At 43.3% G+C, this 144,179-nt stretch overlaps 4 protein-coding genes across 5 annotated transcripts in view; 2 read left to right on the top strand and 2 right to left on the bottom strand.

Annotated features, from left to right (window-relative positions):
- Positions 1-2,366, bottom strand: part of LOC115782176 (olfactomedin-4-like) — a 4,304-nt gene extending 1,938 nt beyond the window's left edge. Inside the window, exons 1-4 of one of the 2 annotated variants that reach the window (XM_030732231.1) lie at positions 2,299-2,366; positions 2,053-2,175; positions 1,838-1,981; positions 338-398 (exon numbers count right to left, since the gene is read on the bottom strand). In XM_030732231.1, coding sequence (XP_030588091.1) covers positions 338-398; positions 1,838-1,981; positions 2,053-2,175; positions 2,299-2,352 — 382 coding nt within the window. In that variant the 5' untranslated portion in view covers positions 2,353-2,366. Of the gene's footprint in view, positions 1-337; positions 492-1,762; positions 1,982-2,052; positions 2,176-2,298 lie in introns of both variants that reach the window. The other variant, XM_030732230.1, reaches the window with a different exon arrangement.
- A 5,841-nt stretch (positions 2,367-8,207) lies between these two features.
- LOC115781992 (olfactomedin-4-like) lies at positions 8,208-12,175 on the bottom strand. Its single transcript, XM_030731958.1, has 7 exons — positions 12,122-12,175; positions 11,906-12,028; positions 11,624-11,842; positions 11,305-11,449; positions 10,546-10,773; positions 8,750-8,918; positions 8,208-8,643 (listed from the first exon to the last, which is right to left on the bottom strand). Exons 1-7 carry the CDS (start codon positions 12,173-12,175, stop codon positions 8,208-8,210), a joined length of 1,374 nt encoding a protein of 457 aa, XP_030587818.1.
- A 5,906-nt stretch (positions 12,176-18,081) lies between these two features.
- Positions 18,082-21,260, top strand: LOC115781991 (olfactomedin-like). The gene is made up of 5 exons (XM_030731957.1): positions 18,082-18,202; positions 18,307-18,465; positions 19,080-19,292; positions 19,500-19,632; positions 20,264-21,260. Exons 1-5 carry the CDS (start codon positions 18,164-18,166, stop codon positions 21,109-21,111), a joined length of 1,392 nt encoding a protein of 463 aa, XP_030587817.1. The 5' UTR covers positions 18,082-18,163; the 3' UTR covers positions 21,112-21,260.
- A 33,400-nt stretch (positions 21,261-54,660) lies between these two features.
- Positions 54,661-137,648, top strand: smpd3 (sphingomyelin phosphodiesterase 3). The gene is made up of 10 exons (XM_030731701.1): positions 54,661-54,826; positions 91,229-91,918; positions 96,848-97,090; positions 97,173-98,130; positions 113,721-113,796; positions 118,296-118,457; positions 120,676-120,765; positions 124,410-124,473; positions 125,059-125,227; positions 131,490-137,648. The coding sequence occupies exons 2-10, from the start codon at positions 91,617-91,619 to the stop codon at positions 131,589-131,591; spliced, it is 2,166 nt and encodes a 721-aa protein (XP_030587561.1). The 5' UTR covers positions 54,661-54,826; positions 91,229-91,616; the 3' UTR covers positions 131,592-137,648.
- Positions 137,649-144,179: the final 6,531 nt, after the last annotated feature.

The following is a 144,179-nucleotide window of genomic DNA, read 5'->3' as shown; positions in this document are numbered from 1 at the left end:
TTTTTGGCATCACTGTTTCTCGTCTGATCTCATCTTTGAAGCGACACTTTATGGTGTACACGGCCTCAGTGACCTCCAGCCTGGGTGTTTTCAGGTCTGCCCACATATGATTTTACTCCAGCAAAATATCAGTCACACTGATGCGAACACAAAGGATTTTATGTTAGTCAACAATACAAATAAAAAAAAATAAATAAATAAAAAAATAAATAAATAAATAAATAAATAAATAAAATAAAAAAAACAATACAAATTTACAAAATAAGTTCATTAACCCCTCCAGCCCCTCAGGACCAGCCCCCACCCGCCCACCCTGGAGTGTGGCTGTTAGACTCACCCTGTGGCGGCTCGGTGGGTGCGACTGTAGTGTTCAGGTCTTTGTTGCACTTGAGTAATTTCTCACTCAGGTCGATGTTGACTCGTCGTCCCTCGATCACGCGCATGGTGTCGAACTTCTGCAGCGCTAGCATCTCTGCTTTCTGGGCCTGCAGCTGAGGGACAGCAGAAGACTTGAATACATCACACTGATCAGATCTCATCAACAATAGTTAATAATTACTATAAGAAACTATAAGAATACATGTTATCATAAAATCAACAGACATGTTATGGTATGCATCTTTTTCAAAATCATTCAGTTTGTATAATTTAGAATAAGAACCTGTTCACAGTGTTACCATTTTATCAAGATGAAGATAAAGTTCAGATAAGCTCTGGATTTTCTTTACAGTTTAGCTCATTTTCTCCCTCAGCTGCTGCTCAGCTTCCTTTCCTGCCACTAGATGGAAGCAAAGTTCAACGTGCTCAATTATACACATGTATAATGTGTATACACACATTATACACACTGATGAAAAATATAACTGGTCACAAGAAGAAAACTCAAATCTTCACATTCAATTCTTGAACCAAATAATCATTCTTTTATCTGTTTATTTGCAGCAGCCTTGCTCTTGTGTGTGTATGTGTTATATTTACTGGTAATGATAATGAGCAGCAGTTCCTGAAACACTTCTCAGGATCTCAGGTTAGTGAGTTAAAAAAGCTGCTGCGAATTCGTTTTTCAGGTGCGATTATGTGACGTTCCAGGATATCAGATAATCAACTATTCAAAGCTGTGATTCCTGACAGAGAGGCAACATCAGTCAGGAGGGGAACCTCGATCTACTGAGAGAGCTGAGCTCCATCACAGCCATCGAGATGTTTCACTCAGAGGTCACAAATATATTTCTGATCAAGTCTGTGGAACTTTGTTTGTGTTAGTAAATAAAAACCAGAACAAAGAAACTGAGTTTTTATCTTCTAAAGTTTTGTTTCTAATACTGTTTTTAATCTTTAAATAAATTTGAGGTCTGCATCACATGAATGCAGCTCTCAAATTATTTACAACTTATGAGCTATAAATATTTATAACTTATAACTCTTGTGTCTGATAAAGGTGCCTAAATCAATTTACTATAATTAGTGCAAATATTTTGGATATTTAAAATGATTGAAACTATGACTAACTGTAAAATAAATAAAATAAAATTATGTGTGTTTAGCTCATCTCCCCCTCCCAGATGTAAAAATGTATCAGATATTGATTTGTGGGGACAAAGTTTCTTCTTCTGTCTTTGATACTGAAAATATTCCAGGAAACCCAGAAATACTAAAATCATACTCACAGGTTTTTACAGCTTTGTAAAATCTGGTTATTTTTTAGGAAAAAGAAAAACTAAATGTATCTTTATGGTTTTGCAGCACGTGGTCAGGAATCTACCTGCTGAGAGGCGTTAGCAGTGAGGAGCTGGTGTCCCTGAGTGGTGCTGTTGAGCTTGTCGATCAGCAGTTTGATCTCAGTCATTTCGTTCTCTATAACATACAGGCTGAGGACTCCGTACAGCTCCCCGTCATCCTCCTTCTCCAGGACCTGCACATCTTTGTGCAGCTGGGCAAGGCGGCGCTCCAGCCCCAGCAGCAGACTCTCCAGCTCCACCGTCTGCAGGCACAGCCGTGATTAAACGTGGATGGAGACGCTCAGTATGAGTTTGGAGCTCAAAGAGACTTTACCTTCTGTGGGGTGATGTTGCTGTTGCAGTCTGATGCGTTGGCTTTGACAATCCTGAGTTTTTCGTGAGGGAATAGCTTCTCTCTGCTGCTCAGCTCACACGCACACTTTTCTCGTCCAGGCGCCTGAAATTGACATTTATATGAAAGTGAACTAAACTGCGTATTACTCGTTTTATTATTGAATCTTATTATTTTCTCACTTTAATTTGGATTAAAAAGCATATCATTTACAGAAAAGTGTCTTACCTCCTGGGTGAGGGTGAGCAGAGCGCACAGCTGAACCATCACACACAGCTTCATGGTGGAGCAGAGCTGCAGCGAAGCGCCTCTGAACTCTTTGATTATAACACAGCAGCATCTGACTCACTGAACACTCCCACTAACCTCTGCGTGTCAGGAAGTGGGCGTGTTTGTGTGTTTCATGTATCGCCGTGTTCTCTGTTTTTTTTGTGTAAATGTTGAAACTGAAAAATGTTCATGATTTTATGAAAAACATGAAAAAATGAACTAAGAAAAAACTCTTATGCAGGACTTTTGTTAAACTACAAACTCACTTTTTAGTTTTTTGCAGTAATTTTTAAAGTGGAATATTTTGGGGTTTTTTTTAACTGTTCAGCAGTTAGGGTTCGGGGTATATAAATGTAATCATATATGAATTTAATCATTTAATTCATTTCAGTTTTATTGAAATGCTGAAACATGATCCTCCACTCAGTAAAAGAAGCTGTATGACTAAACACGCACGGCCTGTTGCCTCTGTGACATTAATTTAATTCAATTCAATTTTATTTATATAGCACCAAATCACAACAAACAGTCCCCTCAAGGTGCTTTGTATTATAGGTAAAGACCCTACAATAATACAGAGGAAACCCAACAGTCTAAACGACCCTCTATGAGCAGCACTTGAAGACAGTGGGAAGGAAAAACTCCCTTTAACAGGAAGAAACCTCCAGGAGAACCAAAAATAGACTGTATACAACATATTTTATGCTACACACAGTAAAGTTTATCCTGGGACATAACATAGTGTTGGTGTTTAGCACTGACTCAGAGGGATTCCCAATGAGGGGAACAGTGACTGACACATGGCTCTATTTTAATGTCTGCAGGAACAGAAAGTGATTATTCTGCACTGACTGCATAAAATAGCCACAGAATAAAACCACAACTGCACCACGCAAATTGGATTTTGAATTCTGCGCCTTGTTATTCAGGCAATGTTTCTGCCACTACTGCATTTTGGTGCACACTAAGCTCTTTCAACTCTATCACATGTACAGTCTGTGCTACAGTGGTGCAGACTTCATCCTTATTGCAGACAGACTGGATTCAGTAATGTGTATTTATTTCAGGGGGGGGGGGGGGGGGGGGGATCACTAGTTAAACGGTTTAGGCCTCACTATTCAAAAAAATTAAAGGAACTTTTTAAAATCAGAGTTCAGCATCAAGTCGTTAAACCTCTGTGATATTGATGTGGTCAGTAAGTATCAGAGGGGGGGTTCATCAGTTTCAGCTGCTTTGGTGTTCATGAAATTAACAACAGGTGCACTAGAGGGGCAACAATGAGACCCCCCCCCTCCCCCCAAACAGGAATGGTTTACAGGTGGAGGACACTCACATTTTTACCTCCTCATCTTTTCTGATTGTAGCATGAGGCCTTACCTGGACTCCTGAAAAACACCCCCACACTATAACCCCCCCTCCACCAAACTTTACACAATGCAGTCAGACAGGTACCGTTCCCCTGGCAACCAGCAAACCCAGACTCCTCCCTCAGATTGGCAGATGGAGCAGTGTGATTCATCCCTCCAGAGAACACGTCTCTGCTGCTCCAGAGTCCAGTGGCGGCGTGCTTTACACCACCTGGTGATGTAAGGCTTGGATGCAGCTGCCATAGAAACCCATCCATGAAGCTCTCACTGTTCCTGAGCTGATCTGAAGGCCACATGAAGGTTGGAGGTCTGTAGTGACTGACTCTGCAGAAAGTTGGTGACCTCTGTGCACTATGACCCTCAGCATCCTCTGACCCCACTCTGTGATTTTACGTGGCCTACCACTTCATGGCTGAGCTGCTGTCGTTCCCAATCACTTCCACTTTGTTATAATCCCACTAACAGCTGACTGTGGAATATTTAGCAGTGACTGGACTCTGTGCACAGGTATCATCCTATCACGGTACCACGCTGGGATTCCCTGAGCTCCTGAGAGCGACCCATTCTTTCACTGATGATAGTAGAAGCAGTCTGAATGCCTAGGTGCTGGTTTATACACCTGTGGAAGAGACTGGAACACCTGAACTCAGTGATCTGGATGGTGAGTGAAGACTTTTGGAAATATAATGTATGTATGATTTTTATCTGGGGCAAAAAAGCAGGAGCACATCACCCCAATCTTGGCTTCTCTTCACTGGCTTCCAGTTCGATTTTGAATCCAGTTTAAAATTCTTTTGTTTGTTTTTAAATCCTTAAAGGGTCATGCCCCTTTGTATTTGTCTGAACTGCTGCTCCCTTACGCTCCATCTCGTTCCCTTAGGTCAGCAGACCAGATGCTGCTGTGTGTTCCAAAGTCGCAACGCAAACTCAGAGGAGATCGAGCTTTTGCAGTTGCGGCTCCAAATTTATGGAACGAGTTGCCATTATATGTAAGAGAGGCTCAATCACTTAATGTTTTTAAATCTCGCTTAAAAGGACATTTTTACTTCCTGGCCTTGGACCCAGTGTGAGACTGTGACTGTGGTGTTAACTTAATTTTCTGTTTTGTAGTTCCTTGTTTTTAAAACTTTTTGATACTTTAAGTATTTAAATGTTTAATACTGTGTTTGTTATTGGTGTGTCTTTTATATTGTTCTGTCCTATGTCTGTGCTTGTTGCTGTGATTGATGTGTTGTACAGCACTTTGGCCAGCCTTGTTGCTGTTTTTAAGGTGCTTTATAAATAAATTGGTATGGTATGGTATGGTATGGTATGGTATGGTGTGGTGTGGTATGGTATGGTATGGTATGATATTGTATGATATATGACAAAGGGTTGCAGGAAAACATGGGTCCACTACTGTAATTACAGTAGTAAACCTTCCCAGTCTCCGTGTAAAATGTGTAAAATCCTTTTTTATACCTTCCTGTTAGTAAAGTTACTTCTAGCTGCCAATAAATTGCAGTAGAATTTACAGCAACCTGTTTACGTTGTAATATTAGAAAACAGATGTCAAGAACCAAGATTGTGTTTTACTGTCTGACAACAACATTATATTTGATAAAGACAGGCCTTAAACCTTTATTTAATGGGTCATAATCAGAGAAAATGCTGTCTCCAGGTAGCTAAACCTGTTGTAATAACATGTTATTACAGTGTTCTGGTCACTAAGCATTCATATTTCAGTGCTGTGGTTGCATGATGCAACAAAAACCCACATATGACTAATATGTGGCTTTTTGGGGGGGGTTGCAGAGACTTGCATGCAGAATCTTAGTTGTAGATCTTGTAACGGTAACATTTCAGGAACAGAAAGTGCTGTTCGTTGCAATAATAAATTTCATTTTTTATTCTGCAGTTTATAATGTCTGAGCAATAACCACATTTATTCTGTGTTCCCGTTTAATCACATTATATCCACCAAATCTCCAGTAAGATGTTTCGGGTTAGGGTTTGATTTTATTATTCTTCAAATGAAGTCTTAAACATGACTTTTGGCAGTTTTTCTATCACATGATTTTAATTTCAGTCTTTCCAAAAAAAAAAAAAAGCAATAATTCCAGATGAAGAGGTCGATATTAAGCTGACTCTGTACCACTAACTCTGACTGGCTCATTGATAGATTTAAGGGGCTAATAGTACTGAATAAAATGAAGGTGTTTAAATTTAATAATGCTTGGACTGAATAATCAATATGGTTTGTTCAAATTTTCAAGCTTTTATTGGAACCATGTTTAAATCTTGTCTCAATCTATTTGATTATTTGATGAATTTGCCTTCAGACTGTGCAGTTAGAAAATATTATTTCTGTTAGGAAAAAAAAGTTCATTCAGTCGTTCTGACGTCACAAACACGTTTTCCAAAAAGTGTTTTTTGCTTGACTCAGAAACAGGATCAGGGTTCGGTTTGGGGGTCATCAGCAGTGAAGGCTTCGACCTCAGAGGGGAAACAATTAACAGTATAATCGTCAGGCTGCGGCCCCACACAGTGACGCAAATCCCTCTCCTAATGAGGACATATAAGGGTTTAAGTTTGAACACAAAGCAGTAAAGTTTATCACAAATAATTATCAGTATCTGATGTGCCTCTTTTAGCTGTCTTGCTTCAGCAACAGGAAGCAAAACAGCGAATTGTGTGAATTTGTTGTTCCTGAGTTTATTAGTCAGTCCAGTTATTAGTCAATCCAGTCTTCATTTTTCCAGCTCTGAACGCGAGCTGCTACTTATACTGCTGCATTCATCCACAGCCGGTTACACTCCCGCTGATGCATCCATAAGAAAATATATGCATATACAGCAACATGTTAGCCACACTCAGTGTGTGTTGGCTCAGAAGAAGGTAACTCATACGTGTCCCAGATAACCTGCACCATGTGGCTGCTCCCTGCTCAGGTGTTTAACACCTTTTTGGAGAAAGTCTAGAGCTGTGAAGAATCCCTGAAAGAACTCGTGCAGCATCATTTTAGTGCAGGAACCGCTCAGATCTGCTGCTGAAGCAGGAAAATACGAATAACAGCACATGATGAAAACACAAGAAGTAAAAACGTAATCAAGAACAAGTCATTTTTAATCATGAATATTATGTACTGGTAGAATCAGCATTTAAAGATGAATGTGTTTCCAAAGTTACTTCACATCATTATAAAAATGATAAAGCTAGGCTTTGTCAGTCTTTGTTACTCTTACCTGGTGACCATGTGGGGTTAAAAGATCCAAATTTATTGTTGTATTAGTGAGCTGCAGCGCTGAGGTCAGCCATGTTCTCAGGAAATCTGTTTATCTAAAAGTACCTCATCCATATATTTATACTCTAAAACAGATAATAAATAAAAACCTGCACAAGCAAAATTATAATCTGATTGTTAAACATATCACTGAAATGATGTGAGAAAATATTTAAAGAACAAGATTATGTGTCATAATTTAGCAATCATGTGGGGTAACGCGTTTCTTTAAAGTTTGGCTGCTTAAAGTGTTTGGAGAGACTCGGGATATGTATCTGTCTGTATCTGAAGAACTGAGACATAATTTCAATCTGAACAATGTGACAAAAAAGAGAAGAAAAGTTTTCCAGTCATCAACAAGTGAGAACACATTTGGCATGAGGCTGTTTCCACCTCGCCCTCATTTTCTGTGGGTATTTTAAATTAATGTGTTTTAGTTGCTGACATTTATTTCCGACCATTCTTCTTATAGAATGCATAAAACCCCAGTTTCTATGACTCCAACTAATGAACATGTTCATTAAAACTGAATCTGAAGGTCTCACTGTTCCTTCCTCTTGTGTAAAGTCTCCTGTATTTAGCTCGTTCACGTGTCTGTTTTCCACGTGCGGTTATCTCACTTCCTGTTTTATTTAGAGTTGGTGTTTGTTGTGCTTTGCCTTTTAGTTTTGCTTCCTCGTGTTCAGCTGTGTGTCATTTACCAGCTGTCTCTGCTTTCCCTAATCGCCCTCTTTGTGTAAATTCACAGCTATCTTCCATAGAATAATAGCAGACCGCTATGGAGAAGCTAAAATGCTTTCATTTTATCCATGTAGTAGAACAAAATTGGTTTTCCTGTATTTAAGAGGAATTTCTGCCACACATTGAAGAGACGCAGATGACAATGATGACAGATTCTGTACAGCAGCTTCTGTGGGTCCCTTTATTCAGTTATTTGGATCATCGAATGGTCCCTGTGAATGCTACAGCATCTCAGCAGACAATACAGAAAACTCCTTGTCACGCAACACGAGAATAACGACTCATGAGAAAATAATATTTCTACTTTTACAGTTAAAGATGTGGCTAAAAAGGCTTTTCTCCTGGAAATTAGCAAAATATACTTTTATTTTCAATTGAAAATGAAGGTTTTTCAGAAAACTTTAGAACTTTTTCTGACTTTTCTGAATGTTGGTTTTACTGGAGCAGTTTTTTATAGAAATCAGTAAAATTTTATGTAAAAAAATCAGAATTTGAATTTACTTGAAGAACATCTTGTAGGAAACCATGATGGAGTCACAGTAGGCGTATAGCATCTGGTCCACAGGGCTGTAGTTCAGGGCTTGGATGTTGGGAGAAACCTTGTTGATGAAGATGCCCACGCTGAACCGCTCCTTCCCCGTCACGGTGTTGAACGAGTAAAAGATCTCCTCCACCTCTTCGCTGACGTAGCGTGTGGCGTAGAGGACGCCGCAGGCCATGAAGGTGTTGGTCACTGCCTGCTTGTAGAGTGACGTTTGCCAGGTTTTTCCAAGCACTGGTGGGTCACCCTCCTCCACATTAGACAGTATGATGTTGCCAAAGTCCAGGGCGGTGGTGAAGATCACCCAGACACCAGATTCATCAGTCGCCAGGTCCAGGTCGGTGTATGGGTAGCATTCATCAAGGTGGCAGAAGTTAGCCTTGGAGTTATACCTGGTTAACGGAAGTGAAATTTTTCCATCATAATCATGTTAAACAGAACTCTAATATTCTGCATTTTCATGCAGTAATGAGCTCAAGACAAAGCTGTGGAGAGAACCTGGTGTCTTTGTGTAGCTCTATGGTGGAGACACTTTTGGTGGTGAGGTTGAATCTACACACAGCATCTCTATCATAACAGTTGTAGTACAAAGCGCCTCCATACACAACGTTGTTTGGACCCTGGATGGTGTTGGTAGCTGGGTTTGAAGAGTGGATCTCAACATTACCTCGGAGACAAATAGAAGTTGAAGAAGAGGTGAGACGAGGAGGAGGAGACGTAAGTATGAAGGGTTGGTTTTGTTAAAGAAAGTAATAAAGTTTAGTGCTTTACAATACGCTGCATAAAATATGCACAGCTAGTGAAGAATAACTGCATAACATTGTTTATATTGTTGTTTTATTATTTGTCTCCATCAGACAGAAAGTCCTGTGAAAGGTCTTTCTGCATGAATCTAAATGAGTTTGAATCATCCCCTGTTCCGTTAACATGTGGAGTACCACAGGGTTCAATTTTGGGACCTCTGTTCTCAGAAAGCATAAAATTCCTTTCCAATGCTATGCTGATGATTCTCACATTTATATGCCTTTGAAACGCAAGGAATCCAACTCTATACAGACCCTGATTGAGTGTCTTGATGATATTAAAGCATGGATGGCTCTAAATTTCTTGAATTTTAATGAAAAAAAGACAGAGGTGATTGTCTTTGGCCCTAGCGTCCTGGGTGGATCTTCCCCCGTGGACGTGGGTTCATTATTGCAATATGTAAAGCCATCTGTCACAAATTTGGGTTTCATTATGGATGAGAGTTTTAAATTGGAGGATCGGATCAGTGCAGTGTTGAGATCTAGCTTCTTTCATTTGAGGCAGCTGGCGAAAATAAAAAATATACTATCAAAGAAGCATTTTGAAGTTGTGATCCATGCTTTTATTACCACTAGACTGGATTACTGCAATGCTTTATATGCTGGTGTTAGCCAGTCTGCTCTAGCCCGTCTGCAACTGGTTCAAAATGCTGCTATTGATGGGATCGCGAAAGAGAGAGCATATTACCCCTGTTCTATCCTCGCTGCACTGGCTGCCCGTGTATTTTAGAGTTCATTTTAAAATCCTTTTATTTGTTTTTAAGTCACTTCATGGCCTTGCCCCACCTTATCTTTCCCAGTTGCTGCACTTACATACTCCTTCCCGGTCACTCAGATCAGCTGATCGGCTGTACCTGGATGTGCCGAGGACACAGCAGGGGCTCAGAGGGGGCTCAGAGGGGGCTCAGAGGGGGCTCAGAGGGGGCATTTTCCATTAAACAGGCCTCTTCATTGGCCAAGGTTAAGTCTGCTCTTAAGACCCACTTATTTTGATTAATATGAGCGGCTTGTAATTTATTTATTTCTAGGATAAATTATGCTTTTATTATTGGTTTTGTTTGTGTGTATTATTTTATTGATTTATTGTTAGGATAAATTATGCATTTTATAGTTGTTTTATTTGTGTGTAACTTTTAAATCTTTTACCTTTGTAAGTTTTATTTTTCTCTTGTCCTGATGTGTTTTATGTGTTTTATGGTCAGTCAGTGGCTGCTGTTTTTAAAGTGCTTTATAAACAAACTTGGCTTGAAACTGATGTTTTGGTTCTTTCTCTTATTTATTGACAGAAACCATATATAGAATGTTGCCAATCTTTCAATAATTTCACTCACATAATTCAAGTTTCCAGTATTGTGAGGTATTGCAGTTATTGTCATTCTCATTTACATTCAGTAACGTGCACCAAAGCACCAAGGTCAAGGCATCAGTGTCAGATCTGTAAAGCTTTATTTGTAGGACTTGTAGCGTTGACCGTACACAGCAGTTCCTTACCTGGGACGCTCACTCCGATGATGAGAGTGCTCAGACTGGAGTAAAAACGAACATAGTTGGAGTATCTGTTGTTGGAAGTCATCATCACCACCCAATACCAGCTCTCTTTCCCTTTCTCTGGTTTGGGATCGCGGCCCCAGGCTCCATAAGGATACGAGCCGGGATACTCTCCGGCTGTGAAGAACACCGGCCCGGTGACGTTTAAGATCCGGCTGCGAGGACAGGTACCTGAAGGAAACATGCAACATGCAGATAAAACCAAACCAAATGCACATGAACTACTGGATATGAAGAGGTTAAAATGTTGTTTATTAATTTATTATATTCATTTTTATTTTAGGAGTGCCTGAGAGCAGGAAAAAAAAACACTTTATCTAAAAGGTGCTGATATTTATATGTGAACTAGAAGGTGAGACACTGAGAGACGTGTGTGTGTGTGTGTGTGTGTGTGTGTGTGTGTGTGTGTGTGTGTGTGTGTGTGTGTGTGTGTGTGTGTGTGTGTGTGTGTGTGTGTGTGTTGGGGGGCAGAGATTCGTTATATTGATACATGATGAGTTTGTTCTTGGACTCAGAGGGGCTGCCTGCCACTGTATGTATGTGGATTATTTGCACGCTGCAGCAATGTGAAGCATCACTTTATGGTGGAGACACTGCAGTGATCTCCATGACCACACCCACCACCACCCAGCCCATCCCACCATCACCCAGCCCTACTGCCCTAACAATTAAAACAGAAGTTATTGTGGTTATTAGACTCACCCTGGGGAAGCTGGGAAAGCACCCCGAGTTCCCTTTTGCAGCTGTCCAGGTCTGTGGTCAAACTCCTGATGGTTTGTTGTCCCTTTATCACCTGCATGCTGTCGAACTTCTCCAGCTCTTCCATCTCTGTTTTCATGTTCTCCAGCTGAGAACATGGAGCAGAACCAAGAACAATGATTTGTTATAGCAAAAAATAAACTGACAACAGTGAATATGCAGCATATGTTTAACATCACAGTACTGTAAACGGGCTATAATAGAGGACAGTGAAAAAGTAAATGTATCTTTATGGTTTTGCAGCACGTGGTCAGGAATCTACCTGCTGAGAGGTGTTAGCAGTGAGGAGCTGGTGTCCCAGAGTGGTGCTGTTGAGCTTGTCCATCAGCAGTTTGATCTCAGTCATTTCGTTCTCTATAACATACAGGCTGAGGACTCCGTACAGCTCCCCGTCATCCTCCTTCTCCAGGATCTGCACATCTTTGTGCAGCTCACCAAGACGTTGCTCCAGCCCCTGCAGCAGACTCTCCAGCTCCACCGTCTGCAGGCACAGCCGTGATTAAACAGTCACACAGTGTGAGGTTAGAATCACAGGGCAGGTTACCTTCTGTGGGGTGATGTTGCTGTTGCAGGCTGAGGCGCTGCTTTCAGCTCTCCTGAGTTTTTCATGAGGGAATGCCCTCTCTGAGTTACTCAGCTCACACGCACACTTTCCATGTTGATGTTCCTGAAGTGGAAGAGCTGTGCATTAGAAATTCTACCGCAGTTTTACACGGATTTATAGAAAAGGCATTTGAATGAAGCCTTCAGCATTTCTTACCTGCTCTGTGAGGGTGAGCAGAGCACACAGTGGAAGGATCACGTACAGTCTCATGGTTACAGTATTTATTTTGGAATTTTTTTTGTGTCTATATAAGTTCATAATCTAAATGTTACCTCCAGGCAGCAGTCAGAAGACGCAAACACTCCAAATGACTCATACATATTTATGTGCAGTTTCTCTCAATGGAACAACAGGTTTTGGGAACAGAAAGACAAAATTCTGCATCGAGTGCATAAAACACCCACAGGGGGAAAAAACACTGTCCAGCTGCACCATTTGAATTTGATTTATAATTCTGTGGTTTCCTAGTCATGCAATTTGTTAGCCATCACCACATTTTTATGCATGTTAAGCTTTTTCAGTTGTACAATATGTAAAGTTTGTCAAAATAGCTCCTGTCCCATATTGGGATCAGTCGCACACACACTCGGCCGTCCACGTGATGCAAAAGAAAACGCGATTCATCAGAGCAGAGCACCTTCTTCCATTGCTCTGTGGTCCAGAACATATCCTGGTCAAAAATGACTCCAAGATTTCTCACAGTGTTACTGGAGGCCAAAGTAATGCCATCCAGAGTAAGTATCTGGTTTGACATCATGTTTCTAAGATTTGTGGGGCCGAGATGTCTTTAAGACATTCCTGCAGTTTAACTAATTGATGTGTGTCATCTGGCTTCATGGATAGATAAAGCTGAGTATCATCTGCATAACAGTGAAAATTGATGCAGTGCTTTCTAATAATACTGCCTAAGGGAACTGTGTACTGTGATGAATTCTGAAACCTGACTGAAACTCTTCAAATAAACTGTTCCTCTGCAGATGATCAGTGAGCTGTTTTACAACTACTCTTTCAAGAGTCTTTGAGAGAAAAGGAAGGTTGGAGATTGGCCTATAATTAGCTAAGACAGCTGGGTCAGTGATGGCTTTTTAAGTAGAGGTTTAATTACAGCCACCTTGAAGGTCTGTGGTCACAATTCTGGTGATAAAGAGAAAACTGATGTTTTTTTCATTGTCATCCTTTTAGAATATTTGAAACTTAAACATATTCTTAAAAATCATTTCAGATGAATTATGTTGATTCCTCCGTGAATCGCCACCTTATCGTGGTGGAGGGGTTTGTGTGTCCCAGTGATCCCAGGAGCTATGTTGTCTGGGGGCTTGTCCCCCTGGCAGGGTCTCCCATGGCAAACTGGTCCTGGGTGAGGGTCCAGACAAAGAGCAGTTCAGAAGACCCTTATGAGTGAAAAAACAAGGGAACAGTTTACCCTGCCCGGGATAGGGTTACCGGGGCCCCACCCTGGAGCCAGGCCTGGGGAGGGAGCTCGAGGGAGAGCGTCTGGTGGCCAGGCATTAGCCCGTGGTGCTTGGCCGGGCGCAGCCCGAAGAGGTTACATGGGCCCGCCCTCCTGCAGGCCCACCACCCGCAGGAGGTGTCGTAGGGGTCGGGTGCAATGTGTGTCGGGCGGTGGCCGAGGGCGGAGGCCCTGGCGGACCGATCCCCGGCTATCGAAACTGGCTGTTGGGACATGGAATGTCACCTCTCTGGTGGGGAAGGAGCCTGAGCTAGTGCGTGAGGTTGAGAGATACCAGCTAGACATAGTTGGGCTCACCTCAACGCATGGCCTGGGCTCTGGAACCAGTCTCCTGGAGAAGGGCTGGACTCTGTTCCAGTCTGGAGTTGCCCTCGGTGAGAGGCGGCGAGCTGGGGTGGGTATTCTTGTATCCCCCCGGCTTGCTGCCTGTACGTCGGAGTTTTCACCGGTGGACGAGAGGGTAGTTTCCCTGCGCCTTCGGGCTGGGGAACGGGTCCTGACTGTTGTTTGCGCTTATGCGCCGAATGACAGTTCAGGGTACCCACCCTTTTTGGAGTTGCTGGGTGGGGTGCTGGAGAGTGCTCCATCTGGTGACTCCATAGTCTTGCTGGGAGACTTCAACGCTCACGTGGGCAATGACAGTGAGACCTGGAGGGGCGTGATTGGGAGGAACGGCCTGCCCGATCTGAACCCGAATGGTGTTTTGTTATTGGACTTCTGTGCAAACCACAGTTTGTCCATAACAAACACCGTGTTCGAACACAAGGATGTCCATAAGTGCACATGGCACCAGGACACCCTAGGTCGCAGGTCGATGATCGATTTTGTAATCGTATCATCAGATCTGCGGCCGTATGTTCTGGACACTCGGGTGAAGAGAGGAGCTGAGCTGTCAACTGATCACCACCTGGTGGTGAGTTGGATCAGGTGGCGGGGGAAGATGCTGGACAGACCTGGCACACCTAAACGTATTGTGAGGGTGCGCTGGGAACGCCTGGCAGAAGCCCCAGTCCGGGAGATCTTCAACTCCCACCTCCGGCAGAACTTCGACAGCATTCCGAGGGAGGCTGAGGACATTGAGTCTGAATGGACCATGTTCCGCACCTCCATTGTTGAGGCTGCTGCTCAGAGCTGTGGCTGCAAGGTGGTTGGTGCCTGTCGTGGTGGTAACCCCCGAACCAGATGGTGGTCACCGGAGGTGAAGGGAGCCATCAAGCTGAAGAAAGAGTCCTATCGGGCTTGGTTAGCCTGTGGGACTCCGGAGGCAGCTGACAGGTATCGACAGGCCAAGCGGAATGCAGCTCGGGTAGTGGCCAAAGCAAAAACTCGGGTGTGGGAGGAGTTTGGTGAGGCTATGGAAAAAGACTTTCGGACGGCATCGAAGCGATTCTGGCAAACCGTCAGGCGACTCAGGAGGGGAAAGCAGTGCTTCACTCACACTGTTTATAGTGCGGGGGGGGGTGCTGCTGACTTCAACTGAGGCTATAGTCGGACGGTGGAAGGAATACTTCGAGGACCTTCTGAATCCCACTGACACGCCTTCTGTAGTGGAAGCAGAGTCTGGGGATGAGGGGGATGACTTGACCATCACTGGGGGTGAGGTCACTGAGGTAGTTAAACAACTCCTTGGTGGCAGAGCCCCTGGGGTGGACGAGACTCGCCCTGAGTTCCTGAAGGCTCTGGATGTTGTAGGGCTGTCTTGGTTGACACGCCTCTGCAACATCGCGTGGAGATCTGGGGCAGTGCCATTGGATTGGCAGACCGGGGTGGTGGTCCCCATCTTTAAGAAGGGAGACCGGAGGGTGTGCTCCAACTTTCGGGGGATCACACTCCTCAGCCTCCCCGGTAAGGTCTATGCCAGGGTGCTGGAAAGGAGGGTGCGTCCGTTAGTCGAACCTCGGATTCAGGAGGAACAATGCGGTTTTCGTCCTGGTCGTGGAACGCTGGACCAGCTCTTTATCCTCTCAAGGATATTCGAGTGTGCGTGGGAGTTTGCCCAACCAGTCTACATGTGCTTTGTGGACTTGGAGAAGGCATTCGACCGTGTTCCTCGGGGTGTTCTTTGGGAGGTTCTGCGGGAGTATGGGGTGTCTGGCCCATTGTTGCGGGCCATTCAGTCCCTGTACAACCACAGTGAGAGCTTGGTCCGTATAGCCGGTAATAAGTCGGATTTGTTTCCTGTGGGTGTTGGACTCCATCAGGGCTGCCCTTTGTCACCAATTCTGTTCATAATTTTTATGGACAGAATTTCTAGGCGTAGCCAGGTGGCGGAAGGCTTCTTCCTTGGTGGCCTCAGAGTCTCATCTCTGCTTTTTGCAGATGATGCGGTTCTGTTGGCTTCATCAGGGGGGGGCCTCCAGCTCGCAGTGGAACGGTTCGCAGCCGAGTGTGAAGCGGCTGGCATGAGAATCAGCACCTCTAAGTCTGAGGCCATGGTCCTCAGCCGGAAAAGGGTGGAGTGCCATCTCCGGCTCAGGAACGAGTTCTTGCCTCAAGTGGAGGAGTTTAAGTATCTCGGGGTCTTGTTCACGAGTGATGGGCGAAGGGAACGGGAGATCGACAGGCGGATCGGGGCTGCTTCTGCAGTGATGCGGACGCTGCACCGGTCCGTCGTGGTGAAGAGGGAGCTTAGCGTAAAAGCGAAGCTCTCGATTTACCGGTCGATCTACGTTCCTACCCTCACCTATGGTCACGAGCTTTGGGTAGTGACCGAAAGAATAAGATCGCGAATACAAGCGGCAGAAATGAGTTTCCTTCGAAGGGTGGCTGGCCTCTCCCTTAGAGATAAGGTGAGGAGTGCGGCCATCCGGGAGGGACTCAGAGTAGAGCCGCTGCTCCTCCACATCGAAAGGAGCCAGTTGAGGTGGCTCGGGCATCTGATTAGGTTGCCTCCTGGCCGCCTCCTGGGTGAGGTGTTCCGGGCATGTCCCACCGGGAAGAGGCCCCGTGGTAGACCCAGGACACGCTGGAGAGATTATGTATCTCGGCTGGCCTGGGAACGCCTTGGGGTCCCTCCGGATGAGCTGGAGGAGGTGGCTGGGGAGAGGGAAGCTTGGGCTTCTCTGCTTAGGCTTCTGCCCCCGCGACCCGGCCCCGGATAAGCGGAAGAAAATGGATGGATGGATGGATATGTTGATACATGTCTTACACATTTATTTATTATATTTTGTCCACAAGTAGCAGTGTGAACCTGTAATAACATGTTATTACAGTGTGCTGGTCAATAAGCATCCATGTCTCAATGCTGTGGCTGGATGATGTAATAGAAACCCATGTAAATGCGGACAGTGACTAATATGTGCCTATTTTGAGGATTTACAGAGACGTATGTGCAGAGTCTTAATTGCTGATGCTGTAATGGGAATTTTTCAGGAACAGAAAGTCTCACTTTGAGTCAGACTGCAATAATATATGTAAATTTTTATTCTGTGGTTTGTGTTATGCACACAGTGTCTTAGCAACAAACCATTTATTTGCTATTCTGAGCTCTTAACTTCTTTACACGTGCAAAGCTCCAAAAATAAATTTAGGTTATATAGTTGTGTTTTACTGACTTACTTAACAAGCACATTTAGAACTTTTTATTTTCCAGATTAGATCTCATTCATGTACTTCCTCTGTTCATTCTGGGATCCCAAAGCAGCCAGAGAGGTGGATGTTAACCTAACACTACACCATGAGCGGGCCATGCAGTGGATGTTAACAGGTTTACTGTACTGCAAGAAAAGAAAGTGCTGAAAGTAAAACTAATGCTAAGACTTAAAAATTACTCATTTGCTCAAAAGTTCAAGTTGTCTTCGTTAGTTTAAGTTAGTTTAATTGGGCGTGTCCCGTGACTGCTACTGTCATTAGTATTCGCTTCAGTCAGTCTCAGAGAGTCTGACTCAGTGTGGGAGATTTTAGCCTTCGCTGCTCCAAGTTTTAGTTGCTAACTTCACTGATCTTCAGCCTGCTGTTGGCCTTTAATGCAATAGAATCAGCTGCTGGATTTCTGAACAAACTCGACAATCGTGTCACTTCAACTTTTAATAATAATCCAGATTTTAGCTCAGTAAGCTTCACTGTAAATACCTGCACTCCAGGTTATTGGAGGGAAATAAAAACAAAGTTTTAACCTGTGGTGGAACAACAGTTCAGATGAGATGATCCCACTTTAATTAAAACTGTAACTTCCAGCACCTGCTCGCCAGCAATCTGCTGCAAACTCAGTCATGTTTTTAACACACGACACATTTCAATACACAGTAACAACATGAAAATATCTGAACAGTTTAAACTGTTGATGCATTTATTCTGTAATGATTATGCAAATATGCAAATCTTAATTTGTTTCTTTGAGTGAATCACTTTCATCTGCAGGATTTATTTGTTACAATTTGCTGAAAAGGTCGTTTTACGCTTGTTTTTCACATGAATGCAGATTTAAAATAAGTTCATTCTACATATATCACAAAACACACAGTTGTATTACAAGATTTTGTTGATGAATTGTTTTAGTAAAAAAACATTAAAAATTAAATAAAACAAAATGGGAAATAATCATCTAGGAAACGATGAAAAGAGGAAACGAGAACTAATAAATGACTAATGCATAAAGAGGGAGGAGCTTCACTGAACTCCAGTTTGATATTTTTAGTCCCAAAGTGTCTTTAAGGCTGTTTGCTGTGAGCGACTCTACCAGAGGAAACAGAAGAGGACCGAGTGTGTCTGTTTCTCCAGCTCTAAACATGCTGCAGCTGCTTCTCTTCCTGCTGCTGTCCTCCACAGTGAGTCTCACTTCCAGTCCATCAATTAAAGAACGCAGGAAAACTGCTGTTTGTTCAGCCTGTGTGTGGTTCCTGAGGATTTAACCTGCTGTCTCCAAAATCAGGCCGACAGCCAGAGTCAGCGAGTGTCGGGCTACAAGAAGTCAAACGCGTGTGCGTGCGAGGTAAACTCCACCGCGTGGCTCTTCCCCGCTCAGCAGTTCTTGGGCGTGTTGGGGGAAGTCGCGACCTGCCAAAAATCTCTGAATGACCTGCAAGAAGAGGTAAGAACTCAGGAAGCATCGCCTCAGTGGAGGAACGCCTCAGGTCTGCTACTTCAAGTACTAACAGCATAGTATAAAAATACTACAATATAAGTAAAAATATCATCAGAAAACATCATTTATTAATTCATTATTATTATTATCATCAATACTGTGTATCTGTAGTTAATAAATTTAATTCCTCGTTGGCCTCCTACACATTTATTCTTGAAAAATCCAAAAAGCTTGTTGTGGAATTCCCACCGAAAACTAGAAAATAAACTTTATTGGTCTTTGTTACACTTACGCTCTAGATTAAAATGTTCAAACTGTTATATTATCAGGCTGCACCATTATGTTTATTATGAATGATATTTCTCATTGGCCACTTGGAAACCTTTGGTGTAAAAGTACCTCTTTCCATATAGTTTTCATTTTGGGGGCATTTTTATACAGTTCTTATAGAAAAAGGTGATCGAACAACCCCCCCAGCTTCAGGAGCTGGTAAGGCCCCCTCAGAAATCACTTCCTGTCTGTGTTTTGAATGTTAGATGTTAATCGCTGGCAAACAAAAAGATTTCAGCTTTAATCTGGAGTAACAAAGTCACAGGATTTTTTGTCTGCATTTCCTGCAGCTGATGTTCTCCAGCCAGCGCCTCCCTCTGATCCAGGATCAGGTCGCCAACTTTACAACCCGGCTGGAGCCTTACAACTACCTGCACTTCCGCGGCCTGTACACAGAACTGCATCTGCGTCAGCTGGGCCAGGAGCTCAGCACGTTAAAGCAGAACATCGATGAGGTCCAAACCCAGCTCAACAACTCAGACACACAGAAACTCTCGAGAGAGGTAGAGCAAAAACAGCACGTGGCAGCACAACACAGAAAAAATAAGAATGTTGCACTACGTCAGGTCACCAGCTCCAGCAAATATGTTGTGATATATCATAATAATAAATACAATAATAGTATAATAAAATGCAATAAGACAGAATAAAACATGTTGCAATAAAAAAGGAAAAAGAAAACTTTCTGTTGTCATGTCTGTGTTTGACAGGTGGAGAAACTGCATAAAGATGTAAAAAAGATCCAAAACTCAGACACAGTTAACATGAAGGCTGTGAAGGAGAAACTGCGCCACCTAAAGAACAATGTGGAGTCCTGCAAGTCGATCCCCAAAGACTTCAGAGGTGTGTGTGTGTGTGTGTGTGTGTGTGTGTGTGTGTGTGTGTGTGTGTGTGTGTGTGTGTGTGTGTGTGTGTGTGTGTGTGTGTGAGACAGAAAAATCAATCATCAATGAATCTGTTACAATCAATTATCTGTAAATTATCCATCAGCTCGGTGGGAGCACTGGATTATTATTTTGGAGCACAGCTTTCAGGTTTGCATTCATCAGTTAGAAAAACTGAACTGAGAACATTTTGTAGCAATGAAGAAAAAATAAAGAGCTGATGCTCAGGTTACATCCACATCCGAAATGGAGCATAATGTTAGTCCAGCCAGGCCGAGATCAGCTGAGATCAGCTGCAGATCAGCTACAGGTCCATGTGCACACCCAGTTATTAAATCACATAAAGGGGGCGCTATTCAAGGAAGTTTAACACAAATAATGTCTACAAGACACTTTGCAGCCCAGCTCCATCTCTCATGCTGTATCTCTGTTCAGTTCCTTGGTGCTGCTCAATCACCTCATTAGGTTTTCCACATAAAGAAATAAAAAAGCTCATTTTGCTGGTCCTATCTGAAAGCAGATTTGAGCAAAACAAACCTGTGCCCTCAGGGAATGATAAATGATAAATAACAGATCTTTCTCTGTTTCAGGTGACAAAAAGTACTGCCTGAAAGGCCTGATCACCAACATCAGCGACCCTATCACCTCTAAAGTCAGTCCCTATGGTAAGAGCTACATCTCAGGTTCGTGGGGCAAGCAAGCCCAGATGGAGAGCAATGGGGAGAAGAACAGCTACTGGGTTCAGCCTCTGGTCAGCAGTCACATCTGGGGCAACACCGTGCGTGTTTATCAGACCTACGAAGACTTCATGGCCTCAACAAACCACAGAGACTTTACCTTCGCCTCATCGCACAGCCACCCCAACGCCATTGAGGGTCCGAGTGCCGTGCTGTATGGCGAGGCTCTGTACTATAACTGCTACCGCTCTGCAGACATCTGCCGATACGACCTGAAGACCAACGAGGTCAAACGGGTCACCCTTCCAGGCACTGGGGTGGGCTTCAACAACAAGTTCCCCTACTGTTACTACGACTGCCGGCTCAACAGCGATGTGGATGTGGAGGCAGATGAAACGGGACTGTGGGCGCTCTATGCCTCTGTAGGGAACCACGGTAACCTCGTGATCAGCCGACTGCTGTGGGACAGCGAGGCCAAGACCCTCAACGTGACACAGACGTGGGAAACCAGGCTGTTCAAGAAGGCGGCGAGCAATGCCTTCATGGTGTGCGGTGTGATGTACGCGACTCGTTACGTTAACGAGTACCGCGAGGAGGTGTTCTACGCCTTCGACACAGCCACAGGCAAAGAGGACAACTGGCTAGCACTGCCGATGGAGAAGGTAGCTAAAGGAGTGGCCAGTCTGAGCTACAACCCCACCAACCGGCAGCTCTACATGTACAACGATGGATACTTACTGGCCTACCAGGTCCACTTCTGATTGGATGCTTCATGGAGAGTTATGGTCACATGACTCAGCAAGAAAACAGCAACCAGATTATTTTATGTAACAGCAGTGTTAGCAGGCAATGCTAATGCTAAAGGTATATCATGTACGCTGTACACAGTGTTCTGTTAACGGATCCTAATAAAGACCTCAATGACAAGATTCTCCTTTGCCTTTCTTTACACACACATGCACACACACACACACACACACACGCACACACACACACACATGCACACACACACACACACACACACACACACACACACACACACACATACACACACACACACACACACACACACACACAGATAAACAATCTTTTTATTGACTGTCAATATTCACTGATCACCACTTAGTTCAGATTTAGGGGTAGTTTGAACTGCAAGTTTCAGAGACTAGAAGATAATCAGCTTTCACATTAAGTCTCATACACATTTCCACTTTTTGTCTTAGAGTTCTTATAAGATTTCTATGAGTGAAGACTTGTGAGCCGAACCCAACCACAAACTGCTGACTGTAAAATGTAAATAAAAAATGATTAGCAGATATCATAAACCCAAATTTGATTCACAACAGAACACAGAAAATTTACCATTTTAATAAAATATTAGCTGACTTTGAATTTGATGCAACATGTCTCAAAAAAGTCGGGACGGGGCAACAAAAGGCTGGAAAAGTAAGAGGTACTAAAAACAGCTGGAGGAACTAATGAGGTTACCTGGCAGCAGGTCAGTGACATGATTAGGTATAAAAAGAAGGAAAACATGGGCAGAAGTTCACCAAGATGAACTGAGGAACAATTTCACAATAATGTGTGAAACTGCAAAGAAGGTGAATATCACATCATCTACAGAACAAATGTCATAAATTCACAGAATCTGCAGAAATCTTTGTGTAACAGGGACAAGGCCAAAAATCAATACAGCCGCTGATCTTCAGACCCTGAGATGACACTGCTTTACAAAAACAGCACGATTCTGTCGTGGGAGTCACTGCATGGGCTCAGGAACACTCCCAGAAATCAGCACCAGTGTTATAGTGTCAGTGCACCACTATACACCCACACATGCAGGCCAAAGCTCCATCGTGCAAAGAAGTCACACGTGAATGTGATTTTTTTTCTGATAGCATGGGGGGTGTATCAGTGCCTATGGAAAGTCAGTCTATTGTTTCATGTGATTTCCTACTTTTTTAAGCCTGTCAAATCATAGGTGAGAAATTAGCAATAAAATCTGCTGTTTTATAATCAATAAAGCAACAAAACAACAAATCATAACCATGAAAAATAACTCTACCCTATGTAATTTTCAAAGCAGACAAGGAAAGGTGTAGTTGTACCCGGTGTGTGCAGGAGGTGGCAGTGTGGTGTCACTGTGGAGTGGAGCAGGACAGATGTTCCTGCTGCTGTGCCCTGGTTTCCAGTTTCTGGCTGGCTGCCTGTCAGACACACCCAAAGCTCTCATAATGACAGACGTGCCGCCCTGCAGATTTAAAGAAGCCAAACAGCAGCCTGCTGGCTCACGACAAAACTCAATGGTCTGCTGTTCACCGTGTATGCGGTCGCACTGGATTCGTGTTTCTGTGCAGTTAAAATAGGCTGGGCACAATCTGCATGTTCTGTAATGACAGGCTGCTGGATGCTGAACCTTTACAGATTTAAGGTTTTTCTTCTTGAAATCCACTCCTTCATTGCTGACACCGTCACATACTGTAAAATGCCACATATAATATTAATATCTGAGCCCAGTGGAGGTCTCCAACACTTTCAACCCTTTTCTGCATATTTGTGTAGCATCACTGCGCCAGGTAACAATGAAACATTTTGCATAAACAGGGTGCTTATTAAACTGTTACTATCAAAATGAAATTGAGGCAGTGAAGCTGGATTTTCACCCTCCACATGACAAGTTTTCAAATTTAGATATGAATGCAGAAGCCAACTTTGAGTTTTCAGTTTAAGCTGCTATCTTGTGCCTGCAGAGAGGCTTACACCGACTCCAGGCTACTGTTACAGTTCTTGTATCCCGTCTTCGTTGCACGGTCACTAATCGTTTTGGGCTGAGGAGTTATTGACCACTTACAGAGGATCATCATGTTTATGCCCGGAAGTCCATTCTTGTTTGTTTGCAAGACCCGATGATGGTCTGACAGCTTCACCTTAACTCATCATCACATCATCATTACTCATAAATATGTAATGTCACATTATCGGATGCATGTGGCCATTATGACTGGCAACCGGTATCAAGTACAGATGGTTACCAGACATTGGCTGACCCTGCAGTGAGCTACAGCGCCACCAGGCCATGTTTTCAGCTTAAATCACAGGTTGGTGCAGAGCAGAGGCCACACACTGACTGCTGTTTGTGCCTTTTGGTTTTGGACTCTGCAGACAGGATGGGTTAGTGAGCATGAACTATGTGCTGTCTACAGGCAGAATCTGGCAGAACTCTGAGGAACAGGGTTTGAAGTATTTTAACCTTTTGTTACACAGTAAAGCTTTTCAAAAGTTTGTAGACAAGACTCAACAGTTTCTGTTGGGAGCATCAAATCCAAACAAAGACTGGCCACAGAGGCACTGTGTACACACATCACAAATGGTGGCAGCATCACATTTCACAAGTGATTGTTTTTACTTGCAAATGGCTGATACATTTGCAAACCTTACAAAGCTCTTTTGTGATCATGTACAGGTCACACAAGCACAAACAATGGAGTTTGATTTAATTAGAGAGGTCTTTGGTGTAGCCTCGTAGAAAAGCAGTCCTGCAGGAGCTAAGTTCAGCCTGGCTGCTTCCAGAGGAGTCAAGAAGGTAAATAGCAGCCAGGTGCTGCTGATTAAATCCACCTGCTTAACTGATCATCAGTGAGTGTGAGCACCTCTATGAAGGCTGCAGTTTTGGAGTTTGCTGCTCTGGAGCATTCAGGAATTTATTAGGACAATGCTACAATCTCTGCATGGGTGGAAATCCCAATAAATCCATCCCAAGGTCGGACCGTGCAATGCTCAGAGGAACTGTGAGAAAACAGAAACTAAGAGCCATGTCTCAGACTCTACGGGCCTCAGTTAGCATGCTAAATGTTAAAGTTCATGATGGTGCAATTATAAAAAGACTGAACGAGTGTGGCTGGTCTGGAAGAGCTGCCAGGAGGAAACATGACAGCGCGGCTTAGGTTTGGAAAGCTGCATCTGAACAAACCACAGACATGTGGAACGATGTCCTTCAGACAGACAAAACCAAAGAGGAGATGTTTGGCTATAAAAGAATAAACACAACATATCAGCAACACACCTCAAATCAAATGTCAGCACGATGACGGAGGGACGACGACGGGATCAGGACATCTTTCAGGCACTCAGTCGACCGTGAACTCCTCTAGAGTCAAATGTGAGGCCATCTATCAAACCGAGGCATCCCAAACTGGATTATGCAACCGGACAATGATCCCGAGCACAGCATCAAATCTGCAACAGAGTGCTGTGGTGCCACCTTCAGAGAGCTGTGCGTAGATAAATGCATGCAAACCTCAATGAACTGAAGCAGTGCTGCAAAGAAGACGGGGCCAAAATTCCTCCAAAATTATGTTTCTTCTAAAGAAACTTGTGTGTAATAGAAATAGAAATAGAAATAGAAAGCTTTCATTGTCATCAAAACTATCTTCAAAGTTTTTAACACACACAAAAAAAGAACATCTAGTGAGCAGCAATTTAATGGAGTTCTGATGGCAGAAAGAATAATTTGGGCAGACTGCACAGAGAGACAAGAAGGCTGTAATGACTCTTCTTTTACTTAAGCACTGATGGCTGGTTACATTTTTCTGAAACAGTGTGTCTCATTAATTTAAAAGTTTTAAAAGAGGAAGGAATTATTATATTTCATGATCTACGAAAGTTAAAAATATAACCTAACCTGAATGTTTGGACATTTTAGCATCTTCTGAAGGAATGCTGAGCAGAGGTTTCCACAGGCAGATCTGCATTAGAGCGCATACATGAGGTCTCAGGAGTGTTAATCCCCTCCATCACCCTCCCCCCTCCCATCAGCATTAGCACCATGGTTCTGCTTCTGTTCTGTAATCAGCATGCACTGCCTCTATTACTGCTGATTACAGGTACTGTTACAGTCACACTGTAATTAGACAGACCTCTAGTGCTAATGCTAAACTTTAAAAGGTTGAATAGGAACAAGTAACAATGATGACGTGTTATTCATGAAGAATGTGCAGCTTAAAAATAGATGGGCGGAGCAGAGGAAGACTATGAGAAGTTAATCAGATTATAGTAGCACTGCACTGGATTATTGTGTGAATGAAGAATGCTTGTGTTGTGTATGTGCATGTCTGTGGGTGTGCTCCAGTTCAGTTCACAATACTGGATGATAAAGACCCTGCAGTAGCAGAGAGAGAATCCCAGTGATCAGATGATTCCATGTTAGCAAGCGAGCAGTGATGCTGGGAAGGAAGAAGTCATTTTTAATAGAATAGAATAGAATAGAATGCCTTTATTGTCATTATACAGGATGTACAATGAGATTGGAGGGCCACTCCTGTTCAGTGCCATGTACAGAAAATCAAACTCTCTAAAATAAAAATATTATAAAAATATTATAATCTAGTATGATCAATATAATCAAGAGATATACAGAAATAAACAATGTGTAAAATATACAAAAAATAGAATGTATAAAAATATATACATACATTGGTGCATCTGTACATTGTAAGAAAAGTAAATATGTGTATACATATAATAATGAAGATGATGAATATTGCACTTGGTGAATGAATATTGCACTAGTGAATGAATACTGGATATTACACAATATAGGAATGTCAGATATTGTTCAGTATGAATAATATAATATTGCACAGTTACAGTGGGTGAGTGTGTGAGTTCATGGTGGTGATTGCTCTGGCGAAGAAACTGTTCTTGAGTCTGTTTGTTCTGGCTTTGATGCACCTGTAGCGCCTGCCAGAGGGCAGCAGGTCAAACAGGTCAAAGCCAGGGTGTGAGCTGTCCTTGATGATGTTCCTGGCTCTGCTGATGCAGCAGGAGGTGTAGATGTCCATCAGGGAGGGGAGAGGGCAGCCAACGATTCTTTGTGCTGTCTTGACTACCCTCTGAAGCCTGACCCTGTCTGCCTCAGTGCAGCTGCCATACCATACTGTGATACAGTACGTATCACAGTATGGTACGGCAGGAAGAGACAAACCAATCTCAGGGCAGCGTGTAATCAAGACCACCTAACCCGAGACCGAGACAAGACCAAGACCAGCAGCCATCTGCTGCAAGTGATTGATGGGAAACAAGGATCATTTTCATAGCTACTCATGACCAATCAACTTGTTGCTCCTCCAGTACCAAGAAAAGAAAGCTTTACCTTTGACCTCTGCTGTAGCCGGTTCAGCCAGCACTGATAAGATAGTGCAAGTTTTTATTTATAGGTTCTTCATATACACATATTTGTTCATTCATACTTTCATTCCATCTACAGTTTTTTTCCACCCAAATACAAGCAGAGGCCCTTTGGCTCTGTGAGACTTTAATTAACCAAAAAGATATTTCTTCTGCTTCGAGGGACACTCTGCCTTCAAGTGTTATTTGTGAAGCTAAAATATCCAGTCTGGCAGAAGCTGAGGAGAGAAAACAGAGCTGCACACACTGTACCAAAAGAGGATCATGAAAATTAGTTTCCTCTTCACCGGCTCAACATCCTGCCTTTCCTATTGTTGCCCCAGTGAAATACTTGGAGAGAATCTGTATAATCCTGCAAAATGTCCCCCCAAGGAACAAACTGATCAAGGCCGACTGTTTGTTATGCAAGCTTTAATGTATATATATGTGTATATTGAGAGGGTCGTGTGTAGTAATAACTGTGGATGTGATAGAAATGTGACACTGCCATATGAGGAGGTGTGATGAGAGCAGAGCACAATTCATGAGAAAAGTATTGCTTTTATTTTTGCACCAAACAGTGAATCACTGCAGGTTCGTGCTTTCATGCAGTCTTTTTCGAGCTTAGCTGCAGACACAGATGCAGTGTTAAGCTGCTTTCTTCTCCCACCAATGATGGAAGCAGCTGCATTACTGCATATTTTATTTATATTAATAAGATAATGACGCGTTGTGTAAAAGGAGTTGTTGGTAGTGCAGTTCAGGAGAACAGGAAGCCTTACTGTTGTTGTGCTGTGGGGAGGAAGTGAAACTACTGCCACTACTACCAGAGCACAATTACTTTGTAAAATGACAGTCACTTCATAAATAACTATCAAACATATCCTCTGTGAGTTCTTGATAGTTTTCCTTACTGCCGAACTCCACTTTAACCCCTGAGTGTATCCCAGTATTTTAATAACACAGTGAGGTGGCTTTAAATTTCAATCCTCTGCCTAATGATTGGTTAGTAAAATAAATTACAAATCAATTCTGCTTTATTCTGTCATCCTATTGATACAGAGACTTTATGTTTTTAAGATGCAGATGTCAAATCACTTGGTGCATAACCAGAATGACTGTTTGGCAGAAACAATTCTCATAGTAATGTGATCTGCAGAGAGCAAACTCCTCGTGATACCCCACATGGGTGGAACTGAGGAATAAAAAAGGAAAGGCGACATCAGGCTCCAGTAGAAGGTCGGCAGAACTGTCCTCCCCTCTAATTTCAGAGAGTAGGAGAGTAATTACACACCAATTTTACCTCTACCTCCTCCCTCGACTAGTGCGACTCCTCCCAGCCTCCCTCCTTCGCCTCCTTCCCTTCACCCCAACCCATCCCTGTCCTTCTCGTATCGCCTCCTTACCACATTGCACTTTCCTGTATATCATCCATAGATACGGTCATGTGAAAAAGAAAGTTTTCATAGTTTCACAGACTGTACAGAGTACAGGCCATGAGTCAGGAGCTTGTAGAACCACTTTTACCAACAATAACTTGAAGTAAATGTTTTGCGTATCAGTCTCTGACATCTTTGTGGAGGACTTTTGATCCACTCTTCCTTACAGAGTTCAGATCATCGAGGTTTGCAGGCATTTGTTTTTGCACAGCTTTCTTAAGGCTCTACCACAGCAGTTCAGTGGACTGAGATCTGGAATATGGCTAGACTACACCTAGCAACACTGCCATTCTTTTCTTTTTGCTTGGGATCATCATCCAATCAGCACTTCAGCCAAGCTTTACCTGTCAGCCTCATATGGAGCTCTAGAATACTTTGGTATACAGAGGAGTTTGTGGTCGACCCAGTGACTGCGGGGAGCCCAGATCCTGTGGCTGCAAAACAAGCCCAAATCAGCAAACCTCCAGCACCGTGCTCACAGTTGGTCTGAGGTGTTTGTGCCGACATGCTGTGTTTGGTTTTCACCAAATGTGGACCATTATGGGCGAACATCTCCACTCTGGTCTCATCTGTCCAAAGAGTATTGTTCCATCGTTCTTTTTTATTTCTCTGAGCACTGTACACACACCTGACAGAGGTGGTCACACCTTCTGAGGATCAGTTACCTGACACTTCCCCTCTTAAGCCCTACAGAAACATAACATTTGTAGTTCAATGCATTTTGGCAAAAACTAAAGTTAATCCAGAATTTTAAAAAAATCTTTCTAGACACACATTTTTCCGCTCAGCAGCCATCCTGATATGCAGCCACATATTTATTTAGGCAGTTATTTTGTCACTCTTTACTATTTTTCTCTCGCTTAAATGAATTCGCTCTAGAATTCAGTCAGTTTTGACCTAATTAAGCAGCCGTGGCTCCACATTGTTTTAACGGCTACAACAACAAAGTGTTTTGGAATCCTCACAGTTCAATTTGACCTCTGACACCCACGTCAGAGGGATGCTGATGGCAAGGTGGCCCGAAGGTCCCATGAGGTCATTTGTATGTGACACAAACACAAACGGTCGCTGGATGGCTGATGGCAGAATCCAGAGGAAGCTAGACGAAGCGACTGTTTGTGTTTGAGACTTTTGGGCTTTTGTGGTGGTCAGTGTGGAGCCATTTCTGGGTTTCAAAAATGGCGGCTTTAATTCTTGTGAAAGAGTCACGCTCATGATTCATCTAGTGACATCACCCCCTGGCCAATCAGTGGCATGCAGTCTGCTCACGTTTTCCGCTTGACTCGGCTCACGTGGAGCCCCAGCTGAGTAGGTACTAAAAGAGTACCTGGTACCAGGTACTACCACCTAATACACAACCCTAAAAGCCGAGTCAAGTTGAGCTGAGTAGGTACTAGTGGAAACGTTCAAAAACTTAAATTTAAAATTTACTGAATTGTCCTTTTTTTTAGCAAAACTTTGAAACTGGTATCTCCCAACTGAAAATCTATTTGGCTCCATTAGCATTTAATTTTTTACCATAAATCTTCTGCATCACCCAGGTCTGTCAGAAAAACTGAGGCCATGAACATGAGTTTATAACATTTTGTGACTATTTCACAAAGCATCATAACCTGAGGTCTTTGCACCAACTAACTCAAAGTCAGCTAACTCTGAGTTAGCTAGATAGCGACATTCATTGCAGCGACTGGTCAAAATAGTCCACAGAGAGACCTAGCTAAGTCCACAGGCTAGCATATGTCCTCCTAACCCTAACCCTGGATTGGCTGCCATTTACCTCGTGGCTTTTAGGAGATAAAGACTCACTGAGGTGAATCCAAAAGGAGAAAGCAGGAACTAGATGGCAAAGTGTCCACCTGCAGTTTTACAGCGGCACAGCCAGATGTTTCCCGCTGCTGATGCTGCTAAAAAGGTTGTGAGACTTTGCTGGGCCCGTTTCAGTAAAACCACAAAGGTGTTGGCCTTGATGAGAAATGGAGATGTGAGGAGAAAGCTGTGTGGGAGTAGCGCTGCGATGGGTGGAACCATCCTCGAAGCTATATAAAGCGTTGTAATGACAAGGCATCTGAGAGTTTGAAGATATAAATACGTTTTTTAAAAAGCTGCTCAGCGCACCATCCCCTCCTGAAATGACAGGGTGGATGGAAAGGGAGTGTGGGTGGGAGTGTGGGTTTGTGTGTTTCAGAGCCAGTTAATTCACACACAGGGTGGACAGTTTTACTGTTGAACTTGGGTTTTCCTCCACATTGTACTACTGTGTCACAGATGTTTCTCATGTTGAGCACCCATTAAACACACACGCCATCCCATACTGTATAATTGTAATGGATTTATGTTCAGATGTGCTGTCTTACATGTCTTGTACTGAGCTACTGTAGTCTCAAACACCGAGTTCAGCTCATAAGTCAAAGGCAGCATTTCTGCTGACCAGATTCTGGCACTGCTGCTGGCCTGATGTTGACACAAGGCTGGACAGAGCCCGCAGTAAATGGATAAAATAACATGAACTGCATTTAGACACAGGAGCCCTTTCACTGAGACTCAGGCCTTCCCATTTATTTTTCTGGTGAGACCAAACTTGCTTCAGCAAACAAAGCTTCTTGTTGATGTTCTTGAATTTTGCAGATTCATAAACATGCAGTCTTTTTCACTCCTTACCTGAAGCAGCTGTGCTGTGGTGGTTTTTGCCTGCTGTGGTTTAGCTGTATGGTCACATTGAGCCCTGCTTTCTGAAGGCACTCTCCTTCTGATGATTGCCCTGTATATTTCAGACCTCTGCTACATTAAAGTTGCAGCAGTAATGCTGCAGGTAAACATCTGACCACAGTGATGACATTTAGCAGATCCGCATTAGCATTTCCATTTTAGATTTAACATTTGTGACATCCGTAACTGTCATGGTCCTGTGTCGTTAGTGTTATGATGTTCACCTGTGTTTCCCACATGTGTCTTTTTCCCTCATCAGCCCTCATGTATTTAAGTCCTGTGTTTTCCCCTTCTGTCTCTCTGGTTTACCTCTTCAAGCAGCCAAAGCAGTGAGTCTTTGCTGGGCAGTCTCTAAGGCCTCAGGTATGGTATACAGTGGGGCTGTGCAATTAATCAAATTTCAATTTCGATTTCGATTTTGGCTCCAAGCGATCACAGAAACAGTGGAATCGACATAAAAAAAATTATTAAAATGATTTTCTCACATTATGCTCTACAAGTATTCTCTTATCCCTGATTTATGCTGCAGTGTTGAGTCTTTGTGAAGCCTCCAATGTGCCCTACATAGTGGCCAGTGACATTCCCAGCACTTATGCTGGTGCACATGCATTATGAGTTGATTAGCGTGTGGTCATGCTCCACCCTGATCAGGAAATCTACGTCGTAACTGGAAACTCTGAATCCTACGCTGTAATCTACGATGTAGCCTGACGCGCACTTCCCGCCAAATGTAGCTACACGATTGGCCTTTTCAGCACCGTCGGTTCCTCCCGTGTATTTTTGGCTACTTTTTTTTAACCACAGTTTTTGAATTTATCAGTGAGAGAACAATAAGCATCTCTGTATAAGGAATAATAATCATAGCATCAGTATAAGGACTCACAAATGTTACAAAAATCTCCTGGAGGGAGATTCTGAAACTACTGGAATGGATGAGAGGGGATAAACAAAGAAGAGGAAAAACTACAAATATATTCATACTCAAAAAAAAAAAGCTGACCACAAAGAGCGAGGACCCAGGAGGGAAAAGTCCCGACTTTTTATTTGTTTCCGGCACTGCAGGTAAAACAGCGCACGGTAATTAAAACATAAATGAACCCAGATTTGCTGCTCGGTGGTTTCTGCACCATCCGGCAACACAACCAATCTGTTCAACCAGCTCGAGTTCACACGCCGCAGCCCTGCCAGCGTAACCGCTGTTTGCTGTGTTGGCCTGAATAATTTAGGTTTGTTCTGAAGCTGAACTTGTTTCCTGTTTGCTCTGGGCTATAATGGGCCAGCCTCCATGTTCTTGGATTGAGTTACTGACTGGAATTAACTGAATATAAATTTTGCAAACATGTGCGGGATCTGTCAGTGTGCTGTGGCACTAAGATGTATTTGGTCTAAATAAGTGGGCCCTATTTCTTCTTAGTGTTATTGGTCATAACAGCTGGTATTACCTTTCTATTTATTTATTATTTGTTTAACTTGGAATGCATTTATGTTGTAATTTATTTATATTTTATCTTGTATTTTATTTTCACTGTAGTATTTATTTATTTTGAAGACATTGCAGCAGTGCATTAGATTTCAAGGTCTTCACTCTTCTTCAAGTGAAATAAATTCAGTGTATTTATAAAGTCAGCGAGTAATCGTGTTAAATAATCGTGATTTCAATATTGACCAAAAAAATCGAGCAGCCCTAGCACACAGCCTGATGTACCTCTTAGGCGCCCCTCTCTTCATCACTCCTGTCTGCAGCTCTGAGAGCCGGCTGACCTCCCTCCGTGCTGGCTTGGTCTTGGCCTCTAGTCTTCTCCATGGAGGGTCCTGCTCCTTGTGGCTGTTAATCTTAAAGCCAAGCATCTCAAAGATCACTGCTGCAGCCGTAAAGATCAGCTGGTTGGTTTCAGTGATGGTCGCAGTAGGGATTGTGTGTAATACTGCATTCACATCTTCTAGCAAACTTTCAGAGGGTACTTCACATAATCTCAGCCACAGAGGGTCCAGGTTTGATCTGGCATTCAACATATCAGCTGCTATTGGGGCCTGGTGACGACCTGAGGAGCCTGAGCTGACGTTCTGCCCCCCCACTGGTTGTTGATGGAGAATCGCCACACGAGTAAAATGAGTCCATTGAATCAAAGAGAAAAAGTCATGTATATGTGTGTTGTCATGTCATTGGTATTCACAGTGGTGGCCACAGCTTGTTCAAAAATGAGACTGTCGGCCATGAAGTATGGTAATACTATGTGTTACTGCACAGAACTGTGTATGAAGCTAATTAGGCAGAGTGACCATTTACAGTGTAGTAAATATGCAGCATACAGTCAGCATCCACAATGCTGTCAGCCACTCAGCCGAAGGCTTTTCAAAGCAGCGAGGGTCAGTTATGCATGATAAGCTGAAGCAGACAGAGGAGTGGAAGCACTTAGGGAGTGGATCAGCTCAGAGCCTCTTTAATCTTATAATCTTTAATAGAGTAGCTCTTGTTAGCTGGTTTTAGCCCTAAAGGAAAACTCCACGCTGCCTCTGCTCTTTTCTGCCTCTTTCAATCACTTCAGCGTGCATGGACGGCCAGCTGACAGCAGCGCACACACATTTGCACTTCACACAAACCGATGCAGCAGGCTGATAGAAAAAGCCAAATAACCACCTCCAGCTGGATTCCTCATCTAAAATGAATCGTGTTTGATTTAATTAAACCATTTAAGCGGCTAACGCAGGGATGCTGTTTTCTCTTGTTTCCGTCTCATGACTGTCAATTCCCGACGAGACAACAGTCACACACAATCCAATCTTATCATCGAATTACAGTCATCGTTTGGTCTTATTAGATGTCTGCAGCTCCCCTCGGGGTCAGCCGCGTATCATTGCTCTTATTGATGAGGGCTTCTATCAGCCAATAGCTGCCACCAGCTTCACGGATTACCACAGATGCATTATTCATTCACAGATTTACTCTGAGTGAGATGGACAGCAAAGGCCTTTGCTGTGAGAGCCTCTTCTTTATAGTCTGTTCTCTGTGGTTAGGACAGGTGAGAAACAACAAAAGTGCAAGTTTTTATTATTAGTATTATTATTATTATTACACAAATAAAAAACAAACAAAAGAATCAAAGTCAAAGTTTGTGCAGGACATACAGAGGATTGAAGCTGCCTTACTCTCAGACCTGAGGTGGAACGGTGTAAACATGCATCTAAATCTAAAGTGCATCTAAAGTGCAAAAGAGTGTAGAAACCACTAAAATTAAGAAATAAGTCTAAAAATAATAATTACAAAAGTGACAGAGACATGAGGCATTTAACATATAAAGTCTTTGAGGTGGTAGTGCACTACCTGAGTAATTTGGCGACATTGGTGGTGGTGGTGGATGGGAGGAGGGGGTGGGGGTGGGGGTGGGGTGCTCAGGATCAGGGGCTTGTGTGTGCAGGGGCAGCAGGAGGAGGGGGCAGCAGAGCAGGGAGCGAGCTGAGTGCCCTGACAGCTGAAGCTGTCCCTCAGTCTGCTCGTCCTGGCTCGGAGACTCTGCAGTCTCCTCCCTGATGGCAGCGGGCTGAAGAGGGTGTGTGACGGGTGGGTGGGGTCCACAGCAATACAGAGGGCTTTTTGGGTGAGGCGATGATCTTCTCAGCTGCTCTCACGATGCACTGAAGAGTCCTGCGGCAAGAAGCTGTGCAGGCGCCATACCACACAGCTGGTCAGGATGGTGTCGATCGTGCCCCTGTGCACATGATGGGGGCTGGGGCTCTGGCTCTTTGCAGCTTACGGAGAAAGTAGAGGCGCTGGTGAGGCTTCTTGGCCAGAGAAGTGGTGTTGAGGGTCCAGGAGAGGTTCTCATGCACACCCAGAAACTTAGTGCTGCTCACCCTCTCCACAGCAGCACCGTTGATGGTCAGAGGGGGGCAGCTGGGGGCGTGCTCTAAGATTGTTGTGGCTGCACCACAAGCATCAGCCAGTAGAAGAATCTCCTTTCCTGTCAAATAACTCCCTTCACTAATGGTCCAGCACGATGGAGGTCTCATTGCCCTTATACACACATATGATGTGACAATATGTGAAGAGTGAAGACTTGATTAGATTAGAGTAAGCAGAGCGAGTACTGGTTTTGGGGCTTAGAGAAGTAACTTCAGGCTCTGAGTTGAATGGTCACCATCGCCACGGGAACTTGTGCTACAGCAGTAACCTGAGCAGGTGATGTTCTAGATGAGATATTTAATTATATTAAACCACCGCTTACTGTTCAATCCACTGTCTGAAAAGAGCATCAGCATTTCCGAGTGTCCTGCTCCCGGCTGTTTTGTGTTTTCTCTTTTGTTGTATTTCCTGGTGTTTCTCAGTTTGTTCACAGTTTGATTGTTGTAGTTTTGTTGGTAGTTGTAGTTTTAATTAGTTGTTGTGTCCCATTCCTGTCCTCCCTTCTTCTTGTTTTCCCTGCGTCTGTGTTCCCGTGTCTTTTGGTCTTTTGTCTCGTGTCTTGTGTTTAGTTTCACTTCCTGCTGTTTCCTGTGTTGTGTTTAGGTTTCCATTTACTCGTGTGTAGATCCCCTGTGTGTGGCAGCCTTTCTGTAGGTCACGTCTGCGTCATGTTTGGTCTCTTCCTGTTTTATTTTGACAGTCCCTTGGCCCGTGTGCTTTCTGTTTAGTTTTGCTTCCTTTGTCTCGTTAGTGTTAACCTGCTCACCTGTTCTCCCGGATGTTTCCACTCCCTGCTTGTTACCTTTGTAACATATACATATACATGTGTGTATATATTGTCTGTGTCTACTTCAGTTCCTTGTCACGTCGTTGTCTATGTTTTGGCAAAGTTGTGATCCCCTCAGTCGTTGTGTTTCCCTTCTGTTTCCCCAAGGCTAACGTATTATGGGCTCTGTTCTGCCTTGGGGTGGGAGTTTGTATCGTATGTGATGGTTCCAGCATTAAAGCTGCTTTTTGAGTTTAACTCTTGCTGTTGGGTCCAATCCTTCCTGCCTCACAGCCTGCCCATGACACTGAATGGACAACTTTATTTCCTCCTTGTTGTTCTCCATTATGGGTGTGAGCAATTTATAACTGGTATATAATCCTAGAACAGGCCAGTTAAGCCTTGCACTTGCTGACTTTCTATGAAATTTGCAATGTTTTTAATATTGTGTTTTATTTATTCCTCCTCACTGTCGCTCTCAGATCATTTAAAACCAGCTGGAGCTAAAAGAATGAGCCCGTCTTCCACGCCTCATGAAGCAGCAGGTTAACTGGACTGAGTACACACGAATGGTCCTCATAGAGCTATGATACTGATAACTCTATTATCTTGCACAGCTTAGCATAGCTCTTCCCTGTGTATTGAATAAAGTGCTGTATGAATAAGTGGTTAAAATGTGCCGTTAAAGTGCTTTGAGTGATCAAGAGTAGAAACACACTAAATAAATTAGAGTACATTTCCAGTCAAAGTGCTCGACCCTGTAACACCAAGTGTATCATATTTGATACATTAGTTTTTGTGACGTCTACATCCTCGCTGTGATTTTTTCCCCCTGATGCGTACAGTCAGATACATGCAGTATCAAGCAAAAAATTAGGCAAAAAATTAGATTTGTCCACCTTATTAAAACTGTTGTAAGTCTCCAGAAAATGCAGGTACGTCTGCATGACGTCCTGTGAAGGGATGGAAACACAGCTGCTTGTGTGTACAGTGGAGTTTCTGTATAAGAGGATCAGCGGGCCTCATTAAGGAGAGCAGCCAGCAGCCCGGCACTGACAGCAGCTTTGTGGACCAAATGACTGCCTGGAGAGATAAGAGCTCGTCAGGTAGACAGGCTTCACCGAGACAAACTCCTGTGTAACGCCAGCTCAGGCGTTTCTGCCGACAAACACACTTCTGTTCTTAACAGCTGAGAGCCGATGTAAGTCTGAACTGCTGAAACGGTGCTGAGGGGATAACTGCCTTTCATTCCTGCTGAGTTGGAGCTTAGTATGCTGAGAGGTGCAAAGGAGCATCGCGTTTTTATTGACCTGTTGCTCAAAAATGATGAAATCGTCCATCAAATCCTCTTAGTCTCGACACAGTCAGAATTTCGTGGCAGCCCAATTGACTTTGAGCTAAAGCCTGTCCATTCAGACACTGTAATAGTGGGAAAACGTGACATCTCATCAGTCTCAGATCAAACCATGGTCAGGTTTGATACTGACAGCTCTGTAAGTAGTGCATAGCTCTCTAAATCACTTGCAGTGAAAGAGAAGAGATGTTGTGATGATGAGAGACTGCATTGATTTACAGCAGCTATTAGAACAGAAGCTAGCAGGTTGGGGTCAGAGTTGGAGAAAAATATGAAAGCTCCCAAAAAGTGAAGCCAAAGTTTTCTCAATAGAAGAAAGAAAACAGAAAGAAGGGAGGAACAATGGATGGAGTGAAGCAGAGTGCAGGGAAGAAGAGAAAGATGCAGAGGCATCACTGTCGCCCGTAATGAGAGGAGACAGTACAGTAAGTGTGGTGTTGGCTCCAGTCAGCTCAGGTTGCTGCATAACCAAACCCTCAGGATATGAGACAACGTGATGCTGTTTGTGCATGTTGTGTGTTTTTGTTATTCACAGGTATGTCTTTGTGTCTCTGTCTCTCAGGAAAGGCGCGACTGGTCTGTAGGTCTGTGTAACTTGAGCTTTAGAAACCAACATCTGACATCAACCACTAGCAACCAGTCAGGGAATATTTTCCCCTCACGGCCGGTGGTTACTGATGGTCATGGAGCGGTCTCTGGGCCTGTCTGACCTTATTCACTTGATCCTACGTCACCACCGTGATTGTCACATGATCACAGTTGTGTGGTTAGTGATCATGTGTGTGCATAAACATGTGGGTTGTTCAGACTTCACTTCTCACTGGTTACACCTGAACACACCTGCAGTTATCTCCATAGATGGTGCTGATTGGTCTAAACCACTGTGGCTCAGTTAATCCAGCTGCTGATGCTGATCTGCAAACATATCCAGCTCATTCTTGTTAACAGGTTAAAGAAATAAAGTTTATAATGATTTTGGTAATAACCAATACTGTTGATCGAGGGCAGCTGTGGCATAAACCTTACACTGGGTGGTGGTCTAGCACATTTGTTAAGCACTATGCAGTTTCAGAACCACGTTTGCTAACCTTAGTAAATAACTTAGCACTCTTTCATCCAAATATGTTTGCATCTCATTACATATATACTGCCAACATCAGTTCCAAATGGTCTTCTTTCTCCCAGCTACTACTTTAGCTAACACATTCATTCACTACCTGACTGACTGTTTCTTTTGTTATTCAGGTTTTTTTAGTCTACCTTTTGTGTGCTTGTTTCAGATCAGCTGAATTAACCCGTCAGGCATTGGATACTGCAGATGTAGCCAGTGGCATAAATGTTTGTCACAAAGCCGAGCGCTCTAATCTTTACTCTCTCTTTGTTGTTGGACAAAAACGTCTTTTCCCATCTACAACAGTCAGATGATTAAAAAGATGTTACTGCAACAATCCCTCTAAGTATCTGGAGTTGTTATGGTCTGGGTGGTGTAGTAATAAATGTGTAATACTATAGTTATTTGATCGATCCTGTGATTTACAGTGATGCTCAGTAGCTCTCTCTGTGTTGATGTCCAGTCTCTCTGCAGCACTGATTCTACCCTGAAAGACAAGCTGCACTCTTCATTCTTAAAAGTATAAAACTCGAGCTGGTCCTCAGTGTTAGCTGTACACACACACACACACACACACACACACACACACACACACACGCACGCACACACACACACACACACACACGCACGCACACACACACACACAAAACAAAGCAGACTCCCCAGGCAGCTGACTCTGTCTCCCTCATTTTGATTCATCACTGCACTTGTTCTGATGATCAGTCAGAGAGTAACAGGCCTGTATTTGGTGGCCTGAATATGAGCGACTCAGCAAATGTGAGCTTGCCAACTTCATCCCCACTCAGACACAGCAAGGAGCTGCTCTTGGCAGGAGCAGGAATTACTGTCATGGATAAAGGGCTCACGGGACAAGAGGCTGCTTTTCCACCACTTTTCGTAATTCATCTGAACGCGTGTGACTGCGGTTCATCATCATTCAGCCTGTACCCGGGCCTCTGTGCTGCAGTCTCCTCAAAAGGCATTTAAAAAAACAATCAAAAAAATCATCTAAAAGCACTCCACAGCGCTCCGCCAGTCGGCACGCCACATCGTGCTGGGTGAGGGACTCAAACATGAACTGCACCCTTATTGACCGGAGCTGAGCAGGAGTGGGCAGGTGGCTGATGCTGAACCTACACCTCCCAACACATAAAAGTTCCCAGTCATCATCATGCTGCACACAGTCTGACATTTACAAATCCTCCCACCCCCACAAATGATGCTGAACTTTGTACTACACATGCTGAATGAACTACCCAGCATGCATCTCTGCCAGGTCACTCATATGACCCTCTCTGTTTTGTCCTCACAGCTGAAAGTCTGTCTCGTTTCTGTGAATAGTTCATGAATATTTTCAGACTTGCTGCTGCTGCAAATGTTTGTGTACATTAAACGGCACACAGCATGGTCCAAAAACAATATCTGATCAGAAATATGCAGAATAGAAAACTGGTGATACTGACATGACCTCATGAGTAGGTGTGCAAGAGTTCAAACATCATTTTCTATTAAATACCTTTTGTGTAAAGCGGTGAAACATGAAGTTAAGAAAAGGTCCTTTTATATTTTTTATATTTACTTTTTATATTATTGGGTTATTATTATTATTACTGAATCATTTTTGTGTGTTTTACTTTAATGCAGCAGCTGGAGATTAAACAGACAATTGCAAACAAAGTCATGTATGACTGTAGACTCCATTTCACCAGCAACATTGTTCCTCTTTTTCTTTGTCATATTTACAGCTGTAAACAGAACAGAATTATGGGACCGTTAGTTAATGAGTAATTAATGGATAACGATATGAAGCCAGCTGATTTTCCATATGCTGCAGCCTGATGTTCCTTCCAGCTGATGCAGTGGAGACATTCACTCAGCCAATCATAAGGTTATGTCCCGTCTCTGCTCTATGCATCCTTTTTCCCCCTCGCCCCGGTCATTCATACCTCCACTGCACTTTTATATAGTTTCATTCAGTTGGTTAAATCCACAAAGAGCAGCAAAGGTCAGCTGATCATCATCTGCCCACTGAACCCTACAATAGAAATATTACTCTGCTACGCCTGATCTTACACTTCCCCCAGCTGTGCACAGCTGTGCAGCAGGAAAAACTGAGTGGCTTCACAGAAGTGAAGTTAAATAAATATCTACTTTATCACCAAACATTATACTACAATATTCTTAAAGAGCTTTACTAAAATATGGAGGATGTACTCATCAAATCAAACTGATATCTGAGATCTTTGGTTCCCAAAGCTGCTGGGTGCTAAACCCTGTGAGACCATCAGGGATGGTAAGAAGTAACCAAAAATAAAATGTAAATGATTTAATGTAATGATGTGTTTTTGTTGTCGTCATTTCTAGAAACCAAAAGGAGTTTCACAGATTCTGTTGCAAAGGATTATGGTCCCTCTGCCATTGACTGAAGCCAGGTGCTGTTCACGTACTGCATGGCAAATCACTTTGGATGCTATCTGACTCACAGATCACCCAACCACCCTGATGTAAGCTCCCACAATCCCCCATGTCCCAAATTCATTGTTACAGCTCTCTTCCTCAGCCCTCTCTAATCCCCCTCGCTTCTGTCTCTGCAGGCCTGCTGAGGACTCCGGAGGTCACGCTCTGAGCCCACAGCTCAAACATTGCGTAGCAACACACGCTTAAGGCTTCTGTCGTCTCTTCTCTACATGTAACCAATAAATCTTCACTTCATTCAGAAGTCAGCGCCGGTCTGGTCTGACCGCTGAAGCAAAGATGGTCCAGTCTGAGTTAAGATCATTTAGGTTTGAAATAAATATGAGATTTACCGCAGATGCAGCCACTCAGAACATTTTGATTAATGTGTGTTCATTTCCACAGCCACGAGAAAAAGTAATTACACCACATTCGTGCCACATTAGATTTACTTCAAATATGAACTGGAAAATACTTTCAACTGCACATTAACGATGAACTCAGATTAAAGAGCCTTACATGAAGGTTAAATATGTGCTTCATCTGATATGATGCAGATACAACAAGTGAGCCGTGTATACTTTATTAGCAGCTATAATGCCTGAAAAAGTTAATAAATCTATTAATATCAACACATTAACTATTAAGAGCGAACTTTGGACAAATTAACAGTTTATTATATTCCTTATTGATGTTCATGAATCTATGTTATTAAACACTTATTAATTGTTAACTATGGTTTTTGTAGCTATTGTATATTAGGCATAAACAATGTCATATCAGGATTCATGAAACCAACAATTATTGCTTTTCAAGTCACCTCAAGGCACTTTGTATTGTGAGGTAAAGACCCTACAATAATACAGAGAAAACCCAACAATCAAAATGACCAATCAAGCTGTTGGTGACAGTGGGAAGGAAAATCTCCCTTTTAACAGCAAGAAACCTCCAGCAGTCATCTGGTCAGAGCTGAGGGGAGAGAGCCAGAGATTAATAATAATTAATGATTAAATGCAGAGTGGGACATAAACAGAGTAATAAGAGCTGAATGAAAAGAAACAGTGCATTATGGGAACCCCCCAGCAGTCTAGGCCTATAGCAGCATAATTAAGGGAGGGTTCAGGGTCACCTGATCCAGCCCTAACTATAAGCTTGATCATAAAGGAAAGTTTTAAGCCTAATCTTAAAAATAGAGAGGGTGTCTGTCTCCTGAATCCAAGCTGGGAGCTGGTTCCACAGAAGAGGGGCCTGAAAGCTGAAGGCTCTGCCTCCCATTCTACTCTTAAGTATCCGAGGAACCACAAGTAAGCCAGCAGTCTGAGAGAGAAGTGCTCTGTTGGGGTGATATGGGACTATGAGGTCTTTGAGATAAGATGGGGCCTGATTATTCAAGACCTTGTATGTGAGGAGAAGGATTTTAAATTCTATTCTAGATTTAACAGGGAGCCAATATGGGAGAAATCTGCTCTCTCTTTCTAGTCCCTGTCAGTACTCTAGCTGCAGCACTTGCTGAAGTTCAGTTTATTCACTTTGTCACATAAATTTTTTTTTTTATACTTATTTGTTTTTTTTCTGTAAGCACGAAGTACCGCAGCAATTTCCTAATGCTGTGAACCTGTTCACCCATATGGCAATAAAAACCTTCTGATTCTGATTCTGATTCTGATTCTAAATTGGAGCCACGTGTGATGAGTATAAGTTAATAAGGGGAAGTCGCCTTAAACAGGCATTTGACAAGAAGTACAGTTTTCAAAAAACTTTCAACATTGAATCTTAAAAAAAGAACAGATTTTGTGTTTAACATTATTATTCCCACAACAAATAAGAAAAATAATTTTTTTGTATTATAATTACAACATGTACAGCTCCACTGGTGAGGCACTGAAATACATAGTTAACTGTTCATGTGAATGTAAATGTGGGTTAAGCAAAAAGAAAGATAAATTAGCATTTAACATTGATTTTTACCTCATGTAAACATGTGCTAGGTAATGGGCATTGTATATTCTTAAAAACACCTTATTGTTATTTAACTTACAGTTATTAAGAACCTTTTTATAAAGTATTACAGCTCTTTCTTTGCCCACACAGCGCCTCTCTGCCATATTTCATGTCTGCTGACTGACAGACATACAGATGGAAAAACAAACTTCTGAAAACATCTGCCAGAGAGCTGAGGCTTGATGCACAGAGCACCACTCAAAAACAATATTTTTCTATTTTCTGCTTTTCAGAACAAAAAATAAAGTATATGGGTGCCTGCAGGGGGGAAAGGTTTTGTTTTTAGATTTTTAAAAAGGTCTCTGTTTGACCTGAAGACAGCTTGGTTCTTGGCCAGTTTTGAGGGAAACCAGTCCTGCCTGGAAATGTGTTGGATGAGCTCGTTTTGACCTCCAGAGAAGTTTGCAGCCTGAGATTTCTGTTTTCAGTTTGAATGTTCAGATCAGTTAATCAAACTTTTCACCTTTTCTCAGTAAATGTGTTACAGAATATTCTACGTGTTACTAACGGTTCGGTTTGGGCCCCATGACTGAATACAGCCGGGGGGCACACTTTATTAAATACATTAATAAACCATACTATGTACACTTTGAGACAATAAATAACAGAGCAAGTGTTAACTGGCTCTTCCCATGGATGGACTCAAACTCCAACATCTTCTGCAGCCTCTGTGAGCTACCAGCACAGCTCCACATGGACCAGCAATCAGCCTACAGCAGGTTATAGCTGCCCTGCACCAAGCAAAGGATGTCACCTACTACAACATGGTGGAGTTGACCCACAGGATAAGAGTTTCTGAGGACCACCAACAGCATCTTAATCAGTCTACAGGTAGGTAAACATAAGACAGGATGGGCTGCTGCAGCCTGGTTAGCAGCATCTAAATTCAAAAAGTAAGGGCAGAGATCGTCCACTATTACAATGATCATGTTGTTGTTGCAGACAGATGAAAAACATCTAAATAAATCATCAAATACACTCACAGCTGAGTAACAAACCTGAGCATCCCGTCCAGGTAAAGTCTGTGTGTGGGAAACACTAAATGAAGTCAAAAATGTGTTTGTAAATAACACAATTTAACACAGTGTAACACAAAGTTTGTCTCTGACAAGCAGGTGTTATTTTTCAACTCTTTTTATTGAAAAACAATAGAGAATTTGTCTGTGTAGATTCTCAGTCATCCAGGTCATAGTCATCTCTGGAGCTTGAAAAAGGCGACTGGACTTCTTTTTGTTTCTTGAAGACGTTTCACCTCTCATCCGAAAGGCTTCTTCAGTTCTCAACCAAATGGTGGAGAGACCCATCACCATACTGCCAGCCGACAAGGGGAGGTGCACGGTTGTGCTGAATTCATCGGATTACCACAACAAAATTACTACACTCCTCAGTGACAACAATACTTATGAGGTCTTGAGACGTGATCCCACAAGCAACTACAAGAAAAAAGTTGTTTGCTGCCTGCAACAACTTGAAAAGGAAAAAGCCATTGACCGCCCCACTTACTACCGCCTGTACCCTGGAGAAGCCACTCCATGCATTTATGGACTCCCAAAGATCCACAAAGAAGGAGTCCCACTTCGACCCATTATCAGCAGTATAAACTCGGTCACCTACAACATTTCCAAACACCTCGCCACCATCTTATCACCGCTTGTTGGCATCACACCCCACCACATTGAAAACTCTACAGATTTTACTAACAAGGTCCAGAATCTCGTACTGGATCCAGATGAAACCATGGTGTCCTTTGATGTGGTTTCACTTTTCACTTGCATACCCACAACTGAGGCAGTGGAGACCATCAGAAGACGACTACAGGAAGACGATTCCTTACTGAACAGAACCAGCTTCACCCCAGATCAGATTTGTGCACTTTTAGATCTCTGCCTTACCACAACATATTTTAAATACAATGATGGATTCTACAGACAGAAGCATGGATGTGCCATGGGCTCCCCAGTGTCTCCCATTGTAGCCAACCTTTACATGGAGGAAGTGGAAAGTAAAGCTCTTGGTTCTTTCAAAGGGATGGCACCTAGCCACTGGTACAGATATGTAGATGACACCTGGGTCAAAATCAAAACCCAAGAAGTAGAAGCCTTCACTCGTCACATTAACTCAGTGGATAAATACATACGTTTTACCAGGGAGGACACCAGAGATAACAAGTTACCATTCCTGGACTGTGCGGTGCTTATCGAGGAAGATGGAAGCCTCAACATTGAAGTTTACCGGAAGCCCACACACACAGACCAGTATCTCCTCTTTGACTCCCACCACCCTCTGGAACACAAACTTGGGGTGATCAGGACCCTACAACACCGTGCGGAAAGTGTTCCCTCTAAGGCAGAAGGGAAGCATAAGGAACACACACACATTGAGAAAGCCCTCAAAACATGCGGTTACCCCAACTGGGCCTTCATCAAATCAGCTAAGATGCACAGGAATGAAGGCCAAACACAAACTACAGAGAATAGGAAGGACAAGAGGAACAACATTGTCATCCCATATGTGTCAGGCTTGTCAGAGAAACTCAGAAGAATTTTCTCCAAGCATGACATCCCAGTATACTTCAAACCAAGTCACACCCTAAGACAAAAACTGGTTCATCCCAAGGACAAACCCGCCAAACACAAGATCAGCGATGTAGTGTATGCTGTTCAGTGCAGTGAAGAGTGCTCGGACCTCTACATTGGTGAAACCAAACAGCCTCTTCACAAACGAATGGCACAACATAGAAGAGCCACCTCGACAGGACAAGATTCAGCAGTACATCTGCATCTGAAGGAAAAAGGGCACTCTTTTGAGGATGCCAATGTTCACATTTTGGACAGGGAAAACAGATGGTTTGAAAGAGGAGTGAAAGAAGCCATCTATGTCCACTGTGAACAACCATCATTGAACAGAGGAGGTGGATTACGTCACCAACTTTCCCCCGCTTACAGTGCTGTCCTGAGCTCCCTTCCCAGACGTCTCAACCCCCATTCACACCTTTGTTCCAGTGACCTCAATAGGCCACAGGAAACAATGGAGCGTCCTAAGTTGGTTTCAACTGAAACCACTGATTAAATATGACCCACGCCCCCTTCACACCTGGGCACATGTGTTCACGCACATGATCAATAGAGGGTCATAACCACCTCCAGGGGACTACGCCCACAGGGGTTTAAATACCTGGGTCTCTCCACCATTTGGTTGAGAACTGAAGAAGCCTTTCGGATGAGAGGTGAAACGTCTTCAAGAAACAAAAAGAAGTCCAGTCGCCTTTTTCAAGCTCCAGAGAATAGAGAATTTCCATTACTCCTGTTAAACTTTTGTCCCCCAAAACCTCAATTTCACCATTTTTTTTTCCTATTTTTGGAAACAAAACATAAATTTGAAATGTTGTGTTTGAGCTGAGCAGTTAAAGAAAAGTTGGATCAAACTGAATTTTTGTTACATCACTTTAGTTATTTTTTCTTTTAATTCAACATTTTTACCATTTTTATCATCGGTTCTTGAAGAGAAAACAGTTTGAAAAAAGGTTCAGACCTGAATGAAAACCATGAGTAACTGTGGCATTATGTGGGAAAATGACACATTTGTAAAATCACTGTGTGAACCACAAAAGTTTTGAATCAAAAATAATTTTTTTTAGTTTGTTTACATTTCCCCTCCATGAATCGCCACCTTATCATGGTGGAGGGGTTTGTGTGTCCCAGTGATCCCAGGAGCTATGTTGCCCGGGGGCTTGTCCCCCTGGTAGGGTCTCCTATGGCAAATTGGTCCTGGGGGAGGGTCCAGACAAAGTGCAATTCAAAAGACCCTTATGGAAATGGCAACAAGGGAACTGTTTACCCTGCCTGGGATAGGGATACCGGGGCCCCACCCTGGAGCCAGGCTTGGGGAGGGAGCTCAAGGGAGAGTGTCTGGTGGCCCATCATTAGCCCGTGGTGCCCAGCCAGGCGCAGCCCAAAAAGATGATATGAGCCCGCCCTCCTGTAGGCCCACCACCCACAGGAGGCATTGTAGGGGTCGGGTGTATTGTGTGTCGGGCGGTGACCAAGGGAAGAGGCCCTGGCGTACCAATCCCTGGCTATCGAGACTGTCTATTGGGACATGGAATGTCACTTCTCTGGTAGGGAAGGAGCCTGAGCTAGTGCGTGAGGTTGAGAGATACCGGCTAGATATAGTCAGGCTCACCTCAACGCATGGCCTGGGCTCTGGAAGCAGTCTCTTGGAGAGGGGCTGGACTCTGTTCCAGTCTGGAGTTGACCTCAGTGAGAGGCGGCGAGCTGGGGTGGGTATTCTTGTATCCCCCAGGCTTGTTGCCTGTACATCGGGGTTTTCACCGGTGGATGAGAGGGTTGTTTCCCTGTGCCTTCGGGCTGGGGAACAGGTCCTGACTGTTGTTTGTGCTTATGCGCCGAATAACAGTTCAGAGTACCCACCCTTTTCGGAGTCGCTGGTACTCCATCCAGTGACTCCATCGTCCTGCTGGGGGACTTCAACGCTCACGTGAGCAATGACAGTGAGACCTGGAGGGGTATATTAGGAGAAACGGCCTGCCCGATCTGAACCCGAATGGTCTCTTGTTATTGGACTACTGTGCAAATCACAGTTTGTCCATAATGAACACCATGTTCAAACATAAGGGTGTCCATGAGTGCACATGGCACCAGGACACCCTAGGTCGCAGGTCAATGATCAATTTTGTAATCATATCACCAGATCTGCGGCCCTATGTTCTGGACACTCGGGTGAAGAGAGGAGCTGAGCTGTCAACTGATCACCACCTGGTGGTGGGTTGGATCAGGTGGCGGGGGAGGAAGCTGGACAGACCTGGCGCACCTAAACATGTCATGAGCGTGCGCTGGGAAAGCCTGGCAGAAGCCCCAGTCCACGAGAACTTCTCCTCCCACCTCCGGCAGAACTTCGACAGCATTCTGAGGGAGGCTGAGGACATTGAGTCCGAATGGACCATGTTCCGCACCTCCATTGTTGAGGTGGCTGCTCAGAGCTGTGGCTGCAGGGTGGTTGGTGCCTGTCATGGTGGTAATCCCCAAACCAGATGGTGGACGCCGGAGGTGAAGGGAACCATCAAGCTGAAGAAGGAGTCTTATCAGGCTTGGTTACCCTGTGGGACTCCGGAGGCAGCTGATGAGTACCGAAGGCCAAGCAGAAGGCAGCTCGGGTAGTGGCTGAAGCAAAAACTCGGGTCTGGGAGGAGTTCGGTGAGGCCATGGAAAGACTTTCGGATGGCGTTGAAGTGATTCTGGCAAACTGTCAGGCGACTCAGGAGGGGAAAACGGTGCTCCACTCACATGGTCTATAGTGGGGGTGGGGTGCTGCTGACTTCAACTGAGGGTATCGTCAGGCAGTGGAAGGAATACTTCAAGGACCTCATGAATCCCACTGACATGCCTTCTGGAGTGGAAGCAGAGTCTGGGGATGAAGGGGATGACTCATCCATCACCGGGGGTGAGGTCACTGAGGTGGTTAAACAACTCCTTGGTGGCAGGGCCCCTGGGGTGGACGAGATTTGCCCTGAGTTCCTGAAGGCTCTGGATGTTGTAGGGTTGTCTTGGTAGACACGCCTCTGCAATATCGCGTGGAGATCTGGGGCAGTGCCATTGGATTGGCAGACTGGGGTGGTGGTTCCCATCTTTAAGAATGGAGACAGGAGGGTTTGCTCCAACTTTCAGGGGATCAAACTCTTCAACCTCCCCGGTAAGGTCTATGCCAGGGTGCTGGCCCGGTAAGGGTCCGTCCTTGGTCAAACCCCGGATTCAAGCGGAACAATGTGGTTTTCGTCCTGGTCGTGGAACACTGGACCAGCTCTTTATCCTCTTGAGGGTGTTCAAGTGTGTGTGGGAGTTTGCCCGACCAGTCTGCATGTGCTTTGTGGACTTGGAGAAGGCATTCGACCACGTCCCTCAGGGTACCCTGTGGGAGGTCCTGTGGGAGTATGGGGTGACTGGCCATTCAGTCTCTGTACAACTGCAGTGAGAGCTTGGTTTGATAGCCGATAGTAAGTCAGATTCGTTTCCTGTGGGTGTTGGACTTCGCCAGGGCTGCCCTTTGTCACGATTCTCTTCATAATTTTTATGGACAGAATTTCTAGGCATAGCCAAGAGGCAGAAGGTTTCCGCCTTGGTGGCCTCAGAATCTCATCTCTGCTTTTTGGAGATGATGCGGTCCTGTTGGCTTTATCAGGGGGTGGCCTCCAGCTCACAGTGGAATCTTTCACAGCCAAGTGTGAAGTGGCCAGCATGAGAATCAGCACCTCTAAGTCTGAGGCCATGGTTCTCAGCCGGAAAAGGGTGGAGTACCTTCTCCGGCTCAGGGACGAGTTCTTGCCCCAAGTGGAGGAGTTCAAGTATTTCGGGGTCTTGTTCACAAGTGATGGGAGAGTGGAACAGGAGATCGACAGACGGATCGGGGCTACATCTGCAATGATGCGGATGCTGCGCTGGTCTGTCATGGTGAAGAGGGAGCTGAGCATAAAAGCAAAGCTGTCAATTTACCAGTCGATCTATGTTCCTACCCTCACCTATGGTCATGAGCTTTGGGTATTGACTGAAAGAAAGAGATCGCAAATACAAGCGGCAGAAATAAGTTTCCTTCGAAGGGTGGCTGGCCTCTCCCTTAGAGATAGGATGAGAAGTGCGGCCATTCAGGAGGGGCTCAGAGTAGAGCAGTTGTTCCTCCACATCAAGAGGCGCCAGTTGAGGTGGGTTGAGCATCTGATTAGGATGCCTCCTGGGCACCTCTTGGGGGAGGTCTTCCAGGCATGTCCTACTGGGAGGAGGCCCCAGGGTAGGCTCAGGACATGCTGGAGAGATTATATCTCTCGGCTGGCCTGGGAACACCTTGGGGTCCCACCGGATGAGCTGGTCGAGGTGGCTGGGGAGAGGGAAGTCTGGGCTTCTCTGCTTGAGTTGCTGCCCCCGCAACCCGGCCCCAGATAAGCAGAAGAGGATGTATGGATAAATGGATTTATGGATGGATGGATGGATGGATGGATGTGTACATTTACAGAACTATAAAAACACAGTTTAAACCCACAGACAGCTGCCTGGTGTTATTTCTTTTCTGCCCTCAGTGATGCAGGTTGGTACTGTGATGGTGTTAAAGCTCTTAGTATTACTCAGGCACTCAGGTCAGAACAGGAGATGATGTTAGTTTATTCATACTCCTGATATAACCATGGATTTGTTTTTATCAGTTTACATCTTCACTTATTCACTGATGCAGGCATACAGTTTTTAATATGTGAAAACTTTTAAAAGCATTTAAAATCAGACAGAACATTTTTCTCCCAGAAAGTTTTTGGATTTTAGAACAAGGATCCAGCAAACTTTTTTAAAGCAAACTTTTATGGCTCTTCACATTTTTAACGTACTCTGTGATGTTTCTGTTGGAGTGTTCAGAGTGTGGCCCTTCACTCACTGCCTCTAAATCACTCTCTGAGGGAAAAAAGTTCCTTGAATTTGAACACAAAGGTAACATAAATGATAGTTTAATATAAAGTTGGCTGACTCTGGAGCAGGTGCACAGTAATCTGAGATTTTATTTCTGGTGAGCAGACATGAACCTCTGAGAGCTGTGAAGAACTAACAAACTGAATCTATTATTATTTGTCTCTTATTTACAGAGAGACAGCAGCACACAACGAGACATCCAGAGACGTGTTCAGTACAGCAGAAAAGTATGGATCCAAAACTATGATATGATGAGCGTTACTGTAACACTTATTTTAAAAAGAAAAGGCTGCTTCCCCTTTAAACACAGTGAGCACAGTTCAAGCACAACCAGTGAGAGCATGCTAATCTAGTTAGCATGCTCATGGTACATCCTCAGATGGTTATATATGAATGTGCAAATCAGATGAATCTGGTGGTAAACTGAGGGGGACCCTCACAGAGCTGAGCACCACAACCCACTCCACTGTGCCCTGTAACCCCACCACCACCTTTACTCTGTGACAGAATAAAAACTCACTGTGGAGATTCACTTACAGCTGTGGAGAGTCTCTGAAGCCCCTTTGATACTCAACAGAAAATGACCACTAGCACAACCTAACATCACCAGAGTGAGGCTTTGGCCTCAGTGGGAAAGGGTCATCATTCATTCACAGGTTAAATGAGTCAGTGACTGCACCGGCTCCAGTGATGGAAACATGAAAACAGAGCAGAGATGATCTTTTTATCACATTTCCAGTACGAGTAAGCTCTCTCTCTCTCATATATATATATATATATATATATATATATATATATATATATATCTATCTATATCTATCTATATCTCTCTCTCTCTCTCTCTCTCTCTCTCTCTCTATATATATATATATATATATATATATATATATATATATATATATATATATATATATATATATATATTTATCTATATCTATCTCTCTCTCTCTCTCTCTATATATATATATATATATATATATATATATATATATATATATATATATATATATATATATATATATATATATATATATATATATATATATTTATCTGCTGCAGCCTAAAAACAGCAGACCCGACTAATCAGACAGAAAAGCACCTTCATAAAAAGTGCCCGGCAGTGTTTTTGTGACTTTATTGTCTTTCATTTTGTTCAGGATTTTCATTGCTGTTGAACTGAGTTGTGTTTTCCTCACGCTGTGAGAGGCAGGTGAGGATAAGAGGCAAAAGCAGATCTTTGTGTTGTGTTGTTTCCACTCTAGTGGCAGTGAGAATGGATGTGTGAGCCTCCTACACACCGTCAGGTTTCATCCCCAAATGAGAGGCAGCTGCAAACAGTAAATTCCCTGCAAGTCAGGCTGCGATAGATGCTCCTGCAGGCGCCCTCACTGCATTTAGCTGCACCTAAATGAATACTGTGGCATATTAAAAATATCATCAATGAATGTCATAAGGACAGAAACAGCAGCAGGGGAAAAATAATAATTACCCTCCATGGCAAAGTATGTGCAGGCTTAGTAAGCAAACTTTTAACTTTTTAGTTCAGCCCATCAATAAAGTCTGCAAATTAAACCCATTTTTGTTTAAAGACTGTGACTTAAAGGAGTTTCAGCAATACTTCAGCAGTTATACTTCATGTGTTTAACACATAAAAAATACAGCAGAAGAGTTGATCTATTTTACTGTGGCCTGGGCTCAGTGTGGAGTCACGACTCCTCCACAATGAAAGGAGGCAGTTAAGGGGGTTCAGGCATCTCTTCCACACTTCCTAGGTGATGGATTTCAGGCAAGCCCACCTGGGAGGAGACCACACTGGAGAGATTATGTTTCTTGGGAATGCCTCAGTGTTCCCACAGCAGAGCTGGAGGAGGTGTTTCCATTGTAGAAAGACAAGTGCTTCCCAAAGCATGATGGCATATTTCTATCCAAATCATTCTGATACCGTTTGTACACCACAATCGTTTTTTTTTTTGTTTTTTTTTTACTCCTTTCCTGTTGCTTGTACACATATTTGCTGTTAAGATGGATGGATGGATGGATGGATGGATGGATGAATGGATGGATGGATAAATGGATGGATGGATGGAGAATGGGATGCCATCCCACAGCAACATGAGGAGGAGGTGCCAGGAGGTTGTGGCTGTGTGTGGTTCTTCCACATGCTGCCGAGGCCTGATGACATGAATAAATTATTAAACTGCTGATACACCTTGTTTCTTCAGACTTCATCCAATCCAACAAATGACACCAAGCAAGAGTCAGTAGCAGAATCAGCTGTTTTGAGAAGACTTGGTAAGTTTTCCATGGGCTCAACATACTCAACTCTGCTGCTCAACCCACAAATGCATTTTCCTTACAAATGTGGCTCCATTTAAGAGGAATAAACAGGCTTTCCAATGGTGTAAGATTCATTAGAACAAAGAAATAAACAACCAAACACAAATTTGTGTTACGTTTATGTTAAAGAGAAAAAAATACCCACTCGCCCCTTGGGCGGTCTTTGTCCTCCAAGCTCGAGTCCTCTACCAGGGAGCTCGAGGGTCCTGCGAAGTATCTTAGCTGTTCCCAGGACTGCGCTCTGGTCGTTTCTTGAGCCATTCTCCCAGATTGGGGGGGGGGTCACTGCCCTGAGTTTTCCGATTACCACAGGGACCACTGTTACCTTCACCTTCCACATCCTCTCTAGCTCTTCTCTGAGCCCTTGGTATTTATCGAGCTTGTCGTGTTCCTTCTTCCTGATGTTGCATCACTTAGTATTGCCACGCCTATCACTACGACCTTCTTCCTCTACTTGTCCATCACTATTATTTTCATTAGTGCTGGATAAGCTTTCATTAGTCACTTTAGATATGAGCTTATTAATCAAGAATAATCCATTCATCTGTGTTTATAAATTGCATACCCAGGAGGAATAATGCTTTATAAATGATGAATTAAGTATTTACTAAAGCCTCACTGAAGCTTAATATTATGAAGTGGTACCAAAGGTTGCAGAAGTCCAAGCACTAAGTCTGCACCAACCAGGCAATCCACAACAGTACCGCACTGACAACAAGCACGGGGGTGGCAGTATTATAATTCTTTGCTTTTCAGCAGAACGAAAGAAAGGATGAATTAAAACCTGCTCAAGAGTGCAGCGACCTGAAAGTGGGGCGAAGGATTACCCTAACCCTAAACTGGAGTTTCTCACTGTCTTTAAGTGGGTCAGCCAAAGTCCACATTTAAACCCCATGTGGAGAACCCTGAAGATGCTGACTGCCCAGCCTGATGGCCTTTGAATGAAATAAATGACCCAGATTCTGAAGTACTGAGTTAGCATTGAGTTACTGAGGAAGACCAAATATGAAGCAAAGCTCATTTTCACATTACTTGCACGAATGTCAGTTTTCCACAGACTGTGAAAAACTGTGTTTTCAGTTGCATCACTGAATGTGAATTTGCACAAACATGTTTGAAAGTGGCAGTAACGTTGTAACTCCTGCCTGGTGGGTGTACAAAGTTTGTGTCTAAATAGAGTTCATTTTGCTTTCGCATCATGACTTATAGAGTGCAAACTGACTGACATAGTAAAATGTGCAAGAAGTCAGATAGTATTTTTGACTTTTGATCTGAAATAAATAATTTTGCAGGGCTCGTTCAAGAAGAACTTATTCTGAGTTTTTCTCTTTGGGTACCAATCCTTCTGCCTCCCAGCTCTGACTGCCAACATTTTTTACCTGTTACTGTGATTTGTGTCTGCTGAGGTAACATTTTCTGCTGCATCATATTTTTCTACAAAGTTTTACAGCAAACAAGCGTAGGGTTCATATTTTACATCTGAAAGCAAGTGACACAGTTTCTGTATTCCATTTGCTTTGCCACCAGACTCTGAATCCTCTGGCATTCAGTGAAGAGACCACATGTGAGGAGCAAAATGAAGCAGCAGCCTGGCAAGATTTGAATCTCTACCTGACACGAGTTACCTCAAAACAGCTATTTGAATACAGAAAATTATATATTTACTGTCAAGTATCGTTTGAAGTGTCTGTCTTATGATTTAATACAGCTCTTTGACAAGTCAGCATCCTTCTATGAGAGCTATAGTTCATTAAATCAGCTAAAGCATCCAGCAGGAGTTTAATAAGAGTCTGAGATTCCAGAAGTCTCTGATATTTAATCTTAAATGTTTTCAGAGAAAAGAAAAACCTTGACAGATGGCAGATAATGAGCTTCTCACAATATTACATATTTTGGCTTTTACAGTTTTTACAGTAACTGTCTCCATACATGCTGAGTGGGGTTGAGGTCATGGGGGACAAAGTTCATGACAGTCTTGGTCCTCTTCGGACCTCAGAACTGGAAGCTTTTGTTTGATCCTGAACTCTAAAAGTGTTTGGAGTGAAAATTATCCACATTTCTGCTTTTTCTTCATATCTGCCATTACTGAAGCAGAAATGTAGATTGTTTTCACTTAAAACGTGAACGTTCACGCGAGAAGCAAATATACAGTGCTGTGGAAAGTATGTTTCATACAGACCGACAGACCAGCCCTGTGGGAAAAACTAACGCCCCCCCCTAAACCTAATAACTGGTTGTGTCCTCCTTGGCAGCAAGAACTGCAATTACATGTTTGTGATAACTAATACTAACATCAACAGTTTATATATATATATATATATATATATATATATACACACACACACAAACACACACACACACACACACACTAAAAAGAACAACTAAAAGTTGCCAAATTGTTTGAAGCAACCCAAAAATGTATTTCATTGTACTTTAATTGATGTTAATTGATAATTAAATGACGCATCTAAGGCATTATTCTCTCTCTCTTTCTCTCAGTCGCTAGGGAAGTGGGCGTGGCGTCGTAACCAGGCAGTGACGTCAGCGGGAGCTGTTCAAAGTGGTGTGGTGCTGAAGAGACAACTCTCCCGGCCGCTCAGTCAGGCAGCCAGACGCTCTCTCGCTCGCTCGCTCACTCGGAGGTCGGTCGGTTGTTCCGCGGCCATCAGCCGGTCCGTGGGCGCTGGATTTCATCGCCTTGAAGAGCGTTTATTAGCGCTGAGTACGGGAGGAGAGAGGAAGAAGGAGCAGAAGCCCATGTGGGAGCGATTTCCAACAAGTAAGACCCCTCTTTTTTCAGCAGCAGCACCAGGGATTCACTCTTGACCGGGTTAGAAATACTAATAAATCAGGAGGGATCCCTTTATCCACTGAAATCACGGTTTTGTGATAGCCTGCATGGAAGGAGCACTCTGTGTGTGTCTTCCAGCCGCGCCTACATTTCAGCCCGTCAGTGTGCCTGCCTGCCCGGGGTAAAACATTTGACTCACATTTGCATGAACCAATGGGCATACGTGTTCTCTCTCTCGCTTTCCTTGTGTGTGTGTGTGTGTGTGTGTGTGTGTGTGTGTGTGTGTGTGTGTGTGTGTGTGTGTGTGTTATTTGCCCCGCTCAGATGCAGTGCAAGTGAATGGAAAGTCTCCCTCATACTCGCTGTTTCAGTGAGCTGGAATGGTCAATGTGGCGTTCACTCATTTACTTACGTCCTTTCTCACTGTGACAAACTGCCGCCTGCGTGCAGTGGTTTTGTGGTTTGAGCGGTTTACACCAGCAGGCATCATACTGGGAGGACTGGTGTGTTAGTGGGCAGTGGTGTGTTTTCTGATAGCTGATACAGCATCACAGTGTGTGTCAGAAAGTGCCCCAGACTCTCTGTTACTGTGTGTGTGTGTGTGTGTGTGTGTGTGTGTGTGTGTGTGTGTGTGTGTGTGTGTGTGTGTGTGTGTGTGTTTTAATTCCAGAGTATACATTTAGGTGTGGCCCGACTGGTCTCCTCTCCTCTCTGCACATTTTATTGGCTCTTCCCCTTCCTTCCCTCGTTTCCTCACCCTGTTTCTTCCTCCCTTTCTTGTTTTCCTCCTTATCCCTTCATCATTTTATTCTTCTCATCTTCAGTGTTATTTTTTCCTTTCTTTTTTGCCCCTTTCTTTCTTTTTCCTTCCTCCTAATATTTCCCGTTTGTTTTCACCCCCTTAACTTGTCACACATTTCATTTCCTTCTCTGTCTCTCCTCTTTATTTTTTCTTTTTGTTACCTTTCTTTTCCCCTCTTCCGCAGCCATCAGTTCCTTTCCTTTCCCATCTTCTGTTCTCCCTTTTTCTTTTCTCTTTTCCTCTTTTTCCTCATCCAGTAATAGTTTCTCATTATCTTCCCACCTTCCCCTTTTCTACCTTTTTCTTTCCTATTTATTTTTTCTTCCTGTTTTATTATCTCCTATCCTCTTGTGTTTCCTCCTTCCTTTCCTTCTTTTGCCTCACTTGTCCTTGTCTACCTCCTGCTCCTCTTTTTATCTCCTGCATCCTTTCTCCTCTCCTTTAATTTGTCTCATGTTTAATTTCCTCTTCTCTTTCCCACCTTCTTTTCCATTTCTTATTCTTTCATTTCCTCACTGCTATTTTTCTACTTCCTCCCCTTGTTTTATCATCACTGTTTGTCTTTTGTTTCCTTTTTACCTTCTTTATCACTCTCATCTCCTCTTTTGCTCTCTTTGCCCCATCGCCCCCACACCTTTTGTTCTCCCCTCCACTCTTTCCTCTCTTTATTTCCACTTCTTCTCTTCCCCCCTTTTTACTCTCTTTCTTGTTTCTCCTCCTGCTTCCCCAGTCTCACCTTATCTTGTCATATTTCCTTTCATTGACCTCTCTTCCATCTTTGTTCTACAGTGTGTTCTTTACATGCAGTTTTCCTTGGCATTGCTGATGTGGTGAAAGGCGGTGCAGCCTCCACACATATGAACATGGAAAGCAAAACAACTGGCCGTCAGCTTTAATGTCTGTTTGATTTTGCTGTCCTTCCAGCATAAACTCCATCTAATGTGACAGCAGCTCTATAGAAGACGTCAAAGTCTGAAACCTTTCTTTTCCATTAAGTCTCATCTTTGTCTCGTTTGCTTGTTTTCTACATCTCCTCATTAAAGGTTTGACAGAGAGAGAAAGGTCCAGTTTGACAATTTAGAAGGGGGGGGGTTAAGTTCCTAAATTGAGATAATGACCCTGAAGACATCACTGTGACATCATCTGCTTTTTGTTTTGTTTTGGTTTTTTTTCCAAATTTGCAGGAATCAGCAAGACCTCACGTTTGCAGAAATAGACCTCATTCAAAGTCATTTTAATCATGCTGGCATCAGAGATGTGTGAACTGTGTCCCACATCACTGTGACTGCTGGAAATCAGAACTGCAGAAAAAGGAAAGAAAATGTAAAGAAACAGATGCTGACTGAGAAAATCATCTGGTTAGCTGTTTATTCATTCATCTGTTTCCCTCTCACCGTGCTGTACTGCCTGCCTGGGCTATGAGGCAGGTTTAACCCAACATCCCGATCCTGCAGACCTGACCTCACCTCAGAGTGCAGGCAGCAGCCATCAAAAGCCTTCGCCTTTCTCTGAGGAACACCTACGAGAAATATAGATTCATCTTTTTTAACCTCTGTTGGCTGAAAGCAATTTTTAAAATCATTTTAGCCTTAAAACAGGAATCCTAAAGAATCCTAAAACAGGAATCCTAGGCCTTGTATTTGGTGACCTAATTTCAGTTGATCAAGTATCAACAGTTAGCTATCAGCTTGCAGAAAGCAGGTTCCCAGTATGAATGTCCTGGTTGGCTGTGGTCTTGCATGTTCTCCCTGTTGTACCCTGTACTCTAATGACAGGGTGCTGATGTTCACTCAAACAGCTGCTTTTCCTCCAGCCGTTAAAACTACTTCTTTATCAGTATTTTTTCAGTGTTACTGAACACAAAGCATTTTACTTTGACACACCAAAATGTACTATAGCAAGACACACACACACACACACACACACACACACACACACACACACACACACACACACACACACACACACACACACACACACACACACACACACACACACACACACACACAGATCTGTGCTTGTAGCCTTCTGTAGCCTTCCTGTAGTTCCCCAGTTATCTCAGCATTAGAGTAATCCCGTGTTTGCTTCTGATTCTGTCACGTATTCAGTGTGGTCCGTGGTTGCCAGCGCAGCAGAAGTCTTCACAATATGCCTGCATCTTTAAACAGAATCTCCAGACTAACATCTTCAGTCTGGCTTGCACAGCATCTCAACATTTGCCAGTTTGATTGCTTAAATCATCACCTTCTGTTTGATATTTAGAAATGAAAACTGTGAGTCATAACCCTGCTTGGTGAGTGCCTGTTAATGTTTGAGAGTGTGTGTGTTTAATTGTGGTTTTAGATGTGTAATCTTTCAAACAAATGCCCTGGTGTCTTTATTAAATTCAGTGGCTGCTGAGAGCTTTGATGATTAGCAGCTCAGAACAAGCCCAGAGGCGTGATCTGCACTGAGTTTGATGGCCTGATTTGCTGCATGTTCCCAAATCCCCCAAAAAGCCAACTGGACTCTTCCAGTGGCCTTTCTGTTGCTGGGGAAAAATGTGAGCTAGCCACTGCCCTTGGGGTCCATCAGGCTGGGCTAGCTGTTCCTGACAGGTTAGGCAGGTGACTGAGTAGACCTGGCTGGTCAATACATGCCATGCAGGTGGGGGGGTCTCCCATGAGGGTTCAGTAGAACCTGATAGTACAGGATCTGGTTTCTCTCCCTGCCAGCAGGTGGTGAGAGAGCAGTAATACTTGTTGACAGGTGAAATAATATTTGTTTCTCACAGTGAAAGGAACGATCTGCCTGCACTAAATTGCACCGAGGAGGTCAGAGGTCCCCTCAGCGAAGGACCTGACTAAGATGGATGTTTGTCATTAATGGGGCTCAGACTCTGGCTGCTCGCATGTTGCGGCAGATTGTGAGGCTTCATTAAGACACTGCGGTGCCCTGAGATACATGCTAACTGCAGTGTTATTGGCTCAGCTGGTATTGGGCCAGAAAACAAAGATGGGGAAGACTGAAATCATGCTAAACAGATTGTTATGTATTGTTATGTTTGCTCAGAAATGTCTCACACATAAGGGGCTAATCTGGATCTTTACCTGACAATAAAAAGCACGTTGAGGTGACTGTGGTTGTGATTTGGTGCATTATAAATAAAACTGATCTGCACCTACACCTGTGTGCACTACATGACTGTTACATGGAGTCAGAGGTTCAGAAAGCATGTCATTTCCAGTAAGTACATCCTGTCAGAATTCACATATTACACAATACTATATATATTACATACTATATGACAGAGTGTACTAACGGAAGCATCCTACTGGAAACAAAGTGTTTGTTACTCAGAGCTTAGGGCAACATGTTGGTAAGAACGGCACTAAATCTGAAGCTTATGGTGGCATAAGAGGAAAAGTCATCAGTCAGCTGAGAGTGATGGAGGTCGCTGCCATAGTTGTGACTCACACTCTTCATGTCCTGATTGTGTGCGGCTGCTTTGGTCACTCTCTCCTCATATCAGGCTCATCCTGACTAGCTTGTACTTACAGTTTTCCATTCAGCTCATTTTTGGTCTCTCAGATTTGCTGATTTATTTTTAGTGATGATGCAATTGCTTTTCTTTTTTTTTCAAATTTTGTGATTTTGCCAGGTCAAAAGTTGCTGCTGCATCTTCCTGAGCCCACTCTGCCCTGCAAATCTTTGGTCAAAATTAAGGTGTAGACGTGATTTTTAGGTTCCTTCTTGTTTTGTTGTGTTGTGCTGAGACTTCACACTCTGGTGCGTCTGTCATTTCCTCTCGCCTGCATCCACTAGCTGCTCTCATATGAGCCTGAATACAGTGTATTCCCACAGCCACCGGTGGCAGATCCACACAAGCAGCCAAAGCAATCACACAAAGGTAGTTCAGACTGCAGCACGTACACTTTCCTTTTCTTTTCAAATCTCATTTTAAAACCGGACTCTTTATCTGTCCTTGTGCAGCAGTGAGTGGTCTGCAGCAGAGATTAGAGGTTTGTTGTTGACAGTCGAGTGGGGGCCTGCTGTCTTTTGAATTAGCCACTGAGAACCTTGTAGGATGTGTGATACCTGTGGGCTTATGTTGTGAAACATCGCTGCCATGGCTCACTCTATCAGAACAGTAGCAGTGGCTCAGTATACAGTATAGTCTATAGTAATACTATGTTGATGATTTGATCACAAGGTGCAAAAATGAAGGTGAGAGGATCGACATGTTTACAGCAGCAGCCTTATTTCAGACAGCTTCCTTCATGTGTGGTGTTTGTAGAGGCTCTCTCTCTGCAGGTTCATGCTTTAACAAACCAGGTGAACTGCAGGCTTAATTGTGTTTCAGGTAACCTGTGCTGTGCTAGACTGTGAGGGCTTTTATTTCTGAATGGGACACATCAGTGTTTTAGCACGAGCATCCAAGCTGAGAACTTATTTATATATAAGAGCAGATTTTTGGAGTTCCTGAGTGTGTGAAGGCAGGCGGGGTTGGTTACCACGTATTTTGCGGCAGATTTGCACCTGACGGTGAGCCCAGTAAAAAAAAAATTTGCCAGGTTTTCAGGTTGCAGGCTCTCGGGGGACCGTTTCTCACCGCCTGCCAAGACGCCGCACACATGGATTGGTGATGTGGCATCTGCACGCTGCAGCAGATCAGACAGGCAGCCGCTCGCTGAAAGCCTTCGGGATTAGCTATTTCACAGGATCGTCACCCTGATCCGCTAATGTTTTGTTGGGATGGCCTACTTAGGGCCACATCTGGTCAGTGTGATGCTATGTAGGAGCTGCTAAAGAGGCTGTTTAATCTATATAACATGAAGGTCAGTTTGGTCAGAACAGAAGTAAATAAAGCGACACTAAAGCCTCGAGTTAGTCGTGTGACAGCTTTTCTTTTGTTTGTGTTGAAGCATTTTGAAGAACTTGGAAAAAAAAAAAACATCCTGATAATGCAGCTAATATAATTCAATATCCAGAGCAGGACGTGGATGGTGCTCTCAGCTGGGCGGAATCGCAGAACGTGTCGAGCTTGAGAAATGTTTGCTTTCCACCTGAAGAGATCGGCATTGTGCACAACTGAGTGCACAACTAAGAGTGCCGAGGTCACACCATGACCTGTTTAGCCTATTAAATATCTCTGAATGTTTATATTTTCCAAAATGATATTTTTATGAGTTATTTTGTTTGCTGTACCAAACTGAGCTTTTAAAACAACACAGTAAGCTGCTGCCCGGGGATATTTGGTGACTCCTTTTAGCATTTTTATTTTGTCGGCCCTCTGAGGGAACAAAAGCATCCCCTGCCTTTTACGAGTCGACAGACCCGTTGCTTTTATGTTGAAAGTCCAGTCACTGCCGGTCAGCCGCCCTGGCCCTTCACATCTTATCTCAAAGGTCGACCTACCGGATAGGTCACATTTGTGTCCTCAGTGGCTCTCTCTTTGTGCTCTGGAAGTCCACTGTGAGCAGGCTGACCGGACCTGGAACGCTGGTTCATGTGCCAGTATTCAGTCTAAGAATCACTGGAAAGACAGATGATTAAATAAATATGTTTTTTTATTTGTTGTAAAGTGCTAGTTTATTGAAATATTTCATTACCCAGGTAAATTTACAGCCAACCAAGTATATGTGATGACTGAGCTGAACGTAGCATCTTCTCCATCTGTTAGAACGCCATCTGTGACAACCCTCTCGCTTTTATTTTGAAAGTTCAGTTGCTAACACCTAGCTTAGCCTTTCCCCTCTCTTATTTTCCGTACCAGCTTCCTGGCCAGCCAGACTGCTGTTGTAGTGGTCTTCCACATCAATGAGCTGCTTCTCCAGTGTCGTCCCACGGTTGGACGTACCTGTCGGTCCAGGACCGCAGCCAGGAGTCACTGCGTTAGTGACAGACCTGCAGCAGACACTCATCTGGAAAATGCATTAGTGATACTGGATTATGTCTTTGTAATGGACATATGCCAGTGAGCCATGGTACTATGATTAAAACGTTTCTTGCATCCAGTTTGGTAATGCTGCGCGTGGTGGAACAGGTTCATGTGTTTGCATTGACACATTTTTATAAGGCTGATATTTGCTCTTTTAACTCCATACAGAAGTAAAATGATCAGTTTTTGATGGCGTTTTTCAGGTCTCACTCTGACCTGTTGACAGGAACAGAGATTTTTGTCTCTCAGCTCACAGATGAATTTCTTTATTTTCCTCCATCAGGTAAAAGTTTCAAAAACCAGCCTAAAGCTCAACGGTTCAGGGTCAGGGAGAGCATCCACACTGAGCTGTAGGCTATGTTTACAGTATAGGTAAACTATATGATTACGGCCCTAATTAGACCCTGCAGAGCTGATTAGAGACCAGAACATGAATGAACGTTCACTCTCCAATCTTCCCTCCACCCCTCTTCACTCTCCTCTCTTTCATTTCTACCCAGACTGAACAGACTTCATGTTTTCATCCTGCCTTCATGTGGCCGTGTGCCCCCCTCGTCCCTCTTGTTTGTCTGCCATCCTCCGGTCCTCTCTGTATCCTCCATCTGTCTGTCTCCTTCCCTTCATCCATGCTGGCAGGTTTGTATACCAGCATGCCAGCACGGGTGGGATGTCTGCTAAACTCCACTGGTTTCGGTTATGCACTGTCCAAAAAGGAAAAGGTTTAATGCTGAAAGATGAACCCAGCTTCAAGCCGTGGTCTCATGAGATTTTAAATTTAGTGCCTCAGACACATTCATGGTTTCATGTGAGATTTGAAGCAAACCGTCTGATCCTTTGTAGCAGGAAACTGAGGCAAAAAAATCATCCCTATTACAAAGACGTGTGGAAAATCCCCACTCAGCAAGTTGCTTTATTTCAGAATATACTGTTTATGTAATAATGTATGATAATAAGCCTTGGCTTTACAATATCCATCTGGGTAGTAGGCGGTTAAGAAATCAAAATGGCACTGCTACAGTACTTGGAGATTCAAGAGAAAGTAATTGAGCCTGTCGGATGGCACTCGTTCAGCACATTTCATCACTGATACATGTACTTTTGTGGTGTTGTTTTTCTGGGAACAATGTGATACCTGCAGCACGGTGTGTGGTGACAGCACTGTTGTCTCACAGCAAGAAGGTCCTGGGTTCCAAACCAGTTTGCATGTTCTTCCTGTGCCTGCATGGGTTCAGCCCAGATACTTCGGCTTCCTCCCACAAAGACACACGCAGGCTCGGTTAATTGGTGATTCTGAGTGCGAATGGTTGTCCATCGTTCTGTGTTAGCCCTGTGATAGATGGTGACCAGCCCAACTGCAACTCTGAGTTGGATAAGCAGAAGAAAATGCATGGATGGATGGATGGATCTATACAGATGTAGGAGATTTCAGAATGCGGGTGGGATGTGCCATTTTGGACATGCCCCTCATTTGTTGCAGTTACAGGAATTTAACCTCTGACCACACCCTAACCCGGTGTTTCTCAAACTGTGGGTGCAAGGTCATGACACGTGGGGGAGACACGACCTGGGAGAAAAGTCGTGGGGAACAAATGTTGAACATCGGAGCACAACAACTAGTGAAACTCTCCACCATCACTGTGTGCTGTGTACACAGAGCCGCTGCTTCACCACCGAAGTTTGAAAACCACTTTAGGGACTGTGGAATCCTTTCCACATGAACTATTAGCCAATCAAATCATAGAACTGGTAAATACCGTCTCTGACCAGTCTGAATTACCATAACGCCTCCAAAAGCCTCTATTTCCCCAGAACCAATCAGAATGCAAGATTGGATCATGTGACTGGATCATGTGATTTTCAGCGCTGCTGCACTGAGGAGCCGGCTTTTGTTGTTGGTGCTCAGATTGTAAACACAGCTAAAGGTGAGTCAAACCTTGTTTTGTGTAGAAATGTTCTTTCTGTGTGAATCTGAGTCTTTTATTCATAGTCTGATATTTGGGCCTTTTGCCTTCGTTCAGCGCGGGCAGAGGATGGACTGAAGATTTTGCCTCAAAACAAATTATTTATTAAAAATCATGTAAATTACTATATTTACATTTTTGAAAAAAAGGCACCTCATCATTGCCTGTGAAATGAAAGATTTAGAGCAGTTTGCATCTGAACTCTTCACGTGTTCCAATATTTTTAATCAACAACAAAAACACTTTATGAAAAGTAATTTTTGAGAACATCTGGTCCTCACAGTGTCAGCCGAGATGACCTCTGCCCTACATGGTTTGCTTCCGGCCTGACTGAGTCATCATTGGCAACGACCCCTGACCCTGACCCTGAAAAGTCTGTTTTGCCTTTCCCCATTAGAGTTACACTTGATGGCTTAGACCTCAGAGGGCTGAGACATTCAAATATCCAGTGAAATGCACTGATTGGTCTAGGATGCCTTGCATGCCCCCGCATGCTGCAGTATAAAAATCCTACTTTCAGCTGCTGGCACAGAGCCACGTCCTACCTGAATCATCTCTCTCAGGTCGTCTCTGGTTTGTAGCTCTGCTCTGCTTCCCTCCTGTTTGAGAAAATAAACATGACAGAGGTCGGCAGACGTCCAGCGTGACAGTGGGCGGTAGCTGCAACACAGCTCGTCACACCGAACTGCACATGTGAATATTCACATTGTTAAGCACTTTGAAAGGCCGGCATCAGATGGTGGGAACGCTGTCAGTGGAAATTTGGGGTAACGTGAAGGATCTTTAAAGAACGGATCCACGGTCGGCTGCAGGGACGATGACTTAGCACGCGCTCACAGCTCAGACACACATTAACCTCACTTGTGCTCTGTGACACACAAAGGAGATTATATAAATCATCTTGTGCGTCATACATAGTAACACACACACACACACACACACACACTCTCGTCTCCTCAGCCTGTATTATAAATCTTTCTGTTGTCCTGATCTGAAATCCAATAGAGGAGCAGAGAGCAGAGATGTTACTGTGACCACTGGCTGAACCGCCTTCCTTCCTGTTGTTTCTCTGTATCTTCAGCATTATTTTACAGTCTTATGTCCTGAAACATGACAGCTCTCATCTCTGATCGTGTACTGAGATCAGACAGCTTTTTGGAAGATACCCAAAAACTCTTATTGTCACTGAAAATATCTGCGCCGTAAATCAGCAGCGATTCGTGTTCACTGGGGATGAAAGATTTCAGCATCTCCTGATAAAAAGAACCTAAATCTACTATGGCAGTGATGAGTGATGCTATACTGAGTGTCTTTCACATTTTATTCAAGCATTTATTATTTAAAGAAGGGAATCTGAATCATTTTTAATTACATTAAAAAAAAGTAATTATTTGTTTGCACATTTGCTCCGAAAGCAAAAGGATGCTGGTTCAATTCCAGCCAGAGACACAATTCTCTCCGGTGCTGCGTCAGGAAGGGCATCTGCTATAAAGTCTGTCAAATCAAACATGCAGCGCTACCTGCTGTGGCGACGAGGGAGCAGCTGAAAGTAGCTCTTTGTCGTGTTACGACCAGCACTGCCTCCTATAAATAATTTTATTTCCTGTCTCCATGAATGGAAACATTCTTCTGTTTTCTGCTACTTAGTCCAGATGTCTTTTTACCCAAAACACTGTCCTCGCTCCTGCTGGGAGGGATCAGTGCCAAATCAGAGTGATCTGCAATGATTTTGTTTTTGTGAACGGGCTGACAAGTCAGCATTATTTGGAAAGAGAAATACAGCATAAGTTACAAATACTGTACGCACATTACTCATCCTGACATTTGTCCATACTTTAACCCACATGTGACCGAGTTATTTCAGCAAGTGTCTCCGGTTGCAAACGGTTGCTGTATGATGTTGTTAGTTGCTGTGAAATTTATTGCTAAAGCCTAGCTCATGCAAGTCTAGAGGCTGATTGGTGACCCCCAGGTAACCATGACTCATTAGAGAAAGGTGTGTATTCCGTTACCCGTTGACAAGCGGTTGCTGGCAGTCTTTGGTTACAAAGAGGTGCAGCACTAAAAACCTTGCAATGGCTTTGGTTGCCAGCAGGTTGCCGTGGTCACCAGTAGTTTGCATGGAAGATGCCGACTTGTCTGCAAACACTTGAAAACTACTCGCCAAGCGAGATAAACTGGAGCCAAAATGCAGGCCTCAGGAGACAGAACGTATACTCAAAAAGCAGCTTTGATGCTGAAGTCTTTCAAAACAATGACAGCTGGAGGAATTCAAAAACTAGGAATCTTGGAGGGAAAAGAACAAGGGAGCACACAACCCAGAGGGAGGACGCAACAAAGGGCAAGGGGAGAGGAAACACCCGGGAGGACAGCGGAAACTAACTGAGAAAATGAGACTAAGGGAGCAAATGCTAACATGAGACCCAGAGAAAAACCATTAACAAAGTAAATAAACCAGGAGGAGGGCGAGCAGACGGAGGGGACTCGCATAAAAGGAAAAGGACAAAAAGACTAACACAGAGACGGAGACGTGGAACTATGGCAGGAACCATGTTTGACTTCAACGTAAAAGCTGTGCATTTTGAAATGTGTTGACTGTGTTGTTCAGGTACAACTTTTACTTTGAAGGGGCCTATTCTGTTTCTGGTTTATGTCACACTTCTTCAGACTTCACTACCGCTCGGCGAGCGGTCGCCCAGTGTATGCAGATGAGTCAGCATCTTCCATGCAAACTGGCAACAGCAGAAATCTGTCGGTTTCGGTGCCCCGTTTGCCAACAGAAGCCATGCCCAGCTGCATGATTTTCCCTGGTGACCAGAGGTTGCCATGGGGTTGCCAACCAGTCTCTAGTCCTGTGTGATTGAAACCTAAAATGACCAAGTGGGGTAATTTACAACCTCATCATATTTTATACTGGAATATTATTTTTTTGTGGCTCTTATACTGTTTCCTTTATCTATTTTAAAATAATCAAATATATTTGGTTACACTTGTCAATGAAATGGCATCACAGTTTCATCAGATCTTTAGGCATTGCTGCCTGCCTCTGAATGCTACCAACTGTTCATCCACACAGAGATCAGTGCCAGCAAGGCAGTATTCAGGGAACTGGGCACACGCTGACACCAGAGACCGTCTGTGATTCAGGAACCAAAGGGCCCTGTGAGTCAGGAAGAGGTTGTGGTTTGCAGGTAAATGCCCAGAAACATGAAGTTTGTTCTAAAAGTGCTGCCAGCACCACAACCACAAAAACTCAAACCTAATGCAGAAGAGAAATCAGTGTGTCTGCTAACTCAGCTCTGATTTTTGTGGTGTTCTTTATGCTCATAAAATAATTTCCGCAATAAATTGAATTTGAAAAGTTGCAAATTGGCGCGCAGCGTTTCAGCAGAGGAGAAGAGATGAAGCACGATCCCTACAATTTCTTTAAATCTGAGCATTATTTCCTACTTGTACCTCTAATCTTTACCTCTGGATAAGTGACTATTACACATTTGCCACTGTAACACCAATGGCCCAAAAGGTTATAAATAGCAGCAACATGGTCAAACTGAGTTTTTTAGGTGAAAGATTGAGAAAAGGGAACGGTTCCTCTTTGTAATCCATCTGAATGAGATTGGCTGGACAACATTTACTCTGGATTACCCTCATTTGGTTGGAATATTTGCGTCTCACTAACGCAGCATTCAGAGTGGACAGCTGTGCAGTGGCTTGTGAGTGTGTGTTTGGGGCTGAGGAGGGGGTTGGTTGCCTGCCTGCTGCTGTTGGCAGGTCACTGTGAGCAGACTGGATGAACATGGAGAGATTATGTTTCCACCGCTGGTTACCTCTGCGCAGAGGTAGCAGAGAGCCGGATTTGGGTTTGGTTCAGTTAATCTTTTAGTCTGAGGTTTATATTTGGAAACCACGTGAGTGTGTGCTGTCAGTCATCTACGCAGTTAACTGATGAAATCACACCCACACCATTCAGACGTTTAGCTGCGTTGGCTCAAAGTCACTGATGGATTCTTCTACACAAGAAATCATGTTAGCTGCAGCTGTGCTGCCGCTCTGTCTGCCCGAGAGGTGCCCCACTGTTCCCAAAGGCCTTAATCTGCTTCATGTATGAGGTTGGAAAGAGGTGCTTTGGGTGGAGTTGCATGTGTGTGTCAGATGTGGTTGGTGTGGTCAAACCATGTGGCTTTAGCAATTCATGAAGAAGCAACCACACGCTGATAACAGGGGGACCCTACTCAAACAACCGAGTACATGTGAGGCAGCTACGCACAACGGCCTCTCATTACCTGCAGGGACTACAGCCATGTTCTGACCTCAGTGTGTGTGTGTGTGTGTGTGTGTGTGAGGTTGGAAGGGGTGGGGTGGAGAGAGGATGAGAAGCAGCCGTGTACGGTAATTAGCAAGGACCTGAGGTTAAAGATGACATTGAGGCTGGGTGGGCTGTGGCTCTGTGCTGCATGCTAACCTGATTTTCAACTTCCTTCTCATTCTCCTTCTATTTTCAGCCTGCCATGTGGTAATTCTAAGAGTTAGTTTGGCTGAGCAGATTCTAAATGCAGCATTAGAGATGAACCAGTGCATCTGGCAGCATCAATTTAGTTGGTACAAACAGAAGCTGCAGCGGAAGGAAGAGAGACGGACGGGAGCCGGACCTGCTGTCTTTGGCCTCGACCTGCGGGTCTTCGACGATACACAGGCTGCTTTGTTAGAGCTGATTTGCACCCCGTGAACCTAAAATTCTACAGCAGGAACTTTCCCCACGGATTAAGAACCTTAATTTAAAGGAACCAGGGTCTACATGAAGTTCTAGAGAGATGGCTGTAAAGGCTGTCTGGGAGCTAATATTTTAGCATTTTAATTAAGAAAATGTGTAAGAAAGCTCTCTGAAGTAATCTTAAAGTGATTATTCTTATAAATAACTTTTCACCCATCCATCCATCTTCTTCCATTTATCCTTTTCAGGGTCACGGGGAATGCTAACAGCAAACCCACTTTTTCTCATTAAGGATGAGGGGGGCAGTTTGCAGGTTCATGCTTCAGGAGTCATTATTACACAGCAGTCTAGTAGGAAGTCTTTCTGCTGTGTTTTGAACAGCCTGAAATCTGTTAATTGATTTCTGATTAATACCTACTAACGACCATTACAGTAATCTAGCCAAGAGGAAATGAATGCACGAGTTGGAATATTGCTGAAACTTCATATTGATTGTATCTTTGCAATTATTCTTAAATGGTAGTCTCAGGAGTGGGCGGCCTGTTTCATACAGCTCTCAAAAGTGAGATTAAATAGCATGCCCAGGTTCCTGGCACATGATTGAACATTAACTGACAAAGGACCGAGGGAGGCCTGGATGAAAATTAGCAGACAAAAAAGCTTACTGTGATCAGCCAAATCAAATTTAAATGATAAAATCCTAGAAGAGTTTCTGAAAATTGTTCCCTGTAATTGTGCAAGTAATCCCTGTGAGTCACATGGTCAGACTTCACCCTTTATGACCTATAGGCGTTTTTTTTTTTGCAACTTTTTGCTCTGTATGATGTCATACGGAGAAGATGCCCCTAACATGGACATCTCTATAACACAGTTAACCCTCTAACAGTGGGCCATCGCCGCTGAAGCACCTGTTACCTGCCCTTACTTGCTGTGAACAGCTGGTCAACACAGAGCGTATCACCACTGAGACGTCAGATCAAATGTACTTTGAATTACTGTAATTATGCGACCATTTGGCCTATTGGAAGAATTCAAATGGTTTCTGGAAGCTGAGAAATTGTGCTTTGCATCCAACATAGGGTTATTACAGTAATCTTTGCCCGATGTCCGCGAACGGCAGCACTTTTGAAGTACGTTCTGTTGCCGGTGACAGGTTCAGTATTAAAGGGTTATGGCTGTGAGCACAGAAGCCCCACCCACATGCTGACCAAATCTGTAGTTTATGAGAAGCGACCAATCAGGAAACAGTTTCCTTAAAGGGGGAAGGGAGCTAAGAATGTTTCAAGCAGTTGATGAACTGAGCAAAATAAATACAGATTACAGAAATAAAAATATGAGCAGAATGCGCTTTAATGGCTTTTTCCACTGCTCCTAGTGCATGATTAATTGCTTCCATATTGACCTATACTTGTCCAACACTGTGGTGCTATAGAACATCAGGCCAACACTGAACTTCACTAGCATTTAAAATAAAAACATAGCTGTTGGGTTGGTTTTATTGGTTTAATAGTGAAGGGCAAATTCAGGCCAGAAGACCATTAAACCTTAAATTATGCACGCTGCTAACTACCATAGCTACCATCTCCCAGCCTTGTTCTATGGCAGCACCTAATATCACACATATGTAAACAATCATGTGGAGCCAAGATAAATACAGAGCACCTAGCAGTAAATCACAGGCAGAGCCAGAAGGATTATATGTTACATAAACTCAGCCTCCCATTGAACTCCGGCCAGCAAAACCAAACACATGTTAAGCCACATTAATACGTTCATCTTCTCTAAAGCACGAGCCTGAAATAAAAATAATTTTGTGGTAAGATTTTTGTGTCACAGTCCAAAATTTAAATGGTGTTAAAATCTAGGAACTCAAAAAAATGGTTATTTCACACACTCACACACAAAAAAACAATATTGATTTTATTTTCTCTCTGTTCATATTTTAAATGTTATACCTTTGACATAAAGAGGATCATATTGCAGAGCCTCCAGCGACCTAAAGCCAAGTACTAGTCATGTCTAATCAAGCTGTCAATCACTAAACAACAACCTAGAAGACAGATTATAATACTGCATTTGTGTCGGTAATAATACTGCATTGGTGCTTCAGGATACACTGTCATCTTAAACAGCAGCAAAGAGGATTTAATGACTCACAGCTTTCAGGTTTTTCACTGATTAAAATGTATGACAAGGAACATTTCCGATGGTGCAACATCACCAATACAAACTAAATAAATAGAATAAAACAATAGAGGAACAAACTGTTTAAAATAATAAAAAACTCTCACCCAAGGTTCCAGCTGCAGGGTGGACTTAAATAAAGTCAGTACAATTAAATAATGAAAATTAAAGTTCCCTGTATAAACGCTACTCCGCTGACAAAGATGTAACTAATCTACTAGTAGAATCATAACGCTCGTTTGAATGGATTTGACCTGGGGAAAAAATCCTATGGTTGCTGGTTATTAATTCATAATTTCTTGGTGAATTTATACCACATAGTCTGTTATAAATATGAACTTTCAGAATGATAAGCCAAAACAGAAAGCAAGTAAATGTCCATAAATCCACTTAAAATGTGTAAGTAAATCAGAAAATGTATTAAAAACTATTCTGAACTTTCTTCTGAATAATCACACCTTTTTATTTTTATTTTTCTTAGATCCTCTGACTGTCTGTATTATTCATCCACACATAAATGATATAAAAGAACGGCTAATTCAGCTACTTTTAATGGCACCAATCTTACACAGTGTAATCTATTATGGACTTAAAGAAAATATCAGCACTTTTCTTTTGATCACATTTCAGCAGTTCATAAAAAGTTTCTGAGCTGTGCCTCTTTGGACACCTTGAATTTCTTTCCATAATCCCAAACATGCCGATATGTGGGTTAAAAAATTTGTTTCAATTATTTCACAAATCTATTTTTTACGTTTGATTAACTCGAGGACTTCCATCCTCTACTTTAGTAATAGTGGGCCTAGCAATGAGCCCTGTGGTACACCACTTCAAATGCAGAAAGGCAGATAGGGAACAGTTTTATGTATGTAATGTTAATTCACATGATTTACAGTTCAAAATAATGTTTCTTTACTTTACCCACTGGGTCTTAGCACAAAGATTCATATTGTTTCAAACAAGCTGTTTCAGCTCTCTATGCACTCCATTAAAGCCAACTTCCCATTGGCTGACCCTCACAAATGCAAGATTACATTTAATATAAGCATCTACTACTGTAACAGTATATATGACAGAAAATATCTAAAAAAAAAAAAAAAACACACACAATAGGTCCCCTTTAACATCACTGTAATTTACTTTGAAAGCAAGCACAACTAAGCACCCCAAGATTCATAATTCAAGACTTTGTGAGGCCAACCGGGAAATTAGCACTGGAAATAAAGCAAGCATATAAAAATTAAACAGCTTAAGTGCCTGAGCAGTCTCGTCACAATATGGAGTCACACACTTGAAATAAAAATTTTATCTTTTTACTGTGTGTGTTAGAGAAGCAACTTTTCCAAAATCACTGCTTTCTGTGTCTAGCAGCTGTCGTAGCACAGTCACATTCACACCTATGGCCAATTTGGAATCACCAATTAGCCTAGCATACATGCCTTTGGACTGTGGGAGGAAGCAAGAGTATCTGCAAAGAACCCACGCAGGCACAGGGAACGGGAACAGGACTGTTCGTTTTTCCTTTAATGTTTCTTGTCTCATCCATTTGTGTTAAGTTCATCCTTTTGTCTGCATTTCCACATTTAGTTATCACTTCCTGTTTTATTGTGGTAGTCATTTGTCTCTTGCTTTTTGCATTTTGTGTTACTTCCCTGCTTGTCTCACTGTCTTTGATTGTTATCGCCTGTGTCTCATTACCCACCTGTGTCTGCGTCTCTGCTTGAAGTGGATTCTGTTGGCTGTTAACGACCAAATTTTGTCCCCACAGCTATGCTTTGTAAGCTTGGAATAGAGCCAAAACACCAGTATTATGTCCCATCATAGTGCCACAGTGCTTTTGTGCAATACCAATTTGTACCACACCATAGTGCAGCAATTCAGTGCAGCCTTTATGTAAGCAGGCATGCTGTTAAGAAAAATGACTTTTCAAAATGGCAGGCTGCCAAGATGCAAAGCCTCTCGAGGAAATGGAGCTATATTTTAAACTTACAGTCAGTCTTGGATTAAGGTAAAGAGTTCTGAGTTAGTGCAGACATGTGCTCAACAAAAAATGATCTTAGTTTAATTTGACTTTATTATTTCATGTCTGTGAAGTAGTGAAGCCAAGATCGAGGTAACAGGAAATTCACCCTGTTATTAGCGTGCTGGATCTCTTTTTTCACACTAATTAAAAAAAAGGGTTTTGAAATGTTCAGCACAAGATGAAAATTCAAAAGGTCACCTCATTTCCAGCCTCTCTCTCTCTCACACAGACGCTCACCTGTATTTGCCGGGGCCTGAACTTTGGGCTGTTTCCATAGCAACATTCACCACACTTAATGATGGCGATAGCCGGCTGCAGTCATTTCCTCGTGTCATTTCTCAACATTCGCTGCCTCTCCTTCCTTTCTAGCTTCTTCTCCCTGAGCACCTCTAAAGTTAGACTGGCTGAGAGAGATTTATCTGAAGTGGCTTTAAGGTTTCTTATGCTCATCGTGGAAGCTGAAGAGAAGGAAAACAATCACCGTGAAGATCGTTCAGACCCAGAGCTCTGTCTGATACCTATTTAAGGTGCCCTCCAAAAGGATGCAAACATAAAAACAGAATATGACATGACATGACTAATACATAAGGCACCAATTATGCACAAGGCAGAGGAACAGGAAGAGGTCTGGTTGTCAAGGGAGACATCAGCACTGGCAGTAATAGCATGCAGGGAGGCAGCAATGTAGCACTGGGGGGTGGGGGGGGGTTCTGATGGATGGTTTTTTGGGGTGGGCAAAAAAGGATATGAGATAACCCCCCCCCCCCCCCCACTCCACTTTTGTCTTTGTTTCCTGGTGCCAGGCAAAGAGGGTTTTTTAGACTTGTCTGCTACACACAGCTTATCTTAGTATTAAAGTTGCTGACTGTGGAGTTAGAAGGATTTTAACCTTTGTTGTATTTCTGCTTTGCAAAAATAGATCATCTATATTCCTGTATGCATGTGTTGCATGTGTGTTTAGGGAAGTCATACCTCCCACTCAGTGACCTCTGCACTGGTTTAAACTGCACCTCTGCCCGAGTTTCTCAGTTTGATGGTATGTTACACATCCTCACGTTTACTTGACCCTGAACTGTCAACTTTAATCTTGAACTGACACGTTTGACTGAAGAAATGTCAGCAGAAAAAAAAGGCAGCAAACAGTCACTGCAGGTTTTGGGACTTTTGGGATAGTTTGGATCAGTGTTTCTCAAACTGTGGGGCGCGGCGCACTGTTGGGGCGCAGGGTCATGACAGGTGGGGCACGAACGACCTGGGAGAAAGGTCATGCGGAACAAATTTTGAAGAGCAGATTAATTCTCACGACGCAACAAGGAAATCACATTAGCATATGTTAGCAGGTATGTTAGCATAGCAATTAGCAAAATTCTTCACTGTGAGCATGAAGATATTTCATCCTGATTCAAACTGGGGCATGATAGAAAAAGTTTGAAAACCACTGGTTTAGATGAAACCCAGCAAAACAAAGTTTTTTTTAGATTAATGAAGCTTAGCTTAGGAGATGCAAAGCCTAAATTAATAACCACAGTGTGAACTAATGTTTTTATGAAACCATTACAGAGTGCAGGAAGTTATATTAAAATAAAGACTGAAGGGAAATTTGCATATGTGCTTAGATTAGTGGAAGATTTTCAAATAAGGATGTATAAGTTGTATGATTATATTATATTATATATAGTAATGTGTAGGTAGATGATTATTTGCTCACATGCAAGACTTTTTTTTTTTTTTTCTCATATATTAATTCTATATTTACTTGTCTCTTATGTTACTGTTTCCCTTGATGCTCTGCGTGCCCTCAACTGCCCCTCGGGGATGAATAAAGTTTTCTGAATCTGAATTTAATAACAGGACATAAAGGATAGAGGTGCGTGTTGTCTGTTGTTTTTGTACTCCTTTGTTAATCACTGAAAGCAGAAACACAGGAACCAGGCAGCTGAAGGGGGGGGGTTAGATGACCAAATGGCTGGAATGCGACTGGAGCTTTTTATGACTTTGTGTAACAGTAATAAAAGCTGGACCCAGGGACAGAGAGGCCATCAGACTTCGTGAGCTGATGCGTGAATTGTATTAGCGGTCAGGGGGACAGGTCTGGTCCAGAGCTCTGTATATTTGACTTCTTCTTCTGATGGAAAATAAATGCAATTGGAGATTAATTGAGTGCCTCCTGCACTTTTCATTAAACTAACACATGAGCTTAATTTTTTATACTCAACAAGACATTCAAATTTAACCCATTTCATCATTTCTCTGTGTAGCTGTATTTATATTAATTTTCTTGCTGACATTCATTGTGCAACCACTGAAACTGTCCAGCATGTGAAAAAAAAACTGAAGGCCAAGGTTAGCCAGCTAGCTGTAAGTTGACCACGCTGACTGAATCTGCCTGTGGTTATGTTCTGATGTTAGCAGCTGACAGGACCTGAATACAGGACCTGAATTAGCTGCTGCACATAAGTGCACAAGGACATTTGTCTTGCTAGCAACCAGCAGAGCGGCAGTATCTAAAAGCTGACAGATGTGAAGTGTCTAAAAATCAATGTAGCATGTACCATTGCATCCCTAACTCTATTTTTGGAGGACTATAGTTCTCAAGTCACTGCAGAGGTGAGGTGATGATCAAATTAGACCACGTCCATGTTATGCCACATCAACTCATCTTCTTCTCTCCATTCTGGACCATTATCTGGTCTACAGAGTCTGTCACTTATAAAAAATAACCACTTGGTGTTGAGGAAAGTGGAGCTTTGTAGAAAAAAAATGTGTTATATTGCTGACAAAATGTTATTTTCCATTAGCTATTTCTAGATTATGTATGATTGCTCTCTCATATATGATTGGCCCTCATCTCAGCCCCTGCAGTCGGTAGCATTCACACAGCCAGCGTGCTTCATGCTGTGCTTTTGCTTGGGATGCATAGATATGGAGAACACTCAACACATACTCACTTGTCTTCAAGCCTCTTCTGTCATGTAAGAGAATGCGAAGGTTAAGCTCTGCTGAATGTGAGGAGACAGGCAGTGCAGACAACCCCTATCACATGTGCACAGACCTTTTACACATTTATTCCCTGCTTAAATACTCTGTTGACAAGCATTAACTGCATCTCGCTGACTGCATTTCATTCAAGTTCAACCCATTTAAACTTGGAATTTATAGAAAACCCCACACCAAGCAGGGTTTTGGTGCTGCAATGGCACAGCAGTGCAGACACATTGGCAGGTTGGCCACATGCTGCTTAGGCACCTTTTAAATCATTTTGGAGCATCTTTTTCACTGAGGCCCACATCGTTTTTCTTTGCAGTGGGAGCACCACAGTTTTACCAGAAATGCCAGCAGCGGTGACCAGGAGCTGAGTACATTTTTCAGCTGTCACAGTTTACCCAGCCGTCCAATTACAGTGGAAGAGGAGGGGCGGGACAAAGCCACGCCAACCAATCAAACACTGAAAAACAATAAAGGTGGAGTTAATGCTGCAGTTCATGTGTTTACCAAATAAAATCCCCCGGACGACCACAAACCTGATATGAAATGCTTAGTGGCTTTCAAACTTAATAATTAAATGACTAATGAAAAAAAATCATTCACTCAAATGGATTTCACTCCATATTTTTCCCCTGGTTGTCCACACCTAACTGCAGTGGCCCTGTGCCCCAGCAGTAGGACGCGCCCCACAGTTTGAAAACCACTGAGCTTGCAATACATTTCTTCCATGAATATCCCGTATCATAGCAACCAAAGCATCGCAGCTAAAAGAAGTGGGGTGGGGGGAGCTGTGCTTTCGAAGCACTCTCAAACACTCCCAGCTGGGCATTTACAAAAGAGCGTCCGGTGTTTTCAGCTGGCAAAAAAACGCTTCGGTGTCCACACCTCCTTTGTCTTCTGGAGGCTTTTGTCTCACTAAAAATGTTCTGTATTCAGAACGGAAGGAGAAAACATGCATTTCATAAGAGACTAACGTGCTTTCATGTCCTTCACACAAGCCCATTAGGAGGGCAGCCCCCTAAATTACTATGGATGTAGTCTGATCGACTGACTGAGAGGCAGAAGCTGTTTTTAAAGTCCATCATCTGATCTGCTTGTGGGAGCTGACTGACTTCCTGCTAATACACATCAGCTCCTTCAGCTGCAGCACGATTTCCCTGCTCCTCTTCTCGTTCCGCTTCCGTCTGAGGCCGTCTGCCGTTCTAATTCCAGTTCAAAGACGGCCGTTTTTCAAGCTGCTTGGCTTTAGCGAATATACTTTCCCCTCGCAGCACAGCCAAGGCCACGTGGGAACTTATTTTCAGCTCTGTGTGTGTGTGTGTGTGTTTGACTTCTACATTTACAACCTGTTGTAGGATTTCAAAGGGACCCTGCTTCTCTGTGTGAGTCTCCTACTGTGTTTCTAAACTGTGGCAAAGCTGATTTTTCTCCACTGGGTTTTTGTGAGACATCAGAAAATATGACCTTGCTACCAGAAGCATGTTGGGGAAATGACCACAGGCTGTTGTGGGCAGGAACCCAAACATAATTAAAATCTCAGCTCATCAGAAACACTGCAGCATGCTGGGAAAAAGTGTAGCAGTCCTAACATTAGATGTGTTTCTGTGGCTTAAAGGGAGTGAAACTCTTTTTGTGTGACTGTGTGTTGACGGTGGATCGCACAGCTGAACCAGCCATGCTGCTTTGTACCCGGGCCAAAGAGGATAACACAGCGCGTGTTTGTGATTGATGTACATGTGAGTGTGTGGCATAGTTTGTGTTTAATCTGCATGTCAGTGCCCCGGTCATGTATTGATGATTTAATGTAGCGAAAGTGAAAGCTTGTGTGCGCCTGCCTCCGTGTATATGTTGTGATGTGGGTGGAAGGGAAGAGAGGGGTGGATGCAGACAGAGGATGGGTGAAATAAAAAATATGAGACGAGGAACATTTAGTGTGTTTGTGCTGATTGTGCTGTTGTGATTCACGTCTGTGTATTTGTCCTTTTCTCGAGCTAATGCGTACAGCTTGTATAGAGGTTTTTACATCTGGGATACAGATCTGTGCAATCAAGTGACGAGGAAATGACAGAACGCAGATATACTGAAACCTTCAGACTCTGTGTGCAGGCTTTGTGTGCACTGATGAAAACTAGAAGTATTATTGTCACAGACTGAAAGAAAAGAATACAGTGTGATGTTTTACCTTATGTAGCTCAGACTGTGTTGATGATGTTGGTTTTGTACTTGCTGCTGTGTCTTGGACAGTCTGTTCCTCATAGATCACATTAGGTGTTTCAGGGGCTGTATCCTCAGAAGACCGAGAAATACAGACCAGCTCCCAGCTTGGATTCAGGAGACAGACACCCTCTCTATTTTTAAGATTAGGCTTAAAACTTTCCTTTATGATCAAGCTTATAGTTAGTGCTGGATCAGGTGACCCTGAACCCTCCCTTAGTTATGCTGCTATAGGCCTAGGCTGCTGGGGGGTTCCTATGATGAAGAGTGTTTCTTTTCATTCAGCTCTTTTTACTCTGTTTATACTCCACTCTGCATTTAATCATTAGTTATTATTAATCTCTGTCTCTCCCCTCACAGCAGATGACCCCCCCCCCCCCCCCCCCCCCCCCCCCCCTCCCTGAGCCTGGTTCTGATGGAGGTTTCTTCCTGTTTAAAGGGAGTTTTTTCCTTCCCACTGTCACCAAGTGCTGCTCATAGGGGGTCGTTTGGACTGTTGGGTTTTCTCTGTATTATTGGAGGGTCTTTACCCACAATACAAAGCATGCTGAGGTTACTAGTGTTGTGATTTGGTGCTATATATAGCCTCAAAGTGGCAGTAGTTATGATTATGTATGTTTATTTTGTTTTTCCTAAATGTGGTTAAATCATTATTTATTTACTAGTATTTTTCTGTGTTACTTGAAATGCACACACACACACACACACACACACACACACACACACACACACACACACACACACACACACACGCACACACGTTTATTATCGACATATTTTCTGTAGTTTTTAGTAAGGGAGTGGAGAGGAATGCCTTATATCCTGTAATACTGAGCAGACAGTTGCTACACTGACCTCCATCAGACTGAGGTATTGATCCACTGCAAACTGGCTGCCCTGGATTAGAGAGAACAAACCCAGCAGCAGCTCTGCACACATTTACACATTCATGCATGCAAATATACACACAGGCATGTGCAAAACACACACACATACACATACATTTTTGGACTGCGCTACACTGCCCTCTGCCCTGAACCCACGCTGATGGTTGCTAAAGGGCTGGCGGGTAATTGCAGTCATGATTGGAATCCACTGAATCTGAGTGCAGCTAATAGAACCATACTTTGCAGTGTGTAGGTCTGAATGAATTGCCTTATAATGGCTGTCAGGTGGTCGTGCAGCTGTGACTGAGGTGAGAGATGATTTTCAGTAAGTCATTAGAGCAGCTGAGTGGCTTAATTGTGTACCTTACTGTACTTTGAAGGTTTCTTTTGAAACCAGCTTCTCGCTCAACTGCGTCGCCAATTAATGTTAAGCAGTCAGTGAAGAACAGACCAAACAGACTGCAAAGAAAATCATTATCTGCCTTCACTTTCTCCTCATCCTCACAAGCACGTCTGACTTCAAGAAAAAGCTTTATGTGAGAGAGACAGCTGGGGGAAAGTAAAAAGAAAAGAAAGAGGGACCTCAGCCAGCTCCTGTGGCTTCTCCTTCATGATTCTTATATTCAGAAAGTGGATGAAAGTAATCAGCATCAAAACTGAGACTAACAGAAGAAAAAGAGCTAACATCGTCTTGAATAAAAACCTGAAACTGTGACCTCCTTTACATGGATCACATCTCAGATCTAACATCAGCTGAAGTCCAGCTGCTAAAAACCACCAGTTAGGCTAAAATGATGCTACATATTGTCTCATATTAGCTGAGCAGCAGTGTGTGAGGACTATAAAACTTTTTATGCATTCATATGTTAAGGTTACAATTGGACAGCTGCACAACAAACAAACATTACTGTCCTCAGTACTCAGGAACAGAAATACTAGTTGGTTAAACTGGTTATTCATACGCACCCAGTGTAGGCGGCAGCGCTCCATCTCTCCACCTCTCTGTGGTAGAAGACATAAACCAGCTACATAATTAAGCAGAGAGAATGGCTGTATATAGACTCTGTCTGGCATTCAAATGATACCTACCTGCTGCTCAGCCAGGTGGATGTTAACCTGCCGGTACCAGCCCTCCTTACTTTAGCCACTCTCAGGCTAACATCGGTTTAGTTTCTGCAAGCAGGTCAGACACAGCTTGCTGCTATGCTGTTAAGATTGATTTTCATGTTTGTTGGTGCAAACTCAACAACGATGTTTTAGAATCACCAAAACTTTAAATACGAGAAATCAGGAAAATTAGCTTAAACTAAGGCTTAAGATGCAGAAGCTGCAGTTAGCCCTCACTGTTTAACTGTATTTTTTCACAAAAGACGACGTCATGTTGTTTATAGCAGAGTTTATGGTCATGTTCTGGGCAGGCCTTGTGGGTCCAGACCTACTCAGCGATCATATTCTGTGATTTTGCAGTAGCCGCCGCTCCTGACGGCTTGTTTACTGACTGAGTTGTTCAGTGTGCCCCTTTATTGAGGCATTCAGAGAATTATTGGCCCACTTTTTAATGTCCCAGATGCCAGTGTCCATCTCTGTGCATGGCAATAAGTTTATTTTCATTTCAGCCTTTTTTAAATTAGTTTCAGTGTCTCATGAGCTTGACCTGACCGGGCTGCAGGCTTCCGAAGAACTGGCAGGTTTCCTGTACAGCGCTGTGCTCAAAGATCATCTGCTTCCATCTCAGCTTTGTTAGATCACAAATCAGACTTACCAGCTAAATGTAAAACAGGATCGAGCCTCTTCCCCCCAAAAGCACCAACAGAAGGAGAATAACTCAGTTATAAAACAGCACGTATTAGATAGATGAATGCATTCAATAAATAAAACATTGCACATCATTGTTGGTGGCAGACCATCGTGCCAATTATGAAAATTCCCACTGTAAACCACCTGCTCAGCACCAAGTAGCAGACAAACTGATGGACACAGTTGTGCATTTAAGCAACACAAAGCCAGATTTTTTTCCTCAGGAGCTGTTTGAGTCCAAAGCCCACAAAACTGCTAAATGCCTCCAGTGTACAAAAATAAGTAGGATAACTCTTTGAGCTATAGTTGGGTCTAAAGTAGCAGCAAAAATCGTTTCCTACATGAAAGTCGATGCATGTCATGCCCACCATCCCAGCCTGCACACCTTCAGGCCCTGTCTGTCGTTATAAGGAGGAGTTTCTAAACTTCAGATCAACATTAAAAGCATAGTTAAGACTGGGAAGGAGCTCTGATGAAACTCTAACATGGGAATTTTTGCCATTTCTTTAATCCTCATAAAAATGCATTTTTTAACCTTTAGCATTCAAGTCAGATTTTCCAATGTGGGTGTAATTTGTAGTAACACGGGGCTGCATGAAAATATCACCGCACTGCGTAGTACTCTGCTGTACTTACCAGTCACAGTTGCCATCGTGCACAGTTAATGAGGCACTGACGTGGGCCCTAAATCAAAAGCAGGTTAATGGCAGAGAGGCTCTAATAGCAGCCTTTGTGTTACGTAAAAGTCCAGAGGTGAGTGCAGGCTGCTCTGCACAGCCATTTATTAGATCATACACAGCAAAGAGACGGTGACTGTAGGAGAGAGGCAGACGTGGAGGAGAGGGCGACATGAAACAAAAGGTCACAGGTTAAAATCAAAGCTGTAGTGACACTTTGCTGAAGGACCATCGTGGTGATGTTCCAGCCCATTTACTCCAAGCCATGGATGTTTATGTTACTGCTGAGTGTTTCCAAAAGCTGATTTTTATGTAATTGTTGTGCGTCACAGTGAATATTCTGTTTGCTGTCATTTGTGTTGTTGAAAGTGTGGATTGCTGTTTGCTGCAGTGGTGCTTTCAGAAGCTTTTGAATGAATCTGTAGTTACTTTGCTCCTCATATTTAATGATTACAGCTTTTCCAGTGCCTGGAGCTACATGTTTAAAATAAACACCCTCCTGATGGGAGTCAGCCTGGCCACGTTCATTTCTTATTATGAGAGCTGAAATGTTGCTCAAGAGCAGGTGGCAGCAGGCCTCGATTGAATTACGGTGCTGATTCCAGTGTACCTCACAGTGATGGTATTATATTTCTCCAATAACCGTGTTACAGCAGCACAACCACACCGACAGCAGAGATGGAAGGAGAGGATGAGGAGGAGGAGGAGGAGGAGGGTGTGATCTGTGGATAGCTTAAGATAGTCCCAGATATTTAGAGTTCAGAAGATACTGTAAATTAATTTGACAACAACACAGAAAGCGGGGAAGTTAAATCTGTAACACTCAGCATCAACTGGTGCCACAGGCAGTCAAGTGACAGAGTCATTTCTGCAGTACTGGACCAGAAGTACATGAAATCCTCACACAGCCCTGAATGCAGCATCAGTGGGTGGAGTCTGCGTTTGCTGTCAGCCTCGATGGCGTGGAGCCGCCACAGATGGACACGAGCGTTTTTCTTCTTTTAAATATTCAGCAGGATTCTGTCTGTACAGAGTGGATGTCAGTGTCCTTCACTCTGCAAAAATCCAAAGGTGCAACCAGAACCATAAAGAACTGAAGAACAAGGAGGGTCCAGCTCCCACAGTGACCTGATCTGAAGATGATGAAGTCACATCAAACCATGAGGCAGTCGAAATCCACAAAGTACTGTGACAGGGCTACAACCAGGACCATCTTAGGTCCAAAGCCAAGTTCAGGACGGGTCTCAAATCTGTCCAAAAAATGATAAGATCAGCTTAAAATCAGTCCAAAAGTATATCAACCCAAGACTGTCCAAAGCCAAGTCCAGTAAATCTCAAACATCATTCTGAGATCCCATCAGTCTCATCCAGTCTACAAAACCATGTCCACAGCCAGTCTACAAATGGCCTGAAAAACCACTCAAATCCAGTCTGAAACCAACTCCAAACCAAGTCCAAAACCAAGCTAAAAGTGTCCTAAACCAGCTCCAAGTCCAAAATCAGTGTAATCAAATCCAAAACTAGTCTAAAAGCGGTGAACCAGATCCAAACCACTTTAAAACCAGTCAGGAATACGGCAGAAATCAGCTCTAAAATCCTTTCCCAGTCCATCACAGCCATGTATTCATAGTATTGTAGTCTTTGATTCATAGTGTGAAAACTGCCAGTGCCTAAAACCTTTTCACAGCTCTGTACATAAATGCGTCACACACAGACACACATGTAAAGGTCCTGAGATGAGCAATACTGTAACGCTGCTGTGAATTATTGAGGTTAGCAGCTGCAGGCTCTCCTCCAGCTGATCATAAATAATTTGACAGCTTATCCAGAAGAAAAGTCAAAGCACTCATGGGAGTTGTTGTTCTGCCCAACTCCTCCCAAAGGCCTGATTTCAGCCTAGATTGTGTTGTTGTTGATACAAACATGTAGCCACAGTTCTTAATTGATTGAAAAACAATCATCTGGGGGGGGGGCATGGGCCTTGGGTGTTACTAGCATCTATTATAGCACCTGATGGGCCATGAAACATGAGCTAATGATGTTACACGCTTCAGTGCAGCAGCATACATGTGCCCCCCCCCCCATTATATAAAAGACTTGAGCATGGATGGGGGAGTGGGAGCTGTGTCAGGTCTGTGCTCCCTGTACAGTGACAGGCGGCCACAGTAGTACAGTTACTAAGTGCATGTGACTAGGTCACCATGACAACAGCACTCCCGCAGCATGCTGTGAGCAGAGCGACGTCACCGGCCTTTGCGTGCAGTTGTGAGTCTGTGCTGGTCCTGCACAGGCTGCTGCGTGTGAGAACCAGAAGCAGGAAATGAACCCAGAAGACGGAGACGAGACAAAAAGAGTGACAGTGAGGAAAATGAAAAGACGCGTAGATGCAGAAAGGCTGTGATTACACTATTTTGGTTTCTGCCAGATGGCTTTATTTCTCCTATCACTGTTGCCTCAGCACAGACCCCTGGGCTGTTTGTGTAGTGGGGGTGTGTGCGTCTCGTCTTTGTGTGTCACTCAGAGCTCTATTCTTTCTCATAAATATCAAAAGGGCGTTTATCACTGATAGGCTCCATTCAGCCACTGCAGCTCTCCAACAGTCACGGGCGGATTATAAAATAACCGTCGCACACGACGTGTAAAACGCTCCTCCGTCATCCCACTGAAGACCAAGACGCCCAGACTGAGAGACACACACAAATTATGCAGATTGAAATTGTGTCCTTTTGTACCCGTGTGTCATAAACTGTGTTTGGCATCAGTTTGTTCCTCTTTGGGGTCATTTTGCATCAATTTATGGTTGATTTCATTTTTAGGTCATTAGGCTGAGAATAGATTTCTGAGAGCAAACCGGAGGCTGCCGTGGCAGAACTGATGGCAGAAGCTGAACCAGGAAAAAAGAATGCTAACTGGGACTAAGGACAGTGTGGAAGTATCTGTGAGCTACTGTGAGCAGATGTTTGTCATCTTAATTGAGGGATCTGAGGAGAGCAGGCGGGTTTCCAAACAGAGAGAGCGCGATAGTGGGGAGTAGGCAGGTAGGTGAGTCTTTCCAGCAGTGAGTGGCTGGTGGTGCGCACAACGGTTTCCAGAGCGGGCCGTGCAGGGGCAACCGGGTTTAATGAGCAGGTCACGGTCTGAGAAAAATAAAAAGCTAGCAGATGGGAAGCTTTCACACAGGGACCCTGATTATCACCACAGTGGTTAACAATCTGACAAGGAACTGCGGCACCATCGAGTCTTTAAATATCCACAGGTGGACACAACAATAAGGAACAGGTGTGAGAAGGAGGACCCAAAGAAATGACTCCACCTGGAGGAGAAGCCTGCCCAGCACTCCGCCTGTGACTCAGAGAGAGAAAAGAGGAAGAAACATAATACACCCAAAACCTGGGGGGGGGGGGCCAAGGTTCCAACTTTGGGCTGTTTTGCATCTTTTCTCGTTTCATGTCACATTTTTTGTCTCTTTGTGTTCATTCATTATTTTTTATAGCCAATTATCTTGGTAGTTTTGCTGCTCATATTGCACATCTTTCAGATCTTATGTTTTATGTCTATTTTGGAGCTTTTGTACGTCCGTTTCGGTCAATTTGGGTCAAAAATAGGCCAATTTGTATCTGTTTGTCAACATTTGGTGTCTCACTTGTAGCTATTTTGTGTCTGGACTAATCATAGACAGTATGAAAGATGAGTTTAGGGCAGGGATCCTCAAATCCAGGCCTCAAGGTCCGGTGTCCTGCAGGTTTTAGACGTGTCCCTGATCCAACACACCTGAACAGTTACAAAACTCACACTGATGTTTTATTTTCTCATCTCTGAAACATTTGTTTTCTTTATATGTATTTGCTTATTTTATTTATGTATTATTCATTGGAACTGACTTATTTTGGTCATTTGCATCCCTGCTTTTCCTTTTGAGTCTCTATGTTTACATCTCCTGTTTTTCTTAGTCTGGTTGTTGTTTTTGACCCTTAGGGGGAAGGGGGGGGGGGGGGGGGGGGGGTCCCTTCTATTTCTGGAATAAGAGAGGAGCCTCGGATACTTTTAGACCTGTGATTCAGCAGTCGAGGTCAGTAATCATCCATTGCCAGCACACGATGGGTCGTGCCTCACGGAGCACACGCTTACTGCTGATGAGCTCAAGCAATCACAAGTGAACACGACATTATTGACTTTCCACATCGTCCACGCAGACCGCTGGTGCTCACACACAGTTTCTCTCCTGTTTGTCCAGACGGACGCATCGATCGGGGCTGAGGGGGGAATTCTCTGAATAAAAGGATGAACTTTAACAAACTGCACTTCCCAAGCTGACAGATTCATTCATCACTGACATGCTGGCTGCCAATCAGTGCGTCCTAATGAGCTCACGGTACAGCGAGGTGTGCCTCCCATCAGGTGATGGTTTGAGTGTGTGTGATGTATTCTGAGGAAACGTTGCTTTATGTTTCCCTGTATAATATTAAAAAGCATGCTGGCTCCATGAAGTACAGGATTTAAGATTTAAAGGGTTTTGTTACACGTATCCCCCACATTGCGTCATAAATGATATTTTGCTTCTATTCACCTTGGTGATTATGTATGTAAATGAGTGAAGGTAATTTTGAAGTGTCATTGTTTTTGTCTAAACTCCCACACTGCTCTCTGATTAAAGCACCACTCATCGTGTTGTGTTGACATCGCACACTCGCTGCAAGATTTCATCCTTTTAATGTAAAACGGGGCACTCGCCGATGATTCATTAATGGCAGGAGGCACTAAAGAGTCTAAAAGGCCACTTTAGTAAAAAAATCATCGAGGTCACATAGTTTGTCCTTTGGCTCAGAACTTAAGAGTCATTTTAAATGTATGGTTATGAAAATATTTCTCACATGAACACCAGTGTTCGCTAAAGTTCAATGTGATATTTCAGTGTTTTTTCAGCTGCATTAGTCCATATTTTTATATTAAACCACAGATTACATTTTTAACATAAAAAGCATCAACAGTAATGATCAGTTGCTTGTTAGTATGATTTAGTGCTTGCTTTGGTTCATCAGCATCATCAGGTCTTCAGTGATGTAACTCGTATGAGTGGCAGAAACCTGGACAAAAATTAGCTTTTTAAAATGTAACGTGTTTAATGCTGTGAAAGCGTCTGTTACAACGTAACCAAACTTTTCATGTCTAAGAAGCCAGCTGTTAGTTTGCTGCTCACAGCTGAGTGTGGATCAGAAAAAAGAGTGTGGTGCGGTACATGCAGATTCCTCAGATTTAACAGTAAATATGACTTTTTAAAGTTTTTTATTCACAGATTTTACTGACTTGATTTTATAATTAAGCAGCTTTTCTCTAGAAAAATCCTGCACTCCACCTGAGCTGTCAGATTTTTCCGATCACATCCCAGTCCCAACACAAATCCCAGTCTGCTGGATGAAAGTCCTGCATGATGCCAGTGCCACCAGTTCACCTCCTAATGTGGACTCTGTGGCCTTTTCTACAACACATATAGGACATCAGGTCTGTGAGTGGGGGCCCTGTGGTGAAAGTGCAACAACAAAAATATAAATGCAACACGTTCAGCTCCATTCATTCAAGCACACTTTAAAATTCTGGAGAGGAACAGGAAGTGACCTTCAGCCAGGACTTCCTGTGTCTCTGTACCGTGCTCACAGATGGCGTCCCAATAACAAAGCTGGTTTATTTCATATTGTTCTGGCCCACAGCACAACCCATTCGTGCAGTGCAGCCGATCTATTAAAATGATTCGGCTGTTTGGCCACCTGACCTCTGCCACCTGCCCCTGCAGCCTGTTATGGAACAAAAATTGATTTGTAGATTTTATTTAAGTGCGAGTTGAGTGCTGCCATTAAACACGAGGGTGACTGTGTAAATTCGAGCTTTCCTGAGCACGAGGTGGAAACACAGATACAATGTTCGTCCTCGTTAGTCGACATGGATCCTGTGCTGAAACCTCAGTGGCAGCAGGATTTTAAACAGAAGCTCTAATTAGCAGATATCAGCTCCTCTAACAAAGGATTTCTCTGTGGTACAAGCTGACTTCATACATGCATGTTTTTATGTTGTGTCTGTGCCTTAATGTGCGTTTGTGTTTCCCACTAAAATGCCTGCTGACGTCCTCTCTGTCCTGTTTCCGTCTCTCCCTGTAAGCTCGTGTATTTGGCCATAAAGTCCACACCGCTGAGCCCCCCCGATAAGGCCGAGCGTGACAGTTTGTGGTCACTGACACACGAGCTGTGACTGAGGTTTGCTTTTCTGGGTGTGGTTGTTTCAACTCCTCACAGGATCTGAGGAAGCTTTTAAAGGCTGCAGGGTCGAAGGTTTGAACGCTAAAGGAGCGTCAAAGAAGTGTTGGAGTTAAAGATTGTCTTCACGCTCAGATGGTGGGACGTGTGGAACATTTTCAGTAATCAAAGCAGTGCAGATACTTTAGTTTTAACAATCATGGTGTTTTCACTTCACAACCTCAGCCTGTAATCAGCATCAAGTGGCTGTTTTCATGGTAAATTGTGAGAAAACAGCTGGTTTTCCAGCAGGAAAAAGACACAAAAAAAGTATCTGAAAGCATTTCTGCTTCTTTGAAACAACCAGCATTCACTGACGTTCTCACAGTGTGATGTTTTTTAAACAAAGATCCTGGTGTGCTGTGAGTCCAGTGGTGAGAGTATTAATGTTTTCACCTAAACTCATGAGTTATGATCAGGAAACAAAGCTAGAAAATATCTGTTCTAATCATCATTACACAGTTTCATCCTAAAAAGGCTTTCTTTGATGGACTTTTAAATTTTATGATTTTATCAGCATATCATTGGAATTTTCCATATTTGCTTCATTTTAGTGTCACGCAGCACCTCCTCAGTGTAACTAACCTACTGGAGGCTGTACTGTTCTCTCTTGAGATCCCTTTATGACCGTCTCACACACACACCTTTCATCACGTGCTGCTTTTAAATGAGTTTTTTTTAAATTAATTTTTAATTGTTTCAAGTTGACTTATGATAACTGTAAATCTGCCCATTTTGACTCGATGCAGCTGGTGAGAGGCTGGTGAACGTGAGCAGGTCTGACAGAAAAGATGTTCTTGCATAAGTGAGTTTTGAATTATCCACGTGTTTTTATTTTTTCTATTTCGTTTTTCCCTGAAACCTTAAACGAGCAGACATAAATAGCACATTTTAATGAGCAGCGGCTGCAAATTGCAGCTTAAATGCCAGGCAGCATGGAGTCAGTGCAGTGAGTGAATTTGTCTGGATTAGAGTCTGTGTATGTGTGTGTGTGTGTGCATGTGTGTGTGCTGCCTTTTGTTAATTTGCTCTCTGCTGCTCTCTCCTCTGCTTATTCTAAATATCAGAGTTTCATTGATGATTGAGCCCTGTCAATAACTACCATCCATCATATTTCTTATGCAGCAAACACTGTTGTAAAGTTTGTCGTAACATTACAAAGTTTTAAAACGATGGCTGCATGGATGAATGGCTGCATGGATGAATGGCTGCATGGATGAATGGGGTGAGGCTGCTATCTTCTATCTTCTTGCTTTTTTTTTTTCTAATATTTGGAACGTAATAAATCGTTTTTTTTTCTTGTTTCAGAATAAAATCCCAACATCTGACTGGGAGCCTTTTCTTCTGTGTTGGTGAGAGATTCAGCTTTGTCTGGGTGTGGCTGCTGCTGACAGAAGCTTAAGAATGAAAGTGAGCAGAACCACCTTACACCATAATTTATATTTGAAAGATGCCACAGTGATGGTTTGAAGCCTCAGTGTTAATGTGCTGCAGTGCTAAATTATTGGTGAACGATCTGCATCCATAAACTGCGACGGTGTTGATCATTTTGAAACTACATCTGAGTGAAAGTGTGGATGAGTCCACAGCTGCTAACAGGTGTGTGTGTGTGTGGGGGGGGGGGGGGGGTGTTCCTCTCTCTGCAGAGAACAGTGGCTTAATCCTGAAAGGTGCCACCACTTTTCTCCGTATGCCCAGTGAGAATTGGCCCACAGAGGAGGTTGAAGTGTTGACCTGCAGATGTTAGACTTTAGGACGAGCGATTAAACAGCGCAGTCATGCCCCCCCCCCCCCCCCCCCCCCGGCCCACGGCTGAGTCAGCAGGTCATCTCTGTTTTCAGGTCAACCGTCACAGCAGGAAGTCAGCTCGTGGCAGCGTCTGACCGAACAGGCGGCTCCTCTGTCATAACACAAATCATTGCTGTATGCAAAGGTTTTCATTATACACCAGAAGATTAGAGGATGGAGGAGGAGGCTATTCTGAGAGAGAATGAGCCTGTCTGACAAAAGAGCTTCACTTTGGGAGAAAATAGTAGACAAATGGCTCCCACAGACATGTCGTGGTGCTGGATCACTGACGCAGCGTTTTTTTTATACCTCTGTTAGGTTCTTGGTTTATTTTGGGTTTGCAGCTCTGAGTTTATCTTAGTTCCTCGTGTCCTGTTTGTCCACCCTTGCCTTTGTCTCTGCGTTTCATCCTTAGCACCATCGACTGTGCCTCAGTTGTTTAATCATCCTGTTCATGTGTCTTAGTCCTGGTCTCTGTGTTTGCCACTTCCTGTTTTATTTTGGCGTGCCTTTGGTCCTTGTGCAGTGTGTTCAGTTTTGTTTCCTATTGTCTCATTAACCCTTGTGTGTACATATGGTCTCAGTCGTCCCCTCTCGGTGACATGTTTCTGCTCCTGATGATTATTGCTTTGGTTTGGATAAAGTCTTCCTGTTCTGCTCCCGGGAGTTTTGGGATTTTGGAAAAAGACTCTTCATTAAAACCTCTAAAATTAATGTCTGGGTCCAAACACCTTCCATCTTAAAGAGATGAAAAAATGAAGTCTGTGCTGTGTTTGGGCCACTGTGGAGGTGTGAACACGCAGTCCAAATATGGAGCAAAACGTTTCATTGATTTGGTTTCTTCACCTACTTTCTGCTTTAATGTGGATCGTGTGTAACATGAATATCTCAGCGGGGTTTCAGAAGATTGATGTATTATAGAGTAATATTGCTGCACAGCAGATGTTAATTCAAAAGCATGGGTTGTTCCCTGTCGGGCATATGAGGTCACACCAAGGTCAGCGCTCTCTTTGTCTTCTTAACTCGCCTGTTGACATGAATGAATTAATGTAGTCATTATTTATTCATGTCAGTGGGATTGATTCTCTTCCCTCTCTTTCCTGTGTTGATATTAAAGTTTGTTAAAAAGCATTTAGGGACTGTAATTTCTGGTTAAGTCGTCTGTGCACAGGAAGAAAGAAGTGGGTAGGGTCATTTCTGCTGCCATCCTTTTTTTGTTATCAGGAATTATTCAATGAGCTCTTTCCAAAGCCCTTCACTTATTTAAACATGGACTTTAAATTATTTAAACACAGCAGGCTCATAATTTCAGTGGGTGGAATTTTAACAAACCTCTTGGTTTCACCTGAAGCAACTTTGTAGTTGCTAAAATCGTCTCATCTGTCAACTCTTTAGTTTATATATTTATGCTTTGAAAAATACTCAAACACAATTTTTTTTAAGTCACTCTTTTGTATACACCCACTTTCTCCATGAGGGACACACACATGCTGTAACCCCAGAGCACTAACCTGAGTTTGTAACACTACGTTAGCATCGTGGGGTTAAGCTACGTTCACCCTGAAGTGGGCGGGGCTTTTCTAAACTTCTAGGTGAGTGACTGAAGCGACTACCAATGAGAGTGATGGATACATAAAAAGGCTGCATTGGTAACTGGAGCCTTGAATGTCCATAAGCGACCTGCCATCAGCTGCAGATCGATTCCAGTGAGGATGCAGTTTAGGCTGAAGCTCAGATCAGCTGATCTCAGTGCTGACCCACATCAGCTGATGGCATTCTGCACATCCAAGTGACAGAGCTCACTATTTAATCTGTTTTAGCCTGCCCATATTGCCGTCCAGCTGCAAGCCACTTTACAACCCACTTCAACCCCAATAGTGTGACTATGTTTTGACCAGCTGCTTGATGTTTGAAATAAAAAAAATGCATCCTGTAATCCTGTTATTGGGAATATAAAGGACCTCCTTCTTGTTAGAGCAGACAAATCGCAGCTGTAATTCTTGCCTGTTCCCAGCACCCGTGGGGACATGTAGTTATTATGCAATTACAGACATTCCAAAATGTACGAGTTTCACTCCAAGCAGAACCAAGTCGATTACTGATTTCCTGTTTCTTTTTCCTCACCCTTCCTTTTTTTTATGTCCTCCCTTTCTTCAGGTCCGGAGGAAATGCTGATGTCGAGTGGATGCCCCCTCCAGAGGTGGTTTGAGCCCTCGCAATCATAGATCCGTCATCAAGGGAAACACTTTCATCATGGCAACCGCCTGCCTCCAGACTGCGCTCCTCGACCCCTCCTGTGGAGGGTGTAATTACTGAGGGAGGGGCAGTGCGACTGAGTTAAGCATTCCTGTGAAGATAGAGATCATCCAAACCATGTAGTGTTCCTTTCTCCAAAGAGGGGGGAGGGTCTACATTTGAGTCTGATCCTTTTTTATTTATTTCTGCTTATGAAATCTGTGGAAGAGATTTTGTGATTGCTTGTATTAAGAGTGTATGTGGGTGTGGACGTGTGAGGTGAAAGTGACAGAGAGAAAGAAGGAAAGAGATGGTCCTCCACACCACCCCGTACTCCAGTGCCTGTCTGCACTTCTTGGATGGCTTGTCGTGGAGCTTGGTGTTTCCCTGCTACTGGTTCCTGGACCGGCTCCTGGCCTCCTGCGTGGCCACCTCGCTGGAAAAGCGTCAGCGCTCCCAGGAACCTTGCTCCTTCCTCACTTTATGCGTGCTGATCTCTGCGCCCCTGTACCTGCTCCTCCTCCTCGCCTCCCTGCCCTTTGCCCTGCTGGGCTTCATCATCTGGGCTCCCCTGCAAGCTGCCCGCCAGCCCTACCTTTACACCTACTGCAGGTTGGTGCTAACAGGTTATATTATTGTGTATAACTTACAGTGCAGTGAAAAAAATGCCCCTTCCTGATTTCTTATTTTTTTTTAGCATATTTGTCACATGTTTGAGATCATCAAGCAAATTTTAATATTAGATAAAGAAAACTGGAGTTTATTTATCAAGGAAAAAAAGAGCTATCCAAACTTACCTGACTCTGTTTTTAAAAAGTCTGAAAGGGTCACAGAGCCATTTCTGAGGCTTTGGGACTCCAGAGACCCACGGTGAGAGCCGTTATCCACACATGGAGAAAAACTTGGAACAGTGGGGAACCTTCCCAGGAACGACCGGCTACCAAAATTACTCCAAGGGCGCATCAACGACTCAACCAGGAGGTCACAGAAGAACCCAGAACAGCATCTAAAGAACTGCAGGCCTCACTTGGCTCAGCTAAGGTCAGAGTTCATGATTCACCAATCAGAAAGAGACTGGGCAAAAACGGCCTCCATGGGAGAGCTCCGAAGAAGAAAACCACCACAGACTCGTCTCACATCTGCCAACAAACATCTGGATGATCCCCGAGACTTCTGGGAAAATATTCTGTGGACTGACGAGACCGAAGCTGAACTTTCTGGAAGGCTTGAGTCCTGTTACATCTGCAGAAACTAACACAGGGTTTCATAAAAGAACATCAGACCAGCAGACATGGTGGTGGGAGTGTGATGGTCTGGGGCTGCTTTGCTGCTGATGGAACCATGAATTCTGCTCTCTACCAGAAAATCCTGAAGGAGGACGTCTGCCCATCAGTTCATGTCCGGATGCTCACTCGGGTTATGCAGAAGGACAATAATCAGAAACACAGCAGCAGGTCCACCTCTGAATGGCTCAAAAACAACAAAAAAATGAAACAAAAACAGCAACAACAAAACCAAAATGAAGGTGTTGAAGTTTCCTCGTCAAAGCTTGAGGCTTAAATCCAATTTAGATGCTTTGGCATAACCATAAACAGGCTTTTCATGCTGGAAAACCCTCCAGTGTGGCTGAATTAGAACAATTCTGCAAAGAAGAGTGGACCAAAGTTCCTCCGCAGCCACGTGAAACTTATTGTCAGGTAACTAAAGTAGTAAAGTATGGTAAATATCAGGTAACTTCACTGCTTTAAACTAATAACATCTGAATAACATCTAATTCTGCAGCTCGGGGCAGAAGGACAGTCGACTGTGCAGACATTTCTTTGCACTTTTAAAGCAAGTTTAAAGCTGACTGGATGAAAACACCACACTAGTTTACACATTTTAGCCTGGCTTTCACCTAAACTGTCACTGAAAATGAGGCCCTGGATCAATCTGAAGTGAGAAATGGGCCGAGCAGTTGTAGAGTCATGCTTCATTTTTATCTAAGGAGCCAGTTGTTCGCAGGGGTTGAGGTTTCAAGAAGCAGAAAATGAAGTCATTATCTTGTGTAAATAGTTTGCTCACGGCTCTGCTTTCCAGCTGCAAGGCTCCGGCAGCTCTCAGTGGGTGTTTGGTTATCCAAACACCCACTGAGAGTGGCAACCCGCCATAACCGCACAATTGGAAACACCGTATTTAGCTCTGTTTGCTGTGGGACAGCGGCACCGTCTTCCTGTAATTTAGAGGCACGAAATGTAAAATGTGATGGAGGTTTGTGTTTGTTTTCTAGTATTTATCATCTCTGCAGCAACATAGTAACAATTTATTGTATTTTTATGGATAAACCTCTTTAAAAGGTTAAAGAGCACTGATGACCGAGTTCAGGGGCAGAACAGGAAAAGCAGTGAAAATATAAAATGTAATACACAGCATATGTACATCACATAATAAGCATTTGAGAATATAAAACATAAAAGATACAGAGAAAAAAAAAACATGTTTACGGGTTTTTTTGCACCATTTTATAGCTACAGATGTCCTGAGCCGGTTCGGTCATGTTTTAATTTATTGTTGCCTCCCTCAGCCTGCTATGATGTTGTTAACCTCTTTAGATGGTAAAATCTCACTGTGTTATGAGACTCGCTAAAAATTGTGAGGCCCGTTTGAACCCTGTGGAGGAGAATAACAAAAAGCCTCAAGGACAGTCTGGCTGCTCGGTGATGGTGTAGAGGTTCACTGTGTTCTCATCTGAAGGATGGGATAAAGAAAACAACTCCGACATGTATCCTTGTACTTCTTGATGTGTTCTCAGTTGTTACATAATAACTGTATTTGTATTTTGTACTAATCTACAACTCCTGAAAGATTTCTGCATGAAAACAAACTTATCATAACACTCATCAAAAGCCTTTCATTGCATATCAGTGTGAAACATCAAATACACGGTACAGGTACGATGTAAGAAAATATGTACAATAACTAAAGTCTTTGTGTCAGCGTAGCTTCCTGTGGAGTGACCAGTCTTTCACTCCAGGAAGGGCAGATAATACATTTAGGTTTTGAGCTTTTGAATTCCTAATAAGACTTTTAAGGTCTTTATCTTCCACACTCTGGTGTTGACGTGTCCTTCGAAGAACTGAGGCTGAAATTCATGAGGTTTTATAAAAGCACATCAACATAATTTTACTTATCAGACCCCCATAAACACCTGCTGAAAAACATGACGACCGAAAACTGCTTAAGAAGATGAGTATATCAGAATTTTATGATTTGTTTATGATCTGTTTGGTTGCTTTAGGGTTTCTGACTTTGTAGTCTTATATTATTATTTTGATTTTCATGCTTTCATTGGTTCTTTGGTTTGTGTTACTTTACTGTTTGTGTTTTGTTTTTTTTATCTGTGTGCTGCATTTAGTTTTACTTCCTTGTCTCATTGTCTAGATTAAGTTCAGCTGTGTCTCATTGCCCTCGTGTTTGCACCTTCCTCATTACACTGTTGTGTATAAATAGTCCAGTCTAGGGTTTAATATTTTTCCCGAAAATGACATGAACCAAATCCCGGGAAATGACGAGCCATTTCCCGGGAATCCCGGGAAAAAGTTTATTTATTTTTTTATTTTAATTAGGCCTTCTGTAGCCTGTGTCGGCCTTAACCTATTGTGATATTGTAGAGGTAGCTTTCCAGCTATGTCCTGTTATGCCCAGTAGGGGGTAACGTCGGCTTGATTAACGCAATAAAACCTACATCTCGACATTCGAGTGCTCGAGCTATGCGGTGTTGTGTCGTTCCTCAACACTCCCTTAACAAATATAATTCGAATATTCCTCCATTGTACATGGAATTATAACAAGCTATTTTACAACTGCTGGTGCAAAACAATACGGTTCATCTCCACAGCATTGATAAAGGCTCAGCCACGCTGTCGTGGCGACATCTGTTGCGCTATATCTCCACCAGTGGAACGCTGTAATAGTCATTGAAAAGTTAACTACCGTTCTACACTATAATATGACATAACACAGGGCCTTGAGTAATGCACTACGACTTGGTCATTGCCATTCTGGCAACAACAAATTTATAACACCGTGTCTGAGGGTTAAAGTAGGTTCGCTGTGAATCGTCTTTTGAAAAACTGGCCAATCCTTATAGCCTAAAAAATATACATTTTACTCAACTCCATTTTAAAAGTGAAATATGTTAAAGCAATCTATTTCATGATAATTTCTTCACACATTAGGCCCGTATCCTAATTCATGATTGTTAGTAAGCGGCTGCAAACGAGGAAAAGAAACACTCGAAGTTAAACAGATATTTCTTTATTGTTCAGGGCAGGCATATTTTATAGGCTATATAATGCAATATAACAATATATAATATAAAATTATATAATACAAAATACCTTAGGGTAAACACATTGCCTACGATTTCAACAAATTAAAGAGGAAAAAAGCACAACTGTGTAATACCTCTATTAAAACGCTTGAGATGAAGGCTGAAGCCTTAAACGGAGGCTGAACGTGCCTGAAATGAAGAGTAATGCTTTTCGCATTAAACGAACCCTTCTCTCAATATTTCCTTAAATTTAACATTCTGAAGCTTTCTTTTCTTTCTGAAAGTCAAATCAACGCGTGCGACTTTTTTCCCGGTTTCCCGTCTAACGTTTCCCGGGAAACGGGAAATGGTTCTGATCGCATTTCCCGGGAATACCGGATCCCGGGATTAAACCCTAGTCCAGTCTTTCCCTCAGTCGTGCTGTGCCTCTGTGTTTTATCCTGCTCATGTGGTCTTTTCCTGTTTGGGATTCTGTTTATTTTCATGTGGTCTTCTATGTTTTCTGGGCATCAACCTAATAAAAGGTGTTTGAGTTCAGTCAGTTTCTGTCAGCATCTACTTTTGGGTCCTCCCACAAACTCATGACACCAGCTGTGGTTTAGACATCAAAACCACACGGTCCTGGAAAGGTCCTGGAAAGGTCTTGGAAAGGATCATGGTTTTAGTTACACAGGTTATTGTTAGAATACAAATTCACAATGTCAGTGAATTGTCAACCACTGCAGCTCGAGCAGAAGAGAAGACGCTGACATTTTTTCCATGTGGGCTTTCAAATCTGCAGGTGGTGTCTGGCTGTTCAGTTTAGAGCCAGTGACACAATTGTTGTACCTTTGCATCTGTGCATCACAGCAGAGAAATATTATTATAAGCTGAATCTCCCAAAGCTCACGGGGGACTCATGGTTATAAGTTCCTCAGTTTGAAGTACAGGTAGGAATATTTTGACGGTGCTCCGAGTTTGATGATACCTTTCTCATGACCTCATGCTCAATATGAAGATGAACCAAGAGGCTCTTAGCTGAACTAAACATAAATGTTGAAAGCTGTAGTAAGAAGCTAGCCTGACTCTGTAACTATTTCTTGAAAAACTATTTGGGCATCTGGACTGGACCACTTTTTAAAATTATTATTCTTTTGGTCTTAATGTGCTGTTTTTCCTTCTGGTTTTATGTTTGCATTTAGCATACAGACGCAAATAAATACATATTTTTTTCTGTCTGACTCTTCCAGGCCAGACAAACACCAGGCTGAACAAGGCCAAGCGGGTGGTGGAGTTGGGGAATGGAGGCCGCAGGGTAGAAGCTTCTGTTTCTGCAGTGCCAATGTTTGCCTTCTGCCCGACTCCCTAGCAAGGTTCAACAACCTGTCCGACACCCACCGGAGAGCGCGGGAGGTGGGGAAGAGGATCCACAACGGTGCCAGCCGACCTCAGATTAAAATCTACATCGACTCACCGACCAACACTTCTATCAGGTACGGAGAGGTGGCTGAGTTCCTTCGGTTTGTAGCTGCAGTAAATGCCTGTGTTTTTATATTTTCCTGTTGTGTTTATCAGTGCGGCATCCTTCAGCAGCCTTGCCACCGGTTTCCGCCGTACCTCCTCTTTGGACCAACGTCCAGACCAAACACACACCACCAATGGCCCAGCCGACACCGAAGCTGAACCCGCCACCGAGTGCCCGATTCACCCCTCAGGTGCCACCGACTGCCCCGTTCACCCCTCTGCGAGTGACCAGGGCTCTACTGAATGCCCTGTTCACCCTGATGGAGCAGACACCACAGCAGACTGCCCCCTCCACACAGCGGGGGCTAAAAGCAGCTCAGACTGCCCCGTTCACACTTCAGGGGAGGCTCCAGACTGCCCCGTGCATTCCACAGTAGCTCAGAGCGCCCCTGGTCATCATGACTGTCCAATGCATGGGGAAGGGACCCAGCAGAAGTCCTCCACAGACTGTCCGCTTCACACCTCAGGGGTTCAAATCAGCATCAGTGCCCCAGAGCCGGACCCCCAGGAGGAGGACGCAGAGACAGGGAACCATCGGCCTGGAGAGCAGGGAGGGGCAGAGACGGGCAGCATGACTGCTTCTCGTGAGTCCCTCACTCGCTACCACGGAAGCGATGGCGGGATAGGGATATCCTCCAACAATACCCTCTCTCATGTCCCACGCACGTCGATATTCAAACGCCCAGGTCGAAAACGCCGCCACGGAGATGAGACATTTGACCATGAGATCTCTGCCTTTTTTCCTGCCAACTTGGATTTCCTGGCTCTACAGGAGGTATTTGACCACGGGGCCACGACCAGACTACGGCGCCAGCTGCATCGCTACTTTCCCTACATCCTGAGCGACGTTGGGCGGTATGGCTGGAAAGGCTGCTGCTCCAGGTTCAAATTCCTGAACAGCGGGCTGATGCTGGCGAGCCGCTACCCAATCCTGGACGCACGATACGAGTGCTACCCCAACGGGAGAGGGGAGGACGCACTGGCGGCCAAGGGGGCGCTGTTTGCCAAGGTCAGAGGTTTGACTTTATTTTCTCTCCCTCACGTTCTGCCTTGTTTTTACTGTTGCTGTGTATTACCAGCAGCATTTATGAGCTTCTTTAGTTGGCTAAATGCATCAAATGCATCAGGATGGAAGTGTAGAAAATATTATTTCACAAAGTAGTAATAAGCTATTATACATGTATTATAACACAAAATCTCTCCACCCATTTTCCAGGAATCCTTTTTGCAGCCAAAGTCTTTTTATTCTCAGCTGTAAGAAGGAAATGTTCTTTTTCCACCCACATAGCTTTTCTTTTGCATCTGAACTAAAATTCACTCGTGGGTCTAATTTTATGGCTTCCTTGCAGCAGAGATGCGTCTGTGCTCTGACTGCTGAAAGCTAATCCTGTCATCACTGATGCTGCTCTGGGACTTTGACATGGCAGTAATTGAATCTGCCCATTAAGTCCATTTAAACTAAATTAACTTATTATACATTTGTGGAAAAAAAGAGTGTGAAAGAGGGCTGAGGAATCAGAGCTAAAATGACCTGTCAGCTGTGTACATTAATTATAGATCTGAGTAGTGTGGATCACTGAGATCATATTCAGATGCTTCTCACTTTTTGCTGTTATTCCAGGTGTAAAAACGTTCTTGTGCATATCCCGCTCAGCGCCTGTTTGCTGCAGCGATGGAGAGAATACAATTTGCAGTACTAAATGCATTTGTTTACACCCACAATCACTCACACATCACACATCTGTCATCGTGGTGAGTGCGTGCACCGCAGTAATTATCACTTTTTTTGGTTTTACTGTCTGTGGAGGAATTAGCATCATGTTTGTTTTGCAGTGAAGATATGGTAACGATGAGGGTAATGATGTCTTTGGTAATCCGCCAGAGATTGTTTACGTTTATTCAAATGTAATTAGATTTTTTTTTTAACTCTAATGTGAGTTTGTAACAGTCTCACTCTCACCTGACATTTGTGTTCACGGCTTAAACGCTGTCATCAGATTTTTTATGTGTTGTTAATTTAATACAACTACCAACCACTGTGGGCTGCACGTGTATGATAGTAAAAATTTGTATGTATTTGCTGGGCCTTTCCAGACTCTGGATTTGCATATTTTTACATAGTTTGACCCCCTAAAATGTATTCTGACAGAGAAATGTAAATATTATACAATGAGCTTTTTCATATTCGATTAAATAAGAATCCAGCTGCTAAAATTTCCCAGTGCAGTCTTCACAGCACGACTTCTACAGTATCAGGTTTTTATTATATGATTAATAATTATGATTAATGTGACCAGAGGAATTCAAAATATCAATATTATCTAAAAAAGCTTTTGATACAATGTTACAAATTTTGCTGTTTAATAATTTGTCTCTTTGTGGTTACCCTCAGAACCTGATCAGAACAATGATCATATGTGTATTATAAACACAATATCAATGTTTCATTATTAAATATCACAGTTATTATAACACTCTTACTTCACAGCTGCTGCTTTTCTCTAACCAAGGCTTAAAAACTAAACATCATATTTGAGTAACATTAAAAGGTTTTTTTTTTAATCACCAAATAATTCTTTAATATTTCAAACACCCACAATAAAAAAATCACAAACAAAATCAGCCTCATGCTCACTTCATAATATTCTTTGTCTTTATGGCAGTTCCTGTGTCCAACAGTCAGCTGCTGCTGCTACCTGTGCTGGGACACCTGTCAATCAGCCACAGGCTCATTAACTAGAATAGAAATAGAAAAAAAATCAGTTTCTGTAAAGTTGGACACTTCGAGGGATTGACTGTCTTTTGGAAAATGTGTATGAATGACAGCATCTCCAGCATAAAGGTGTATTTTTAATAACTGGCTCAGCATCTTGGTGGGGGTGCTGTGGGTTTGCTCTGCTGCCTGTTACGGTCAGCAGTACGGTGAGCGCTCTGTATCGCAGTGGGAAATTTGCCTTTGTTAATATTTGTTTCTCTAGTGCATTTCTTAGACTGCTGCACTTTATGGCATTGCACATTATTTATGGAGAGTTGTTCCACCTCCCAGCAGAGCTCCCATGATTCAGGCTTCTGCTTTCTTCTGCTCCGTAAGTACAAAGTTGGTGAGTCCATTAGGCACTCCAGCAGTTGATGAGACATGACAGGACTATGTGTGCTCTTAATGCATATATATGAGGGCAGGAAGTTGTATGGTTACTAATGCACTAAGGTGAGCACATGAAGAGTGATGGGGTTGCTATAGTAGCTCCTGTGTCATTATGGAGCAGCTTCGTGTATAAAGCTTGCAATGATTTGATGAATAAGCGAGGAACAGTTGGGGGTGTGTGTGTGCCATCATTTGTGCGTATGTGTGCGGTGATGAGTGTCGGCAGCCTCGTACTGTAACCATCAGGAGTCTGGATCTGATCCAGTTTCTGGGTCTGCTTTATGTGTTTTTATTTGCATGTGTTTGCGTCCACCTACAGCGTGCCCTTACATGAGCGAGATCTAATAAAGACGCGCTCCGTCACAGCTTGCATGCTGACGGTCTCATCCTGTTAGCCCTGCTGCCTGCTGCTGTCGCTGCAGCTCGCAAGCTGCCTTCATATTCTTGTTTCACCACCTCAGTGCACAGGAGGTCACTCCAGGTCTCAGTGACATGCTGGCTGTTAGCCAGCTGGCTCAATGCAGGCTGCTAACGCTCCCAGCTGACAGAAACCAAGAAATATTAAACAAAATGTTTCCCTCTGAGCTGGATTTACTGAAAGGACTGTGCCGTCCGTGTCTGAGGTACCGAGAAATGGACAAAAATATCAAAAAAAAACAAAACAGCAGACGCACTAAAAGCAGTCCATCGATGGACGAGGAGGTGACCTAAAGAGGGAGATCCCCTCACATAGTTTATTAGCTGTGATGCACCTCCTGCTTCACTCCCACAGAGCCAAATACCAGCAAGTAAAAAAAAAAATGAAAGTAAACACATTTGCTGAGAGTAACTGCTGAATTCATAACAGGCCCAAAACATCACAAAACTTTTCTTACAGGAGAACCTTTTTATTGTTGTATGAATTCATCCGTCCAGCTCAGGGTTTAAAGTTTTTACACATGTACGTGTGCAGGAAAACAAACACTGTGATTGAATTCAAAAAAGGAAACAGGCGAGACTGAAACACTTTCCAAAAAAAGATGCAGAGCCGTTTGTCTCATTTTCATATCACTGTTGTGATCTTTTAGACTAATTTCCCGAACAGTTCACATCAATTGGCCGACTGTGTCACACACACACTGTTTACAGACCAAAGGAGGAACGAGTGCCACAAAAGCTCAGAAGATGGTTGTGTTAGATTTTCCGTATGGCTTTGAATGTTGGACAGAATTCAGCTGCCAGGCTATAATTTACTCTGGATCCACCTTTAAAGTTCATCTGGAAACTTCCACTTAGTGATAATTAGATTTCACTCTGCTGCCGGCATCCTTCTGGCTCAATGCAGCGTGCTAGGCTGTGCTTTTAGCAACTTATTCTGGCAACACAGGAGACGAGCAGGGACGAGTCGTGATAAACGTGATAAAGCTGGATTATCACATGTAGCCTGCTCCAGTTGAGCTGCCTCTGCAAGCCATTTTGCAACCCACCTCCGGTGTCACTCATCACTGCTGTGTTCTGTTAGGTTTTCTGTGTATTAATGTGAAAGTGTAGGGTGGTCCTGGGATGGCGCATACACTAATGCTTGTTGCTTGTTGCTTAACCAAAGATCAGTGAGCAAAGTGTGTGAAAATACAACAAATATAGTACAAAAATAAAGGCCCAGCAAGAGAAAATGAAAGTAAAGCACATAAAAAATATATTAAAATGTAAAACAAATTAAAATAAAAACACAACCCTTCCTGCCTCCTTACCTTTTTGTGTTCCCTCCTGTTATGAACTGGACTGAGTGGATTGAGTGGCTAAAAACTTGCATTATAACATGAATAAATTAAGTACTGGTTATTGTCTGCAGGTCTGCGGCTCCGTGAGCAGCGCTGCTGCCTCACAGCAGAGTTTTCTCTGGGAGCTTCGGTTTCCATCGACATCTTCATCACAAGTTTCCTTTATTTATTATTTATTATTTAAGTTATTTGACATGGTGAAAATGTGACCAACAAAGAAGATGGACAAAGATGTGTGTTCAGAAACTGAGAGAACAGAAAAAGGAAAACTACAACATTCAAAACAAAGACGTCATCACAGCTGTTTACAGCGCTCGCAATCATATATCAATAATAATAATAATCAATCGTGAAAGTTTCATCAAAGTTAGTGTACACACAATTATTTACAACAACTTTTCTCAGTAGCAGATTGTACATACAAATATAAGCACGTGTGTTGGAACAACAAAAAAGTCATGTTGATAAAAATTGCACTCAGTAAATGAGTAAAATTTGTAGCTTAATTTAATATCAATTTACAGTTTATCAATTATTAAAAAGAGCAACCATATCCCATTTTGCTTTTGCCCTTCCTCACAGCGTCCTCTTCCTCACAGCGTCCTCTTCCTCTCAGCCTCCTCTTCCTCTCAGCGTCCTCTTCCTCTCAGCCTCCTCTTCCTCACAGCGTCCTCTTCCTCTCTGCATCCTCTTCCTCTCAGCCTCCTCTTCCTCACAGCGTCCTCTTCCTCACAGCGTCCTCTTCCTCTCAGCGTCCTCTTCCTCTCAGCCTCCTCTTCCTCACAGCGTCCTCTTCCACTCAGCCTCCTCTTCCTCACAGCGTCCTCTTCCTCTCAGCCTCCTCTTCCTCTCAGCGTCCTCTTCCTCTCAGCCTCCTCTTCCTCACAGCGTCCTCTTCCTCACAGCGTCCTCTTACTCTCAGCGTCCTCTTCCTCTCAGCCTCCTCTCAGCGTCCTCTTCCTCTCAGCCTCCTCTTCCTCACAGCGTCCTCTTCCTCTCAGCCTCCTCTTCCTCTCAGCGTCCTCTTCCTCTCAGCCTCCTCTTCCTCACAGCGTCCTCTTCCTCACAGCGTCCTCTTCCTCTCAGCCTCCTCTTCCTCACAGCGTCCTCTTCCTCTCAGCGTCCTCTTCCTCTCAGCGTCCTCTTCCTCTCAGCCTCCTCTTCCTCACAGCGTCCTCTTCCTCTCAGCGTCCTCTTCCTCTCAGCCTCCTCTCTGCCTCCTCTTCCTCTCAGCCTCCTTTCAGCCTCCTCTTCCTCTCAGCCTCCTCTTCCTCTCAGCGTCCTCTTCCTTTCAGCCTCCTCTTCCTCTCAGCCTCCTCTTCCTCTCAGCCTCCTCTTCCTCTCAGCCCTTCCTCTCTCAGGCTGCTGCAGGCTTTGATGTGCCTGCTGTTTAATCTTCGTGCTTCTCCATCCTCCAGACTTCCTGGCAGCTTTCCAAGGCTGAATCTTGTTGGCAACCTTAGCTTCCCCTCCATGAACCTTTGGCCATTCTCATTCATTACTCCTCAACACTGCGGCTCATTTCACCGCCAGCTGGGACGCATCTCATTAGGCGCAGATCATTTGATGTAGCTGATGTTCACAGCGCGTTTCTCCATGACTGTGTTTGTTCTTCTATATCAAACATCTGAAGTCTTTCTTAAAGAGGGGATCCTTAACATCACATTAGGACCGTGTTTCTTTATTTATTCTGTCTTCTGTATGTTTGGAAATCTAAAACCTTGCAGCCAACTATCAATAAGACACTAAAATACTAAAATCCATGAATGTTAAAGTCATTCAGTTACTAAAACTTGTATTTACGTGGAAGTTCTTTCAAGTGGCTCAAACATTTACTCTAATTTTGTATTCTGATATTAATATAAATGTTTTGGTTGCACAGTTAAAATGTGTCCAGGTGGGAACAATGACTATTGTATGGAAGCTTGTTTCTGCCACACACACACAAAAAAAAAATTGCCATCCATATCTCAAAATTTTGACTTAGCTCTGCCAATCAGAAAGCTCCGTGAAGGTTCGTCATCTCCTTGTTACCTGGAAGCAGGAGGCTGTCGAACAGTGCAGCATCGAAACAACGATTCTTTTTCTTTAGCTCTGATTCACTGGAAGGTCAAAGGTCACAAACCTGATGACAGTTTGCTCATGTTTGCTAACATTCACTGCTAGCTAACAGATGCTGTTTTGAGTGAGCGTGCGTTGGCGTCATCTGCGTCAGGGTAACAGGGAAACGCCCTCTTTCACGGAGCTTCGTGATTCGCAGAGCTAACTCCAAATTCTGACTTATTAATGCAAAATTTTGAGAAAATAACTCAAGTTGTGGATGGCAAAAAAAAAGTGTTTTTCAGTGGCAGAAACAAACTTCCATACCTGCAAAAAAAATGTGTGCAGGAAACATAGTTTCTGTTTTCTGTTTGTAACCAGTTCTATGATGATGAACCCAGAACAGGCCTCACTGTCGGTTATGCTGTCAGTAATTCTGGTAAAAATGTCTTCATATCACATAAGTAACCAACTAACTGAGTCAAAAATGTAAAAGCAACAAATGATTATTTTATTGAAATGAGTTTACCATCAGAAGTGGATTAAACTTGGTTTCTCAGCTTCATTAAGCTTAAATCATTAACATACTTTGAGTTCAGTAAGTTCAGTTCAGTTAACTTACATATTAAGGTAACGGGGTACTTATGTTTAAACAAACCTAAATCTGGTAGACCCAACACCTACTATACCTTTTTCATAACAGTCAGAGATGTGGAGGAGGTTCAAATTTTTAATTCTCAGTGAACATTATTCATGATTTTTCATAATCAGTGTCGGCATTTTAGTCCGGCAGTCGGTTGGTCTCCTTTCTCCGGCGATGTATTACAGCGGCAAGTTTATGTGATCATATCAGGTCCATTTACTGTGGGTGAAACTGTCCAGCCCATGATTCATGTTTTTAAAAATGAGGCCATTATATCAGTAATCTATCTACAGCCGTCCTCTGCTGTTGTTTCCAGGCAAGTTTATTTCAGTTACATCGATTATTAATTATCAATTATTTCATGTGTAAATTTAGACTCTGACAAATGCACCTCAGGGAACACATTTATTCTCATTATTTCCCAGTGGATATTTACCTGGAAGGCTGCAGCAGGACAGCAACATAAATCTGAATGATCCCTGTGGAGAAGTGACACGCTCAGGAGAGATGGGGGGGGAGACAGGGAGAGAGAGAGAGAGAGAGAGAGAGAGCGAGAGAGAGAGAGAGCGAGAGAGAGAGAGAGAGAGAGAGAGAGAGAGAGCGAGAGAGAGAGAATATTAATTAAAACTGTTTCCCTAAAGAGAGAGCCGGGGCTGGCTCCATAATTAAAGCTTTTCAGTCTCAACATTTATCCCCTCTTACAATTATTTCAAGCTGCTGAGTGCATGGTTGAAAAGTCGTGTGTGTGTGTGTGTGTGTGTGTGTGTGAACGCATTACTATGGATTAGGCTTTAAAATGGGGACCTGCTCAAATCTGATTGAATAGGGTGGAAATCAATGGGAGAATTCCCAAATCCATCTCTGACCTGTGACGACCAAAGGAAACCTTTTCACTATCAAGGTCGACTCAGTTTACTCAGGCCAAAGGGATCCAATCATGTCTCCACATGTCCAACAGTCAGTGACAGAAGTCTCAGCTCTGCTCAGCTTTGGCAGACGTTTATTCTTTCATATTTAAACTCATGTGCATTTGTATTTTTTTTACAATAAAGATGCATAAAATATAGCTTCTGTTTACTTTATTTCATGTAATGGTGGATCTGCTAATTAAAGGCTCCCACTTGTCCAATAATGAATGTATGAGGCGGAGTATCAGAGCTCAGGACTTGAGACACTTTGACAAACTTGCTTATGATATTTGAGAGTGATGAACCGAACTGATGGGAGATCATTTAAATGCGGTGCTCAGTAATCTCACCTCTCATGTCTCTTACAAGTGTTCAGCTTTTAAGAACCAGGACTTCAATTTCCATGATTTTGAGTGTAGAATTCCCAACAAGGACTTGGAGTTGGATCTGTTTTAATGGACTTGCTCAGTGTTTTGAAATGTGACTTGAACGTTCTTGTTCTTAAAGACTGAAATTGACATGTCTCGATTTACCTGAGATGTCTGTGCTTCAGGTTCTTGGTTCAAATCTGCTGGTGGGCTGGAGCCTCACGCAGGCACAGGGAGAGCGTGGAAACTCTGAGTACTGCAGATATCCGTATATGCACTTTATCTGGGTAGAATAAAGTGTGTTGTATAAATGAAAGTCCATTCTGTTCTCCAGGAATAATCCCACTGAAGTAAAACCTTAAACTGAGTGACTCCTGGGTCAGCTTGAGCCTCTCTAACAATCGCCACTGTTCTGGTCTCACTTGACTCGAGATTTATTTGTAACTTGAAGTCTCTGTACTTCGGGGTTGACCTAACCTGTCACAGCTGCATTGAGAGTTGGTGTGAACTCATCTTAAATGGTTAGAGAATCAGACTTTAATTGGCTCAAAACAGGACACCGAGTCTCCTGACGGCATTATTAATTGATAATTTCTGTGATAGTTTCAGCTTCTCTGCTGGCTTGAAGCCGTCTGTTGATTCGAGATACGGTGTGGACTCAATGATCCGATCTGGACTGACTCCTGACTTTACGGAAGCTGATCTTGACAGACTACTTTAACTGGACTTTTTCAGCTGTGTGAGACTCTGTTTGAGACTCGGGTAATGAAAAGCATCATTTATATTTGTTGGATTTAAGATGCTCTTGGACTTTTCTGGACAGATTCACAGCTTGACTCTCAATTCATTCGTGACCTTTTCTGCTTTGAGATGTGACTCAGACTCACTCAGACCTGTCCTGAGTGGCTTCAGTCCAGACCCAGACTTGTCTCAGCTGCCTAAACTCACTGCACACCCGAGTACTATTAGGAGCAGGAAAGTCCAAATAAAATACATATTTGTTTACATTGTTTGGTCCAAATATGGGTATCTTTAAAAGTCCTTTAAAAGGTTGATTTTGATTTTTAATGCTGGAGGAAACCTGAATATACCGAAACAACATTAAACATGAGTTGCAGCAACAAAACCCGTTTCACTACACAATACTTCCTAAAAAGAACACCAAGCATCCAAACTTGTGACGAAGCAGATGGATGAAGCTTTGAGCTTCCCGTCCGTCATCACGGCATCGCAGAGACTGAGTGAAGCGATCAAACTCATCCAAGTAATGTGCGGTGAAGTGTCTGATTTTAAAGTTAGAGCGATTCGCTGCAGCAGCCTCAGAGCCTTTGTAGCGAGACGGGCTCGGTTTGGACGGCTTCCAGTGTGAAATCGTCTCTCGTTTTGTCTCAGCGCTCTTTAATGAGAGTTTTAGCATCTCATATCCTGAATGTTCGGACTCATTTGCTTTTTAATTTCAGAAGAAACAGTTAATTTCATTTAATGTCTCATTTATTCAGACAGAGTGTGTGCGTGTGTGCGTGTGTGTGTGTGTGGGGGGGGGGGGGGGGGGGGGGGGGCTCATTTGAGCATAAATTGCTTCCAGTTAAGGTTTTCCTCCATCTTTGCAGAGAACTCTAATTTGTGTTTACATCATCGGAGCAGCGTGCGCACAGACCACGTCTATAGAAACACATTCACAGTCCACTCTTCCTTCTATGCACGAGTGTGCACGCTTACATGAGACTCCCTTAAAGTCCCTTGTCAGTTTCAGGGTGTGCACACACCTAGTGAAGCATACATAAGCCCCTGAAATATTAATAGAGAGTGGGGCACACAGGGCAGAGGGGAAGGAAGAGGAAGAACGGAGACAGGTGACACAAACGAGGGGATGAGCTGTTAAGATAAAAGTTTCCCCGTCCTGGTGCTGAGAATCATGCAAGCAACAAAAAGCAGAAATTTGTCTTTTACAAAGTTTACAAAAATACAAAATACTAAATGCAGCTCGATGAGCATTTACTGAGCCCCAAACTGGGCTTCAGCTTATTTGAGTGAGGTGATCAGAGGGGTGGGTAAACTGTAGCCTGGCCCCCCTTTGGGTCCATCCCCTAAATACTGAAGCAGGCAGGAGACGGGTGGTGTAGCGTAGCGTATGCTACGGGACACTTGTTAAAATAAAACTGAGGGTTTTCATACCAAAATGCTCATTTTGTGTTAATAGTAACTGTAATTGTTCTACAATATTATGTTTAAAATAATTTTTTTTAATGTTCTTCTGTAAATCTGGCAGGATTACACATCATTTCAGCATGTTTGTTTGTTGTTTGTTGTTGTTTTTCTAACAAAATTTCCCTGGTGTTTTTTTGGTGTTGTTTGTTTGTTTGTTTGATGAACGGGATCCCCAAAGATCTTTGATTGATTATTTTCATGAGCATAATGACCCTCCTGCTCAGCTTGATGCAGTTCTTATTGCTCAGAGGCTCTTTGGGGACTTTAAGATGTCAGATATTAGTTATCACTCATTCAGATAAAATAAGCAGTTTTTTTTTAAATGAAGTTTCTTGAAATTTCTGAAGTAATTTTGTCATTAATTAATAGAAAAAAGAATTTTTCTGTTAAGTAATTAAATTACACTCCTCCAGCGTGTTCATTGTGACATCAAATTAAACACATTAGAAACAGTAAAATTATTGTTTTATATGAGAACCTTTTAGAACCCACAGTCAGTGACGTGGCAGAGATGCAGCATCTCATGAATTAATAGCTTCTAAAACCACCTTTATCAGTAATAACTGGGAGTGATGGTTTCCTGTATGGTTTATCAGTCTCTCTTCGTTGTGGAGGAATTTTGGCCCGCTCTTCTTCATGTTCCTCAGCTGGTCTGAGGTGTTTGTGCTGATGTGCTGCTTGTTTAATCCAAACGTGCTGCTGTGCATTGCAGACAAACATCTGCACTCTGGTCTCATCTGTCCAAAGGATCTAAAAGTGTTGAACTATCCCTTTTATCGAAACATCACTAAAGTTGCAAAAATGGAAAAATGTGCACGACAGATTTCAGGTGTGCTCCTGGATCAGGTGGGAGTCCTCAGAAAACCAACACAGCTTCACAAATGTTCAGTGACGCACAGCTTATGCAACATTATTAGACAAGTTCATGTTCCATCTGATGAGCATTCAGCAGAGCGGGGCAGTCTTTTCTGTTCCTCTGACTCGCCCACTCCCACAAAACACTCCATTAAGAGTAATTCAATTAGAGCCTCAGATATTCAGAGGGAAATCTATGGCCTCTGCTGTGAAGTATTTACTGTACTTCAGCCTGCACTGTAAGCTTTGTGTTGGTGCTAAAGTCAGGCTAATGCTTTATTCTGGCTTTTAGGATTTTTATTGTTGTGTCTGCGCAGATACGAAGCCAAAACAGCCGTCGCTTCATTGTGCTGGTCTCCTCCTCGGGGCGTGCTCTATCACTGTGGCTCATTAGTTTCTGCATCACAGCTGATTTGATAGAAACGACTCACAGTTTTGTTGAAGCAGATGTTACACAATAACACGTTTTTAAGTCCTGGAGAAAAAGAAGACGCATACTAGAGAGAAACATTTATTCTACATTCGTTCTAGGATTATATTTGATTGTATCGATGCAAACTGAAAATTGCTAAAATGCTGTGGAACTGTTGGGCTTCTTCAAACCAAAGGGCCCGCTGCACACAGTTTGGGGATGGCCCCTTCCTGTTCCAACATGGCTGCACACCAGTGCACACAGCAGCTCCATAAAGACATGGATGAGCCAGTTTGGTGTGGAAGAACTTGACTGGCCAGCACAGCGTCCTGACCTCTGACCTAGAACACCTTTGGGATGAATTGGAGTGGAGACTGTGAGCCGTGTGTGTGTGAAGGCAGACAGATGAATACTTCTGTTAGTGCATCATCACCCAGTGGAAAAGGGAGCACCACGATGCCCAGCCCTGCAAAGCACCGGACTGTGTGGGAGCACAGCAGAGTGCCACACACTGAAGGCCAGCTGTTCTCCTTTTAAATACAAAACCTGAGAGATAAATAAATAACTGAGTGGTGAAAGTACAGTTTCCCTGGATTATTCCAACAAAAACCTCTCTGAGAGTGAGCTTTTAGAAGGGCCAATGTGAAAGCTTTTATTAACTGAATTGGCAGCATGCTGACTGACTCCCTGTTATGCATACAGTCACATTGGTTTGTATGTATATTGTATATTCAAACAGTTATGTTGTGTATGGCTGCTTAATCTAGCAGGAAATTCTGTAGCTGTGCAGAGAATCCTTCCTTCATTATGAGGCTGGAGCTTGAGCACTCCTGCCTCGGACTATGTCTAATGTGGCCCCCCAAGCAGAGAGTTTTGTGTCTCCTTATAGACCTGCTCCACCTAGATGCCTTCCCACTTCAAACTAACCACCTCACAATCACCATCTATCCTTCTCTGCAACCCTTTGTTCATCCTCCTCCTCCTCCTCCTCGTCAGTCTGCATCCACCCACCATCTCTTCAGAGCCGCCAGCGTCCACCTCGCTCCTTTCCGTGCTGCTCCTCAGCACTCGTGTTAAAGGTGTCTGATTAGATCTCAAGTGAAGTTTTGTCATTGCAGCTTTGCTCACTGGTTGATGGGAATGCAGAAATTGAAGTAAGAAGTAGTGAAATACGTATAAGCAGATGTAGCTAAAAGAAATAACATCCTCAGCAGTGTTTCGGGCATCGATCGAATCGGCCGCCTCCTAAACATTCGTGCTCGTGTTGATGAGACTGCTGTAAAGTCGCTGCAGCCCGCATAGAAAACAGAAGCTTGCAGCAGTGACAATAACAAATGTAATCTTGGTGCAAGTGTGGAAGCCACGTGTCCTCATTTTCTCATCTGTTTACGGTGATCAATAGCTGAAGTGTTTTTCCCTCTGATAACAAACGTCTCACGCCTCTGAGACGTGACAGATGATTCATAACGCTGCACAAAATGTCAAGACTGCTGTTGTTGGAGCAGGGTGTGTGTGTGTGTGTGTGGGGGGGGGGGGCATCTTTTCATATAGGGAATAGCTCGACATTTGCTGCTTATTTCCTAATGTGAGGAATTCAGATCATTTTCCAGGGACAGGGATGAGTAACACACAATCAGGCAACCTCGGGGGCTGAAAAATTAAGCCAAGGTCAAAGTGCAAATAGTGTGTAAGGGTGGTGCAGTGGTTAGCGCCGTCACCTAACAGCAAGACGGTCCTGTGTTTGAACCCACCTCTCTGTGTGGGGTTTGCCTGTTCGTCATGCACCGTTTTTTATTTACTGGCTTCTTGTATTTGTGGTGTTTTGAGTTGTTATTAAATTTATATTTTTAGAAAGAATTTTTTCCAGGTTGATTTCTGTTTGTCTCAGTATTGTTTTTATGTTTTCGAGTTTTCTGTGTTGTCAAAGGTCTGAAGTTTCAGTCTATCCTGCCCCCCCTCACTGTCAGCTGTTTCACGTCTCGTCTTTAGTTTTACTTCTTTTATCTTATTATCTTTGATTGTTTGCACCTGTTTGTTTACCCGCCTCCTCTTTGTGTATTTGTAGCCTCAGTTCTCGCCTTTGTGGTGACGTCTGCTATCCTTCCTCATGTGCTCCCAGCCAGTCGTTTAGTATTTTGGATTCTGTTTACTTCAGTTTTTGTAGTTTCTGTTGTTTTGTCTTAGATTATCTACGTTCTAATTAAAGGTGTGTTTTTGGATAAGCGAGGATGGATGGATGGATGGATGGATGGATGATGGATGGATGGATGGATGGATGGATGGATGGATGGATGTGTGGTTTAAAGAGCTGCTCATTCTCACAGGTTGAAACTCTACCAAGATGTGAGATGAACTGAACAGAGGGTGAAAACAAAGCATCCAACAAGTGCAACACATTTGTGGCAACATTTGTAACCACGTTGTAAAGAACTTTCCAAACAGTGATTCATTTCCATTGCAGAAAAAATGTCACGCGTGTGTTTGTCTGCTGAATGGGTCAAAACCTTGGATTCAGGATGTAAGACTTCATCGTTCCTTAAAAAATGCCTTAAGACAGCAGGGTTGCTGCTTTAAAACAGGATCAGCAGCTTGAAGTTAGTTTTGGTTGCATGTTCATCGATAGAGTTTTTACATGCTACATGTGTGTATGATTTTCTCCACACGCTTATATAACTCTTTTCTTTCACAAGCATCCTCCATCCTCTGTTCATGCATCATGAAGCTCACTGGTTTGGAACCATTACAGAACCACCTGTTCAGGGTTCTGAAAGAAAGGAGACCCTTTGACAATGTTAAATATTACTCAGCTTATTAGTTATACTTCTACTTAAATACTAATACACACATGCATAGTTCAATAGAGAGAGATCATTTGGAAGACGTGAACATGATTTACTGAGACAGAAGTCAATTAATAAGCTATTTGGTGATCAGACTCTGACGAACCATCATAGCAGAGCAGAATTAGGGCATCAGACCCCCGGAGTCTAGACACTGATGGTGGTGAAGCTGAAGATGGAGGCTTGGATGGGGCTCTGAATGACAGGGAGGAGGCGGGCTGCACGAGTGAGAGTCTGAAAGACAGACTGAGAAGAACGCTGACATTAAAGCACACAGATCAGAGGCTGAGAGAATGATTGGACGAGAGTAATGATGTCAGTAATGCGTTTGACAGCACGTTGATTCACGTAATAGAAAAATGATAATCCCTCTCACCTGCTTCCTTCAAGCACCACACAGTTCAGAGTGCTGTGAAGTATCAGCTGTGGACGCATCAGTGCGACGGGCTTGTTGGTTTTCTGGTTTATCTGTTGATCATCTCCGTGGGTGCAGAGGTGGGATAGCCTCAGTCAGGTTTCTCTATCACAAAGCCTTTGCTGTAACCATGTATCACCAGAAGGGGGTGCTGTAGCACCAATGCTTGGCTCAATTGAACACTGTTAACCTTTTAACGTCCACCAGGTCACAGAGGTGTGTCCAGGCTTCGGGCTGTTTGCTAATTATGCACGTTTTCAGAAACAAAGTTGTTACCTTCCAAATGTCGAGTCACACATTTACTTCAGTTTTTTCCATTCGGGCCTTCAAACAGGCAAAGCTCCACTTTTTGATGACCCCTGACCCCGTGGATCACCAGCCACCCCATTTCTATTTTTTTCCACTGGTTTTTAACACCCAGATGGAGAAGCTGTAATAAAATATAGCTAACTTTAATGTTTGGTGACCTCGTGGCTGTTAACAGGTTAAAGCAGCCTTTCTTCTTCTTCTCTGAATAATTGATGAGGCAGAGGTGCCCTACATGAAAGCTCCCCGCAGTGAAGGAATGGAGATTAATTAGAGATGATTATAACTGTGACTCTTAAAATGATCAAAAACAGTCTCATAATCACAGATTCAGACCTCATCGTTATTCCATTATATAACTGTCACATAGTTGCTTCGATAAGAGTGTTTTTATGGGTTACAGATCTCATAATTAATGAAGTATTATCTCAGTTTTTGCTGTATCCTTGGCACGAACAGATATTTCATAATCACATTACACAATGATGCCATCTGTATGCTGCTGTTGTGTTCAGTGCAGCGCAGTGACTCTGTTTTCCCACAGGGATCAATAAAGTTTCACCTTGTGATCTAATTGCCGCTGTTGTCACCTGGCTCGTCCCTCATACACAAACACACTCGTTAAACGGACTTTGATGTTGGCTGTTTGAACACGGCGGAGTAACATGTTTGTCTCTGGTCTCTCTCCCCCCCCAACAGGTTCACGTGGGCACCTCCCACCAGGAGCAAAGAGTGGTTGGATATGTCACATGTACGCACCTCCACGCCATAGAAGGTACTCTCTTTGTGTGTTTGTTGTTTGTCTCTGCACATGCACACATTTATGATGCCTTTAGGAAGGATTGTTTCTCAAGCAGTGTGTGTGTGTGTGTGGGTGTGTGTGTGTGTGTGTGTGTGTGTGTGAGACAAATGTGCACACCAAAACCCGAGCATCCTCCTGCTGTTCCCATGGTGACCGCCTCAAGCTGTTTAAGGCGTCACAGCCCTATTTAAAGCCCCCGCTCGACACCACCCTCATTTTTTACCAAAGACATGTCCCCCTCCACCGCCCTTCGCCTGCTATTCTGGGCTTCTCCTACGCATCTCACAGGCCTAAATATAGCAGTGGCAGGGCTGTTTCTAAAGATACATCAAACAGAGCCTTTGGAGGTGAAGGGGGGGCGGGGGGGGGGGGGGGGGGGGGGTGAGTCGGGGAGAACGGGGAGGAAAAAGTAGGGAGGGCTGCAGAGACCTGATTCTTTTCTGAGAGGAAGGAGAAGCTGAGTACACAGTTCATGATGCAGCGGGACCGTCAGCATCTACTGAACTCACTACTGCAAAGGCTGCTGCCTTTCATTTCTCTGTGCTTCAGTTCTGTTGTGTGTCAGGCATTTCATCATTTTTTATTCCTCTCTTACACTGACTGCTGGGGGGGGGGGGGGGGGTATAAGCCAAGAGGTGGGGTAAACCAAGGACAGGATACCAGCCAGTTACAGAGACCAACAAACATCCACAGAGAGTCACCTGAACACAGTCTGTGGCCTGTGGGAGGGAGCCAGAGCACCCAGGAAACATGTGAACTGAGCACAGAAAGGCTTCAACCAGCTGGTGGATTCAAACCCAAGACCTTCTTGTTGTGAGGTGACAGTGCTAACCGCTGTGCCAGCAGCACTGGTAAAGTTATCATCATGTTTCATTTTTTGCAGCCTCACTTTATGGTTCAATAAAGTGAAGTGACGCCCACAGTTTTTTACTGTTGCAGCTTCTGCTCTGCTCTCACACCCGTGATAATAAGATGTAATGTTTACGCAGCTGCAGTGAGGCTTCTCTGATTGGCTGTCTGCTCTGATATTCTGTATTGTAGGTGCTGTCGTGTACTGCAGAGATGAATGTGCATCTTTGTTTTAATTTCAAATGCAGAAAAGACAAAAAAGATTTAATCTCAGTATTAATGTTTTTGTAAAACAGGCATAAAGAAATAGAGCACACAGATCATGTAAAATTAATAATTAATAATTTTCTTATTGTTTATCCCTGGCATTGTGTTCCAAATTAAAATTTTTACCTTTAAACATTTCTTTAAAGAACCCAAAGGAGAAGCTGGAACTGGCGTAGCTACAGAGAACTACCCCACCTGGCTAAAATAAAACCACCTTCAGAGAATCAAATATGGCGCTGGTGTTCATTCCGGTCCCCTCTCTGAAATACTCTGAGGTGCAGTTCAGCTGAAGTTGATCCACTGCTATTTACCATCCTCACTTCCTGTAAACGTCACAATGACCAAGTTTTAAAGTGCTGAGAGTAGCTGGATCCTCCATAAAATGCTGCATCACTCCAATTTAAAGGAGCCTTAACATCCACCAAGTCAGCAGTGACCCATCCAGAGTTATGAGCAGGGGTAGGGTTAGGGTGGGGTCTTGTTTTAGGCACCAAACCCAGACATCACCCCTTCTCCTAGTTGGTCACCTGATGGATGTTTAGAGGTTAAGCTCAGTCCACACATAAAGGGATTTGTTTGTCACCTCATCCTGAACCAGTTGCTGGATTTCATTGTTCCCTTGCTGCCACGTTGATGCTGATCTCTGCATGTATCTGTGGCTCTTTCAGTTTCTGAGCCTTCTCCTACAAATTATTATATTGTTTAGATCTGAAGAAACATTTTGTTTTCCTGCACAGGCAAACACTCCCCCACGCCCCCCCAGCTCCATCCGTCTCTGAGTGATCCAGTCACACAAAAAGAGAAGAAGCAGCGTTTCTCGTACTTGAGCCGGAGCCGAGAGTAATCAAAGCCAAAGCCACCTACTCACCCTCCAATATCTCGACACCTCTTTGTTTCTCACGCTCTCCACTATTCAGCTGATATTTCTATCGCATGCTTTCACCCACCGCCTCCTTCCAGTCACCTCCTCCCTCCGATCCATAACTAGCGCCAGTTTATCAGATGTACTGGCAGCAGTGGACACACACAAATGCTGCCAAAGCAAAACAGCACCAGAAGTTGCTTAAAGGGTTAGTTTGGACTTTTTGAGACAGGGTTGTAAAAATGACCCATTAATTGCAGTCTGAGGCATAGTGAGCGAGTACGAAACCAAAGCCCTCTCACTGCACACCGACTGAGCCAGAAACAACACGCTGGGCTGGAGGTGGGTTACAGAGCAGCTTGCAGAGGCACAAGAAACTGCAGGCAGGCTGCAGCAGCTTAAATAGTGGAAAGCGATCACCTGATCCACCAGCCCATGTGACTCAAAGCTGATGTGGCGGCTGCAGTAATGTAATGCTTGGGCCTTAAAGAAAATTAAGTCTACGCCAATATTCAGAAAGTTTTTATCTTTTTATTGTAACACCAGGACAGGAACCTGAAGGCTACCAGCCTAGTTTAACCTTGTGGGAACACAGAAGGACTGCAGCTGCTCTTATGTTTGAGTTTTAAGAGGTCATTTCAGACCCAAACTAACATATGAACTCAGTGATGGTAAAATACAGACATGAAAGATTAAGATAGTGTTTATTTGTCACATGCACAGTTATACACAGTACAATGCACAGTGAAATGTATTTTGTACCTGCAACCATATATACACACACATATAAATAAGAAGAATAAAAATAAAAAAAGTAATTCACACTATACACTATACTCTATATACTATACACTATACACACTTTTATAGATTATAATATTTACATTGTGCAATAATGGTCCAGTTTGGGCTCAGAGTTGAGCAGACGGATGGCTTGTGGGTAAAAACTCTTCTTCAACCTTTCAGTCTTAGTCCTCAGGCAGCGGTAACGCCGGCCTGATGGGAGCAGGGAGAAGAGAGAGTGTCCGGGGTGGCTGGGCTGTTTTAGGATCTTCATGGCCCTCAGCCTGCACTGCTTGGTGTAAATGTCCTGCAGGTTGGGGAGGGTGGTTCTGATGGTCCGTTCAGCTGAACGAACCACCCTTTTTAGGGCCATGAAGTCCTGCTTGGTGCAGTTTCCCATCCAGGTGGTGATGCTCCCACGCATGATGCTCTCAATGGTGCAGGTGTAAAAGTTCCTGAGCACCTTGAGTGGGAGCTTGAAGTCTCTCAGCCGCCTGAGGAGGTAGAGACGCTGTCTGGCCTTCTTCACAGTGATGTTAATGTGATGAGTCCAGGACAGGTCCTGTGAGATGGTCACTCCCAGGTATTTGAAAGTGTCCACTCTTTCCACCTCAGCACCACTGATGACAAGTGGATGGTAGTCCCTCTGCTGCTTCCTGCTGAAGTCCACGATCAGTTCCTTTGTTTTGCTGACGTTAAGCAGGAGGTGGTTCTCCTGGCACCAGTTCTCCTTATGTCCACTGACTGAATAGTGGATAACGTGGATTATCTCTTCATTGTGCCTGTTAGTGGGCGGGGTCTATCAGGGAGCAGGTGAACATTTTGTGTTAGAAGCGGGAAAAATGGGCAGCATGAGGATTTGAGCGAGTTTTGTGATGGTTAGCCGACTGGGTCAGGGAGGGTACACCTGGAGCACCTGTGGGGTGTTCTGATGGGCAGGTGTCAGAACACACAGAGCATCACAGTTTGTTGCTTGACGCCTACCTCCGACCTCAGCATGTTGGAAACCATTTGCACCTTTTCATGGAAACAGCATTCCCTGAGGGCTGTGGGTGATGCTCCCTGCCACAAAGCAAACGGGGTTCAGGAAAGTTTGAGGTGTTGACTTGGCCTCCAAATTCCCAGATCTCCATCCAACCGAGCATCTGTGGGATATCCGATCCATGGAGACCCCACCTCACAGCTTCCAGGACTTCAGTGATCTGTTGCTAACATCTTGGTGCAGCACTGCTTCGGGAGTCTAGTAGAGTCCGTGCCTCGATGGGTCAGGCAGCAAAGGGGGGACCAATATTAGACAGGTGATCATAATGGTATGGCTGGTCAGTGTATTTAAATAATGTATACGTAAAGCTCCTTTAAGCTGGGCCTTTTGTTAACATGGCTGACACAGCCGTACATGCAGCTACATTTATCAGTGCAAAACGCATCGATTTTACAATAAAGCTTCAAAAACTGCTGATATCCAGTGGGCTTACACAGCCTCACTTTAAAAAAGTACTTTTTCTTATACTATAATATTAGTACTCTAAAACCGCATGGATCTTTTTTAAAAACTTGTGTACTTATATTCTGTGCACATTTTCATATTCAGGTTCTAACCCGCAGGACTGATGCTGAATGAATCTGTGATAGTACCCGTCTCTGTATACTTTGGTGATTTTATAAGTTCAGTATTGATCTGCTCATCGCCCTGCTTCCTCCGTCGCTCCAGGTGATGCGTCGGTACGGTGCGAGCAGCTGGACCTGTTGCTCCAGTGGGGGGCGGAGTTTCGCCAATCTTCATCCGTACCACCGGAAGGAGAGAAGGTGCTGGAAGACCTGGTGGCCTTCGATGTCATCCTGGGAGACCTCAACTTTGACAACTGCTCTTCAGGTATGCGGCCTAAATCCACAGCTCCAGAAACACGGCCAATGGGGAGGCCGGGCGCCCCCCACCCCCACCTCAAAATTTGGTCACAGAGCTGCACAGTAAGGTTGCAGATATACACTGATGTGGACCTTTAAATATGTCAAAATCAGAAAGTGCTCAGGAAATTCTGACACTCACAGACTTTGTGTTTTGAATGCCTGTCCTGTGTGAGAGTGCTGTGCCGAGGATTCAGTTATAAACTTTGTAACAAAAGTGTGCAAAGAGCAAAATTCCTCTTCTTTCCTGTTGTCTACAGTTTTCTTTACAGAAAAAATCATTGTTTTACTCACTGATTATTGGTAACTTGACAAACCCGAGGTCAAAGTCATGTTTGTCGTATCGCTGCGTGGCAGCGGAGTGTGGAGCCAAACGCAGGAGGTGGAACTTTAACTGAGAAAAAGCAGCACTGATGCTGAAGTCTCCAAAAATACAAAACACAAAAACGAGGCAGGCCTGGAGCCAGAAATGCAAAATCTCAGAGACAAAAGAGAAAATACAGAACAAAGGAGCACACACACACACACACACACACACACACACACACACATATACAGACACACACACTCACACACACACACACACACACACACACACACACATACAGACACACACACACATACAGACAGACACACACACACGCACGCACGCACGCACACACACACACACACACCCGCACACACGCACACACACACACACGCACAAACGCACACACACGCACGCACACACACACACGCACACACACACACACGCACACACACAAACACACACACACGCGCACACACACACACACACACACACACACACACACACACACACACACACATACAGACAGACACACACACACACACACACACACATACAGACAGACACACACACACACACACACACGAGGGAGGACGTGACAAAGAACTGAGGGCTTAAAAACCCACACGAGGTAATTAGGGAGAGAGGGCACAGCTGGGGAAAACAGGACCTGACTAATGAGACGAGGGGATCCTCATATTTTCATTATTTGATGGCCACAGGTAGAACTGACCGTGGTCATATTACTGGATTCAGGTTTGTCCCCCGACTCCTCAGTGGATGGATTCTTTTTTCTGTGTTGTTCCTCTTTAAATGCTTTTCTGAGCGAGGCGACTAATGTGGCCAGAATATTCACTATGAAACCTTCGTTACAGAGGAGCGACGTGAGGAGTGTCAGTACACAGCTTCAGACTTCACACTTGTGCGTGAAAAATAAAAGTGAACTAGGCTCTGAATGCTTTGAGAGTGAGTGAATACCCGCTCAGTACTGCACCTGAACGCCTCCTGTGTGCACACAGCTTTAGCCGGAGCGCCGCGCTGGTGTTATTTATATAACCACCATCAACAGCACCGACATAAAAGAACGAAGCATCGCCGTCTCTTCATCCCTCAAATCCCAGCGCGAGGAAGTGTTTGTGTCGTAAGGCAGACTTAGTGATGAAAAGCAGCACAGAGGAATAAAATGATGAGTGGCAGAAAAAGATGAAGGAATATCTTTAAACAGTGTAAACAGTATTTTTAATATGTAATTAATATTAGACTAACTATTCCCCAGATCTCATTGCACCCAATGACACACACACACACACACACACACACACACACACACACACACACACACACACACACACACACACACACAGGCTAACTAAAACAGTGACACTGTGTTAGGATCCTTCCAGTATTGTTGTAACTGAGCAGGTTTTTCCCAGTAGAGGGCGTGACGAACATCTGTGGTTGGATTCAACATTTTTATACATTTATAGAGCACCAGTTACAACAACAGTCATTTCAGACATTCGTTATAATGTGATGTAAAGACCCTACAACACCCAACAATCAGGTGATCCCCAAGGAGTGAATCCTCTGCAATGATGGGGGAGGAAGAACTGCCAGAACCTCTGACCTCTGACAGAACCAGGCTCAGGGAGGGGCAGTCATCTGCTGTGACTGGTTGGGAGTGACATGAAGAGAGAAATGAAATTTATAATATAAATATATAAATGAATGTAGAAATAAATGTTAACCAAAATTATTTTCTCTTTCTTTCTCTTTTCCGGAGAGAACAATCAGTGATGTGTTACTTTTTTTGTAACGTTTAGAGTAAAACTGACATTCCTGACTTTGTGTAACACTTCACTGTGTTTGTATATTTCAGAGGACAAGCTGGAGCAGCAGCACGCACTTTTTACTCAATACAAGGACCCATGTCGCCTGGGGCCAGGGGAGGACAAACCATGGGCTCTGGGTAACAACACACAACCCCACACACGCCCACGCACACGCCCCTCTGGGGTCACATCATATACACTGTAGTAAAATAGAGTTTCTGCAGGTGTTGCCGCACACACTGAGGAGCCGTGCAGAGCCTGCAGAGTACAGCAGGCACTAATCTGGCTCAGCCTGGCTAAGTCAGGATGCTCCCAGTACAGCAGGCTGATACACGGCATCAGTGACGCAAAACACTGCAGGGTTTGGGTCGAGATATGAAGCGTTTTTTAGGCCAGCGGTATTTCAGGGACAGTGTGGGCAGGACAGAGTGAAAGGGCCTGTTTAGAGGAGGGCTTATTTATTTGGACAGGCATATTTTGCACTGGCAGCCAGGAGAACAGGCTGGTGCTGCCTGCTGTTCTTAGACAAGAGGAGGGGGGTGAGAAAAAACTGATCAATGAATCAACGAAAGAAAGGGAAGAAGATGATCCCATTTCCTAAAGCTTATCCAAAGAAGATTAGACCTAAATGGATACAACAGTGAGCCAAACACTGCAGGAAGACAGCTGCCAGATGTTGTCAGACGCTGCAGTGACGGAGCGTGCAACACTTTCCTGAAGCTTCTGGTGACAAACAGCAGGATTTTTTACTGCCTTTAAATCATGTGGGGATGACAGCTAGCATGAGGCCAAAAGGTTGTGGCAAAATTTTCACGACTGAAGCTGTGAAAATTAAAAGTTTCAGGGAAAAAAAAATCTCCTCTCATAAATGTCATGTTTCTTTCAGTTCCCGTTACAGGGCGGCTCAAACGGCCGACAGGGGCACAAACTGTGGTCTGTGGTGTATTTTTGGAGCTGTGGTCAGAACTGGTGTGAAAGAATATTTATTTTGTTCCCTTCACATCTCGTTGCTGATGTCAGGATTTATGAGACCACAAAACTGAGGTCATGTTAACCATTCGAAACAGGGAAGCTGGTGCATATCTGTACTTTCCCAAGTGAGCTGAAACAACACATTCTCACTCCGGCTGAAACTTGGTCAGCAGCTTCCTTCCTTTTATATTTTAGCCTCTCATTAGAGTCATTTTCCATTTCAGGGAGCATCAGTTTCCAAGAGGTTAGGGTTAGGGTTAGGTTGGAGCCACATACAGAGAGGTGGATGTTATCCTCACTGGGGTGGGGTGACTGTGTTGTAATTCGCTTTCACGACGTAGAGAAGCAGACCTCTTTTCCCTTCCTTTTTTTTTTAGCTTTATTTTCCTGTGAAGTCTTCAGATTTCGATTTTCAGCGCTCACTTGTGCTCTCGCCTGATTCGCTGATTTGTTTTGAACTTCCAACAAATTTTTAATCCCTCGGGCGAACGACCTCATGCTGCTTTATTAAAATCTGCCATGAGCCGTATTAAAGTAATCAAAGCGAAGCAAAGGCTCATTCTGTGCTCGTTCTGCTGTCGACTGTATTGCCAAACTTTAATAGTATCATTAATTAATTTGACTTGAAAGATGATAAAATCCTGGATAACTGGGAGAGTTAAAGTGGATCAAAGAGGGAACATCAAATATGAGTTTACAGCAACATTACATTTAATCTGAAGCTGTGAGCTTCAGTGCGTTTTTAATGCCAACCTTGGTGGTGAAAGGTTTTAGTCCATGTTTATACAGCCTGCTGAAAACAGCAGTGAGATAGTGCTGGGAGTACTGGGAGTACTGGGAGCAGTACAGGATGTGCATTTTGTAGTTCGTCTTGAGGCTCCACATCAGCAGCCGTGTTATTAGGGAGCCTTGTGTAAGCGCATCATTAGGAGGAACTGAACATGATTTATTGATATACAGAATTCAATTAAGCTATTTGGTGATTAGACTCTGATGGCCCATCATGGCCAAATGACCCCTCCCCCCCCAAGAGTCTAGACGCTGGCAGTGATGAAGATAAAGATGGAGGCTTGGATGGAGCACTGAGTGACTTGGGTGGGGTGAAGGTGGGTTGCATTAATGAGTCTGCAAGGGAGGGTGGCAGGTAAGCAGAGTGGAGGCTGATTGGCTTGAAGATGGCGGGCAGAAAGGTGATTGGACGAGAGCAACGATGACAGCTTTGAGTTTGACAGCATGTGTCAAAATGGAACTGAGCGTCCTGCTCATAGGTTCTGACCCCGCAGCCTCTTTCTATGAGGCTGCAGCCTGCAGGTGTCGCCGCTCTTTCTCGTTGTGTTCCCTTCTGACTCTGAGGGCCGCCTGCCGACTCCGTCAGGCTGCTGACGGTGCACCCAGTGTGGGACACCTACGGGTGCTGACCGAGTGTGCGTATGTGCTAAAAACAGCAGCGGAGCGTGCCCACCTGACACCTCGCCATCTTTATTTCAGTGATCTGAAACCTGCTCTTAGAAATGTGAAAAACGTTCTCCGCACGTCGGCCGCCTGCTCTCCACGAGGGCTCCCGACACTCGTGAATCGGCTGGAGTGACCTCAGAGTGCTGTTCTCGTCATACGGAGCATTTTAAACACATTATCCAGCCCACGGCCTCCGATCCTCAGGATCTCTGAGTGCTCATCTCTCTCTGGCTGTTTGATTCCACTGGTTTATGACGCTAGATTGTGGTCTGAGGATTATAAAGGCGGAGAGGGTTTCTGACCTCTTGGAATCGCTATACTGGAAGCTAGATGCTGCTTGACACGGTGAGGGGGAGGACTGCAATAAACTGCATCAATAAAGCGGGTACAGAAATGGTTTCTGCTGCATGTTACTGCAAATGAAACACACAGAGTGGAGATGAATCATCAGCGCATTTGTATGGATATTTGTCCTGACCCAGATTTAATCAGACACTAGTATTTTTGCTGTTTTCATATTTGTTACCCCACCCCCAGAGAGGGGGGTTTGTTTGTTAGTTTTGCTCTAATATTGTTAGCAAACAGTCTGCTTCACACCAAATGTGCAAATAAGATTGCCAGTGACCCCCCCAAGATCACCTGATTACATTTATTGCCATATTTGGGCAAAGGTTGAGGTAAAAAATAAGTCAGTTGTGGAGAACTCCACCACCTGATCCGATCCAGATTCTGGATTTGCAGCTCCTTGAATTTAAGATGGGAAACTCATCTCAGCTGAGAAAAGACACATTTTTTATAGTAAGAAGCAAATCACTGTTCATGTCCATGGACATGTGACATCTGATCAGAGTATGATCCGGATATACAACACAACTTTGGACTCAGTCCAGTCACTCATTTCCCCGATTATCAGGGTTTGCTGTGCCGGCACCACTGTGGTTACTGTAACACCACCAAAAACTATGTACATTTTAGTATTTCTTACTGGACTCATACAGTTTGGGTTGGGGCCATCGCTGATGTCAGTGTGTCCAAACATGTGACTGCTGCTGCTGTTGTGAGGTCGGCATTGTCTAAATGTATCTAAATGTATCTAAATGTAACGGCGGATTACCCCGAGGACCAAAATCAAGGGAACGAGAAGACCAACACGGACTGACAGGAACAAGTCGTTTTCTCCTCTTTGCTTTATAAACAAAGCAGCAGGAACTGACGAATGTACTTCGTTGTCCATTATGAATATGTGTGGAAATGCTGGGAAAAAATCTTCTGATACCTCAAAGTTACAGAAGAGGGCGGTAGAGAGAGAGGAATGCTGAAATGACTCGTGTCTCCACTTTGTGTCTTTAAACAGGTACTCTGCTGGATCCCAGTGGCCTTTATGACGAGGATGTCAGCTCACCTGAAAGTTTACAAAAGTGAGTCTCACCCACCCAAAAACCCACTCACTCTTTCTTTTCACTGCTCCACAATCACAGCATTTTTATCCACAGCCTTTTACTCGTGTCAGCCATAAACTGCAGTAGTTTAACTTTTGTTCCCAAATTTTAAGTCTGTCCATAAAATATGGATTCAAACATGTTTAAAGCCCTGAAATCACAACAAAAATAAAATCCCTCTTTTTCATGTCAGTTATTTCTTTCAATGGTGAAATGAGCTCAATAACCTGCCCACAGCTGTTGGGCGTCTGCACCTCCATCTCCTCTCCAACTCCTCACCATCATTCAGCGTTTGACTTACTCAGCATCGTATCTGCTGTGTCTGCTCTGGAGTCTTGCTGCTACTCTCTCCACCTCCAGCTTTCCACATGTGCACATGGAAGTGTGTGGAGGTCGGAGAACAGAGCTGTATCCCTAAATATAAGTTACTGTAGATGATATAACAATCCTCTTTGGCTACAGTGGTCCTGACAGAATTGCCATTAATTGTATGCATTTGGGCACAGGACACACGGTCCTCTGTCCTCCTGTTCTGAACTTCAGTGTGTTGTGTGTCACTGTCAGAGTCATGGAGAACGAGGAGGGCAGGAAGGAGTACCTGGTGTTTCCTCCCAGTAAGAACCAGTGTCCTGCCAGCAGTCAGAAGGGGAGGAAGATCCCGCTGAAGGGCAACGGACGCCGTATTGACTACATCCTTTACAGCGACGAGGGCCTCCAACAAGACTGGAAACTGGTACGGTTCAGTGGAAGTTTGCAGGATGATGCTCACAACACTCAGGATCATATTTTTTGTTACATTTGTGTCAAAAATTTACATAAACTCATTGTGGCTTCTCCAAATTTTCCTTTTTCTGGGGTTATTGCAAAACATTATTTATTGATTGATTTTCTGAAATCAACATTAGACCAAAATTATATAAATAGGGTCAAAAATATGAATTCAGCACACAGATTGATTAATTAACTGGCAGCAAATAAATCACCTGAAACAACTACATAACACCCTCTGGTTATTATTGGCTCTGAACAACCCATTTCATAGCCTATTAACCGGCTGCATCTGGTCCGAATGAAGTGCATTTATATGGCAGGCTAGACCCGCCCATTTTGATTGACACCTCATTCGGCCAGTCATGTTAAGAAATGGGTTTCCCAGAGCCAATAATACTCAGAGGGCGTCACATAGCTTTGTCGGGTGATTTGGTGCAGCCAGTTACATGATTGGCCGAATGACGTGTCAATAAAAATGGGAGGGTCTAACCTGCCATATAAAAGGGACTACAAATGGCCCGTCACCGGGCCCTGGCCAGTTAAGGGGTTAAATGTCCCTCAGGAAGTTGCATCTTGAAGTTTTGCTGAATAAATGTAAGTCTTCGCTATTCCATCCACTGTGTTAAATGTGCCACTTCCACTGGTAGCAAAGCAGCCCAGCACCTGATGCTGCCTCCACCATGCTTCCAAACAAACCTCTGCTTATAATGACGAACACCTTCATCTTCCTCTCATCTCACCATAAATCTTTGCTCCAGAAGTCTGTGTAGATTCTCAGTCATCCAGGTCATAGTAGTCTCTGGAGCTTGAAAAAGGCGACTGGACTTCTTTTTGTTTCTTGAAGACGTTTCACCTCTCATCCGAAAGGCTTCTTCAGTTCTCAACCAAATGGTGGAGAGACCCAGGTATTTAAACCCCTGTGGGCGTAGTCCCCTGGAGGTGGTTATGACCCTCTATTGATCATGTGCGTGAACACATGTGCCCAGGTGTGAAGGGGGCGTGGGTCATATTTAATCAGTGGTTTCAGTTGAAACCAATTTAGGACTCTGCTCCATTGTTTCCTGTGGCCTATTGAGGTCACTGGAACAAAGGTGTGAATGGGGGTTGAGACGTCTGGGAAGGGAGCTCAGGACAGCACTGTAAGCGGGGGAAAGTTGGTGACGTAATCCACCTCCTCTGTTCAATGATGGTTGTTCACAGTGGACATAGATGGCTTCTTTCACTCCTCTTTCAAACCATCTGTTTTCCCTGTCCAAAATGTGGACATTGGCATCCTCAAAAGAGTGCCCTTTTTCCTTCAGATGCAGATGTACTGCTGAATCTTGTCCTGTCGAGGTGGCTCTACTATGTTGTGCCATTCGTTTGTGAAGAGGCTGTTTGGTTTCACCAATGTAGAGGTCCGAGCACTCTTCACTGCACTGAACAGCATACACTACATCGCTGATCTTGTGTTTGGCGGGTTTGTCCTTGGGATGAACCAGTTTTTGTCTTAGGGTGTGACTTGGTTTGAAGTATACTGAGATGTCATGCTTGGAGAAAATTCTTCTGAGTTTCTCTGACAAGCCTGACACATATGGGATGACAATGTTGTTCCTCTTGTCCTTCCTATTCTCTGTAGTTTGTGTTTGGCCTTCATTCCTGTGCATCTTAGCTGATTTGATGAAGGCCCAGTTGGGGTAACCGCATGTTCACGCACATGATCAATAGAGGGTCATAACCACCTCCAGGGGACTACGCCCACAGGGGTTTAAATACCTGGGTCTCTCCACCATTTGGTTGAGAACTGAAGAAGCCTTTCGGATGAGAGGTGAAACGTCTTCAAGAAACAAAAAGAAGTCCAGTCGCCTTTTTCAAGCTCCAGAGACTTTGCTCCAGAAGGCTTTTTATTTTTATCAGTGATGATAGCTTGAAGATGCTGGACCTGGTTTCCTGGTTGGTTCTGTCCATCTAAACCAACTTCCCCTCAGCTGACTGTGACAGTTTGGGTCTTTTTCCAACGCTGGGAAAGTGGAAACACGTCCTAATAACTTATTCTTGTACTTCTGTTTTAATTATCTTGGAATAAGCTGTTTTTTAGAAACGCCCCGGAAAGAATTCCCAAACTTCTCAGAGCTACAGCTTGGACATTTTTCAGCTTGTTGGTCAGTCCAGTGAGTGCTGCGTAACATTGAACCTTCAATTTATTAAATCTGCATTTTCTGCCATAATAAACATTATGACAGGCCACGTTTAATATGAGCATCCACCACTGTGATAGCTTATATATGACAGGAAATAATGAAATATAGGAAAATGAAGCAAAGTCTCCAAAATTACTGCTGAGCATGAAGAGCATAAATGCCATTTTCTAACATGCCTGCAGTGCAACAAGCTGCATTTTTACAGACGGCAAAACGAATGTTCAGCAGTAATGTTGATAGTGAACGTGTGTAACCCTGCTGTTCATTTATTCATGTCATATGACTACAGGAAATTACTTTGAATCATGCATGTACGAGGGAGGAACCCTCCAATAACCTTGAAACAACATGTGATGTCACCCTCTCCTATTATCCAATCCAGCAACTCGTTCAGTTTGGTCATTTAGGTAGGAGAAGGTTTTAGCCCACTGACGTTAGCTATCTAGGCAGCGCTAACTTAGCTAACATTATTTACGTTGTGTTAAACGGGTCGGCTGCACCAGTGTTAGTCAGACCCTTCAGCTGTCTGATGCTCAGACAGGTTCTGTTTCATCGTTCATCCAGGTGACTTCTTCAGTCTCAGCTGACTGCAAGTCTGCATCTCATAAAGAGCACAGCTGCATTATGACCAACACTTGCACCATAACCATTCACTGAGAGGTGGAGAATGGCTGCAATCATAACACTGAGATGGTGGAAGACTAAAGCCTCCTCCTCGGCTCACAGATGTTGTTCCCCTTTAATAAAAATGGCCTGTTGGTGTTAAAAACTCAAACCGGCTTTCCTCCCTGTCCAGGATGTACACGTCCTCCTCACTGAAGGAGTGGCCTGCAGGTGTAACTTGCAGTCAGCTAAGACTGAAGAAGTCACCTGGATGAGTCATGGCACATTTCTTCCACTGAAAACGCTGCTTTGAAAATGCTGTTATTGGGAACAAAGTCCATTCATTTTCTAAAACACCTCACAGGAGGTCTGGAGCCAATCACAGCAGCCACAGGAAGAGAGGCGGGGTGCACCCTGGGCAGGTCGGCAGGGGAACAAAGTTCTGTCTGTTAATATTCTTGATGTTTAGCTGGCAGACATGTTGGTTTTCTGCACAGTCAGGGAGCCTGTGTTGGTCCCAGACAGGGCTGCTCTTTGTGAAGTAAAGGCTCGTGCACTCGGCTTTAGTCTAAAGTTAAACTTTACCAGCACTCCAAAGGTTTTCCCAGATTTCCCAGAAAGTAGCATTCAGTGGAAAGGAAAAAAACAGATCACACACTTCACAGAACAGCATTCAAACATGCAGATCTGAATGCACTTTGGCTACACTGAAATACAAGAAAACACCACAGGTACACAAACTATTGTATTTCTAATATAATTTTACAACTTCCATAATCCTGAGCAGCGCTGTCCCTGCAGGAATCAATAAAGTTTGCATTATACAGGGAGCTACGACAGTTTAATGTCTTAGACTTTTTTCACAGTAGACATTCAGACTTGTGACAGCAGGAAAGGAGCAGGTGTGTTAATAACACTGAGAACAAGCCGTCTATTAAGTGCAGCACGTTCATTAAAGTGAGTAACTGTGGTTTTCTGACACTGACGGGTCAAAGATCTGCTCTGAAACAGGTTTACAGCTCACTGAAAAAAGCCAACACGTGCTTTTCTTTGAGTCCGTGTTCCTGCTGCTTTGCATGTGTGAAACCTCCAAATCTTAAAACACCCTCACAAAAGCGTTTGCTAACAGGGAGCTCAGAACTGCGACATTTCCTCGTCAGCAGGGAGGTGATACGTTTAATTCTCCTCTGATTAATTTCCTGGCAACAAAGTCAAAAAAAGCTTAAAGGCAGCAAAGTGATGTCACACCACAGGAGAATGTTTGACTAAAACCTGGAGAGGTGAACAACGAAGCAGGAAGAAAAGGAACGAGGTCTGTGTGAGGGACTGAGGAGGATGGGAAACCATCTCCCTCCTTTCTTCCCGTTTCTCTGTCCGACTCTGCTCCTTTGGCTTCCTGAGCGCGGCCGCCTGACGCCACCTCCTGCCTCACTGTGGTTACTGTAACATCATCTCACCTAATCGAAACCGATCGAGCCGCTAACTTCATCATGTTTCTGCTCATCTCTCTAAATCACTTTAAATTATTTTTGGAAGAACACACTCGAATCAAAATGTTTCCACTCTTAAAATTTTCCTTCAAACATTATTTAGTGACGAGTGGACGGAGTAGATTAGTGGATTACTTCATTAAAGACAGTTAAGTTTTAATTGGGTCAGTATATCAGAGTATATGTGCATACTGGATATCATCTATAACCAGTTTATTTCTGCAGTCAAAGGATTTCATACAGACGGAAAGTTTATATAATTTTTGTAGAGATTTTGAATGTTTCACAAATCAGGAAATATAGTCAGTAACCAGGAAAATAAAGCTTTTTCCCCCTCACACGCTTTTATGAATAAAATCTTGAGTAAATCAGCGTCTCTGCTGTATGTGAAATATCCCCTGAGACGATGATCAGAAGGTCATTTTGATAAATCAACCTTCAGAGGGATGAGCTGAAAAAGTCCCAGCATTTCTGTTTAATAAGGTAATGTTAGGATCACAGGGATCCCCACAGATTTCTCCCTGTTTATTTCTCACATAATTATGTTTTATTTTTTTACTATCACAAGCTTTCTGAAATCTTATGTTTACATATGCAAATAAGGAATTGAATGTCTGCACGTGCACTAATTTGCATGTTGTTTAAAAAGGATTTTAAAGATGGCATCATAGATCTCTTTTAGTCACATAATAAATCAATTAAAACATTTTTTTCTATAAATCAGGTTCTGAATGTTACATGAATAATATCCCCCGAGACACCTTCAGAATAAAACTCAGGAATAAAACTGTAAATTTTCTGTCTCAAATGGGAGGAAAAAATTTAATATTTACTATTTTGATTCATTGTTAAAAAAATTTACCATCAAAAATGTAAACTAATAAATCCATGAAACATTCCCAGCTGATCACATTAAGACCATTATTTTGAATTTCCTGAATTATGCAAATGAGGTAGCATTATGTATTATTAATTACAAACTGTCAACACTGACAGAAGTTTTAGTCATACTTGTCTTGCAGTTGTAGGAGTTTTATTGGAAAGTACCTGCACGTCCACATACTTTTGGACAGGGGCTGTTTTTCATGGTTAGTCCCAAAAGTTCCTGCAGCAGGAAATGCTGATGCAGCGACATTTACCTTTGTGGCAGCAGCAGCCACCTACATGGCCTCTTTACATGTATACAAATGTAGGATGTTTGGCACATACTGTGACTGTTATTGAGATGGTTGATGAATCAGCCCCTCACAGGGCAGTGCAGCCTGTCTGCACTTTGCTTTGCTCATACTGATGTTTGTGATTATATCTGAAAACAAATATTTATTTTTGCAGCAAAGCGTTTAAAAAACATTCAACAAGCAACTTTCACACATCTGATTCATTTACTGCACGGCCCAGAGCAGCACTGCCTGTGCTTCCAGCTGATCCAGGCTAAGCCAAGCATACCAAAATATCACAATGCATAAATTAATAAAAAACTGACTGAAAACACAGAAGATGTACTCTGCACTCAGTGTACTACAGAGTATAAAGTCACAGAACACATTTATCACTTTATATAACAGAAAATATCAGGTAGCATGAACGCACCTCAAAATCAAAGGGTGACCCTTGACCCAGCTTTGGTTCGGGGTGGCTGTCGCAGGGCACAGAGCTCAGAATCACCAGCTAACCTAACCCCACTCAGTGGGTGTCGTTGGACTGTGGGAGGAAGCCGGAGTACCCGGAAAGAACCCACTCAGACAGGAGAACATGCAAACTCCACACAGAAAGGCCCGGTGCTGGAATTGAACCAGGACCTTCTTGCTGTGAAGCAACAGTGCTAACCACTGTGCCGCCTTTGCTTACAAATGTATTGTGCAGTTTATTTTAAAAAAAAATTGGGGGGCTAACCCTAAAATGTGAGCTCATGGTGATCTGATGATGCTCTCTTCTGCTCTTCATCCTGCAGGAAATCGAGGAGTTCAGCTTCGTCACCCAGCTGGCCGGCCTCACGGACCATCTGTCTGTGGCCGCGCGATTGGCTGTTTCCACCGGGGAAGAGGAGCCTTAGACTCATCACCTGAGCTTTTTATTTAAATACTGCCATGGAGGAACAGCAGACAGCCGGGACGAGAAGAAGACGTTACCGATACGAAGGTGCTCGAGTAGAGACTGATGGGACGGCCGAATCAACGCAGGCAGAGGAAGGACCGGCTGAGGGGAGACGAGACTCTGAAGGGGAGAGAGAAGCTAGAAAGATATTCATCTTCCTGGATCAGCCACCCACTCAGTCACACACATTAAGTACAGCACCACCCACAAGAGATCGACTTCTTGACTGTTGAGTATCGCCTGGCCTCTCCTCCAACGCGCCCTCTGGAACTGAGTCCACAGGGTTTTATTTTCAGTGAATCGTTTCATGTAGCCAGTAAACGCACTCCTTTTATCGGATCTGTTTTAGCCGTAGTGTTAGAATGAGTTTTTTTATTATGGTTATTATTATTATTCTACCTTCAGGGACAGTTGGATCCTCTTTGTTTAGTGGCTGTGTATCAAAGGAAAACACGTAGTTGAAGCATACAGCTGCTGACTGGCCTTTACACTTGACCGTCTGTGTCTTTGTGTCGTGTTCCTTCCTGAAAGGCTATTGGTCAGTTTGGCTGTCAGTCATTCACCTTACTGCTCCCACGGTCAGTCCCAGGAACCTCAACAAGTGTCTTTTTTTTCTAAATACAACAACAAGTCTTTCTAACAGCAAGTGTACGTTTCTATTCTGGCTGCACCACTTTTTATAGGGAGTTAAATGCCTGTTTAATATTCTGTGGTATGTTTCTATAACGCGGTATTATCTAAAGGGACAGGAGGCTGGACGGAAACGGCTGAATGCAACGTGATGCTTACAGCATGTTTTTTCAGCCATGACTGCTGAAACCCTTTTTGGCGAGGCTTTGCTGATGCATGATGGGAAATGGTGTCAGTTTACAATATTCATATAGAGGCTTGACACATGCGCACTTGAGTCTCAAGAAGTCAAGGAGCATTTTGGCTCTCAAACACACACTTGTGTGTCTGTGTGGCATTCGTGCATGCTAATGCTAATAACACAAACAGAGGATTTACCCAGTGCAGACACACAGCTGCACACATCATGGGATGTAACAAACCCTCTGGCAGCCATATTGCAGGGCGTGGCTGTCTTTGAGAGAGTGGGTGTTGTCCGCTTGTTAGCGATCAAACCGTAGTAGCTATCTGGTTGGTAATCCTTCACTGTAAGCGCGCCTGATCGGTTCACTCTGGAGAGTCCAGCATGAAGCCCAGTTAGCACAGCAAGTCGTCCAGTGGATCATTGCGTTGACAGCCATACTGTAACTGCAAAACCTCATCGTTCTGTAACATCAACACCTGCAAGCTGTGCAATATGCCACGAAACATGAAGGTCCAAACAGTCCCAAAGATTAGCACAGATCACCAAAAATGCACAGAGTTCAGATTTTATTACCCCCCATACATAAATAATTAAATAACAGAAACTCTCCTGTTTTTATTACAGTGTATCCAGTGTGAAGAAAAGAACAGGACATTATCTGTGAATCAACAGAAAATGTCTTTTTTTTCTTTAAATCACGGCACAGATTCCCGGTGATGATTTGCCAGTAAATTTTCTATAATTTTGTTTGAGTTAACACGAAGCCGCGCAGAACTGAAGGTGTTCAGACTGAAATGATGTAAATATTTATCACTGAATAGTTTTTCAGAGAGTTCGAGAAGTCTGTTAAAGAGTGCTGATTTTTTTTAATCAGATTTGACTGAATCTGTTATTTTTCTAAAGCGTGTGAGAAAAGATGGTGAATAATCGGGACCTCAGTCACTGAGCAGCCCCAGTCTGTCTGTTATCTCAGCTCAGTTTAGGAATTAATATCAAAAACCACGACTACAAAAACCGAAGTGCATACAGTCTTTAAAGGAGATAGTAATTATTAAAATGAGACGTTATGAACAAGTTAGCTTCAATGAACCTCAATAACTGAGTCCATTTGTTTGTGGCAAATTCAGTCAGATTCACAACAACTCCTTTGTTTTCAGCACCTTCAGATTTCTGTCTTCTTTGTTATAATGTGGGGAAACTGGTCGGATCCTTTTTGAAATATTACACTATGAAGCCATCACACCAACTCCCAGTCTGTAGCAGACCGTGGTATGCAGCAGGAGCTGGGACTGTGTTCAAAGGGGTTTAGAGATGTGTGCCTACTGAAACTGTCCTGGAGGAAGTCCACGTGTAAAGCAGTTCACTTACAGCCGTCACAGAGGCTAAAGCTAAAGGCTGATATTGGTTCATATTCAGTCACAGCCTTCTTTCTCCCGTTTCTGCGCCCTCTTCACATCATCGTTCTCTACAGTTCAGCACCTTTCTTTGGCTTTTGAAACAAAAACTGTCTCATTGCTTTTCTGTTGGGTTTTTACTTAAAATCCAACACAGTGAGCTTAAAGGGGACCAGCTGAACGTCCCTTCAGTGAACTACACTGAGCAAACGTTGTGATTTAATGCTTATAATTTCACTTTGCCCGTAATGCCGACATGGAGCAGCTACCAGAACCACAGGACCGTGCTGCGTACTCATCCTTTTAGAGATGTCTGTAAAAAGCCGCACAGTAAAGCCGTCTCTGTGAATGAGACATAGGTTACAGTAACAGTTTTCAGGTCCTGTCTGCTACCACGGTCTGCACAGCCAGCAGCGTTTACGACTGTTTTTTCACGCCTGCCTGTCCTGTAAATCTTTCCCTTCGAGCATCACTGTCAGGCTCAGTGTGGATATGGAAATGTTGGAGCAGCTTTGTGTGGATTGTGTTTGTTTTTTTCAGATGTGCGAGCTGATATTTCTCTGAATACACTGTGCTGAACGATGCTGAACGATAACGATGGCCAGTGCTGCAGTATGTGTTCACAGACGTGGTGACAGCAGGCTGCTGTGTGTGTGTGTGTGTGCGTGCGTGCGTGCGTGCGTGTGTGTGTGTGTGTGTGTGTGTGTGTGTGTGTGTGTGTGTGTGTGTGTAGCTTGCAGTTTTGCATACAGTATGCGTCCACGGTTCACATGACTGTTCTGACTCTTTATTACTCACGGTATTATGATTATTATGACTGATGTTTTCTTCTTCTTACTAAGCGTTGAATCTGTGCTTCACCGTGTTTTTTTCCTTAGAATAAGTCGGGATAATTTGAGAATAACAGTTGATTTGTTCAGAGTACGGTCAAACGCCTGAGACCTGGTAAATGTAAATACACCACAGCGTGTGAGGGAGGAGCCACAGTGTCCCTGAGAATAAATCCAGGCTCTGCAGAGGTACTGTGTTAGCCGATGTAAACATTTATTTAAAACCTTTATTTTTCAACTGTTGTATTTATTCCATACAATTATTTGTAAGAACAGAGACAAACAGTGGGTCTAATGTTGTATTTTAAACGCTGGACTGTGAAGGTTATTCATTCATTTTATATTTGAAGTTTTATTTGTTTTACTAATTGTTCTGTTTTATTTTTAATATTTTTTTATTTAAAGTTCAAAGGTGAGGGTAGAAAGAGCGTTTTGGGTTGTGTGGGTGTTGAGCCTCAGCCCTATTACACAACAGCAGTGTGGTGACATTTCAGTCGCTCGGGCGTTAACTTAGCAGTGGGAGGCAAGTATGACCTCATCCTGATGGACGATCCTGTGAATTCGTTCTAAGGTCTGTGGCAGAAAAGCCTGAGTGAGGATCCATTAAAGCTGAGTTTTTGGGCCTGTTAAACACTCTGAAGCTGGTCTGCTGTTTGGTGCTGGGCCACAGACTGTATATAAAGATGGACAAATAATATGTCCGCTTCCATGATGGGCACTTACATCTAATGCTGTCGATGCAATAAATGACCAGAGTCTCTGTTGTAGTGAGTAGAAGTGGAGCCAACTGATTTGGCAGTTCAAATTTGTTTTGTTTTTTTGGAGGTCATCAATATGAGCGTCCCTTCAAACATTACACACAATTTTTATTACATAGATTTTAGAAATATAGATATTTTTCCTCCACACTCTATCCCAAAACAAATTTCCTAACTGAAGAGGAAGCCCATGATCCTCAGACACAAAAATATGGAAATTTGAAGAAATTAAATAATCATAAATATATAATAAATAGTAATGATTAGAATGTTGAAATGAAACAACTAAAGTGACATGATAATAAATTACTATAACAAAAGAAAGTGGGCCTAGTTCCAAATTAATAACATCACAGAAGCATGGTTAATGAGTTAAAGCTAAAAAAAAAGAGTTGTACAGTTATATTTCTTCTAATGCTGAGATCTTCATTCATATGACACAGCTTGTTTCAAACAGACATCCTAGGGCTCATAATTTATTTGGAAATTCTATCTACATTAAGCAAATGGACCTGAATATGTCTACTTATATAAATAGATACTTCTGTAAAGGTAACTAGAAGTGGTTTATTAGGATAGATTGTGAAAACAATGATGTTTCCTACAGTTAAGTGTTAGCATGAAACGGTGATGTGCAGAAGACAAATCTACAGATATTGTTCTAAACTCAGGATGAAGATGGATTTTGGAGGTGCTCTGGTACACGCTGCTGCCATACAAAATAAAAGCTTAGGCCTGTTTTTCTCTTTACCTGCGAATTAAAATGATGGATTGGTACAATATTCTAAAGGTATGGGTAAAATTATGAGTCTAAAACAAAATTCAAAGTCCTGATATTTGAGTGCAACATTCAAATCTCTTCATTCACTATGAGACTTGTAATTATATTTTTGTAGAAAGAAATTATGATTGATTACTTGGACTTTCAGTTACATTGTGGTGATGTCACTGATCTATAAATAACAGTGTCATCAGCATATAATCAAATAAACAAGAACCTGATAGATGGTAATACATAACGGTCATGATAAATATTTCTACATTGTTCAACCCTCTGAGGTTTAAGAACCTCGATGCCTTTCCCAAACTCTGTGCTATCTGTAATATCTGGCTTTTGAAAATGGAACCTCTTGAAAAAGTCTTCAGGAGACAAAGAAACATCCGGGCTGGTTACGTTTCATTATTAATGATCTTTAATAACTTTAACCCTCTGAAATCATCATCAGCTCCAAATCCTAACAATAAGTTTTGGAGAAAAGCAAAAAATGTGAATAGTTTTTGATGTTTGTCACCTGATTGCCATGACTCTGGACAAATAGAAATAAATTGATTCTTTTTTTTTTTTCTGATAACACAGGGTTAGGGTCACCACAGACGTCAGTGAAAACAGTACAGTCTGAACTAGGAACATGAAATTGTAAGTGGGAGCACATGGCACCACTGCACCGCTGCTCCTGACAGCCAAGCAGCCAGTATCAGCCTGTGAATGATTATCTTAGGCTCGTTAGGAGCTTCACCCACAGCCACACAAACCCTGACTGTAATGATGAGTCGGTCATCACAACACAACCAGGACCACCTTCCTCACTTCAGCCCTTTAAAAACAAACAGGACAAAATGTAATGATGGTCAGCTGATTTCAAGTGACAGGAATGTAGGCACCAAAATAATGTACATCTCCCAACATATGAGCAGCTGTTACATCCTGCTGCAGCAAGATGCCCAAAACTACAGATTACAAAGACTAAAGATGAGCGTGAGCACCGTGCTTTGGTGCACATGTGGTGAATAATTTACTCACGCATTGTTGAGGTGTGCTAAACAGCAGGCCAGGTAATGTCTGTATGTCTGGAATGATTTTGCTACATTTCTGATCTCTAATCACTGCCTGCCTTGTGCCCGAGTCAAGTTCAGGACAATTATTCACCGCGGAGTTGAGCTCGAACCTTTTGTAGCTGCATGTAGTGTAATACTGCTTTAGGCTTGTAGTCTCTGTAGAAGTGATGCTTCTCTTTGCAATCCTTTTCTGGTTTGATTTTTTTCTATCATTTGTCTCCATGTTTTTTGATTCTTGTCTTTTTGGGGGGGGTATCGACGGGTTTGTCCGGCTCGGTCTCTGTAATTTGGCTCCGGGGATCAATCGCTTTTCTCTTTCTAGGCTTCTTCAACAAAACTGCTTATTTTCCTGCTTTTCTAAAGAAAAAGATCAAAGGAACTTTCCCTCTCTGCGTGTCTTTGTGTCATTATTTCAGTGCACTGCAGTCGCAGCGTTTATGGAAATAATTAGACGATGTAACAGCCAAAAGTGCCATGACAAACTTGTGGTAAGTGGTAACACTGACTGCCCTCAAATGAAAATTTACTTCGGCTTATTTCCTCGTTTTCCAGCGTACCAAAGTACGAGCGGTTATGATTAGGTTAAAGTTTGGTAGAGGCTGCTCTCTGAGGGCCAAACGCTGCTGTTTGCTTGTGGCTGTTAAAGGATGAAGAAGTGAAAGAAGCTCTTTAAAGAGTCCTTCTGCTTTTCATGAACAGGGGAAGAAGTTTAACACCTAAAATTTACATAAATGTGAAAAACTCCCCTCGCACTAAAAAGTCAGATTAGTCATAGAACACCAAACCGCTGGACTGTAAACAATACCAGATAATCCTGAGTGTTCATGAATCTTCCCTGTTAATTAGTCACTGTTTTTACACTGATGAACAGACAGAGGAGTTACTCAGGGCAGCAAACTCCCCTCTGCAGGCTGGCCCCTCCACTCTGCAGAGCTTTAAAACACTTATTTCACTCTTTGGTTTTTAAACCACTGTAAGTTTGCTGCTCAGCAAAAAAAAATAAATAAAAAAAGAGGAATTATGCAGCAGGTTCAGTGTTGGGTTTCATGGCAGAAATGTCACAAACGCTGGTTAGAAACGTGACATCAGTGGGTGCTAATGTGGCTTCATAGTGGCTGAGCAGCCACCCATAACGTCTGAGTTAACCTCACACACTGTTCATAAGTCACTGTTGTTCAGTGTCCCCGTATGACCTTTGTTCACCATGCTCACCACTATCTGGTGAACGTGGGGACTTTCAAAGGTGGTGGACAAGGGCACTTAGTTAAGAGTCAATGCTTTGAATAAGAAAAGGACATTTGAGATATGTCTATATATTTGATGTGAGAACCTGTCATGTTGATGAAATAAACTTTTGAAGCCGTCAAAGTGACACTGATCATGAGGACAACATGAATAATATGTGGAAACGCTGCAAGTCACGTATCGTTCTTTATATATACACAAATATTCAGGTTTGTCGAAACAAAAGAAATAAAATTAAATGTCTGCAGATTTACAAGTTAATTTATGACAATAATTAATGAATGTGTAAAGCGTATAATTGAGCCGTGTTGACAACTACAAGGCTGAAAAATCAGCTGCCTGACGACTAAATAAAAGTTCAAAGATTTAAAGAACTGAGGTTTAGCTCAGGTTTGATGTTTGCAGGGAGGATATTTCAGGCTGAAACGCTTCAACGTCATGGAGCATCCACAGGTTGAATTTCTGTGAACCATCTGGGTTTCTCTGCTTTTCTGCTGCCCCCAAGATGGATGGATGGATGGATAATCTTATGTATTTTATAATAATATATATTCCTGATCAAATCAGCTTATTTCTAGCTTTTTGTGAACGTCCACAGTCTAAACTTCCTGTACAGGAGCTGGTCATAAAATTAGAATATCATGAAAAGGTTGATGTATTTCAGTAATTCCGTTCAAAAAATGAAACTTGTATATTATATTCATTCATTACACACAGACTGATATATTTCAAATGTTTGTTTCTTTTAATTTTAATGATTTTAATGATTTAATGATAACTGACAACTAATGAAAACCCCAAATTCAGTATCTCAGAAAATTAGAATATTAAGAAAAGGTTCAATATTGAAGACACCTGGTGCCACACGCTAATGAGCTAATTAACTCAAACACCTGAAAGGCCTTTAAATGGTCTCTCAGTCTAGTTCTGTAGGCTACACAATCATGGGGAAGACTGCTGAGTGACAGTTGTCCAAAGGACGACCTTTGACACTTTGCACAAGGAGGGTGACACAAAGGTCATTGGTAAAGAGGCTGCTGTTCACAGAGCTCTGTGTCCAAGCACATTAATAGAGAGGCGAAGGGAAGGAAAAGATGTGGTAGAAAAAAGTGTCCAACAACAGGGATAACTGCACCCTGGAGAGGATTGTGGAACAAACCCATTCAAAAATGTGGGGGAGATTCACAAAGAGTGGACTGCAGCTGGAGTCAGAGCTTCAAGAACCACCAGCACAGACGTATGCAGACATGGGTTTCAGCTGTCTCAGTCCTCGTGTCGAGCCGCTCTTGAACCAGAGACGGCGTCAGAAGCGTCTCGCCTGGGCTAAAGACAAAAAGGACTGGACTGCTGCTGAGTGCTCCACACTTATGTTCTCTGATCAAAGTCAATGTTGCATTTCCTTTGGAAATCAAGGTCCCAGAGTCTGGAGGAAGAGAGGAGAGGCACAGAGTCCACGCTGGCTGAGGTCCAGTGTAAAGTTTCCACAGTCAGTGATGGTTTGGGGTGCCGTGTCATCTGCTGCTGTTGGTCCGCTGTGTTTTCTGAGGTCAAAGGTCAACGTGGCCATCTACCAGGAAGTTCATGCTTCCTGCTGCTGACCAACTTTATGGAGATGCAGATTTCATTTTCCAACAGGACTTGGCACCTGCACACAGTGCCAAAGTACCTGCTTTAAGGACCATGGTATCCCTGTTCTTCATTGGCCAGCAAACTCGCCTGACCTTTAAACCCATAGAAAATCTATGGGCTATTGTGAAGAGGAAGATGTGATACGCCAGACCCAACAATTCAGAAGAGCTGAAGGCCACTATCAGAGCAACCTGGGCTCTCATAACACCTGAGCAGTGCCACAGACTGATGGACTCCATGCCACGCTGCATTACTGCAGTAATCCAGGCCAAAGGAGCCCCAACTAAGTACTGAGTGCTGTACATGCTCATACTTTTCATGTTCATACTTTTCATGTTCATACTTTTCATGTTCATACTTTTCAGTTGGCCAACATTTCTATAAATCCTTTTTTTGTATTGGTCTGAAGTAATATTCTAATTTTCTGAGATACTGAATTTGGGGTTTTCATCAGTTGTCAGTTATAATCATCAAAATGAAAAGAAACAAACATTTGAAATATATCAGTCTGTGTGTGAATTATGTAATCTTCCTAAATGAAACAAAGTGTCCAGTTTGAATGATTTTATGACTTCCTGCTGCAGGTGTCTTCACATTTGACTGATTCGGACCTGTCAGAGGCTCTGCTATGACTAAATTGTTTTAAAAAATACAGATATGAGTCATTATAGTAAGCCTGCATCCAGACATGCATAACAAATCTCACTGGTTACACAGTAGTATGAATGAGATGAATATTGTCCCTGCTACGTTTCTACACGTTAAAAATTCAGCCCAGATAATATTTTTGGCTTCACATGAATCACACAGACTATATATAAAAGGTGGACAGGAATCAGCCAGCAGTGGCACGTGTGAGCATTTTGAGCAGTTTGGCAGTTGTCTTCATTTTTTTAACCGGACATCAAGACTGGGAAACCATCTGACCCTACAGGTCCACACAGTAACAACTGTTGATCACAAGGTAAGCCCACCTGAAACATACCTGGATTTATGATCCTTTTCACACAGGTGGGAACCACAACTTACAGAAGGAGCATCATGCAGTACAGCAGGGAGAATAGGTGTAGGACAAAGAAATCACAATAATTCAACAAATGAAGTTATGTGTGATAAAGTGGAATGACACGTGGAATAAGTGTTGAACACGTGAAGAGAAAGAGCTGCAAAAAGCCATGAAAGCGGAGACACTAGTGGAAAGCTATCCTGTCCACTCTCAGTCCTGACTGATATCAGCTGGTTCAGTCCTAACGAGGGCCTATAAAGAGGTTTCTCATCAACACGTCACACAACAATCATCTCATGGTGGGTTCATGCAAACAGCTCTTTCAAGACCATTACAACCTAAACATACTGATGGCACTGGTTATCTATTTCTGAGCTTCTGAATGCTCCACTGAGCCCTGTTGGGGCCGTAATCCATAAACCAGCCATGACCAGATGTTCCTCACAAGATTTCTGACAGAGGAGCCTAAAGTGTTGTCCAAGAGCGAAGGAGCACTGAAGTTATCAGGAAGGTGCTTCTTTACAACCGGACTTCTTTCTGAAACTAGAGGAGTCGCCCCCTACTGGCCATTTGAAGAAAAAAAATGCAAGTTTAAGGCACTTTTCAGCCCTGGAAGCTGCGTCCATCTTCAACCCCTTTAACCTTCTTGTATTAACTGATGTTATGGATGTTCACCAGAACACAAGAGAAACGCTCAAACTCGAGGAAAAAGTTTTCTTATATTCACTTTGTTGCAGCTGGACTCAGATGTGTGGGAATGAGGGGAGTCTGTTCTTAGCTACAGAGCAGACAGATAAGGTGATCTGAATCTAACAGGTTACTCCAAAGGGATGATATACAGTACGAGCGGAGATCTGAGGAGAGGAGGAAAATTAAAGCTTAAACCAGAGGAGCATAGCTGGAGAAATGAATTTGGCGATGGAATGAAGAAGCAGTTTTATTGCAGCAGGTGAGTGATTGTCAGCGAGCACAGCAGGAAAACGTATGGAAACCAGGAAGAAGCCGGACCTCTGCAGACACACAAACACGCAAGATCGTTCACACACACACAAAGAGAGTCGCAGAGGGAGAAAAAGAAACTGCAGGTCCAACAAAGTAACCAACTGACAACACTGTTTCAGCTTTGTTTCATTATTGTGCGCTGATTCCCGGAATCGCTGTTGGTGTTGTTATGCAGCACTTTCTTGCTGATGTGTGTAATATCTGTATTCCTCATCGTGATTGGATTTATCATAGTTGCCAGAAACATTTGTGATTTGTTGTCTAGTTGACATTTCTCAAAAACAGCAAGTAGGCCACTGCTGGGAGAACAGCATCAAACACACATCACACAGCATTCACATGTATACTGCTGTGCTATGTTGAACTTGCTGACTTGAATCTAAACATGACCCACATCCATGTCTATATGTGAGGGGGGAGCGTAATCCTAAACAGAAGCCCCCGGTACACCACCAACCCACTCATGTCTCTTATCACTTTTCCCCACTCAGTGACACATTCATTCATTTTCATTTTCATTGTTGTCCTGCTTCTAAACTAGAAACATGGTGTCTAACCAGATACTTACTCTGGATGGCATTACTTTGGTCTCCAGTAACACTGTGAGAAATCTTGGAGTCATTTTTGACCAGGATATGTCCTTCAATGCACATATTAAACAAATATGTAGGACCGCTTTTTTGCATTTGTGCAATATTTCTAAAATTAGAAACATCCTTTCTCAGAGTGATGCTGAAAAGCTCATTCATGCATTTATTACTTCTAGGCTGGATTATTGTAATTCATTATTATCAGGCTGTCCTAAAAGCTCCCTGAAAAGCCTTCAGCTGATCCAAAATGCTGCAGCTAGAGTACTGACAGGGACTAGAAAGAGAGAGCAGATTTCTCCCATATTGGCTTCTCTTCATTGGCTCCCTGTTAAATCTACAATAGAATTTAAAATCCTTCTCCTCACCTACAAGGTCTTGAATAATCTTACGTTCAACCATCTTATCTCAAAGACCTCATAGTCCCATATCACCCCAACAGAGCACTTCGCTCTCAGACTGCTGGCTTACTTGTGGTTCCTAGGATACTTAAGAGTAGAATGGGAGGCAGAGCCTTCAGCTTTCAGGCCCCTCTTCTGTGGAACCAGCTCCCAGCTTGGATTCAGGAGACAGACACCCTCTCTATTTTTAAGATTAGGCTTAAAACTTTCCTTTATGATCAAGCTTATAGTTAGGGCTGGATCAGGTGACCCTGAACCCTCCCTTAGTTATGCTGCTATAGGCCTAGGCTGCTGAGGGGTTCCCATGATGCACTGTTTCTTTTCATTCACCTCTTTTTACTCTGTTTATCCTCCACTCTGCATTTAATCATTAGTTATTATTAATCTCTGTCCTCTCCCCCCTCAGCAGATGAGCCCCCCTCCCTGAGCCTGGTTCTGCTGGAGGTTTCTTCCTGTTAAAAGGGAGTTTTTCCTTCCCACTGTCACCAAGTGCTGCTCATAGGGGGTCGTTTAGACTGTTGGGTTTTCTCTGTATTATTGTAGGGTCTTTACCCACAATACAAAGCACCTTGAGGCGACTGTTGTGATTTGGCGCTATATAAATAAAATTGAACTGAATTAAATTATAAAGTCGGCCCTCAGAACACACTGTAGGCTGGATGAGACACAGCTTAAAATTGTGTAATGTTTGCCACTCTGTATATGACAGCAATGACTGTAATTATGAATAAAATGTAAGGCTGTTTTGGAATAAACACCTATTTTTTACTAATTTGTCACTCACAAATGTGACACTTTATGACCTTCAGATGAATCTTAGGACACCAAATGCAGCTTTTTTCATGTGATCTGATTTCTGAGAGTCGTCTTGTGTTCATCTGCCTTAAAAACACAAATGTTACAAAGACAATCAGATCGATCTGATTTATCAGAGTGGTTAGGGAACACACTCATGGAGTTTGAATGGCGTCAACAACTCAACACAAAAATCTGCTTAAACTTTCCAAGTTCATGTGAAAGGAGAGAGCAGGCAGATACGTTTGTA

This window comes from Archocentrus centrarchus, chromosome 6 (assembly GCF_007364275.1).
Source record: "Archocentrus centrarchus isolate MPI-CPG fArcCen1 chromosome 6, fArcCen1, whole genome shotgun sequence".
Lineage (NCBI taxonomy): Eukaryota > Metazoa > Chordata > Actinopteri > Cichliformes > Cichlidae > Archocentrus > Archocentrus centrarchus.
Note: the sequence above shows the minus strand (reverse complement) of the source record. Positions and strands in the feature narration are given on the sequence as shown.

Coding starts and splice junctions, on each gene's coding strand:
- LOC115781992 (XM_030731958.1), bottom strand. CDS start 12,175: ATGAGACTGTACGTGATCCTTCCACTGTGTGCTCTGCTCACCCTCACA. Junction 11,450..11,623: donor CTGCTAACACCTCTCAGCAG/GTAGATTCCTGA, acceptor CCATGTTCTCAG/CTGGAGAACATGAAAACAGA. Junction 8,644..8,749: donor GAGCTACACAAAGACACCAG/GTTCTCTCCACA, acceptor TCCGTTAACCAG/GTATAACTCCAAGGCTAACT.
- LOC115781991 (XM_030731957.1), top strand. CDS start 18,164: ATGCTGCAGCTGCTTCTCTTCCTGCTGCTGTCCTCCACA. Junction 18,466..19,079: donor TGAATGACCTGCAAGAAGAG/GTAAGAACTCAG, acceptor CATTTCCTGCAG/CTGATGTTCTCCAGCCAGCG. Junction 19,633..20,263: donor GATCCCCAAAGACTTCAGAG/GTGTGTGTGTGT, acceptor TCTCTGTTTCAG/GTGACAAAAAGTACTGCCTG.
- smpd3 (XM_030731701.1), top strand. CDS start 91,617: ATGGTCCTCCACACCACCCCGTACTCCAGTGCCTGTCTGCACTTCTTG. Junction 124,474..125,058: donor TCACCTGAAAGTTTACAAAA/GTGAGTCTCACC, acceptor TGTCACTGTCAG/AGTCATGGAGAACGAGGAGG. Junction 125,228..131,489: donor TCCAACAAGACTGGAAACTG/GTACGGTTCAGT, acceptor TTCATCCTGCAG/GAAATCGAGGAGTTCAGCTT.